The 144,179-nt window shown below is 41.9% G+C and overlaps 2 protein-coding genes across 3 annotated transcripts; one reads left to right on the top strand and one right to left on the bottom strand.

Annotated features, from left to right (window-relative positions):
• Window positions 1-3,218: 3,218 nt before the first annotated feature.
• Window positions 3,219-27,625, top strand: ATP6V1B2 (ATPase H+ transporting V1 subunit B2). Its single transcript, XM_040490371.1, has 14 exons — window positions 3,219-3,404; window positions 9,958-10,013; window positions 15,083-15,181; window positions 16,173-16,266; window positions 16,396-16,473; window positions 16,927-17,066; window positions 17,599-17,700; window positions 18,050-18,147; window positions 18,757-18,880; window positions 20,475-20,625; window positions 22,491-22,573; window positions 23,793-23,897; window positions 24,975-25,104; window positions 27,141-27,625. Exons 1-14 carry the CDS (start codon window positions 3,269-3,271, stop codon window positions 27,278-27,280), a joined length of 1,536 nt encoding a protein of 511 aa, XP_040346305.1. The 5' UTR covers window positions 3,219-3,268; the 3' UTR covers window positions 27,281-27,625.
• A 20,486-nt stretch (window positions 27,626-48,111) lies between these two features.
• Window positions 48,112-95,515, bottom strand: LZTS1 (leucine zipper tumor suppressor 1). Of its 2 annotated transcripts, none has more exons than XM_040490369.1 (4): window positions 95,301-95,515; window positions 54,383-54,860; window positions 52,067-52,870; window positions 48,112-49,261 (listed from the first exon to the last, which is right to left on the bottom strand). In XM_040490369.1, exons 2-4 carry the CDS (start codon window positions 54,725-54,727, stop codon window positions 48,590-48,592), a joined length of 1,821 nt encoding a protein of 606 aa, XP_040346303.1. In that variant the 5' UTR covers window positions 54,728-54,860; window positions 95,301-95,515; the 3' UTR covers window positions 48,112-48,589. The 2 variants fall into 2 exon arrangements, with proteins under 2 accessions (XP_040346303.1, XP_040346304.1); XM_040490370.1 differs by having other exon boundaries at window positions 54,521-54,860.
• Window positions 95,516-144,179: the final 48,664 nt, after the last annotated feature.

Genomic DNA, 144,179 nt, shown 5'->3' with positions numbered 1-144,179 from the left:
TATTCATATTAAATACACACACACTTGCCCCAAATCTAGATAGATACCTATCAAATTAACAAAAGTGGCTCCCCCTGGGTGGAACTAGGTGGGAATCAAGAGGAACTTTCTTTTTTTATTTTTTTTTTAAATTTTTTTTCAACGTTTTTATTTATTTTTGGGACAGAGAGAGAGCATGAACGGGGGAGGGGCAGAGAGAGAGGGAGACACAGAATCGGAAACAGGCTCCAGGCTCTGAGCCATCAGCCCAGAGCCTGACGCGGGGCTCGAACTCACAGACCGCAAGATCGTGACCTGGCTGAAGTCGGACGCTTAACCGACTGCGCCACCCAGGCGCCCCAAGAGGAACTTTTGACATATTTGTATTGTGCACATTAAAAAACCAAAACAGGAAAAAACATGAAACAAGAATAAATTACTGTATTACTTGTTTGATTGAAAATAAATTTTAGAAAACAAGAAAAACAGGTATGGCAATAGCTAATAGTCTGATATTCATATTTGAAACATACCTACTATTGTGAAAAATTAGCATGAGAAGACCTAATTGTAATTTTTATTAAAAAAAGAAGCTGTCATACATTGTATTTTGAAAAAAAAAAATCAGTGCAAACACCTAATAAAGGATTGAAATCACACAGAAAGATTATTAAATTAAAAGTAGAATTTTCTTGGGGTGCCTGGGTGTCTCAGTCGGTTAAGCGTCTGACTTCGGCTCAGGTCATGATCTCACAGCCTGTGAGTTTGAGCCCCGCGTCGGGCTCTGTGCTGACAGCTTGGAGCCTGGAGCCTGCTTCAGATTCTGTGTCTCCCTCTCTCTCTGTACCTTCCCCGCTCGTGCTCCGTCTCTCTCTCTCACTCTTTCAAGAATAAATCAACATTAAAAAAAATTTTAAAAAAAAGTAGAATTTTCTCACATATATGTGCATACATTTATATATGTATTTATGCATATATATGGAGATATATGCATATATACATACATCTATACTTATATAAATATATACATATATACTTAAAATACTATATATTTGTATACTTAAAATGTATACAAATTAATCTACTCTACCTACCATTTGGTAATTGCTTTTAAAAATCGTATAATTTATTTTGAAGGATTTCTTAACACTTAAGGCTATACTGAATTCTTCAAAGGTTAAGGAATACCTTTGGCTGGGTAGGCTGTAATTTAGGAATGGGCATCTAGATTATTTCTAGATTTTTCCTATTTCAAAATGTTTCAATGAATATGTCTGTATATATCCATGTACATGCATATAGATCAATATAGATTACATATCATATAATAATATACATGATGTATATATGCAATTTAAAATATTTATCACATATACTGAGATAGATAGATGATAGATAGATATACAGAAAGATAAATAGATGAGTCTGACACCACCAAATTGCTTTTCTAGATATCATACCAATTATGCTTTTAGCAATAGAATATGAAAATTCTTGTTTCCTTATGCTCTTACCAACTTTGGACATTAGTTCAAAATTGCTGTCATTCTCACAAATTAAAACAAAATGGTGTCTCATATTGTTTTCCCTTTCTTTTCTTTAATTATTAAGACATACAATGATACTCAATCTCACTCAAAATTAAGGAATGCTTGCTTCAGTGTTATAGTTCGAAAGAGCTGTGGGTATTTATACCAAAGGCATGGAAATGAGATTCACCTAAAATAGACTAAATAACCAAGTAATGTTCACTTAATTTGTAATATATGATCAGGTATGTAGTTCAAACTCTAAAATTTTCACATATGTGAAAAAGTTTATTGTTCTCTGTTAAGTATCTATCTCTCATTATATCACAATGGTTTTCTAGAGGCTACATACAATGTATATTTGTAGTACTTCTATCCTTTGCCTTCTCTTCAGTTTTTGGTATTATACAATAATCCTTCCTAAAGATTTTCTCTTCCTTTTCCTTCTAAGACATGTGCTTTATGTTTTCTCCAACTCTAATATCATTCCAAATTTGATTGCAAGATATTCTTTGTTTGTTCATCCCCTAATCTTAGTGAACCCTTAAAGTTGGTCTTTAGCATTTCCCCACAGTACACACACTGACTTACTTCTTTTATTTCCATATTACCTACATGGTGATGCCACAAATTTTTATCTCAATTCAGCCTGTATATATTCTTGTGGGATATTTACCTATACAATTCAATAGAAATCTCATTCAGAATATTCCACTGGAAACAACTAAACAGATCCCCAATTAGCTTTTATCTTTTCCTTCACCACCATCTGCAAAGTTCCACACTTTCTTCTCTATTCTCTGCACTATAAACAGCACCACAATCAATTCAATCGCTCAGACCCTAAGCCTGGACGGTCACCTCCCACAACTAGCTAGTCGTTCTTGTATCAGTTCTATCTTTTAATTTTTAAAAAATGTTTACTGATTTTTGAGAGAGAGATGGGGGTGGGGGTGGGGGGCGGAGAGAGAGAGAGAGGGAGACACAAAATTCAAAGCAGGCTCCAGGCTCTGAGGTCTCAGCACAGAGCTAGACACAGGACTGGAACTCAGGAGTTGTGAGATCATGACCCAAGCCAAAGTCTAACTTTTAACCAACTGAGTCAGGTGACCTTCTATTTCTGAAATAGTACTGGAATATGTTACACGTGTCTTACACTGCTATCACCACCCTAAACATTCCACCAAATGTTTTTTTTAAATAGATACATGAGGGAATAAATCGGACAGGAAGACAGTAAAGTGCAATAAATAATGGCACATAGTGCCCTATGTTAATCACGGAATAGGTTTAATATCTTTTCCGTTTTTCAAAGTGCTTTTTCAGAACTTGAGTTTTCCTCAGTGTCATGAAAATGGGTGACCTTTTCTTGTACATGCTCGCCTTTCTTCCCCCTCCTTCCCTTCATGTGGATCCCTTTCGTGTTCATTTCTTCTCTCTTAAATCTAGCCTTTCTTTCTGGGACCCACTTCCGCTTCTCCTTCCCTCTCCCTGGCCCGGCGCCTTCCCTCACAGCACGCTGGTCAGCTCCTCTCGCTGGTAGGCGGACTCACACCCGCCCACACGGAGCCGGAGTCACGAGTCTGCGGGCGGTGAGCTACGAAGCAGGCGGCTTAGCGGGCGGGGCGAGGCCGGGGCGAGGCCGGGGCGAGGCCCCGGCGCCGCAGCGCGCGTGGGCGGAGCCAGGCACACCGTCCGCCCTTGCTATATCTGCGCCTGCGCTGGGCAGCTGCGGGGCCAGTCGGGACGGAGGAGACAAGATGGCGCTGCGGGCGATGCGGGGAATCGTGAACGGGGCCGCACCCGAGCTACCCATGCCCACCAGCGGGCCGGTGGTGGGATCCCGGGAGCAAGCGCTGGCAGTTAGCCGGAACTACCTTTCCCAGCCTCGCCTCAGTGAGTATCAGAGAACAAGACGAATCTTGTTTTTGCTCCTTACCCAGTCCGTGCTCTCATTCACCTGCTTAGCGGGGGAGGGGGGATTTATTTTTCCCTCTCTCACCGCCCCTACACTGACCCAAAAGTCTGTTCTTAGAAGGAGATATGAGTGTACCTAACGTTTTCGTAACATAGGTAGGCCAAGGGCAAGAGAACCGCCAGGAACTTTTTCCTGGGGGTGGTGGGCTCCAGGCTTTTGCCCCGCCCTCTCCAACTTCCCTAGACTGGAGCTTTATCAGGCACTTGCTTCCTGTCTCTGAGGCAAGGCCGCTTCTTGTGACTTCAGTCTTCAGCTGCCCCCGCCCCATATCATTTGGATATGTACCCTCTCCTCCCTCTGGTATAGACCTTTAGGGGTAGTCTGGAGTTCCTGCCTAGGGAGACTCTGTAATGCCATCGCTGACGTGGTCTGGCCTTTACTTGATGGAGGTCAGGCTCACAGCCAGAGGGAGATGTTTTGTGGAAGGGCTGCTCCACGGGAGGACACCTTGAGATCAGAGAATGCTACAGCTGAAAAGTATTCTGCAGGTCATCTAGTCTAACGCTCTCATTTTACAGTGTGAAGCTTACAGTCTGGGTAGTACACGACTTCCAGACTTTAAACGCTTAAATGATTGGCAGAGCAGGAATTAAAATTCCGTTTCTTAATTTTCTCTGGGCCCTTTTCTACCATTGTCTCTTCATTTACTGATGAGTTAAACCTAACACGATTGAGTGCAAGGATATCCTGGGGAAGCCAAGCAGCTTTGCCCGTATTATATAGTCTGTGTGCAAAGCATATCATACATATGCATGTTTAAGTGTTGTTGTGACTGTAAAAAAAAAAAAAAACCTGCCTTAATAAACCATGTTTTAAGTGGACTACCAAAAGAAATGTTTATTTATTTATTTTTATTACTAAACAGTACAGTTGTGTAGCATCAGATGTCTTCACAGCTTCCTTAGGAATTAGGGATCAGCCCTGGAAATTGACTCTTTTTAAAACCTGGGGAAGCACCTGATGTTTCCCCAGGTGGTGAGACAATATTTGCACTGGTTAATTGCCAGAATGCCTGTTTGTGGGCGGCTCATTGGTTAAAAAAATTTTCAAATGAAGGGTTCCAGTCTAGGGCTCTCCAGTCTGACTAATCCTATCCTGATCTATCACTAGGTCATATGACAGCACTGCAGTGAGAGGAAGAGGGAAAACACAGTTGATTCCATGGTTTACTAAAATGTGCTTTTTACATTGAATTATCTGAATTAGAAAATGCCTGTTGGAGGTTTATATAAATGAATGTTTCAAGAAATTGACAGATATTGCATTCTTATATAGATTTTGACAATAAATTTATACCCAACAATTACACATTTTATTTTATGAATTGCATTTGCATGCTTTGCTTTTCTGGGTAGAGCAGGTAAACATTAGTGACTTGTAGGAAAAGATTATAAGGGTGCAATAGTTTCCATATAATCTTTCTTTCAGTGTTAATTCAGAGAGTATCAACTGAAATAATAAAATTGTTTAAAACATGGTTGTTAATCCTTAAGAGAGGAGTGTGGTTTTTCACTATTCTTTGTGTGCTTAGCCAGCAGCAAAAGAACTCCAGAGGAGATGCCTCCTGACAAAATTGTTACAATATAATGCTTAAAACTGAACCTCAGGAATCCTTTTTGTGTCCTCATTGTAGCAAGGTGCTTGACACATAGAAGGTGTCTTGTAATTGTTTGATAACCTGCATTTAAACCCCTTGTTTTAATAATTTAGGAGATTCTTACTGTGGGTGGAATCAGAGTAGGGAGTTGGGACACTTATTTGAGTTGCCCTTCTGTGTCTGGGTTATTCTGAAAAGCATAAATGATACTGAATTTAGGCTAACAGTTAACTATATTTGAATATCATCCTTTTCTTATATTGCCATATTCTTGATTCTAGTCCCACAGTTTTAATTGCTTCTGAATAAATATTGATTAACTTCTTAATTTTTCTAAAGATTGATTATACCACCTTAGGTGATATGTTATTATAGTAATTTAATGTGTGCTTTTTGAATAAAGGAGTGGAACTAATTTGGCAGTTCCACTGTAAAAATTCGATCCTGTTTTAAAACAGCATCACAATTATGGGTCTGTAAATGAGAAATGGAAAATGAGATATACAGCCTTGAAGTAATCATGAGCATTTTAGTTGAATTTCTAATCACAAGGAAAGAAAACTTAATTTTCTTTTAAATTGTGAGCAAAATTCAGTAATACATATAGAACTTTTATATATTGAACATTTTGAATTAGATGATCTCTGTTGTTCTTAAGACCTTACTTAGATCAGAGCTAACCTTAAGTTTCTTATTTCATAGTGCAGAGTTAGCCTCAGAACTAACCTTATGTTTCCTATTTCATAGAGCAGAGTTAGCCTCAGTGAAAAGTCAAGTAAAGGAATTATCAGTTTGCCTTTTTTTAGAACCTCTCAGTACCCACCTGTCAGGGTGTGGGTCTCTACTATTCTTGCATAATTGAAGATGATTGCTTGGGGTTTTTGTTTTGCTAATAAGGTGGAGGCTAGAGCACTGGATCTGGTATTATGCAATGACTGTCTAATTTTCTCTGAAAATTTCACAATCATTAAGTGGCGTTACTAGTGTTGAACAATATCGTATCCTGCAGGAGGAAGAGGATGTCATCTGACAAAATAAGTGCTTCTTAAAACCTTTGTAAATTTAGATTTTAAAATATACTCCATAAATATTACTTGATAGTACTTGCTTGATAGTTAAGGATCAAAGATGTAATGTGTTCAACATGTAATGTAAACATGTATCTATGTTGTCCAAAGTTCTGAATATCCCCTGCAGACTCAACTTACTCATCTGGGAATTTTCATAAGAAGAGTGGTCATTATTTTGGTAAATACAAACGTTTATATAATTTGTGAATAGGTTTTGACTTTTCATAGAGCAGCTTAATGTCTTTGGCAGCCTTACTCTAAACTTTTCTCTCTGCTTTGGGCTGTTAATAGTAATTGTGAGGAAGGCTGGGTAAACACTGTTGAGAGGTAAAAAGTAGTGTTTGGTATCATTTTCTCTGCTTGTATTTTTTTAAAATAGTTTTATTATGGAAAAGAGCTATAGTTGGTATATATAAACTGTCTTACAGTACCTGTTTGTAGTCAAAATGCTAGGAACTGTGTCACCTCTATATTTATTAAATTATATAGGAGACTAAGTTAAGAAATACAGGGTCATAGAATACCAACCTTAGAATTAGGGGGAGAAAAAGCCAAACAAACCAAAAATCCAATTCTAAGTCCAGTTCTTACATTTAGTAACAAATTTGTCAGAGCCTTAGTTTAAGTGTAGAGTGGCTTTATCAGCCTTGCTGATCTCCCAGCATTTTGTGAATCTGAAATGAGGTAACTTCTCTGACGACACACTGTATAGTGTGAAACACTCTCTAAATGTAAAGTTTGGTAATATTTTTATTTAGTTTGGGTTATAGCTTTTATTTGTTCGGTTTGTATATGTCAGTTTAATTTAAATCGAGATGTTGCTTAAGCTCTGATTTGTATCTGAAGTAGTCTCCTTGCATTTTTTAAGCTTTCCAGTGAGGGGAAAGAAGTAAGCATCTCCATTAGATTCTCCCACTCTGCCAGTGGCTATATGCCATTGTAGAAAGACTGTGTAGCAGTAGTGACAAAATTTAGACACAAGAGAAGTATTGTCCAGTGCATTAAATAGCAACAATAACTTACTTTTTCATAGCTAAAGTTGCAGACTTGTGAAATTGTTTTGAGTGGTATAGCTACTTAAGTCTTACTAATAATTACAAGAGTGTACCAGACCACGGAAAACAACCAGTTCAGTTTTGGAATTTGAGCTGCAGTACAGAGTTAAAAGAACAAGTGGCTCTGGGTCCAGGCTATATATAAGTTCAGATTCTTGGGGCACCTGGGTGGCTCAGTCGGTTAAGAATCCAACTCTTGATTTCGTTTCAGCTCATGATCTCAGGGATCCTGGGTTCGAGCTCTGAACTGTTGGCACAGAGCCTGCTTAGGATTCAATCTCTCTCTCTCCCCCTCTCTCAAACTAAATAAACTTAAAAAAAAAAAAAAAAGTTCAGATCCTTGTCAAGTTACTTGACTACTTATCTGAGAGTCCTTTTTCTCTTCTAAAACTTGGAATAATATTAGTTAACTCTGATCTGTTAATGGAGATTGAGAATTCCTGACAATTACTTATTAACTGTATATTGGTGGTGTTGGTATTAAACAATTAATTTGAATGGTTATTTATAGACTTTTTAAAGTATGTACATTGTTGCAAATTTAGAGACTGCTTTTGATGAAATAGAATTTTCTGTAATAGAAGTCAACTTGATTCATTGTTTCCAGCAAAAACAATGACTAGTGTTTCTTTTTCTTGGTCAGGCTTTTGCTTGTGACTGGCAAAACTTCATAATTTGAAATGAGCTTGAATTTAAACGTGAGATTCTGAAGGATCTGGTTGCGGAGGCTAAAAGTTCAGAGAAGATGCCAATCTTGATGAAAAAGTAGAGAGAATTTTCAGAATCTGAAGAATTTTGTTGGTTACATTTTATTCAAAACAGTTGCCTCTATGAGCACCTGGATGGCCCAGTTAGTTAAGCTTCTTTCTGACTTTGGCTCAGGTCATGATCTCACAGTTGGTGGGTTCTAGCCTTGCGTTGGAGCTCTGCACTGACAGCACGGAGCCTGGAGCCTGCTTTGGATTCTGTGTCTCCGACTCTCTGCCCCTGCCCTGCTTGTGTGCTCACTTGCTCGCTCGCTCTCTCTCTCTCTCTCTCTCTAAAATAAACATTAAAAAAATAAAGTTAAAACATAGTTGCCTATAAATCTCAAAACTAGATCCTCACCCCCACCCCACCAGCTGACACCCTCCTCTTATCCCTGACTAAGTGAAGGTTTTGAAAATGTGTTGTTCCTATATTTTTAAAAGCTGTGTTCTAGGAAAACATGTTTCAGATGTAGCTCCCTTTGCATTTCTACATAGCAGTTTTAGAAAGTCATTGAAAAACTGAATGTTCAAATTCACTCAAAATGAGAAAAATTAATTTTTTTTAGGAGTAGGAATTATTTTTAAGAGTATCAGATTATTTTCATATAGTGGGGAGGATTTTGATAAAAAGCCTCTGTTTTTTTCTGTTTCTGTAATTTAAAGAGAATTGGATTAATTGTTTTACATTACCATCCATTCAAGTAACTTAGCTTTTTAAATTTGTGACTTGGTTTTTATTATCCAAGGTTAAAAAAGTCATTTGGGGCCCTCTGTTGAGATAATTACAATTACAGATATTCAAGCAAATATCTGGTATCAGGTTTAAATGTCCTATGAGCATGAAAGACAAATGCCCCTGATAGTGCTTTCCTGCTTCCAGCATTTGTCCCAGGGTGCTTGCTTTCTGGTTGAAGAAATTGTTTTCAAGTTTTTAAGCCCCTTGAGTGGACAGACTAGTTATATTAAATGGTTTCCTCATTCTTGGAAGTCTATATTTGTGCCAAAAATCTCTATCCCAAGACCTCACAAGAAATGAAGCAAATGAAAAATTCTCAGATGACAATTTCTTAAAATGTATTTAAAGCCTTGTATTAAGTTTTCTTCATTTATTTCATTTTTTCAGCTGTTCTGATTATGAAATTTAGTTAATTCTGAGATTAGAATTACTGTCTCCTGAGTGTTCTGTTTTATACCTAAATAGCGTTACATTTGACATGTTTGTCGGTGTAGGATAGCTGGCTCCTTTCTGAAATGAAGGATTTGGGTAGTACCTTATTGGCTGGTAGTTTATTCCTAGAGAATAATTTGCAGTGGAAAAATACAAGCCTCTAAACTGACAGTAACATTTTACTTTTTCTAAGAAAAAAAAAAACAAAAAAAGGTCTTATTTGACCTCTTCCATTGTCTACTCCCCACTTCCTAAAGTTCTTTTCCCTGTAATTTTTATGACATCATTTAATTATGGCTTTTTACCTCACAGATTACATTTTCTCAGATTTCCTTTGTGAGTTTTGTCATTTGTGTTTAAAGTTGTTGAAGCCTTCCTTTCCCTTCCTTATCTACTTTGCTAAGTGTCACCTCTTATTTAAAGCATTATCTTTTCTCTTTGAAGTAAGAACTACTGCTAGGTTTTTCCTGTGCTCCCACAAACCCTCTATGTCTGTTATAGCCCTTAACTCTCCCCCCTTCTCCATATAAAACTGGGAACTTGTGAAAGAGCTCTGCCCCTCTATGCCATCTTTGTTTTTGTGTCCTGGGTCCATAAAATAAAGTGACTTACAGTAAGAACACAAAATGTTTTTGGTTGGATGAGGATGGATTATGAAAAGTTGTACAGGCACAGGCATATTTCACAAATTCAATGAAAAGTTTTTAACTATTTCACTGCTCCATATTATAATAGGTGCAGTAGAGAGAGTAGCTTTTTGGTAATACTACAAAGACAATTGTAGGTTGTTGTCCTCTTTGACTAAAGCTGACTCTTCTGTGTTTCTTTCCAGCGTACAAGACAGTATCAGGAGTCAATGGTCCACTAGTGATCTTAGATCATGTTAAGGTAATACCACTATGATTATCATTTAAACATTTATGTAATTAAAGACATGGCATTAAGTCCTGTTCAGCACACTTTAAATTTTGTGTTACTGTTTTTAAGCCATTCTTTGGTCTGAATGTCAGTGCTATCTAGGAGACTAGTTTTAAAATCAAAAGACAGAATATTGGATTCCAGTAGTGGATCTACTGTGGATTCTGTTTATGGCCTAGAATTCCTCATTTGCAAAATTAAAAAAAAAAAGAAGAAAGAAAATTGGGGAGCGGTGTCAATCCTACCTCATAGGTTTATTGAGGAAAAACAACAGTAATCTATGAATGTGTTTTATAACCTATAGATTATTATTAGCTATGTGATATCTTTTGGCTGTTGTCATAGACTGCCATGTGTTATACTTATTTGTTAATAGTATTTGTCTTCTTTACTAAATTTTAAGGTCTTTGAGTGAATAAACAAAGTTACTTTTATCTTTGAGGGCCTGACACTGGTTTTCAAGTAATAATAAACAAGAACAGGTTATCTCAGCAGTGACTGAAACTCTAAAGAACGGTTTTTACTTAGTCTGTTGTAAGGATCTTTGGTTACATATTGGTTATTTAGCTACACCTATGCTTAAGAATTAAAAACACTATTACTGTTATTATAGAAAAAGAGGCATAGGATATAGACTGTAATTGAATATCCTGGGGAAAGCCTGCTACCTGAGCTCTATGATCAAAATATTTTCCAAGAAAATAATTTATATAGTATACTCTCTAGAACAATAATTCTGCATTGGTTGGTGTTGGGGTGGATTAGGGGAGAAGCACACAATTATTAGTTTGTTGGGAGAAGTAATGGTGGAAATATGTTTGACATGTGACCTCTCTGGAAGCAGAAAATAAATCGAAAAACGTTTCCTCAAAGAAAGGGCAAAGTGCATTGTCTCTTCAGCTTTATCACTAAGAGTATATTTTTATGCATAACAAGGTTCCTTTACAAATTTTAACCTTAAGATTAAGCATAACAAATGCATCTTCTGGCCACAGTCTCATGCTAGTCTGCAATTTGATATAAAGCCTTAATTTATTGCACTCAGTTTGTGCAGGGTGTAGGCAGGTGCCCATTAATATTTTGTGAAGTGGAGCCTACACTTTTATTTTTGAGGAAAAGATTGGATGCTTTCTTTTTTTCTTTTTAATCCTTTATTTCTCCTTTTTTTTCTATGTTAGATAACATTTTTGACTCATTATAAATATGTTATTGAAAACAATTAAAAATATTCACATTTCAATTATGTTAAGCGCTGAGCTCAGAACAGAAGATATGATAGTGAACAATGGGCCCTCCCCCGTGGAGCATCATGTAGTGGAGAAGCAAATATAATACATATATATATATATAAATATGTAGTTAGTATTGCTATGAAGGCTAAGTGTGGGATGCTATAAGAGTCAGTAACAAAAAGGATTTTTATTTTTAAGTGTATTTATTTTGAGAGAGCACATGTACGTACACAAGCTGAGGAGAGGCAGAGACAGATGGAGAGAGAAAATCCCAAGGAGACTCCACTGTCAGCATAGAGCCTGACTTGGGATTCGATCTCACGAACTGTGAGATAGGACCTGAGTCGAAATTGAGTCAGATGCTTAAGTGACTGAGCCACCCAGGTGCCCTGAGAAGGACTTTAGAAAATATCTTTCAGGAAGTAATTTTAAGAGTGATCAAAAAGTCGGGGCGCCTGGGTGGCGCAGTCGGTTAAGCGTCCGACTTCAGCCAGGTCACGATCTCGCAGTCCGTGAGTTCGAGCCCCGCGTCAGGCTCTGGGCTGATGGCTCGGAGCCTGGAGCCTGTTTCCGATTCTGTGTCTCCCTCTCTCTCTGCCCCTCCCCCGTTCATGCTCTGTCTCTCTCTGTCCCAAAAAAATAAATAAAAAATGTTGAAAAAAAAAATTAAAAAGAGTGATCAAAAAGTTTCATTGATGTTTGCTCCAGCTGAGGAAAAACTGGTGAATATATGTAGTTGTAGAAATGGCTTTATAACACCACATTTAGAGTAGCTTTTAGAATTTAAAGGTTAAGGAACAGATAATTTTATGCAAATTGTGTCAGAAAAGAAGAAGATGGAGACTGCTCAATTCATTTTATGAAATTGGCACATCTTTGGTTTCCATAGCAGACAAAGGGTAGTAGTGGAAAAGAAAAAAAGACAGCTATCCTCGCTTATAAATACGGATTCCAAAATTTTTAATAGTCATGTATTGGAGATTAGCAAAAATGAGTATGTAAAAAATCAATAGAATTGTGACAAAGTAGAGTTTGTCCCATTAATACAAAGATAATTTAATGTTAGGAAATATATCAGTCATTTAGCTTAATTCCGCTCATTTATGGATTAAACTAGAAAGTGCTTGTGCTCCTCTAAATTAATAAAGAAAAGGTGATAAAGTTACTCATTTCTACAAAAACAAAAGGTTTTAACCTCTTAAAGGATATTTACCATAACCTACAGCAAACAACATACTTAAGGAGAGACTCGAATAACATTCCCATTTAAATCAGGAAAAAGCTGAGGATGCCTGGTTGTCACCACCATTATCTATCTTTGTACTTGGAACCTGACCAGTGCTGTGGCTAAAAGAAAGAAGAGTATAAAGGTATTAGGGGAAAGGCACAGGTGTCATTATTTCTTGGTAATACCATTAACTAAAACCCAAGTCATTCAGTAGGCAAACTACTAGAAACAATGGTGTAACACAGAGTTGCTGGATACAAGAATCAGTCTATAGAAATCAGGAGTGTTGTATGTGGCAGAACTCCTTATTTACAGAAAACCTTAAAACTTTGTTGGAAGACAAAAAGGAAGACTTAAAATAAGTGGAGATTCCATGTTCATTAATGAAAAGACTCAGAATAGGCAAGATACTGATTCTTCTCAGGCAACAGAATCAGAGAGAGAGTAATTACAAATAAAGATTTGGTGCAGGCATAAGCAATTGTCATCAGTGGAGCAAAATTAAGCTCCCTCAAACCAACTCTTGTCACAGTGCAGATTGTGACTTGGTAAATGATAAAAGCAGCATTGCAAGTCACTGGGGGACATTTTGTGCTGCGTAAATATTTTGGGGGTAATTGGCTTTCTATATGAAAAAAGAATAAAAATGAGAAAAAAAATGGATACCACAAAGGCAATTGGATTAAAGTTAGCCTAAACCTGAAAAATTTACTAGAAGACAAAATTGAAGACTATTTGTGCGACTTAGATTAGATGGTTTTCTTTCCTAAACCAGACACAAAAGGCACCAACATAAAGGAAGACAAGTCATTTTCTTACATAAAAAGTTTTGATATGATACCATAAAGAAAATTAAAAGACAAGAAACAGTAGAACCACATACTTACAGAAGGATTAATATCCAGTACCTATAAGAGAAAGAAAAAACAGATCCATTTGAAAAGTGAAGAAGAGATATAAGCCAATCATAGGTAATGAAGTCTTAATTGTCAATGGAAATGAAAAGCTGTTCTATATTAGGAGAATCTGGAAAATACATATTGAAAAGATGCTATTTTTTACTTCATTAAAATGGCAAAAATTAAAGTTCAAATAATAAAAGATTGGCACAAATATAGGGAAAAGATAGCTTTGTATACTGCTAGGGAGATCTTAAAAAAATACAGTTCCTTTGTAGAGTAGTATGAAAATTTAGAGAAAATGGGCACAGCCTCTAGCCCATCACTTGGTAACCAAATACCTTATGGAAAACCCACTTGCATGAGGAGCTGCATGCAAGAATGCTCTTGTAGCATATTTGTAATAGTGTAAATTTGGAATAACCTTGAATAAAATGTGGTGTCATTTGATTTTAACTACATTTGTTTTGTTTTAACATTAATTTTGGGATGCCCATTTATTCACATGTTAGCATCCCCAGGTGACTGTGTGGCTCAGTCAGTTAAGTGTCTAAGTTGGGCTCAGGTCATAATCTCATGGGTTGTGAGTTCAAGCCCCACATCAGGCTCTGCTCTCAGCACAGAGCTCGCTTCAGATCCTCTGCCTCCCTCTCTCTCTCTGTCCCCCCACTCGCATGTGCTCTCTCTTCTCTCTCAAAAATAAAAACATTAAAATAAATAAAATTTTTAAAAGAGTGTTTTAAAATCAGTGATGCACCATTGTTTAATGGAGAGATGTTTTCCTTCACATCACACAGGGAGCGATGCACTTTGCAATAGATTGTGTTGATAAAAGAGGTAAGTATTACCATGACAGATCTAAAACATAAGATCAAGTGAAGAAAAAGAAAAGCTTCAGGATGATATATATAATATGTTGCCATTTATGTAAATAAAACACTAAAATATATTTCTGGGAAATCTGCATTTTAAAATATTAAAAGTGGTGGGGGGTGCCTGGGTGACTCAGTTGGTTAAGCATCTGACTCTTCGTTTTGGCTCAGGTTATGATCTCAGTTCATGAGTTGGAGTCCTTCAGCAGGCTCTGTGGCTCTATGCTGACAATGCGGAGCCTGCTTGGGATTGTCTCTCTCCCTCTCTCTGTGCCCCCTACTCATGCATGCATTCTTTCTATCTCTCAAAAATAAATTAACTTAAAAAAAAATAAAATATTAAAAACGGAAGAGGCATACATACTTGGTTAGGAGAGTTTGAGGGGGAACATTTATCTTCTTATTTTCAGTTGACATTTTTATCCCCTCCCCACAAAGTATAAGGGTGAGTACACACACAACCCAGAAATAAACGTCAGTTCTGAGTACTGGGAATGTGGTCATTTGTAAGTTTTGTGCCTTTCTTTAGTTTCAAAGTTTAAGACATATACACAGAGAAGAAAAATTTAATTGCTGCGTTTTTATGGATTTAAGACCTTTCTCTGTACCTTATGTTGTGTTTATCAGTATATGTACCAGGTGCTAAGTGTTTAAAGAATGTAAACTACCTGACGATGTTATAAACTCTCAGTATATACCTTTGGGGGAGATTTTACATGCATACATGCTATGATGGAGATAGAGCATACAGAGGAATTTGGGGAGCTTTTAAAAGTTGGTTATTGATCTTTTATTTTTTCTTATACAGTTTCCCAGATACGCTGAGATTGTCCACTTGACATTACCGGATGGCACGAAGAGAAGTGGGCAAGTTCTAGAAGTTAGTGGTTCCAAAGCAGTGGTTCAGGTAAGCATCATTTTCAAAACCTGGCCAGTTGAACAAAAACATTAGGTGACACTTCTTGTCTTTTCTAGCAGTTATTGAGTAAGTATATCTTGATTACTGGCTATTGGTAGAAAAAATTTTTTCTTGTTGTCTTGCCAAATGTCAGCATCTATATTCATTCTAGCCCAATAGCTCCACTGATAAATGGCTTTTTTTTTTTTAATTTTTTTTTCCTTTTTTTTTTCAACGTTTTTATTTATTTTTGGGACAGAGAGAGACATAGCATGAACGGGGGAGGGGCAGAGAGAGAGGGAGACACAGAATCGGAAACAGGCTCCAGGCTCTGAGCCATCAGCCCAGAGCCCGACGCGGGGCTCGAACTCACGGACCGTGAGATCGTGACCTGGCTGAAGTCGGACGCTTAACCGACTGCGCCACCCAGGCGCCCCCCCCCTTTTTTTTTTTTTTTAATAAAACAAAGCAGATAATCACATGGAAAGAGAAAGATGAAAAGACAGAATTTATAGCTTATGGGATGAAACCAAAACAAGATCTGAGTTTGTTTCATTTTCTTGTATAATACCTAGCTTTTAATGTTACCAATTATGAGAAATGCCAGTTTTCTCAAATAACATGTTCCTCTAAAAAGTACTATAGAGCAAGGATCAGCAAAATTTCTGTAAAGGACTACATAGTAAATTTTTAGGCTTTGTGGGGCCACCTAAGGTCTGTGATGCATATTCTTTTCCTTTCTTTTCCTTTTTTTTGTTTTTAAACACTTTAAAAATGTAAACAACATTCTTAGCTTGATGGAGTTGGCCTAGAGGCACAATCCTTGGTTTAGAGGTAGGCAGTTTGGTTCATCACCAGGGACATTTCTCTTTTTATTATGAAAATAGTATGCATTGATGTATTTTACTTTATATAGGCTGTTTAACAGACAAAAATAATATTTAAGTACTTATGATCTAAATCCCTTTTACTCTTCTGATTACTTTTTCTTTCTCAATAGGTATTTGAAGGGACTTCAGGTATAGATGCCAAAAAAACATCTTGTGAGTTTACTGGGGATATTCTCCGAACACCAGTGTCCGAGGATATGCTTGGTAAATGGATGCTATGCGTTGTGAGCAGAGATCTGTTTTCTTTTAAACATATTTCCATGGAGTCTTTCTTAAAAATGATGACTGTTTGAGTCATAGTCCACTCTGTACTGTCTTGTTACTGTTTTACAGGTAGGGTATTCAATGGATCAGGAAAACCTATCGATAGAGGTCCTGTTGTACTGGCTGAAGACTTCCTTGACATCATGGGTAGGAGCAATAAATGGATTTCTGTGTTTTGAAGAAAATAGCCTCTATTTTATAATATCTTTGTCAGAGAGTGATTTTTTTTGATAGTTTAAGTAGACAAACAATGTGGTACATATTAATTGTATTATTTAATTTTTTTCTAGAAATCTTAAAATTTTATATAAAATATTTTAAGATTATAAAATATCACTAGGGTATATCTGAAATATAAATAGCTTTGAAATGTAAAGGATTTTGAAATTAGGATTTCTCTCTTATTTATTTTGTTTTAGGAACTTGAGTACTGCTACCATGTATTTTGTGTCTACAAAAGACCGGAAATATTACTTAATGGAAAAGTTACTTAAACAATTTCAGATTTTTAAAAATAACTGATTCCATAAGAGTAGAAAGAAATTATTTATATGGCTATAGTCTTAATGTATTAAATGTTATCTTTTGGAACTACTTTAGGCCAGCCTATCAATCCTCAGTGTCGAATCTACCCAGAGGAGATGATTCAAACTGGCATTTCAGCCATAGATGGCATGAACAGTATTGCTAGGGGGCAGAAAATTCCAATCTTCTCTGCTGCTGGCTTACCACACAATGAGGTGAGAACTAGGATCTGTTTTGTGTGAAATTTAACAAGGGAGATTTTTTTTTTTTAATGTTTTATTTATTTTGAGAGCTTGTTATTGTGAGTGGGGGGAACAGCAGAGGGGAAGAAAGAGAATCGCAAACAGGATCTAGCCACACTGTCAGTGCAGAGCCCAATGCGGGGCTTGATCCTACAAACTATAAGATCATGACCCGAACCGAACGTTCAACCAACTGAGCTACCCAGGCGCTTCATCACAAGGGAGAATTTTCAAATGCTTCACTGTTAGTAGGAAACCAAATAAAGGGTTTTCAGCAATACTCACTTGTACCCATTGCCCATTTCAACAGTATTGTGCTTTTCATGCATGAGGTTTATCTTGCTTACTCTTACAAATCTTTGCAAAAAGTTACAAAAACTTTTTTGGGTAAAGTCCTTTAGAACATCATTTCATTTATAATTCCAATTTCAAAAAGTTTAGGATAAAAACGATTTTGTTGTAAAAATTTTAGATTTCAACTCAGTTCGTTTATACTTGTCATCAGATTGCAGCTCAAATCTGTCGCCAGGCTGGTTTAGTAAAGAAATCCAAAGATGTAGTGGACTACAGTGAGGAAAATTTTGCAATTGTATTTGCTGCTATGGGTGTAAGTATAATTTTTTTGTTTTAATATGACATATAAAATTAATTGTTTGTTATTAAAACAGTGCAGAAAGAACACATACATTGTTGGATTTATTTCTAGGTAGAGAAGTTGCAATTTGGCATTTTGGGGTAAACTCAGGATTAAAATTTAGCACTTGACTGCAAAATTTAAGAATAATTTTCTCTATGCCCAAAGCAGGCTGTTTTTACTCTGTTGGCTTTTGTGAAATTTTGGGGAGTACTTGAAACTTTAAAAGAAGGAACAGTGTAGATCCATAGCTTAGCCTTCATCAGAAATAAATACTGAGAATTTTTCTTCTCCCTGCACTGATGAAGTCATTGTTATTTAGGTAAACATGGAAACTGCACGGTTCTTCAAATCTGACTTTGAAGAAAATGGCTCAATGGACAATGTCTGCCTCTTTTTGAACTTGGCTAATGACCCAACGTAAGTAAATAGAGCTATTTCTTTCTGCTCATTCAGGATTTAGATCAAAAATGTTACTAAGCCAATGGAAGTAAAACGTTACAGTGAAAGCAACATGGGGATAGGAATGGCAGAGCTGTGTTTAATTAAATTCAGCTCTTCTTGCTGGCTAATTGGCTTTGGGCTAATCACCTTGGCTCTGAAGTTCAGTTGTCTCTCTCATAAAATATGACCAATAATACTTGTCTCATACTGTTGTGCATTTTAAGTGAGATAATACATATAAATTACCTAGTACCTAGTAAATGATCTTTTCCTCTTACTTGAGAAACCTAGCCCCTTGCCTATTTCTTCCCTCCCTGTTTCTCTCTCTCTGTTTTAAGAACAATGTAGTTCTGAGAAATTAGGGGCCCGTTTCTAAAATGATCTAACTTTGTAGCATTAAGTAATTCTTACTATAAAAATATATAAAATAACTGCTTACTTAAGAACTTTTAAAGTAATAATTGCTTTACCCTCTGCAATCTATTTAAAACTTTGAAGGGAAACTGTACTGTTATTTCCAGAATCATGTTGTTTAGTCTTTGGCCTTTTAATTTGAGTAACAAAGGACTTAATGTTCCATTTCAGTATTGAGCGAATTATCACTCCTCGCTTGGCTCTAACCACAGCCGAATTTCTGGCCTATCAATGTGAAAAACATGTATTGGTTATCCTAACAGATATGAGTTCTTATGCTGAAGCACTTCGAGAGGTAACTTTTTTCTAAAAATGGATTATTTTTCAGAGTTATCTTGTCTCTTTACAAGTTTTTATTTTTCTTTAATCATTTTTTTTAAGCTTCATCACTCATATATTAGTAAAATACCTTAATTGGAAAGGAAAACACAACTTTTTTTTTGTTAACCGAGTTGAAATTATTATAGGATAAGATTTAAATTATTAGCCTAGTTATCATACTGTCACCAGCTCCATGCATTTAAGACTTGATTCTAAAAGAGAGCAAATGATGCAAGTTGTTTATTCACTTACTCTCCTAGGATGTTCTTTGTCCAGATTGTCAATTTTTAACCCTTTTCAGAATTTCATTCTTAATAATGTTAGTATTTAAATAAAACAGCATACTCTGATAGCACCCTCTTTAGAACTTTTTCCTTCAGAAAACTCAGTGTTTTTTTAGGAACAATGTTAAGATTTTCGTAGTTACCACCCAGAAGTTTGGGGTGTTTGTTCTAATACAAGTTACTGAAATTTTGAGTAAGTTACTCTTTTAAACATGTAAAAAGGGAAAAAGGACTTCTGAAGAGACATGCTGTATAAATACCCAGCTTCTTAAAACTCCCTATGATCCATCACCATATCTCATTCTATTGCAGTGCTTTTTCAGCATAGGAGTTTTTTTTTTTCCACCCATCACAGACCAGTACTTTTTAAAAGTACAGTTAAAATGAGTTATTAGCAAATTTTAAAGAAGGTATAAACTTACAAGCCTGGAATTTTACTTTTACTAGATTCAACAGATGTCAGATTGCCATCAGTTTTTTAAATACTTATTCTACTTTCTGTGTTCTCTCATTACACATTGATAAAAGCTGGTCTGCAGACCATGCTTTGAGTACCACTACTGTAGCACACTCTTTTGGAGGTGCCAAAGTAACACCTAAAAGTTGGGCTTAATACTTTAGAATTCTTGGTGGTTGTAGGTTAATATATATGCCTATATTGTAGTGTGCATGTCTCTAAGGGAAAGACTATAACTATTCTTATTTTGTGTAATGAATGGACTCCTGGCTCTGTTATCTTGGGAAATTATTTAGCCAACCCTTGATTCCAACTGTAAGTTGGAGTTAACAGCATTACCTTCCTCACAGGATTGTTATGAGGATTAAATTAAATATGTAAGCTGCATCAAATGATCCCTGGTATGTATTTCCTTTTCTTTTGACCTTTTCAGCATTAGTTAGCTTACATAAATATGGCAAGATCCGTGGCATGAAATAAATCTTGTGAACTAAGAATGTTCTCTTAGTTTTAAAATAACTTCCTTTGATTTATAGAATTACAAGCAGATTTTTTTCTAGCAACATATTTGAAGATTTGCATTATGGTGATATGATTGTAGCAAAAGAAAAAAGAAAAACTTCTGCCCCCCCACCCCTTCAACATTTTTGTTACAGAATAATCTGAACTTGTGTTGCTAGGTTTTTAAGTCATCTTCTAGAGACTATTTAAAATTAAAAGAGGATACTTCCCACATTGTAATTGGGTATGTTTAAGAAAACATGTTCTAACTAAGCTTACTTTTCATATTCTGGTATGTGATATTCTCCTTCTTGACTTACTGTCAGGTTTCAGCAGCCAGGGAAGAGGTTCCTGGTCGAAGAGGTTTCCCAGGTTACATGTACACCGATTTAGCCACAATATATGAACGTGCTGGTCGAGTGGAAGGTAGAAATGGCTCCATTACTCAAATCCCTATTCTCACCATGCCTAATGATGGTAAGTTTTGGTCTTTGGATTATAGCACACCTAATCACTGTAAGGACTTGATTCTAAGACAGAAGAACATTTACCTTTTTGAGTTGAAATTCTGCCCCCCCCCCCCCAAAAGTTTTTATTTAAATTCCAGCTAGTTAACATACAGTGCAATGTTACTTTCAGGTGTAGAATTTACCCATTTCCCCCCACTCCCCACCTCCCCTCCCATAACCATCAGTTTGTTTTCTATAGTTAAGAGTTTGTTTCTTGGTTAGCCTTTTTCCCCTGTGTTCATTTGTTTTGGAGTTGAAATCCTTTTGAGAGTTTATCCTTCAAGAGTTTAGTGATTTGTATCTAAGTAAAATTTTTCATTTGATAACTGCCTATAATAATCATCCTTTTGTGGAAGAAGAAAAACAATTTTCTTTATAATTAAAATTTTCAATTTTCATTTATTAAATTACTACTGGGTGACTGCTATTATTGGGGACACAGATCTAGATATAAGGAATTCCTTTTGTGTTTTTAATTCAGTCTCTCTTTAATATAAGTTACTTGATCTAGTTGGATATTTTTTATGTATGTGTACTAGTAAGGTAGCTTAAGTGCCAAATGAAGAGCACAAATAAGAAATGCCACAAGACTTTAGAGACAGAGTGATCACCAAAGGCTGCTTAAAAATGACTCTGTTTTAGAGGGGGAGGCAAACCATAGGAGACTCTTAATGGAAGGGGGGTGGGTGAGGGGACAGAGTAGATGGGTGATGGACATTAAGGAGGGCACTTGTTGGGATGAACACTGGGTGTTATATGTAAGTGATAAATCACTAAATTCTACTCCTGAAACCAATACCACACTATATGTTAACTAACTAGAATTTAAATATTAAAAAAAGGACTCTTATTTTGTGAAAGTACACAGTGCAATGCCTGTGTGAGTGTATGCTCGGGAGTGAAACCATTCAGTAGTCCTCTTCTGTTACTGCCTTTTTGTCCTTACCTCCGTGCTTAAAAAGCACTTTTACAAAGTATTTTCAGAATCAGTAATAACTCACTGTAAGCACTGTTTTCAGTGTTTTATAAATATTACCTCATTTGATCCTCATAGCAGTTTTGAGGTAAATGTTCTACTCTGAGGCATAGGGAGGTAAAGTAACCTATTAAAGTTAAGAAGTGATAGCTTTAGAACCCAGACAGTCTGAATTTATAATTCACACTATACTGCCTCTCACATGAAAATACTTGTTCCAAGAAAGTACCTACAAAATTACTTTATTCATTTAACCAACTTAAAAACGTCTTGCTTTGTGGAACTTTATTGGTGCTGCCTGCATAGTGGTGGTTTGCTTGTCTAACATTCCTATACTTTCTGTGTTGAAATGGTGTGTATCCACTTGAAATAGCTTATGAACGAAGCATGTTCTCTCAGTATATATTAAATTGGTAAACCTCTGCCAGGGAACTTTGTGTTTAAAATGGAATTTTATTTATATTTTGGAGAGAAATAACTAGGAGACATGGTACTTTTTCTGAATGTAGCTAATTGACCTTAAATGCCCAATACATGTCTAACTATGCTGCAACTCTAACGCCAACCAATATGATAACCTCTAGCTACATTTGGCTGCTTAAACTCTAAAGTTAATTAAAATTAGGTAAAATTTGAAATCAAGTTTTTTGCTTACATTAGCCACAGTTCAAGTGCTCAATAGCCACATTAGGCTGGTGACTACCATATTGGACAGCACAGATACAGAACTTTTCTATCACAGAAAATTATTCTAAAGAGCACCATTTTATGTAATGCTATAGGTAATGTACTCTCACTTCTTGTGGGTTTGTTCATATGATATGGACACTTTAATGTCAGATGTTTTCCTCTGGTAGATATCACTCACCCCATCCCTGACTTGACTGGATATATTACAGAGGGACAGATCTACGTGGACAGACAGCTGCACAATAGACAGGTATTTGACATTTGAGCAGTGCTGTAAATCTTACAAATCTATTCTTCAGTTTCTCTTTACTGACTTTGACTTTGCTTTTAGGAATTATTTTGTCAGAAAATGTCAACTTGAATTGTTTATAATACAGCTGTAAAATTGTCATTTCTGTATACTTAAATCCTATTGTGGACAAGAATGCCAATACTAAGAATGAAGTTTCCACTTTTCTTAAAATGGAGTCAGAGGTCTCAAAGAACTTTCTTGGGTATTCTATTCCATAATAGCATAATCTACCAGTCTTATTATTAATACAAAAAATATTTTTTTCTATTTTTTATTGCAGTATCAGTGATAGTACATTTTATTAGTTTTAGGTGTGCCAAGTAATGACTTGATATTTATATGTATTGCAAGGTGATGACAGTAAATCCAGTTACCATCCATCAATACATATAGTTACAAAACACTTTTTCTTTATGATGAGAACTTTCAAATCCACCCACCTGGCTACTTTCAAATATGCAATGCAGTATTATACACACTGTAGTCACCACGCTCTGGATTACATCTTTATGACTTACTCGTTTTATAACTGGAAATTTGTACCTTTTGACTCCCTTCACCCAGTGCCCATCTTAGGCAGCCACCAGTCTCCTTTCTATATCTGTAAGCTCACAGTTTTTTGGGTTTGGATTTTTTAGGTTCCACATATAAGTGAGAACATAAAAGTATTTATCTTTTTCTGCCTGACTTATTTCACTTAGCATAACCCCTTCAAGGCCCATCCATGTTGTAAATGGCAAGATTTTTTTTTAATGGCTGAATAATCAAAAAAAGATTGATGGTTTTGTAATAGATGTGGCTTCTAATACCAGCTTTTGGGTGGAATTACTTACTGTTAATCTTTTTATTTCATATGTGATTATATGAATCACATAGAGCTCAGAAGGCTATTTACATTTGATACTGTAGGCAGATGTTGAAAATTCTAGCTTTTCAATATGCTCTTGTACTTTTTTTTGTAGGTTTCATTTTGAGTTTGATTCTCAAAAAAATACTATGCCATAAAGTCTCACTTCCTTTTCTTGCTAGGAAAAGATATTAGAACTTAACTAGGAAAGAAATAATGCAGTTTTATATAATTTAAGGGATAATAATGAGTTTCAAAATCCTTCTTTACTACCAGTAAATCTTGAATTTTGTATTTAAATGTACTTTTTTTCCTCATGTTCTGTGCAAGATTTACCCGCCTATTAATGTGCTGCCCTCTTTATCACGGTTAATGAAGTCTGCTATTGGAGAAGGTATGACCAGAAAGGATCATGCTGATGTATCTAACCAGCTGGTATGTATGTCATCTTAAGGATGGTGTTTAAAGAAACGAATACCTTTCTTAGTCCATTTGCTGTCTTACGCCTCTTGTCTTTCTCCCATATCACTGTACTTATCTCCCAATCCAAGTAGAACTTTAATAAAGGTTGCATGTGTAGAATATATAATCATTCATTAGAACCAAGTCTTTTTTTTTCCCCCATTAAGGACAGATGCTGATAGCCAAGTTTAAAACTCATATGCTTGATACCCATGTCTAATGCTATACAAGATAGTTCTAAATTAAAACAACAACAACAACAACAATATAAGTCCATTTTCAGTTATTATTAGTAACCTTAGTAATAATTAGAGTATTCCTGAATGATACTGTAATTTCTTAAGATCTTAAGCAATCACCAGAACACTAAGGGATACAGCTTTGTGTATTCTGTGAAGTCCGTGGTTTTTGTAGTTGTATGAGATTGTACACCAAGCACCATAAAGAAAAATACTTTTGACCTTAAAGTAGAAATGGTAAGCCTAGGAGCACCTGGGTGACTCAGCCAGTTGAGCATCTGATTCTTGATTTTGGCTTAGGTCATGATCTCATGGTTTGTGGGTTCGGGCCCCACATTGGGCTCTGCGCTGACAGCATGGAGCCTGCTTGGACTTCTCTCTCTCTTCCTTTCCTCTGATCACACTTTCTCTCTCAAAATAAATAAGTGAACTTTAAAAAAAAAAAGCAAACCTCATACCGCAAATAGTTTTTCTGAACTTTGAGATGGATTTCTTTGTGGTATGAGTTCTGACTTCACATGCTATTAAAATGTAAGCTCATTGAATGTTGAGGAAGTGTATGTTTTAGAGAATATTAGTAGTGCCTATGGACTGCATGCCAGAAGACTCCTTTCTCAGTGAGACTATAATAAAATTTTTCTTACACTTTCATATGAACTTTGTGTGAATTATGTTTGTAAATAATGTGAAATTCCTTCTGTGGTCTCTTACATGAAGATAGGTATAGAAATACTCCTAAATATATAGCCCAGATTACTGTTAACATTTATAAAATCTTATCCCTATTCATATAAGCGTTTCTTCTCTTTAGTATGCATGTTATGCTATTGGTAAGGATGTACAAGCCATGAAAGCCGTAGTTGGAGAAGAAGCCCTTACCTCAGATGATCTTCTTTACTTGGAATTTCTGCAGAAGTTTGAGAAGAACTTTATTGCTCAGGGTAAGATGACTGTTTTCTCACAAATATAAAAACCTCATATATAGTTTTGAAGACTTCTTTCCCAGTCTGGACAATTTACATTGGTCTCTACATGATTTTCCTTCTGAGTAGAGAAGAGGTTCTTCCAATTGTCTATCATGTCTTTGTGCACTTAGCCCTCAAGCTCCTTCCCCTTTGCCTTCAACTCCATTATCCATTCAGCTCCCATCTGAATTTTTCCTTCTCTTTCACCTGGCTTTCTGCTCTGCTGCCTCCACTGCTGGTTCTCCTTCCTCTTAGCCCCTCTGCAATGATCTCCTCTTGCTTTGGGGGTTTGGGGCTTTTCTAATTCACTTATTTTCATCTCCTTTTCTGATATCTTATCTTCCTCTTCCTTCTCAGAGGCTTAGCTTCCTGTTCTTTCTGAGCTGTTTTTTCCCTCTAGATTTAACTTTTTTCTTATGCTGTTGACTAAATTGCTATGTAGGATCCTCATCCTCTTTCTAAAGCTCTAATCCCACATCACCAACTAGGATACTTTTGTTTATGCTGCCATCTCCTCAGGCTTAGCATGGTCAGAACCCAGAGTTTTTTGGGGTTTTTTGTTTTTTTGCTGAACACCTGCCTAGCAGTTCTCTTTTCAGTTTATCTATCTCTTGCATGAGCATTGTCTTACTGAGCCCAAGCTCAGTGGGCATTATCCTTCACTTTATTCATTTATTCTCCAGTGACCAAATATTTATTAATTTGTGGTGTTCTTATTTAAAATATCCTAAGCACGGAGCCTGCTTGGAGTTCTCTCTCTCCCTTTCTCTCTGCCCCTCCCCTGCTTGTGCATGTTCTTTCAAAATAAATGGAAATAAACAATAAATAAGATATCCTATTCTGGTTTCATTTCCATTACAGTACATTAGTCCAATGTTTCTCAAATTTTAATACACTTTTGAATCAACTGGGATCTTGTTAAATTAGACATTCTGATTCAGTAGTTCTGGATGGAGCTAGAGATTCTGTATCTGGACAACTTCTTGGGTAATGTGGATGCTACTGATCTCTGACCACACTTTGCATCTTAAGGCCTAGTCCATACCCATTTCCCATCATCCTAGTCATCAGTGCTAGCTTTTTCATCACTTTTCCTGACTCTCTACGTCTCATTGCTAGAATAAATTTATTACTAATTTTATTGATTGTCCCTCTAGTAAAAAAACCATTATTGATAATGGTTTTCATCAAATAGCACATGTAGGGTTTTCAAGCTGTTTTGATTGGTCTCTCCTTTGCCACCTGCTAATGCTGCTAATACTCTACATTTGACCTCAGTGGTACTTACAACAAATGTGTTTTCTTTGGAATAATGCATCACGCTATACACTTAGGACCCGTGCACTCTTCTATGTATGTGATGGATTTTTTATTAACATTAAACCCAAAAAAATGTGGATAATTTTTTAATGCAGAATCATAATACCTTAAAAAGATTAAAATGAAGTTCTTTTAGTAGAGAAATGAACCCAGAATTTCAGCCACTCTGATTCTTCAGGCAAGAAATGAAATTTATTTGAGGATAAGAGTGATTCTGCTATTAAAATAATTAGTAACAACTTTGAAAATGACTGACCTATTCAGGGTATTTAGTTGACATTTAAGGTTTCTCAGTGTGTACAACCCTCCCTCAAATTCATCCTCTGTTTCTAGAAAAGTGCCTTTCTTGTCATCTCTGGACAGAATACTGGGTCTAGTTTCCATTGCTCCAGGTATTTAGGATCCTACCCAGTTATCCAAAAAGATGTCCCCCCACACACCAGACTGCCCTCTCTGGCCTGCAGGCCTCTCTCCCTTTTCTCTGATTCCTGATGGTACTTAACTGTATCCTTATTTACACATTCGGTTGCTTTCAGTCTTAAGAGACCTAACTGCTTTGTTTCTGTTTTCTTTTTTTTTCTTTCTTTTTTTTATACTCGATGCTCACAGCCCTACTGTGGCATAAATAATGAATAACACTGATAAGTGGTAAGTAGTTTACCGTTACTCATTCAATCTCATTTTTTTCTAAGGACCTTATGAAAACCGCACTGTCTATGAGACTTTGGACATTGGCTGGCAACTGCTCCGAATCTTCCCCAAAGAAATGCTGAAGAGAATCCCTCAGAGCACCCTGAGTGAATTTTATCCTCGAGACTCTGCAAAGCATTAGCTGCTACTTTATCGCTGGCTCGATACACTTGTGAAATAGTGTTCTGTTTTCTTTATTCCTTTTGCACTCCCTAATCCCCCATCTCTGTGTTGGAGTTTGCCTTGTTACCCTGTAATTAAAAACAAAGAATAGGTAACATGCTGTGCCAGTGTTGCAATGTTTTAAACTTCTAACAGACTTTAAAATATCCCCTGTTGAGAAAACCCAGGTCATCAGTGCTCTTTTTAAAGTAGCTTCAGGGATGGAGGTGAATTTTTCTTACTGATGTGTGTTTGTACATAGTGGTGCAGTTAGTTGCCTAATAATGTCTTCATTATTTGGGTCACCTCTACTTTATCTCTCAGCCCCCTCAAGAGTATCACTGTCTGAAATTATAACGCTTTGATCTCCAAGTTAGGGCCAGGATCAGGTCTAAAAGAAGCCTCCTGTCTGAAGAGCCAAGAGCCTTTTCCCTGAGTATTTGTTTTTGGATTGTTGCTGTGCTCGTAGGTATGTGCTGCTGCTCTAAGCAGATGGTTTTAACTGTCCACCTGCTTTTTCCTACTTAATGACTAGATTAGAAAAGGAGTTTCCTTTTTCTCTTTAGTCCATATGAGTTGGGAATCCTGTGTTTTACTGTTCTCCCTCCCTCTGAGTGACACAGAATCCTGCAGCTTTTGCACAGCTGGCATCAGTCTGATAGTAGCGAGATGCCTTGTCTTAATGATCCTTACTGGGTTTCCCTGCAGAGGAATCATAATTAAAATAACTAATAGAACTGTTGCTTGGAAAGAGTTGGGGTATAATAAAAGAAGAAGGAAAAACCCATATCCATTCTACATTCTGACATGCTGACAGTGGCTTAAGTTTCTAAAGTGTTTACCAGATGCTGAGGGCAAGGTGGGGAAGAGAAAGCTTTTCTGTGTATGGATATTTTAAACTCTGTTGACAGCAGCCTTTGGAAGACCCCCTATTTGGTCCTGTTTTCTGACCCATCTCTGCCTTTTCAGGTTAATCTTGTGATACAAGTGATAGCATTTAAAAGCTTTCGCCTTTTAATTCTCGCTCCTTCCTATTGTGAGCCCTGAGCTGTCTTCTATGCACTTTTGCCATGTCTACTGTTTAGTCTCTTTGTGTTCTTTGTTACTTGGGTGCAATAGCAACTTCTCTGTGCATTCCATCTTTCAAGTTGTGTAAAGTTCTTTTTTCTCTGAGGGTGTAGGGGTGGGGGGAGTCCGCATGATTATATTTTAATGTAGAAAATGTGACATCTGGATATAAAATGAAAATAAATGTTAAATTAAATGGAAGTTACCTAGAGTGACTCTGTATCTTCTAATCAGAAAAACAATAATAACAAGTGGATATATAATATATAATCACCTCTTTGATTTAGTTTTGAACATCATAACTAGTGTTGTACACCAGCCCCCTGTGTTATAGGGATATGGCCCATGTTTTATATCCTTCTGTCTTCAGGCTGACCTTTCTTTCCAAGCTCTTTCCACAGTAATATATCTTCCAACATACTGTGTTTTGATTCAAGCTTGAGAGTTACTACAAGTGTTTTACAGCATTGTTAAAACATTTTTCAAGACCTCTAGAACCTATCTGCAATGGATGAAAGAGGATGATAAATAGAAAATGAAACACATATTGAAGCATGCCAAAACTTGCTTCAAATAATACCTTAAATAGACATCCAGAATATAAAGAAAACATGGTGGTTAAGGACAAAGGTGTGGCATCATGGAGGCTTCCATTTCTCTCCCTTCTTCAAAGCAGTTGTTAGGAGATATAGAGGAGGAAGGGACCCAATCATGCAAGAACTAGGTAGACCTGTGTTCTAATTCTGGTTCTGCCAGTATTCATGGGACCTTGTTTAGTCTTTAAAAAATTTGACTCTGCCTGTGTTCCTTTTAGGGTTGTTAAAAGGACTATGGCCAGTGCCCGGTCCCTGGTAGGCACTTGTTGTAGACCATTTTTATTAACAAACTCTTACTGAGGCAGATTTGACTTGAGTATTCTTACATAATACTTAGGAAACATTGACTTAGTACCACTCTTGTTACTTACTTTTTAGTGGAAACATTAATGTACCTTTTTTTAAGTTTAAGTAATCACACCCAACACGGGCTTGAACTCGCCACCTCAAGATCAAGAGTCGTATGCTTTTCTGACTGAGCCAGTCAGGTGCCCCTTAATGTACCTTTTTGTACCAGTGATAAGACCTAATTAAAGGACCAGTTAAAAATGAGACTTTAACATGGACCCTTGTGATTATGTAATTTAAAAAAGGAAATATTTCAGTCGACTTCTGGGAAGAGAAAAAGTATTTTCAAAGGCCAGGCTAACTAGATGACTCATTAAACATTTATTGCTTTTAGTTGATTGTCATTTCGTTTTGCGAGATTTCATGGAAGTAAAAACATGTTTTCAGACTAATAAATACCTCACTAAGCTGTTTTATTTTCAAATGTCTGAGGTCAACAAAGCATTGTGTGTTAGGTTTTAAAAATGAAAGTTATGTGACTTACTACCAACTGTAGTTTTATTCCATATCCTTTTACCAAGTTGGGGCTGAACACCTACCTAGTGCTTAAGCGAACTGTGTGGTGTCTTCATCCTCTATATGAAGCCCTGCAATAGTTGAGGAGGTGACTCTGTGTTTAGAAATAATGAGAAATCTCTTTCAGTGACTAATCACTCACAGAGCTTTGTATCCTCAGCAGGAGTGGCCCTGAAGGGCTAGAGTTAGGAATTTCAGGGCTTACACCAAAAGTTAAGCTTTTTGAGGGGAGGTGAGACGGGGTTGTAGGAGCTGACAAGAACCTCAAGTCCATCTTCATTACTTTTGACCAGTTATATTCTTCACTTCCACAAGAGGGCAACAGCTCTTCAACAGCCATGCTCTGGCTAAACACTGAGCCCCAGAAATGGGGACACTTTTCACCTGCAGCAGCAGGACAATCAATGACTCATTGAATCAAATGGTGTTTTAGGGGCTACACCTTAGCCTGGGGGCTACAAGGAAACATGCTGTAATAAAAATAAACCAAAACCAAAATTGGTTGCCAAGAGCAACTTCTGACTGGACTCTGAAGTTCTAGATTAGAAAGATTGCAGAGCCTATATGGTCCAACTCCTGATAATTGAAGGCCCTTTTAAGCATCGGAAACATGGAAACCCCAGTTCTGGTGAACATGGAACTGTCTCAGGAGGCAGTCTACTTCAAGGATTAGCCTCTCTGATGGTTGGGATGCACCCAAGTCAAGGTAAACTGCCTCTGGATAACTTTACCTTTTCTTTTTTTAAATCTTGGCCTGTCCACCAGGGCTCTTCCATGTGATAACCCTACACTGCTCTGAAGATAGTTGCCAATTTTAAGTCTTCTTCAGTCAAATTTTTCTAGTTGACCCCTCACTTTATGGGTGATGGAATTTTTCAGTAACTTAATAGGTTCTGCATCTGATCTAGAACGGGAATCTTTGTACTTCTGTTCTAAGCTTTATGTTGTCCCCAGAATAAGAAGTTTCTCCAAGAGGCTCAGCCCATGAGAATCAAGTAGTCTCTGGAACTGAAATCATGAAAACACTAAACATGATTTTTTGGACTAACTCCCATTGAGGCTAGGATGCTGATTCAAGCTTAGGCTACTGGAAATCTCAATATGCTCTGAACTAAGACATTCTGTTCTCTGGTTCTATTGTACTTTCCCCCAGGATCTGCTTATTCAGTAGCACTCAGGTGGAACCCAAGCACTAGGGAATTTCATTAATGGTTTACCTAATAGATACTCATTGTACAGATAAGACTCAAAAAGTACAGGTAAGTAAAAAGAAATAAGAATCCTATAATCCTACCACTCAGAAGAAACTATTTACAGTTTGTCATATAGAATCCCTTAACAATTATGGCTTCTTTCCCTAGATACTATGTATACCAGATTATGGGAGTTTAAACTACAAACTCTTAATACATACACTTACAAAACAGCTATGTATTTTAATTGAGTGGTTAAAATAACACGGCACGTAAAACAAAAATAATTTCAAAATAAAGTTCTTTTGTTTAGATTTCTTCAACTACCATGAACACAGTACTTCTTAAAAGCCCCTTCTCATTGGTCCACTACTTCTGTCTCCTTCAGTGCCTTTGATCAAGGCCACAGTCAGGTCTGAGGAAACTTTTCCATTATGCTGCTTTCTAAAATTTTTTTTTTAATGTTTATTTTTGAGAGACGGAGCATGAGCAGGAGAGGAGCAGAGAGAGAGGGAGACGCCGAATCTGAAGCAGGTTCCAGGCTCTGAGCTCTCAGCACAGAGCCCAACATGGGGCTTGAACCCACAAACCGTGAGATCATGACTTGAGTCAAAGTCAGACACTTAACTGACTGAGCCACCCAGACAGCCCCTCATTATGCTGCTTTCTATGCTCTCTTCCCCTTTTCTATCATGAGACCTCAGGAACCAGGGTGGTCAGGCTGAACCCTGTGGGAGGGTGGAGAAGGAAAGCAGGCTGAGGTTCCAGTAAAGCTAGAAGCCCCCACTCTACTTGAAGTCAGGGGTAGGGGCAGGGTAAAACCTGAAAGGTTGTATGCTCGTTTCTGGGCCACCCAGAGAGGGACTTGGCCCATGAAATGTACCCCTGAGTACTTCAACAATGCCAGGCAGTTACTTGTATGTTTTGCCAAGGATTCTGAAAGATAAAAAACACAAGTATGAAAGATGTTTTAAGCCAATAATGGCTGGTGTGGAGAAATTTAATCACAGGTTCAGGCTGCATGCCATGGTTTATAGGAGAATCTGCTTTGACAGATCATTACCTGAAGCACTCAATGTGCCCTGGACTGTTGCAGGTCATATGGTTGTAGGTCACGCAGGAGAATGGTTACTCTGTGTGTGTGTATGTGTGTGTGTGTGTGTGTGTGTGTTTTAATAGCAGCTGTACTGAGATAGAGTTTACATACCATACAATTCACCTACTTAGAATACTTGCCATTCAGTGTTCTTAAGTATAGTCACAGAGTTGTGCGACCATCACAATTTTATAACATTCTGATATTGGCCCCCCCCCCCCCCACTCCTGTACCAATGAGAAGGCACTCCCTATTTTCCCCAGACCCTATCAGTCTGTATGGATTTGCCTATTCTGGACATTTTACATAAATGGAATTATGTAATATGTAATCTTTTATAACTGCTTCTTTCACTTAACCTAATGTTTTTAAGGTTATCCATGTCTAAGCATGTATCGTGCTTCTTTTTATTACTGAATAATACTCCATTGTATGGATATACTAATTTTGATTTATCCATTCATCAGTTGATAAACATCTGGGTTGTTTCCACTTTGTGACTCTTCTAAATAATACTGCTATGAACATTCATGTACAAGCCTTTATGTAGACATCTATGTCATTTCTCTTGAGTATAAACCTAGAAGTAGCATTACTGGGTCACATGGTAATTCTGTTTAATCTTTTGAGGAACTACACAACTGTTTCCGAAGCAACTGCATCAGTTTACATTTCCACCAGCAGTGTGTGAGGGTGGGATTTTTAATACCAAAGAACGTTTTGCTTGAGAAGCGAGTAACTTCTAGAAATCTTACTTACTGTGCTTTTAAAGATGTATTTAATGCCATTTTTAAAATTAGGCCTTTATTTACTATGAGACCAACTGCTTAAATACAGTTGAAATTGAAGATATATGAATGTTGCAGCCTGCCTTTTTACTTAATTGCCTGTGAAGCTGCACTTATCAAGCATTCAGACAGTTTAATGACTGTTTAATACTTTATCATAAATAGACCATATTTCCTCTATTGTTTAACACTTGAGATAGTTTTAACTCTCACTTATGCTGTGATGCATTTGTTGGTATATAAATAATTGTATTGTGAGCTATTTACTTAAGAGATTTCCAAAAGTATAGTAAAAAGAGTACAAACACTACTAAAGCTCTTGACTTATACTGGCAAACTGCTTTTAAAACATATTTATGACAACTTATGGTCCCACCATCAGTGTATGAGTGTTCATTTCATTTTGCCCACACTCACCTGAGTGTTTTTCTTTGTTAAATATAATCAAAAACAGCATCTTGATTTTAAGAAAAAAAAATTCTATTAAGGTAACATATAGACAATTACATAAATCATTAATGTATAGCTTGATGAATTTTCACAAAATGAACACACCTATATAACCAGATGCAACTCCATGGACTGGACATTTCTAGCACCTGAGAAATTACCATCATGCTCCTTTCCAGTGACCCAACCATTCCCCACTCACTCCCCAGGAAAACCACTATCCTAACTTCTAATACCATGGAGAGGGTGTGGGGGAAGCTTTGCTAATTTAATTCATATAAAATGTATATTATAATAAATCAAGTTACCACAAATCCCTAACCTTTTTAGCCATTTGTGTTTCTTTCAGAAATCTAGGTCCTATACTTTGCAAAGAGAGATTTCTTTATTTTCAGTTCAAAACTTGGGTGGGAAACAACACAGCCACATTTCTCAATTCCAGGATCTCAGATTTGACCTGGGCCAGTGTGCCATGCTTCTTAATGTCCCGATCCCTCCTGGGAATCCACTGGGACTTTCTTATCATCTTGCTTAGGTAATGATGGGTTTTTTCCTGCCCCTCATACATCATCAAGCCAATCTCCAGAGGATACCACTCCAGGATTCTAAGCCAGTAATAGAATTTTCACATGAATGAAACATTTTACCCAAGATAAGACCACCGCTAAACTCATGGATCTACCCCTGATCAACTTTTCTGTAAGTGGTGACTCCTTTCTAAAACAGGATGGAGTAAGTATCTTAGGAAGCCATTGCTCTTTCCCCACAGACCTGGGCACAAGCCTGGAATGGGAGAACTATTTTCCCATGTCTGAGAACATAGGATACTTTTCTCAGAAGATCAGGCATTTTTCTCCAGCCCTGCCTTATCTGTTCTGTTTCCTGGTCTTCCTCTTACACTGACACCCAAGAATTAACATACCACAAATGATGTCACCAAAAATTCAGGAGACTGGAGCATTTCTCTGCTGCTGCCATGTAAAGAGAAGGAATAAGAAATAGGGATTTCCTCAGAAATTCTTGGAAGATCTAAGTATATTGCTGTTTTTAGCACTATCCTTCAAGCCCACTTAAACTCACCATATCATATTGGTCTTTACAACCATCCCAAGATAGGGCAGGATAACATTATTCCCTTTTATCCAGGAAGCAAGCAAGTTAAACAATTACTTGGATTTGCTGGTAGAACAGGAACTCATGGATCCTGAAATCTAGTTGAGTGACTTTCTGTCATTCTGTACCTCTGCTATGGTTAGGAGTCCTCAGACTCTGGCAGCCTAGCGTGGATAATCATGGACTTTGGAGAACAACAGGCCTAAGAGGAAATCTATGTTCTACCACAAAATTACAAGAATTTAGGCAAGTCATTTACCATCTTTGACCCTGTTTATCATATAAATGGGGATGATACCTACTCTAAACTATTGGATTAAGTGAAAACACCCCCAAATACCTAGCAGAATATCTAGGTTTGAATCCTGACTGTGCACCTTTCTTACTGATTGAAATACTGTTTTATCTCTGTCCCTTCATTTCTATGTCTATAATAATACACCTTTTATTTAAAAAAGAAAAGGGGCACCTGGGTGGCTCTGATGGTTGAGTGTCTGACTCTTGGTTTCAGCTCAGGCCATGATCTCATGGTTCATGGGATTGAGCCCCAAGTCAGATGACAGCCCAGAGCTTGTTTGAGATCCTCTCTCTCCCTCTCTCTCTCTGTCCCCTCCCTACTTACTCGTGTGTGCATGTGCTCTCTCTCTCTCTCTGTCAAAATAAATAAATAAACTTGAAAAGGAAAGGAAAGGAAAGGAAAGGAAAGGAAAGGAAAGGAAAGGAAAGGAAAGGAAAGGAAGAGTTATTTTATTCATGATCAAATGATTCGCAGCTATGGAGAAATTGAATGCCCACACCTCAATGACTAAATCAATTACTTTTAGCTTCCTCAACTGTACATCAATCTGAGCAGGGCCATCCCTATAACCATCATGTGGTAATAGAAATCAAAAGTAAATGAAAACTACTTTCTAGTGCATGATCTCAAAACAATGTAGAAATATTAAGACTCCATGTTTCTTAAAAGAATTTGTGATCTTAAGCCTTAAGTGTTCAGGGGAAGCTAATACATCTCTTGTATGGCTGGTGAGATACTTTCCATTTTTATTAATGTCAGCACTGAAGCTATATATTAAGTAACTTGCCCAAGGTCACATAGATAGTACACAATTGACCTGGGTTTAATTCACAGTTTGTTCTCCAAAGACAATGGTTTTTTTGGTAAGAAGGTCATGAATAAGACCTTAAGTCTTATTAGAAAAATGAGACCTATAGCCATAAAGGTGAGTCATGCAAGTTTCTAAGTGGGCTTGTTTAGGATTGCATTCCTAAATAAAACTGTTTAAGGGAAGAAGGGTCAGGACTGGCAACTTTTTGCAAAAGAGGAAAACAAAATAGCAAAGCATAGTGACTCAGTACTGCCTTCTCTCCCCACCCACCACCACAGCAGAGAAACCTCAAGAGAGCTGCCATGGGGGTGGCTGTGTGGGACCAGGGAGGTCCAACTATCCCACTGACCAAGAAAACCTCTCATTTCTGCTAGTGATACCCACTGAGGACCAGGGCTCAGCAGGCAGAGGTGGCAGTGACTAGGGAATCCTCATAACCTCAAGGCAAGACAGGATCCTGTGGCTCCTGAAGGGCCCAGGAAGGCACAGAAGCATGTATCATCAGCTCCAAGAAGGCTTTACACTATAGGCTCCAGAGAGTTTCAGTGACACAGCACTGTCCCTTCCAAGAGAAGGTGCCCTTCCCCAAGAAGAAGTTCTCAGAAGACAGCCTTGGCCCAGCCCCAGGCAGCAGCTGGACAGCCTAAGAGAGGGAGCCCTCTTCCGAGCTCTGGCTGGGTCCTTAGACCACAAGCCCAGCCACTACTGCTCATGGTTTGATCATCAAATATGTAAAATATTGGGTGGGCCCTGCATTTCAGGTAATGCCTGGTTCACCCTCAGGTTGGGAGCTGTTAGGGGACCATGCCCTGTTAACCTCAGCCAAGACAGATGACCCTGAAAGAGGCAAGTGACCCTGCCATCTGTAGTGGCAGTAGTAAAGTGACCAGGGTAGAGAAAGAACAGATGAAGGGGATGGAAGGAGAAAGAAGGAAGGGAACAATCATGTCTCCTGCATGTCTCAGCACCAAGCCTGAGCCTTATACTGCCTCACGTTTTCCTCACACTTTATTTAGCCCACCTTCCAGGGGTGGTATAATAGGGAAAGATAGGATAAAACAGACAGAGAGGGAAAGGTTAGGACCTGAGGTCCCTGGGTGGGGAAAAACACATATTTTTGGACAATGCTGGGAGTGTTTACAGCCAAACCTTCAGGCATAAGGTCCCTCTTCAGAATGTAACAGACACTACCTACTCCCACTCAGGATCCCCTCAGGAATTCAACAATCAAAATACCTAGCTAAAAAAGGTAAACCATAAAACTTATGTTATAAGAAGGACAGTATGACTAGTCTGACTCCTCACACAATGGAATAGAGCCAATCAGGAATGGACAATCCAGCACCTGGAGTTATCCTGCCAGTAAGGCTAGAACCTGAGAAGGAATGAGGGAGAAGGGAAGGGGTGCTGATAGGAACCTTATAAAACAAAGACCTTTACCTACAGTCATGGGCCTTCACTTTCGAACGCCCCCTCTCTGTAAGGAGAGCTTTCCTATTATTCTTACTTTCTGAGTTTATACTCTAATAAACTTCTCCCTACTGCTCATTGTGTCCACCTCCTCATTCTTCAAAGTGGCAAGACAAGGAACCCCAGGTTTTGAGGTAAAGAATCCTGCAACAGTGGTTCTGAGGCTTAAACCTTTGTCCTAGGGGGAGAGTCTGTTAAATGTTATTATTGATGGGCACTGTGTTATATATGCTTTCTCATGATGGATCAGTAGGCATTGATTCCTATTTTACAGATGAGAAAACTGAGGCTCAAATTAATTAACCATGACCAAAGCTCCACAGAAGCTGAGTACCAACAACGGTCACCATATTTGTGCGGATTCCTAGTCCCAGGCTTTTGGAGCAGAACCCTGACTTATCTTGGGTGCTGACTTTGAGCCTGGGGTTTGAGGTGGAGCCAAATGGTATCCCTAGAGCGCCCCTTCTGCCAACGGGCCCCCTGTGCCTTCTTATCCCCAAGTTCACGCATTGATTCTTATCAAAACCATCAAATATCCTGTCCCCATCTTATAAATTAGCTCAGATGCCACCAAGTCTGCCTGGAAGTAAACTGCCCGTTAAACAAAGAGTCGCTTGAGCCCTTCCTCCCCTCCCCCGTCACCACAGTCCTGCGGGGGCAGCAGGTATCTAAGCAAATGGTGAAACAGGACCGCAGCTGCTGCCCAGCACATTAAATGCTGTTTTTTTTAATTCCCTCTCCCACTAAGTGGTGATTACCCGGACTGCCTGGGGGCTGATCCTTCCAGCCACCTGACTTCGGTCAGTGGGGCACCCGGGAGTGCAGGAGCAGCTGGCGGGGCGCACTTCCGGCAGGGGCAGAACCGGCTGTGGCAGATGCTAGGCACTGATTATTCAGGGCAGGGGTTGCACAGTGGGGCCTGCATTTGCACTTCAAAGGGGGACAGGCCCCAGTTCCCCACTCTTGGGACTTGTTTCTGTTCTGGGGAAAATCAAGTTGCTTAGAGTGAGTTAGCCATTGGGGCCCACCCCCTTCCTAATGGGAGGGCGGTTTTAAACAACACCCGGAGTTAAAGCGCTCTCCCTAAACACTCCCCAGAACCCTCCTCCTCTGTCTTGCAGCTCTTCTTGGTTGGGGTCTGTTTCGGTCTTCACTGGGCATGAAGGGCTGTGGTGATTAGCTACCCCCCCCCCCCAACATGTTAATGCCCTTGATCTCAGTCCTCCCAACACCTCTTGTTATGCGTTGGATTGTGTCTCCCAAAGAGAGATATTGACGTCCTAATGTCCTAACCCCCAGTACCTTAGAATGTGACTTATTTGGAAATAGGATCATTGCAGATGTAATTGGTTAAGGTGAGGTAACCCCTAATCCAATACGACTTGTGTCCTCAAGAGGAGAGAGACACTGAGAGTGACATGTACAGACAGGAAGGCACAGGGGAGGAGGCCAGGGGAAAATGCCAGCAGAGATTGGTGTGATGCTGCCTCAAGCTAAGGAACACCTGGGGCCAGCAGAAGCTGGAAGAAAAAAGGAAGGATCCTCCCCTGGAGGCTTCACAGGGAGTGAAGCCTTGCTAACCTAACACCTTGATTTCGGGCTTCTGGCCTCCAGAACTGTGAGAAAATAAATTTCCTTTCCTTTAGGACACCCAGTTTGGGGTGCTTGTTAGGCAGCCCTAGTATAGTAATAGACCCCTAAAAGGTGGGTGGCATTATCCCTATTTAACTAAGCAGGAAACAAGCTGGAGAGTTTCCGGACTTCCCTGGGGGACCAAAGCTGAAGTTGTGGGGCCTCTGTTGTTCACATACCACTCTTCTCGGCATAGTTTCGCAAGGACCTCCCTATAAGCCCAGAGCAGTCTATTGTGACTAGAGGAGACCAGCCCTGGTGCCACCTCCACAACCCCCATCACCATGACTAACCCCATGGGAATTAAGGTGTGACCAGGGCACTGAAACCACATGATGAAATGGAAAGACTAGACAGATCAATCTCCTTTTTCCCAGGATCCCCCCTACCCCAGCTGTTTGTGAAGTCGGCCTCATGATTACTCCTGTGTCAGTCTCCTCAGCCTAACATTGGCCCTGAGTGCAGAAGCTGCCTCCCTCTCTTCCCCTGCTCTTTCTCCACTCAGTAAATGCTAACAGACTTCATCTCTTATGCAGGGTGTGGTTGGGATTTGAAAGCTATTAGCACCCTCAAGGAGCTTACAGTCTGAAGGAAACCAGGAAGGAAGATGTATTTCGACTCCTTCCAGGCTCGTGAGCAGCAGGAAGGCAGCAGTACCAAGACATGTCCTGGCCCAGAGCACAGACCCTGAGGTCATTTCTGTCCCCGCTTTTGAAATGTGGTTGTCTTCTTATGGCCTCTAGGAAATGGGGCAGTAAGAGCACTGCCGACCTGAGGCATGAGGGTCTTTGCAGGCTGTAAATGGCTACTGTAAGACCCCTCAACCCCACTGCTATGGGTGTCCTAATAGGTCAGAGTGAGGGTGCCGGGATCCAAGGGGTAGGGGGGTGACATCCCCACCCACAACCCAGGCCCCCTTAGTTACCATGGAACAGCCCTCATCGAAGTTTCCTTTCATAAATTTTGGCCACTAGCATTCCAGGGAAGGAAGCCAGTTTGGGTAAGCTCAGGAGATACAGATTAGAGCACAAGAAGAAGAGAGACAACCAAGGGGAAACCAGGAGAAAGTGTTGTTCCAAAGGTCGTTAGCCATGCGGGGGACCTCTGCGGTGTCCCCGTCATTCAGTATGCCTGTGAAATGGGGATACCATATATCACAGTTGCCATGGCTCCTGTGGGACATGGACCTGAAGCCACGTAAGCCAATGTGCTTTTCCTCACAGGCTTCAGAGCTGCTGGGCTCCCTCATCTCTGTGACTCTGAGAGAAAGGAGGGACAGTTACTATGCCTGCCCTTTTTGGAACACAAAGCAGGAGATCCTTCCCCAGCCCAGTCCTGCTCCAGCCTTCTTTCTAGGATGCTGAAGCAGCCTTAATGATTTCTGCTTGCCTAATTAGGCTGTTGTGTGGAGAGCCCTTAGCTCTCCCCAGACCAGCCTCCCCACTGTCACAGTCATTTGTCTCTACACCTTTTTCCTTTCCTCTGTGTAGAGCACAATAGTCTGGAAATGTCTACTTCCTCTGTCATTTACTACCTGGGATGGCTTTACCAGGTAGCCATAGGGTAAGAGACTTGCCATGTACCCTCCAGATCTCCAGGACCATGTGGGTACAGAAAGCCAGGGTCCTTGGAGTTAAGACATTTGCTCAAGGTCATTTGGGGGAACTGGCAATGGAGACCCATGGGAAATCTGACTCCCCATCCAGGCCACATCCACTGTGGCCATGTTGCTGCTGGGCCAGCTTGTGAGGCCACTGCTCAGAGGTTAACCACAGGTGAACTGGCAGCCTGGCTCTATGCAACCCAACACAACACGACACAACACAGCACAATCCCCCTTAGACCTCCTTCCCTTGCCAACCCTAACTCTGGCTGGACCAGCTGCCCTGCATGTGCCTAAAGTTCCACCACTGGAGAATTGCTGGAGATATCCAGGGATCTTTAAAAAGTGTATGTCAGCTAGGCACACTGGAGATATTTAACATATGTTCCTTCTCTCCTCTGTAATTTGTCCAACTTCATAAACAAGTTTGGTTCTTGGCAGTAAGCATTACTGAGCATCTCTACAATTTTATTTTGGAATCAGGAAGAAGGGAGTTGTGAAGGTAGCCTGTATTTCAGCTTTACACAGCACTCTTAGCTTGGTCTTGGTGTCATCTATGAGGGCTTGGAGGGTGGGACCGCTAGGACTAGGATGGATATCACGCCATCCATAATGCTTTTGCTTGTGGTGCAGTGTTGTGGGAGGGTGGGTGGCAATAATGGTATAGGGAAGAGAGGGAGAAGACAGAGCAGGGAACATGTAGACCATGGTGGATGGCCTAGATCCCCCCCCTCTAGGAAGAGACTTTCCCACCTGCTGGGAGTGTAGTGGCTGCAACTGTCAGCTGAGTCCCTCTCTGAGATTTGCTCTTGGCTCCAGATAGCTTCCTAGCCCATAGCCACACCTCTTCTAAGGGGGCCCCAGGTGATGACTAGGATGGAGGTGAGGGAGTTGAGTAAAGACTTTGTGTCATGATCTCACAGTTCATGAGTTCAAGCCCCACATTGGGCTCTGTACTGACAGTGCAGAGCCTGGAGCTTGCTTTGAATTCTGTGGTCTTCCTCTCTCTCTGCCCCTCCCCCATTCATGCTCTGTCTCTCAAAAACAAACTTTTTTTTTTTTTAAGTGAGAGCTTGTGTTGTGGCTACAATTAGGTCCCACACACTGGGGGCCACCGTTCTATCATATGTAAAATACAGAGTTGTTATGTGGTAAATGCAGATGCTAGCTTGAGAAGCCATCTAGCCCCCAGCCCAGTAAAGGTTAACTTCCCTTCTGCTTAGCATGGGCAGCGCCCCCTTGCCCTAACCCCCTAGCCTGCTCTATTGTACCTCTGTCTTCTTGCCTGGAAGAACTGGTCAAGCAAAGGGAACTTTGGACCTTGAACACTCAGGCTATATGTGTACCACCTGGCTCTGGGCCCCCACTGCCCAAGAGAGTGCCAGCAGCTTATGGGTCTTGATGGCTCAAACCGTCCTGTTACTTTTGGTTTAAGGAATTTAATTTGTCTCACCTGTCACTGATTACAAACACCATCTTAAGTCTACTTACAACTCAATTAGCCCTTATTGAGGTGGTAGGGGGTGGCAGGCCCTGAAGGGAGAATACAATGGGGACTTGGGGTGTGTGCATAAATGTGTGCTGGTGCTGGCACTGGAGAGGCTGCCCTTAGTGGGGTGGTGAATAGGATTGTAACTGGGTACCCCTGGGCATGGGGTTTTGGTCAGTGTCACAGGCTGGCTCCAGCACAGACCTGCTCCACCACACCCCCTAGCAATTCCCTCTTTGTTCCTTTCTTCTCCCAGCTGTGCCCTCTGTCTCTCCCAGGGGTTTTACCCCACAAGCCAGCTTTCTGGAGTTGAGAGCTGGGGAGAAAAGCTGAGGGTGGGGGAGACAGTCAGCTGTTCTTCAAGGGGTGGGGTTTTGCTGAGGCTGCTAAGAGTCTTGGGCACCAGTGTAGTTCAGCATAGCTGGAAGCAGTGACATTATACTAACAAATAATAATAATAGCAATAAATTATGATAGTAGTAATAAAAATAATAGCAATACTTTAACTTTCAGTGGGCATTATCTCATTTAATTGTCAAAAACAACTGTCTGAAGCACAGGGAAGTTAAGTAACTTATCCAACTATGTGAGGCTTGAACCCACAGACCACAAGATCATGACCTGAGCTGAAGTTGGACACTCAACGAACTGAGCAATCCAGGCACCCTGACCCAAAATTTCCTTTATAATTTTCATGTGTGGAAGGACATTTGATGTTTCAGGCTTTTTGGTGATCTTCATTGGAAGTGATGGGAGGAACTGTTTCTGAGGGAGAGGAAGGTGAGGGCTGTTGTAGGCGATGTTTGGGGCAGTAAGAGAGAAGGTGAGGTGGGAGAAGCACTGTAAGTCCCCTGTTAAGGTGTCTGTGGAGGCCCCCAGGAAAGGGGAGATTCCCAGGAGAGGGAACTGGGGTGGGCATGGGAGGTCCAAGTTAGGAAAGGATGATGACCCAGTCTCCCAAAATATTGACATAAGAGGACATTTTGGTTTTCCAACCTTCCTTTTCCTATGCCAATTTCCCCCATGCTGCCTTTCCATACAGTACCACCAATGCCTGTTATCACCCTGTTAATTTCCTTCATGGCACTTACCTAAATTGAAAATCATCTGATTTACTTCCAGAGTATAAGCTTCATAAGGAGAAAGGCCCTTCACTATTTTTGTTCACTTCTGTATTTCTGGTATCTAGAACAGGGCTTGGCATAAAGCAGAACTTAATAAATGTGTGTTGAATAAATACATGTATGTTCACATGAATGAATGAAATGATGAAATTTCAGGACTTGTGATGCCTGGGTTGGGGAGAAATTTGGAGGCAGTGTGACCTTCTTCATATGATTCAGAAAGCACCTGATGCAGAGGCTGCCTGGGGACAGTGGCCGCTCTGCCTCCCACCTCACAGGCGCAAGTGTGCACACTATGTTCCTGGTTTTATGAGGACCCTGAGACTGTGCTCCTAGTACTGGACAGGCTGAGGCTCCAGCTGCTTGTTCTCTGGAGAGGAGGAGCCCCTCTCTCTTTTTCTTTCTCTCTCTCATCCCCCACCCCCCTTTTTCTAAAATAATAAGTAGGTCTGGGGGCTTAAGAAAAGGCTTGTGTCCTCAACACTTCAGGGGAAGATGGGCAGGAAGAAGGCTTTGCTCTCTACTTTGCTGCCCGTCCTACAGCTAAAGCAGTCTTTAGCGCCACACATTTCGAAGAGTCCTGCTTTTCTATTACTCCTAGCCTGTTGGACAGAGAGAGGCTTGTTGAAGCAGCAAGTAATGGGGTTGCTAGAGAATGGCTATTTTTATGCCACATAAGAAATCACCATGAATTTAGTGGCTTAAAAACACTGCCATTTAATGTGCTCATGGTCCTGAGGTCAGGATTCTGGAAGGGCAGGATGGGGGGAAGCAAACCCCTGTTCAAAGGGGGGGTCTGCTGGATCAGCTGCACTTAGCTGGAGCCTAGCTGGGACAACAGGATTACTCCTGCTCAATGGATGATGACTGACCCAGTCTGATGATCTCTCCAGCATACCAGAGGGGCTTTTTACTTGGCAGCTCAGGGCCCCCAGGAATATACATTTGGAAGCTTCCAAGCTTAGGTTGCCTTCGAAGCTTAGGCTAGAATGGGTTGGGCATCACTTCTGCTGACTTTAATTGGTTAAAGTGAGTCCCAGGACCTGCCAGAACTAAAGGGGAGGGGCCACACCAGGATGTGATTAGGGGAAGGCATATTGCAGTGGCTGTCACCAATGCAATACCCTACCCAACATGAGTCAGATCTAGGAGGAAGAACAAGACGTGTTACTCCAGGCCTGAGATGACCCCTTTGTTCCAGTACTGGGCCTTGAAATTAAATAGATGTAGGCTCCCATCCTGGCTTGGTCACTTCTCAGCTGCCTGACCTTCCTTGGCTTTGGAGGCTTACTGCACCCTGGCCTCCTGCCTCTCCAACCTTCAGTGCTGCTCCTGTCACCTGTATAGACAGGCAAGTGTGAACACCTGTCCTGGGATGTGCTTCCTGTCTTTCCCTTTCTGCTTGTGCCTCTTATGTCCCATGGTTGCTCTCCAGGCACTCTCCTGCCTGCCTCCTTTCCCAGACACCCTGATCTGTCCCCTCTCTGAGGCATTGCCATCTACCCCTCATGTGTTCCATAGGCTACCTTGTGTTTTCAGTTTTCTTTTTACATGTCCCTTCTGTCTCATGCCATCTGAGTAGAAGCCCTTTGAGTGTAGGATTTGAGTCCAGAGAAGCTGGGAATCCTTGTCAAGGTGAAACAGGCAGGTTGGCTTGGAGAAGGCTAGACAGATGGCCACTGTGGTGACTGCACCTTCCCAGCTGGGAGACTCTGAGGTAGTAGCAACAAGAGCCACTCTGGTCTCCTGCCAAAGAGGCTGGATTAAATAGGCCAAGGAATTTGCTGGTGAGGTGAGCAGCTAGAACATGAGAAAGGGGAGGCTGAGGTTGGGGTTGGTGGAGGGGTTCTCTTTTGGAGAGGACCCTGTGCCTTGCAGACAACCATGTCCCTTAGTCTCCTTTTCTCCTTCCTCAGGATCAGTCCAGGGTCTGTTCATAGATAAAATCACAGGGTTGGAGAGTAGTAGAGACTGGCTGGAAGTCCACATGATGCCAAGGCCTGTGCTTTGCCACCAGCCAACACTGCCTTCATCAAGGCTGTCTGCACCTCTCTCACTGGCAGGTTGAGATGTCACCTTTCCTGTTCCAGGTGGAGAAGCCCCAAGATGTTGCCATGCCACAGCCTGAAAAAGCAGGGTAGCTTGAGTAGACAAAAGTGGTTCTAGAGGGCATGAGAAATGGCATTCTTTATTCATAAATAGAAACATAAAATTATCAGAAATAGTTTACATGGCCATTTTTGGGCATCAAAAATAAAACAAAGCTGTCAAAAGCAAATCAATCAAACAAACAAAATAACAAGAAACCACCTAGAGAAAAATAACTATGTGCATATTCTTCCAAATGCCAGTCTGTCCAAAGCCAGCCTTGACTGGAGGTTCCAGCTCTGCCTGTGGACTCAGCACAAGACCTACCACACCACAGGTGAGGGAAGCATCTACTGTACAGGGTGCACAGCTTCCTGCCACAGCAGCTCTGGCTCAGGAGAACTCAGGATCCATGGGGAAAGCCCTCTCCCAAAGCTGCTAGCCCCAGCCTGCCTTCCTCTGGGTATCCCTCTCAGCTGGGCCGGGGCAAGAGCAGGGCAAGGAGCAGAGGCTCAGCAAGTGCTTCTCAGGGGAGAGCTAGCTCTCCCCGGTCCCTGTAGAGTTCAGTGCCTGTGGAGGCCAGAGTGCACCCAGCAGGACACAGTAGCCAGAAGAAATACCCCCAGGGGAACCCTGAGAGAGTCTGGTCATTGCAAGGCCCGGAGGCAGAGTCCCCTTCTTGGTGAAGTGGTGCTGGATGCTGCTTGCTATCTCTTTGTAGGCAGCCAGAGCATTTTCAGACCAAGCATCCTTTGGAAGAGCAGAGCCAGTGGATCTGACTGAATGAGCAAGTATGCCAGCAGGAGTGTTCAGAGCAAAGGGCAGCCAGCTCCTGCTGGCTGGCCCTGGGCCAGACCCTCTGCTCTGAAGCCCTGTCATCTGACTTCCCAGTCCCTGCTCAGCCTCTGTTGTTCAGAGCCTCCTTCCAGAAAGGCTGAGTTTGGCATGGGGAAGGGAAGAAAAACCACATGGCAGTGAGGTCGCTATGTTACACTGTTGCACTCTGGTGCCACTCTGGGCTACTCTGGGGCCTTGGGCTGGTGGCAGACCAGGTAGGGCATCCATGGTTTGGCTTTAGGTCAGGATGCAGAGTGCAGGGCAGTGTCACACCATGGTGGAGTGCAAACCTTGCCCCTGAGCGCCCTCCCCTGGGCTTAGCACACACCTCTTCTCAGGCAAGGTCTTGAGTGCAGGGTGCCAGGCTTTTGGCTGCTTTCTGGGGGTGGGGAGTGGTGGGGTATCTCCAGCCTGGGAAGGAAACAGCAGCCCCTTTATCTCGTGGCAATCTCAATAAGAAAAAGGACTCAAACAAGGCACAGGCTGGTGAAAATAGAGGGAATGAGGGCCGTGTGTAGGAGTGCTGACAATATAGACTCCATTTTTGGCCCTCCATCTTGTTCGTGTTCACTTGATGACCTCTCTTGGGAATACGTGTTCTGGGCCCCTCGGAGATTAACATACGTACCTTAGACATGTCTTCCAAGGCTGGTATTGGGGGAGGCTTGTTTCAGCCTCCCATGAATCTGTTAGAACACAGTCTTTCCTCTTCCTGATGAACAGGTGGTGCCACAAGATCTAATTAAAGGTTAGCTGTCAATTAGGTGCATGCAAACCCTTTGATCTTACTATAATGCCCTTCTGTGTGTTCCCTGGCTGTATAAAATCTGTGGACTAAGGTCCAGACTTTGTGGAGAATAGCTGTGTAGAGTGCCTGGATCATCCCCCACCCTATTCTGTCAGTACATTACCCTGAATAAAATTCTGTGTAAACTGAATGGAGTCACCTGCTTTGTTTTCTGGTCTCAAAGTGCCTTCTCAGTTTGGGAGATAGTATACCATCCCTGTTCCACTTTCTAACAGTGTGGCTTAGGGAATGGGATATCTTTGACTTGAGGATCTGCACTGTGCCCTATGGAGGGCACTGCCCTCCAGGCAGGAAGGAGGCTTTTAGTCTATCCGTTTCAGGTTTAAATCTAGCCTATGACTAAGAGCAATTGCTTGAAATTCCAGGAAAGCTCCTCTGTCACATGAAGGCAGCAGGACAGGCACAGTTTAACCTCAGGGACTAGAAGGCAGAGCCAATTGCAGGGAAGGTGGACCTGCCCTCAGCCCAACTCAGAAAGAACGTGGTGGCTCTGGAGGAATGGGGGCTGTAGTTGGGGTGGGGGGAGGGTGATGAGAAGCAGCTCTCACTCCCACTCTGGGTCCTGTAAAGACTGTGGTCAGGGAGGCAGAACCAGGGGTTTGGTCTCAGATTGCTAAATATCCAGACTCTCATCCCTCCTACCTCAGTGAACCCCTCTCAGCAAGCAGGCATGAAACTCAGGAATCCAGCAAGGCTTGGCTGTCCTAAGAAAGAACAGCAGCTGTAGCTTGAGTCAAAAATAGAACATGGAACAGTTCTGGCTGCCTGCTAGATCTGGCTTGCTTCTGAAAAGACAAGAAAGAAAAAAAGACGAAAGAAGACCAAAAAAAATTTTTTTCTGTGAACCACGTAACTGAGAAACTCCACCATTCTCTCCTCCCCCAGCTCTACACATCTTTAGAAAAGAAACACCAGCACCCCCTCCCCACCCCCCCTTCCTCTACCAGGTACTGGCCCAGCCCCCAGAAAGCTGAAGCCCTCTGGTTTCTTTACAGCTGGGGGCTCCTATGGGGCCCAGGTGGAGGGAGGCTAGCCAGTGGCCCTGGGGCTGTTCATTAAGGCTGTATTTGTGCCTCTTCTCTCTGCCTGGGGCTCTGGGGATTGCCCCTGACCTATAAGCCACACCCACCCTGTGTCAGGTGCTTTTAATCTCCCCCTCCCCAGGGCCTCAGTGTCTATGGCTTTAAGAAGAGTGGTCACTGAAGTCAAATTTGGGCTACCAGTTGTCCAAGGCTGCTCACCTCCAGTTAGCAGGGCCCAGCAGGGTCTGGTCATTACTACCTGGCTTCTCCCTCTAACCTTCTCTGGTTAGAGAGTCTAGACATTCCTGGGCTGCCCCAGCTTTCCCCTCCTGTCTGTGGCTGTCCAGAATTGGGACAGCTCTGATGTTGCTAAGCAAGGTTCCCCACACCTCACTACAAGCCCTACAACTCGGAGACCACAGGAAAATAGCTCAGGTTATAAACAGGTCAGGATCCAAGGCTTATGGTCACAGATGGCTTCTTTCTATTCCCAAGGCATCCCAATGTGTTCAGGGGCAAAAAGGCAGTTGTGGGAACACACAGAAGGGAGTTTCTGTCATGGGGTGGCCATTGGCCAATATGGCAGTCACCATCATCCCTGGGAGAGGGTCTAAATATTTTTAAACAAAGGGCAAGGTTTAGGGATCTATTAACCAAATGATGGAGATCCCTGGATGCATCTGTTGGGAAAGCTAGAGGTCTGGTGGGCTGGAGGGATGGTATATGCTGGAATGTGGGCAAGGGTTGGAAAAGTCATGTAGCAGTCCTTCTCCTTCTCTCTCCTCCCCTGTTGGGTCCCAGGTCTGTGCCTTGAGGAAGGCTTCTCTCAGAGACATGAGTTATTGAGCAGGGTAGTGGGGAGAGAAGCCCTCCTTTACAGGCTCTGTACCCCTGCTTCCCAATGTCAGGTCCCAGGCTCTCCCTCTCCCAGGAGGCCCCTCAGATCTCAGTGGCTATGATATCCTCGTAGGGGATGTCGGCCCCTTCAAGGTCAATTTCAAAGGCCTCCCCTGCACCGTCCCCATGGGCCAGCTGCTTCAGGGCCTTCTCCAGGCGCTGATTCCGCTGGTACATGGCCAGGTAGCTCTGCTGTAGCTGCTTCTGGTACTGGATCACCTTCTCCTTCTCCTCCTTCCACACCAACCGCTCATGCTGGAAGCCTGAGGACATCTGGTCATGGCCTTGCCGCTCCTCCTTGAGCTCTGCACGCAGCCGCTCCAACTCCCGCTGCAGGGCGGGGATGTCCTCAGAGAAGGTAGTCCCAGGCCCTGGCCCTAGCCCTGGCCCCAGAGACACAGCTTCCCACTGCAAGGCAGCCTGGGCCCGCAGCTCCAGCAGCTCCTGCTCCAGCAGGTTCACCTTCTCTCGGAGAAGCTCGGACTCATTTTTCTTGCGCTGAAGCTCATTCTCACAGACCTCTAGCTCCAGGCCCTTGGTGCGCAGAGCACTCTCTAAATCCTGAGTCTTCAGCTCCATGCCCTCCAGTTTGCCCCGTGTGTCCTTCAGCTGTGCCTTCAGACTAAGGATCTCACTAGCCTTGGTGTTGATTTCTGTCTGGGACTCCTTCAGCTGCTGCTTCAGAAGAGAGATTTCACCCGACTTCTGGCACACCTGCCAAGGGTTGGGTTGGGAAGAAGAGAAGGTGCTAAGATATAAGAGGTCCTTATCTGGGGAGAGTAACATCTTAACTGCCTAAAGAATTAGGCTGGTCCTGACATGGTGTCTCAAGAGAGTTCCCAGGCATGATGGTCTGGGTGACCCGTGAAGGCCAAGCCCCTCTCTGAGGTTCCTGTCATTCTGTAGTCTTAGTCTGTCCACATGCCTGTCTCAACCCCAAATTAGAGTCTATATCTCAATCAGTACCCAAACCCATGGTTGTGTGTAAACCAATGCTCACTACTGGTAGCTCCATCATCCACACTTAACATTAATGACCTTGAGTTCCATGTCTGGCAAACTTGTGTCATTCATGTTTGTGCCCACATCTTCTGACCTCATCCTTGTGCATACCTGGCTCCCCTCCTTCCCTACTGGGGATAAAGACTATTTTCAAGTATTAACTGCTACACACCAATGACCAGCTACATGCCAATGACCAGCAACATGCCTGCCTCAGAAACAGTGTCCAATTCAGATCTGCCAAATGACAAGCTACTATGTTCTCCCCCTGCCCCACCCCTCCACCATTTCTATTCTTATTCCCCTTCGAAAGTTGGCCAAAAGCAGCAGACAAAATCAAAGGCACTGATTCAGACCCATGCATCTCTGGGGTCTTGACCATTTGGGGTCATGGGTGGCTCAAAAGATGACCTAGGCCAGTCTGGTTGGCTGTGTCACAAGAATGTTTCCTGCTGGCCTGTGGGAAAGCTGGACAGAATGAAGGTCAGAGCCTGGGCCTCTACAGAATGGATTCTTGGAACAAGACCAGAAGCTACCTTAATTTTTCCTCACTTCTCTCACAGTAGGAACCCCCAACTCCTTGCTCTCATGAGCCACTTATGAAGCAATGCATAACCTCATCCACAATGCTTGTGTGGGACCAGGAATGTCTTTCTAAGGCAAAGCCTGTTTGTTTCATGGAGGGAGCAACATAGAGTCATGGTTGAGGTATGGGCCTGCTTTTGAATCCTGGCTCGACCACATCTGTATATGATTGGCTGATCTTGGTGATAGTATGGGGTAGTGATTAAAAATGTGAACTTTGGAGCCAAATCATTAAATCAAATCCTGGCTCTGATACCTATTATGTGGTGATCTTGGGCAAGTCATTTAACTAGTTGTTTGCTACTATAACCTCTGTGTTGTCAGTTTTCTTAACTAAATTAAGGATTATTTATTATAACCCTACTTTATATAATAACCCTATGAAGTAGGGTTATTATAAGGATTAAATGGGAGAACCTAAGGTTTGGCACTTAATAAACACTTGATAAATTACTATTCTAAATATGTTTGCAATATATTTATGTGATATTATAAATACTTATTCTATTTATTGTTTTACTGTCTAGACTGAATGGACAATCTGGGAATGAGGTCACAGTGATGTCTAGCTTAGCTGGGAATTGGACAAATAAGCATGGATGCCTAGCACCAGGACGAGCTTATATCTTTGAGGTACCCCAAAATGTCTCTGATCCCTGGCTGAGAAATGATCGTTAGGGTGGGGTCTTCTGTGCCATCATCAATAGGAAAGAGGAAAGACCCCTATGGCCAGCATCCTTTCCTCTGTGGGAAGCCTGGCAAATAAGTGATTTTCCCTTCTCACCTTTCCAGTACCCCCATTCATCTCTTTCATAGAAAGGATCATTTTCCTCTCTACTCCTGATAACATTTGTCACCCTAATTTCTTTTTTTTTTTTTTCAACGTTTATTTATTTTTGGGACAGAGAGAGAGCATGAACGGGGAAGGGGCAGAGAGAGAGGGAGACACAGAATCGGAAACAGGCTCCAGGCTCTGAGCCATCAGCCCAGAGCCCGACGCGGGGCTCGAACTCACGGACTGCGAGATCGTGACCTGGCTGAAGTCGGACGCTTAACCGACTGCGCCACCCAGGCGCCCCTGTCACCCTAATTTCTAGAATGAGTACAGAAAGCTCCAGTGCAAACAGGTGCTTATGTTGCTGAGGATGTGTCACCCTGACCTGGGGTGGCACTGGTCTAATCAGACACAATGCCTCCTCAGTTCCTTTCCAGGGTAGGAGTCTTTGGGGAGAATAAAAGAACCACCATGCCCACACCCCTATCTGTCCCCTGTGCCACCTTGAGAGGCCCTTCAGGTGAGAAAAGCTATTTTCTGGAGATCAGAATGTGGGGATTAGCTTCTCCAGCTAAGCCAGGTCCAGATGCCTCATTTCCAGGTATGGTGTGCCCTTCTCTTGCTCTTCTATGTTTCCATTGCAGTCCACCAACTAGAAGCCCCACTTACATTCTGTCAGTGTAGAATGGCCCATTCTGTCAGTGATACCTGCCACAAATGAGGTCACTCTTACTAGTGCGTGGGGTTCCTTCTCTCAAAAATAACAAAGTCTGCTCTCTTGTGGGCTCTTGAACCAGCGTGAACTCATGCTCAGGCATGGCTTGTGTTTCTTTTGAGCTTCCTGCAAGTAGATGAAGTGGGTCGGCCCTCAGGCCAGTGAGGCCTCTATTCTCTCAGTTCCAGCTCCTCAGTCAATGACTCAGTTAGCAAGTTGAATTCTGGAGGCCATGAGGCCCTGAGGCAGGAGAGAGTAGGAAGCTCACACTAATTGTACTCCCGACATGGTTCACCATGGAGCCCTTTGTTTGGGTCACAAGTCTGGCACTCTGACTCACTTTGGGCAATTTGTGTACACACACCATGGGCTAGAACCTAGAGGAGAAGTGGGGACTGGTATCAAATAGCTGACCACCCCAAGCCCCCACCATAAGCCTCACCTCCCACTGAGTCTCTTCCAGTGCAGGGGCAAAGCTGGTCTTCTCCTTCTCATAGGACTTGAGCTTGGTCTCCAGCAGGTCCTGTTCCTTCATGAGGCTCTCAAGCTCCTGCCGGAGCTGCCTCTTCTCCTGCTGGAGCTGGAGCACCTGGAGGTGCAGCACCTGCTGTGTGCGCTGGCTCTTCTGTGAGGCTTGCTTCAACTTGCCACTGCACTTCTGCTCCAGGCCATCCAGCTCCTCCTTGCAGCGCCACTGCCGCTCTTCATAAGCCTGACTGGAGGCCAGCTCCTTCTCCTCAAGGCTACGCTGCAGCTTCTGGAGTGCTCCCTCCCTCTCCAGCAGCTTCTGCTCAAGCTCCTGGATGCTGCACTCATCTGTGGAGATGGGGGAGCGGATGCATGAGGAAGCCTTGTCTGCCTTGCTTGGGTGGGCCAGCTTGCTGCCCCCATCGGAGAAAGACAGAGCCTTCAGACTCATCATGTTGCTGTCCTGGAGGATGATGCCCTGGGTGATATTGTGGGCTGAGCCCCCAAAACGGCTGGTGGGCCCCACTGGTGTAACCAGTGGATCCAACTGGTAGCTGCTGCTGGTGCTGTGTGTGGGCAGGCTAGACATGGAGTTCCGGCCAGAGTCAGACAGTGCCCCAGAGCACAGGCTGGGCTTTGGATCCTGTTCCTTGGGCTTGTCTGGAGGGGCAGGGTGCAGCTGGTGGCTGGCACTCTCAGGGGATGAGTGGAGGATGGCTCCTGACCGTGGCAGCACAGGCTTGAATGCTGTGGGCCTCACTGCACCTTTCTCTGACCCCTGGTGAGGAAAACAACCATATTGATTCCATGTCTCACTTCAACTCCCCTCTCACCTTTCCCTCCCTTGCTGGGTGTGTATGCTGGCCACACAGCATCCTTTTTGGTAATAACCATAGGCGATCTTGCCTGTTGCTATGAAGCAGCTGAATATGGTGAGTCTCTCTCAAGAAGGAGGAATTCCTTTGTGGCTAGGGGATGTACTTAAGGATCACTGAGTTACTTTGTTTTACAAACTACTAACCTGTCATCAGCTGTACCAGCCCTTGTGAGATGATGAATAGCATCTTTAGGTTCCCTGGCTGAGATCCCTAGGCCAGGGCTCTGGTTCTGGGTCTCTGTGTGGTGTAGGGTAAGGGCATTAGGCTTAACAAGCATGGTCAACAAGCATCCCTTCTTCACCTTCACTGCCCCTTCCAGTAGGCCAGAAGCAAGAATACTGGCTGTGACTAATATCAAAGGGTTGGGAAGACCACTTGCAATAACAATCCTTTTTTTTTTTTTAATGTTTATTTCTGAGACAGAGAGAGACAGAGCTTGAGTGGGGGAGGGGCAGAGAGAGAGGGAGACACAGAATCCGAAGCAGGCTCCAGGCTCTGAGCTGTCAGCACAGAGCCCGGCGCGGGGCTCGAACTCACAGACCATGAGATCATGACCTGAGCCAATGTCTGACGCTCAACTGACTGAGCCACCCAGGCGCCCCAACAATCCTTTTCTTAAAACTGTCATTTTCATTGGAAGAGTACCTTGCAGTCTACAAACCCTTTAAATTTGAAAAGCTTAAAGCTCTATGCAAACTAAGTGGGTCACTTCCTAGAATATCAAAGTCATGGATTCATCCCCCCAAGTGGGGGCATGTGATTAACTAGGGAAATTGTTCTCAAGTCCACTGGTTGGACCCATGAGAACTTGAGCTGGCATAAGGGCTGGATTTCTGACTTTATAGGCCTCTTTTGACCTCATTTCTGCTAAACTGATGATAACAAACTCAGTTCTTATCCCACCAAAGACACTTTCAAGGCCTGGCTTTAGTGAGGAGCTGCTGCACCACAACAGCAGCAAGTGAGGGAAAGGCCCACCTTCAGGAGTCTGCTAGCAGCAAAGCTGCTAGCTCTCTACAAGCAGACTCTCCATTGGCTCTTCCAGATGATAATACAGCTCCCTCCCCTTGCCATGTACTTGAAAATGCTGCTGTTGGTCCTGTTTTGACAATCCAGAGTTACATTCCAGTAGGGCTCAGAAAGGCTTTCATTTCTCTTTTCCTTTTTGTGTAAGGGATCACTCAAGACTTCCAGTTTAGGGGAATGACCAGTGCTTCAATTCCCTCATCCAGCCTTTGATCTCTGTGGTGTGACTGAGCATTTCCACCCTCACCACCACTGCCCTGGCTTCTTGGGTTTTTAAATGTTTGTATCACTGCCTTCATTCCCATCCTTGCCCCCACTCTCTTCTTCCCATTTTGCTCTCTATTGCTTTTCCAACCCACCCACTCTTACCAAAGACCCTTGCTTACCATTTCTAGCTGACTGGAGAAGGGCATAAGCTTGGGTGGGGTGGACGGGCCAAAGTCCACCCCAGCCTGGCCGCCTATGTCCCCACTAGACAGTGCAGTGTAATCTGGGTGGTGGGAGCCCCGGGCTTTCTGGCTGACCTTGATGTAGAAGAAGTCTTCACTCTTTCCCATTTTGGAGCTGGACTTGCCATGGCCTGAGTCCTGGGAGAAGCCAAATCTCAGAAGCCCATCTGAATATCGATTGAGTTTCTTGAGATGGGAGGACTTGCCCAGCTTGTACCGTGAAGCCCGGCAGTGCTTGCCATGGAAGCTGTGGCCAGAAATGAGGCTACTGACACTACCCATGCTGACTTGGGGCTAAAGACAGACAGGGCAGAGCAGGGATCTGGTGTGGCTGCAGCAGTAAGGGGCAGTCCTGGTACCAAGAAGAAGCTGCGGTCATAGCAGAATTCTCACAGAACCTGGGAGAGCTGTAGACCTGTAAGGGGACAAAAGGTAGAAGTCAGCCTGAGATGAGCAAGCCATGGCACAGTCCTCAATGGTGACTTTGTGAGGAGCTGCTCTGATGGCCAGATCTGAGCAGTAGAGAAATGTATGCTTCTCCTGATGAAAACTCAGCCTTGACTCTGTTACTGGACTCTTTCGTTCACTCTTCCTTTGTCTACTAATTCAACAAACATCACTGAGACCCTCCTTTGGGATGGCCCTCTTCTAAGTCCTGGGATACAGTAGTGACTAACATGGTTATTGTCCCCACATTCATGGGGCTTGTGTTCAACGTAGTGTGGACAAGCCATCAACAAATCAATGTTTACCATCCTTAGGATATATGTGCTGGGAGCGGGGAAATAAAGCACAGTGAGCAGCATAGAATTCTGGGAGGTCATTATTTTATACAGGTGGCACAAAGGAGGCCTCTTTGTTGGGGTACTGCTTGAAGAAACCTCAAGAAAATGAGGGAGCAGCCATGTGGAAATCTGGGGAAGAGAGATGCTCAGAAGCCTCAAGAGCAAAAGCTCTAAGTCCCTGTGGTAGCTTGTGCTTGGCATATGTAAGATCATCCAGGAGACCAGTCTGGCTGGAGGATAGTTAGCAATGCGGGCGGTGTACAATAGTCAGAAGTCAGAGAACTAGCAGGTTCCAGGAAACATAGAGTGTGGTTGGCCATAGGGCTTGGACTTTTACTCTGATTAAGATGAGGAGCCCCTGTGTGACTCTGAGAAGCTTATTACTTGATCTGACTTAGGCTGTGGAGGGTCACTCTGACTGCAGGTTGGAGACAGTGGGCTGCTGATTGGCCTGGATGGAAGTGGTGGGCCAATTACATTAGGTGAGTGACTAACATGGCTGGGCCAGGGTGGTAGCAGTGTATTACATTTTAGGTATAATTTTAAAGTTGAGCTGATAGGATTTGCTACTGGACTGGATGCCAGACATAAGAGAAAGAAAGGAGTCAAGAATGACTTCAATGCTTTGTTTTTTAATGTTTATTTATTTTTGAGAGACAGACAGAGAGAGAGTGCAAGCAGGAGAGGGACAGAGAGAGAGGGAGACACAGAATCCAAAGCAGGCTCCAGGTTCTGAGCTGTCAGCACATTGCCCGACACGGGGCTTGAAGTCACAAAATGTGAGATTATGATCTGAGCTGAAGTCAGACACTTAACCGACTGAACCACCCAGGTGCCTCCTTCAATGTTTTTATCCAAGCAACTAGAGGCCATAAGTTGCCATTTATTGAGAAACAAAAGACTACAAAAAGAGCCAGTTTAGGATGAGATGGGGTGGAAAGTAGGAGTTTGGTTTAAGACATTAAGTTTGCAGAGTCAATTAGACATCCAAAGAGTGCTGTAGGGTAGGCAGAAGGATGGGTGAGGAGCTGTACATTTCCATGTAAAAGTTGCTTGTTCTAGTAGCCAGCTATGTCACTAGATGACTTCACTACAGAAGTAAAGGCAGGAAGATAAGGGAAGTCTGAGGACTGGTTAATGAAGGTCAGGAAGGTGAGGAAGAATGAGAAAGAGAAACTGAGAAGGCTCTAACTGATAGAGGAGACATAAGAAGGAAACTGTTTCATAAGGATGGTGTCAAGTGCTGCCGATGATGACTGTATTGGTCAATGGATCTGGCCAGGTGGAGGTACTGACCTCGATGAGAGTAGTTTGGGTGAAGGAGTAAAAAAAAAAAGACTTTACCAGAGAGCGTTCAGGAGAGAAAGAGGAGGGAAATAATTGTACCCTCAAACATTGAGAAGTACCTTCAGTTTCGCAAAGTGATTCTGAAACACACTTAACATGTTTTTAAAAGTAATAGGGGGGCGCCTGGGTGGCGCAGTCGGTTAAGCGTCCGACTTCAGCCAGGTCACGATCTCGCGGTCTGTGAGTTCGAGCCCCGCGTCAGGCTCTGGGCTGATGGCTCGGAGCCTGGAGCCTGCTTCTGATTCTGTGTCTCCCTCTCTCTCACCCTCCCCCGTTCATGCTCTGTCTCTCTCTGTCCCAAAAATAAATAAAAAAAAAAAGTTGAAAAAAAAAATTAAAAAAAAAAAGTAATAGGAATGTACAATCTAGTAATCTCACTACTGAGTATCTATACCAAAAATACAAACACTAATTCAAAGGGATACATGTACCCCTATGTTTGTTGCAGTGTTATTTACAATAGCCAATCTATGGAAGCAGCCTAAGTGGGATGGATGGATAAAGAAGCTATGATATACACACGCGCACACACACATGCACATACACACTGGAATATTATTCAGCCATGTAAAAGAATGAAATTTTGCCATTTGCAACGACATGGATGGAGCTAAAGTATATAATGCTAAGTTAAATAAGTCAGAGAAAGAAAAGTACTGTACGATTTCACTCGTATGTGGAATTTAAGAAACAAAACATGAACAAAGGGAAAAAAAGAGAAAAAGAAAAACCACAACACAGACTTAACTATAGTGAACAAAGTGATGGTTACCAGAGGGGAGGTGGGTGGGGGGATGTGTGAAATAGGTGATGGGGATTAAGGAGTACACTTGTCAGTGATGAACACCAAGTGATATATGGAATTGCTGAATCACTATGTTGTACACCTAAAACTAATATAATACTGTATGTTAACTATACTGGAATTAAAATAAAAAACTTAAAAGTTAAAGGAATGCATTTTATAATCAATGCTTAACATAACAATAACCTTGCCAGTCACCACATTGAGGAATACACTGGGATGTCAACACCAGCATATTTGTAGATTTGGACAAATCTCTAAGCATAGGTCACATGATTTTCAAAACTGGGAAAAACTGTGGTTGTCATGCATTGTGAAGGAGTATTTCTCAGTCAAAAGACAGATGATGGGAGGGAAACTATAAGTTTAATAAAATGGGAAATGCAGAAGAAACTCTTTCTTCTTTCTTCTGCTCTAAATTACACTGTCAATCCTAAAGTTGTGAAAGAAGTCCCAGGTGGGTTATAGAGCACTGTCCGTGCACAGTGAAAAAGAACAAGAAGACTCTTTAGACTCTGAATATGAAGGCTTGAACTCAAACTTGCATTGTTATCATGAATTATAAAATAGTTATGTTATGATTAAATGCATTCTATATTCCATTAGTAGAAACTAAACACAATAAAACATCATGGTGTAAGTGCAATGTATGTTTTCTTTGAAAAGCTTTTTATTAAATTGATGGCCTTTTAGAATCAAAGAAACACAATTATGTCTACTGATAGGATTGTTATGAGAAGTTTATAAGCACCAAAATAATCTAACAGGTCTGGTATGCCTACTGAATGCCCAGTACCTAATAGGCACTCCACAACTGGTAGGTATTTTCATTGGTATCTATCATTGCTCTCTCCAGCATTCATCACCCCTATGTTATCCTCAATGCCTCCCCTCATTTTCCAGAACTAGTGCTCTCAATTCCAAATGCAACTTTCCTGCATCCCAATCTCTAATGGTATTACTTAGGAATACAGAGTTCCCTGTTAATTTAACAGCTGACAAAGACAAGTTGTGTTTTTTGTCCCCCACATCATCTATCTTTTGCTTAGCTGGGACTTCAGATCCTAAGAAGTTGTCCAAATGTAGGAAAGCTATTTTTTTAATTTTATTTTTTCTTAATTTACATCCAAATTAGCATATAGTGCAACAATGATTTCAGGAGTAGATTCCTTAATGCCCCTTATCCATTTAGCCCATCTCCCCCTCTCACAACCCTTCAAATAACCCTCTGATTATTCTCCATTTTTGCGTTTCTTATGTTTTGTTCCCCTCCCTGTTTTTTACATTATTTTTGCTTCCCTTCCCTTGTGTTCATCTTTTCTGTGTCTTAAAGTCCTCATATGAGTGAAGTCATATGATATTTGTCTTTCTCTGACTAATTTCGCTTAGCATAATACCCTCTGGTTCCATCCACGTAGCTGCAAATGGCAAGATTTCATTATTTTTGATTGCTGAGTAATACTCCATCGTGTGTGTGTGTGTGTGTGTGTGTGTGTGTGTGTGTGTGTATACCACATCTTCTTTATCCATTCATCCATCGATGGACATTTGGGCTCTTTCCATACCTTGGCTATTGTTGATAGTGCTGCTAGAAACATTGGGGTGCATATGTCCCTTTGAAACAGCACACCTGTATCCCTTGGATAAATACCTAGCAGTGCAATTGCTGTGTCGTAGGGTAGTTCTATTTTTAATTTTTTGAGGAACCTCCATACTGTTTTCCACAGTGAGGAAAGCTATTTTTCGCCCAAAGACTCTCCTGCACTCTGCACATTACACTACTTGGGTAATGGGTGACTTAGTTTTTACCTACCCAGTACATATTTATGAATATTTATATATACAAAGTTGTAGAGATACAACAGTTGGCTATGGCATCAGACAGATATGGATTTCAAAATTAACCTCTGTGAGGTTTCTTTGCTTATAAAATGGAAAAAAATAACTATTTCATAGGACCAATATGAGGATGAAGCAAACTAACAAGTGCAGTGCTTGGTACATGATCAGTGTTCTACAGATGTATGTGTGATCAACAGAAGTCCAAGATGAGGGTGTTGTCCTCAAGAAGTATATAACATAGTTGGAGTATAACTATAATATTGGGTAGACATATTGCATGAATCTATTTGTGTCTCTCTTGCTCCACTACCATCCCCTCTCAGGTGGACCCTCCTCCACATTTGTCTTTCCCCAGTCTGTTCTTCCTAAGCATCTGAAGTGTCACAGTATCATGCTCCCTGATGGAAAACCTTCAAAGATTCTAATTGTTCCTAGAATAAGGCACTGGGAAGAGCTTGGTTTTTGCCTGCTGCTCCAATCTTATCTCACCCCATTTCCTACTTGCTCACATCCACAAGTATAACCAGACTTGTCTCTCCTCTGTTGGTGAATACACCAAACCTTTTCCCACTCAGGAGCTTTCACATCTCCTGTTGCCTCTGCTGACAATTCTCTTTCCTTAGCTCTTCATGCAGATCTTTCTCATCCTTCAGCTCTCAATTCAGATATTACCCCTGCATGTGGCTTTCTATGGTTATGCTGGAAAAAAATCTATGTCCCCATTACTCTCTATTATTCCAGCCTGTTTATTTCCTTCATAACAATTGCTTAACTTGTAATAATCTTATTTTTTGTTTATTGTGTGCATCTCTACCAGAATGTAAGCTCTATGAAAGTAAAGACTTCAAATTTATAGCTCCTAGAACAAAAATGAGGAAGTGAGGCATTGGCTAAAAGAGGTTACATGATGTGGTCCTTGTCAATTAACTGGCCAGTGGCCAAACTGGGACTTTAACCTATACCCAAACTCCATGATCTCTTTGCTACAGCACAATGTTCATGGGGACTGTAGGTAAGGCTCAGAGATATTAGGATGGCAAAGTAAGTTTCCAAGGATGGAGGAAAGCCTGGAGGAGAAATCAAGGTCCATGGCCTCTAGCTATAGCTTCGTTTACCTTTGGCAGATGGCAACAAGGTTTTAGGGACAGGTAAGCTCCCTGGTTCACCTGAGCAGCAGTATGGATCACCTCTGATGCACAAGCTCTACAGGAGCTAGGCTCTACAGGATCGAGAGGAAGAAGACTAGTGATGCCAGGGAGCAAAGGAGAAGAGTGGGTTTAGGATGGTGGTCTCTGGTCCTCTGAGTTTATTCCTGTCCTGTAGCTCCAGATCCCCTGTTCTCCACTTCCTAGCTCTTGACACACAGAGGAGCTTTGAAGTTTGAGATTATCCCCAGATCCACTTGAAGCTAAACTAATTACCTTTAAGTGTCTAGGCTTGTTCTGTTTTCAACTTGGAGAGAGCATTACAGAAATGTGGATCAATCCTAGTTCCCAAACCCTAGTTCTTCCCATCTACCCAACCCTGCCAGACTTGCTACCTCTGCCCTCAGGAAGGACAAGACAAAAGGGCATATTTGTATTACTGGGAAACAAAACCCTCCTGGCCCAGAGTACTGTATGTACTTGCAGTGAAAATAAGCAATCACACTGACCATGGAGATTCAAGAAGGGGAAAGAAAGAGGGAAGAAGGACAGGAGAGGAAAAGTAAAGGATCCACAGAACCTCTCACTAAGCATGTTATAGACCTTCTCTTGCATGACCTCCTACTGACTTCAAGGTCCAGTGATGGCTTCTGCAGCATTTAATCTTTCAGAGATGAATGGTCATCTCTCCAACTATCTTTAAACCTTCCTGAAGTCAGAGATGGAGCTGAAGCTTCTTTGTATCCCCCTTGGTATTGAGCACAGTGCAAAGAACAAAGAAGGTGCTCGGTACATTTTTAATAAAATCAGCTCACAGGGAACATAGGGATTTATTGAGCGAGCTTCTGGAAGGGAAGATGAAGCATAGAGAAGACATATGACTTACACTGAGGTCCCACAACAGGTAGATAGGAAGCCAAGTCTATGAAAAACTAGAATCCAAATCTGGTTTCAATCCAAATTTCCATTTCTTAGAGTTTGAGTCAAATGGCCACTTGCAGCAGAGTAAATTTACCCTCTCTTTCACTTCCCAGTCCTATCCAAAGTTTTTGACCAAGACAAAGAAATATAAGGCAGTATCTGTTTTTAAGAATCTGGTTGATAAGCAAGACAAATACACCGAGATAAAGAGTCTAAAAATCAGCACTGGTTTAATTGAAAACACAGGAGACACTGGCAGTAGTTGGCTGAATTAGAGCCAGTGCTCTCTACCCCCAGCACACGAGTGTTTTTAAATTTTTTCTTCTGTATAGAAGTGAGATAAAGGTTCTCACCCTACATCTACCTGTTATAGATTGAAGGTTTGTGCCCCCATAAAAATTGAATGTTGAAGTCATAACCCCCAATGTGACTGATGGTATTAAGAGGTAATTATTATAATATTAGTAGGCTCAGATGAGCTTGAGGATGAGGCCCTCATGATGGGATTAGTGCCCTTACAAGAAGAGACCAGAAAGCTTGCACTGTTCATTCTCTCTCTCTCTCTCTCTCTCTCTCTCTCTCTCTCTCTCTCTCTCTCACACACACACACACACACACACACTCTCAATCTCTCTCCCCCTTTCTTTCTCTTTCCCTTCCTTCCATGGGAAGATACAAGAAGAAGGTGGCCATCTACAAGCCAGGAACAGAGCTCTCCCCAGAGACCAAATCTGTCAGTGTGTTGATCCTGGACTTCGCACTCTCCAGAACTGTGAGAAATAAATGTCTGTTTTAAGCCCCCCAGTCTGTGGTATTTTGTTATAGTGGCCTGAGCTAGCCACCCCATGTTCCCCCCTCCCCACACACCAGACACCCTGACAGAAAACACTGCCTAGGCTATCAGGTTACCCTGTTTCTGGCATTGTCTTTATAGTTTTCCCTACTGCTTCTCTGTCTTGATAGTGTTGATAGTCCCAAAGTACACAGACCTGTTCTTTGAGGAGAGTCCTATAATGGCAAGATGCTTGGTGGGAAGTCAGGGAAGTGTAGTTCTAATTCTAGTTCTACCTCACCCCAGCTCTGGCACACACAAAACATTCACTTTCTGTCCCTACCTGCTGTAACTTGTTTGCTCCTTTAAGCAAACTCCCCAAAGACAGGACCTGTGCCTGCACAGTTGTGGGTCCATAGGAATAACCATCAGGTACCATTCATTAGGCCCCCTACCTGGTGGTGTGTTCTACTTGCATTATCACATTAGGCCTCAACAAAGGTTCACAGACTGGTGGATCTGTTTTGTCATCCAGCATGAGATTTAATCTTCCAGCATCTCTATCTCCTTATGTGTTAGATCAACACAGCAGCTGATACCTACCTGACAGATCAGGTATTCACAGAATTAAATGAAATCACATATATGATAATGCTTGGCCCCAGTAAGAAGAATGGTGTACATGGGATTAATTTAAACCAAGTGCTTGTGAAATTACAAGTCAATGTGGAAAGATGCTAGAACTAGATCCTCACATGTCTTGAAGTTAAAAGAGCAGGTTTTACTTAAAAATACAGAGAACAAACTGAGAGCTGCCAGAGAGGAGGGAGATGGGACGATGGGCAAAATGGATGAAGGGAAGAGGCAGATATAGGCTTCCAATTATGGAATGAATAAGGCATGATAATAAAAGGCACAGCATAAGGAATATAGTCAATGATACTGTGACAGCAGTGTATGGTGACAGAAGGTAGCTATACTTGTGGTGAGTATCAACTTGTCAAATCACTATATTGTACACCTGAAACTAATGTAACATTATGTGTGAACTACACTCAAAAAAAAACCCAAAACCTAAAGTAGACCTTTAGGGAAAGTTTGCCACCCCTCACTCCCACCCCCATCTCCCTATGGCAGGCAGGGCTGGATTCATGGGGACTTGTAGCAGCTAGACCTGCTTTCTGACTACCAGAGGGCAGCTGGGGCTTGCAGAGATGTGAAAGCAGCCCCGTGGCAACTGCCAGCTGGGGATGAGGGTGGGGAAGGGGACCCTGGCTGCATTAGGCTGGTGGGTGGGTCCATAGCCAGCTCCCCAGCAGAGGTCTCTCTGGGGCTAAATGGGACACTTACCCAGAGTTAATTGACTCTCCTTTCAAGATGACTCTCCCCCCACCCTCTGTTCCTTCCTCTAGTATATTGTCTGATTCAGCTTTCCTTATCTAGAATTCCAATGTTTGTATTCCTGTCCTTAACCTCTCCTCCCATTTGCTGCTCTAGATGAGGGTCAGGGGCTGGGGTTGGGGCCAGGGTTGGGGCAGGTTAATCATCTCAGCTCAGTCTGCAAGCCTGCTGAAGTTTGGTTTGCTGACGCCTGGAGGGCTCCATGTGCAAAGCTCAGTACATATTTTCTGAGTGAATGGGTGAATGAAAAGGAAGAGAGAGTGGAGGAGAAAGAGGGTGGGGGAGTGTGGGCAGCATGAGGAGTGGCTGAGGTCTGGGGGGGAGCATGTTGATTGAGGGTTGGGAGCAGAAGCCTACGCAGTTCTCACTTAAGTGCACTTGGGTCTGTGGAAAGGCAGAAAGTGAAAGAGAAATCACTGGCAGGCTGAGTCATACCACCAGGGTGAACAATCGGAAGCAATGCTGCTTCCCACTGCTCAGGAGGAATCAAAAGCCATTCTGCCTGGCAGCCTTTTGTGTTCAGGTCGTCAATATTCAGCTGTGGCTGAGCCTTCCTCCATCCTGGTGGGCAGCTTGTGTCTTAGCAGTGATGATTGACATTTCTCCTCAGGAATATGATTACCCACCGATCTCAACTTGCCCTTCTCTCTTCCAAAAATAAAGCAACAGTTACACGGAAAGCTCATGCAAATTTAACCCCGCTGCTTTTAGTGCAGCAGCTGCTCCCACATGAGAAAGCAGAAGGCAAGCTTCATCCACATTCATGACTCAGGTGCTACTAGGCACAAGGGCCCATGTGAGCTAGGCAGCACCCGGTGAAGAGAGTCACTTCTCTTCCTGGTAAAGGGGGAAGCATCTAAAGAATAGTGGCTCAGATCTTAAATGAGAGATTGGGTGAGATATCTAGAGGAGGGCTTGGAAACTTCCTAGGCTCCTTTCCATCTCACCTGATCAGATATAAGGGGCTCAGGACCAGTTAGGACTTTGGAGGCCAGAATGCAGGGTACAGACAGCTCCCCTTCCTGCCAAATCCTTACCACCCTAGAGTGCACACTAAGTGGGGTACCTCTTGGAAGGGTGGGTTTGAAGATAGGTCTGTGTTTGAGTGACTGACTGATGGTCAGAACTGAGTCTCAGACAGTGACTGAAACATGTTTTGTCTACTTGCCATCTCTGTGGCTGCCTAAAGTATTGTGAGGTCAAATTTAGGTTCAGTAGGGAAGAATTTGTAACAAATTAGCAATGCAGGCCATGGTTTAGGAAAGGGGTGTGGTGACACACCATTAGCTACATGACATCCCTGTCATCCCATGACAGGTACCAAAGTTGGAGCCTGGTTAGCCTTTGGCAAATCAGACAACCTAGCATCTTGAATTGGATGGGAGATGTTCGAGGTTCCCACAGATTTCTAACTCTGTGGAATGCCTTTGTGGCTCCACCTCACCAAAAATCCAACTCTTCTTTCATCTATCCCCAGCTCCATACTGTGGTCCTCTTCACTCTCCAGACCAACTTCCTTGGTCAGAGGGAAATACAACAGGTGACCTATCGCCATTTCATCCAAGGAGCCAGTGGGAGGGGAAGGGCCACCTGAACAGTAAAAGGGCTTTAAGACCCTTCAGTGGCATCACAGAGACAACTATCTAATTACTTATGCATGAAACCCATCCTAAGAGGGCAGGAGCCTCAGGGCAATCAGGATAAGAAACAAGTTGGTACAAGATCATAGGTAGAAAAACAGAAGGGAAAAAGCTTTTGAAGCCCAGAGGTGCTGCTTCAATGTTCCACAGTAAGAGGCTACTGAGGCCCAAAGAGGTTGGGTGATTTTTCCTGGGCCACACAGCAAGGGAGGAGAACTGGGGCTAGAGACTTGGCCTCCTGGCTCCCTAGCTGGTGTTCTTCCCACTTAGGTCTTTGTTAAACAAGAGAGGAAAAAGGGTTGGAGTGGAATTATTCTATGTTGAGATATACTCTTTAAAATTGCTCAGATCAAAAAAGTCAAATCAAAGATGAAATCAAATCCACATATCCCAGCAACCTGTGACTTCATGTGTCATCACCAGCCATAAACAGGGGCTGAGGCCAGGTGAAAAGCAGTATTGTTCCATAAAAAATCAAAGGATAAGTGGAGCATCTAAGTATGATTGGTGTGAGGGTATGACAAGAAATAAGAGGAAGAAAGAGTAGAAAGAAGTAGGCAGAGTAGAAAGACTTTTCCACCTACAAGACCCTTGTGAGAGCACCATATAGGGAACAGAAGAGTAAGATCTTACAACAGAAAGCATTGACTCTTCCAGAAGGTGGGGATGCATGAGACAAGGATGGAGCATGGATAAAGTGAAGGAAGAATGTGAGTGTTTGTCCTAAAAAAGCTCCCCTTCCCCCCTCACCTTTCCCCCTCATCCCCACCACTTACTGGCTTTTATACCCAATGACTATATCCAGTATATAAAAGTATGTATTAGGGGACAGGGAAGATACCTGGAAGGTTTTGGTACTCAGAAAGGGATTGGAATTGGGGAAGCCCTGGCAGAGGGCCAAGCTCAGATTCCTGACCTCTGGATGCTAGAAATGACCTCGAGTGGCTTGAAGAGTTCAACCTGGTCCTTTAGGGAATGTGGCTTTTGGGATTTGGAGTTGTCCGTGTAAATCTGAGTGTGTTTGTGAGTGTTCAATGGCATGGTCTGTCTCTTGGGATCTGTGTGCACAACATGGGAATCCTCTGACCATTCCTGATGAGTCTCCACATGTCCTGATTTAATCTTCTCTTAGTACCACTGGATGTGTCTGGCTGGGGAATTTTGACTTCTGTGTCACCTCTGCCTTGATTTCTCAACTTCCTTCCTTCCTTTCCCAGGGAGTGTTCCTGTCAGTAAACTTGAAGCCTCACACCTTGCAAAGGAGCCTCTGGTGAACATAAGGCAATCCCCCTGCCTTCCTGGAACCTGCCCCCACTGGTCCTGAAAGTGAGATAATTAACCTCTCTCCAAAGTCTAGATACCCTGAAGGATGGCTCATGGATGCCCCTAAATTCCTCATTACTGTCCCACCACCTCTGTGACACCTTCTGGGAAGGGTTACACATAAAGAGACTCTGAAGTGCTACCCAAAGATGTTGGGACTTGAGGGTTACTACAGCTTTGGTCCTGTCCCTCCTTGCCCATCATGTTCCAGTGATGCTAAATGGCTCATGGTTTCCCAACTTGCCATCCTTGCCACTCAGTGCTTTTCACACACTCTTCCCTCTGTCAGGGATGACCTCCCTGACTTTGAATCACAGGGAAAGGTAGACAAGCACCTTTGCCTCCCACTGCCTTCCTTGGCTGTGTCATAAGGAAGGAATGCCAGTCCTATGCCATGCTAGGAAATCAAACCCAAGACACAAATATCCATTACCTACACTTTAGGGGAGGGAGAGGGTTGGGCATACCACAGTTATACTGGGGGGCTTGGAGAAGAAGCTGAGATCTGGGCAGGAGGAGGGGACTTCCAGCTAGGGGCTCTTATACAACCCTAGGTGACATCTCCTATGCTGTGTCCCTTAAATATTTTGAGCTGCAATAGCATACTTGGTGTCCTCAGTGCCTCTGGGGACAATAACCATATCTACTTCATCCCATATCTCTGAGGAGTAAATTAGCAATGCAAGTAGAGCACTTAGACTCAACACCCAACTTATTGTAAGCTCTCAATAACTGTCAGCTATCATCATATGATATTTCAAACACTATTTATCTTTCAAGGCCCACTTCAAGTGTTGCCTCCTCTGTGGACCTTCCCACATAAAGTGGAGGCATGTCAATCTCTAGATCCTCTTTGGCAATGGTTTTCAAAGGGTGACCCCCATACCACCAAAAACAGCTCCACCAGCAGCCTTGTTAGAAATGCATGTTCTCAGGCCACCCAGAGCCTGGGGCCATACAATCTGTGTTTTAACAGACTTCCAGAAGAAACAAAAGTTTGACAACCACTGTTGTGGAATTTTCTTTGTATTATATCATTGTACTAATCATAGCCTGACATAAATTTTCACTGTAAGTTCCTTGAGGGTAGAAACTTTTTATATTCTGAGGAAATTCTGGGGAAGTCCTTGTGAATTTGACTTAGGTTAGCACTTTAATTAGATTTAATCTGAGTAATTTGTAACTTCCCATTCCTCTCTGACCCTGTCTCTTGATTCCTTCAACCTTCTCATCCACCCAAGGTCCTGAGGAAAATCTTACCTGCCTTCAATGAAAGAAGACCACCTTCCATCCATCATTCCTGCATCCTTTCTTTCCTCCCTCCCCTACTTCCATCTTCCCAAGTATCCACTCTGGGCTCATGAAATTGACAGTGAATGTAGAGTAATGGTAGAAGGTACTTCTGGGGCATCAGAAAGCTCCAGATATTGAAAAAGTTTGGATTAGGGATATGAAATATTGTCCCTGACCCAGTAACATTACAAAGACTTTAAAAACCTAGGAGCTTCTCAGGTGGAGCTGATCTCTCAAAATGCAAAACCAGGGCAAAGAAGTCTGGCCCAAACCCCCTTGTACACAGAGTCCTTCAAGGATACCCCTGGGTAGCCTGCTTACACTGTGACCCACTGCATTATAGCAAAGTGGAAGAGAGTAGAGAGTATGAGAACTCCCTTTAGTACCTTCTCCATCCTGCTGTACTGGCTATGGGGCTCTCTCTGCCTTGTGGGTAGTATAACTAGAAGATGCACTGATTGTGGCCAATGAGATACATATGTTTCATAAATATATTATTTAGCCAACTTGCCAAGCAAGACTTGGTTCTCTCTGTTTCCAACTAAAGTCAGTGACTTGCAAACACAAGTTTTCTCAGGGAACACAGAAACTGTGAACACATTACAGGTGATAGCAGGGAGATCATATAATTTGGACACTTTTAAGAGTGAAGGAAGACACTAGTATAAATTACATCAGAACAGCACACATAAACTGAGGCATATGGTCACCTTATGTATCAGCCATTATTTCTCCCCATGAGGGCCAGGCCATGAATGAGGATGTCAAAAAAAGAGTTTTGACATCCCTTGGCCCCCATCCCCTCCCCTCAGCCATTAAGTGTTCTGTTGACTATAAGAAACAAGGAACAGGAAGCAACTAGGAAGTAGTAAGTCCTGCTAAATGGACCACTTATCAGGTGCTTTATCTATAGTGATACGTAGAGTGCTATGAGACCTTATACTTCAATCATCTTTGCATTGGGTTCTTATCTCATCTGTGCTGACCATACCCTGGACAGGTATTGGTAAGCAGAGTTCCAGGTGTTACAGGTAGAAAAACTGATTGTAGACCCAGGACTTGGGTTCAAAGGCCAGAACTCATCTATTGCCTCACACAGCCTAGTCATGGGGCAAGCAAGGTGAAAACAGGATTGAAATGCCTGGTAGAGTAGCCACAGCTATGTGTCACCTCCCAGTACATGTACCAGTGGTCACTTTGACAGAAAGAGATATCTGTAACTGTTGGGGAGAGCTTTTGGGAGTATCTGTGCCTTTGTCTGACATTCACAAGTATTTGGTGAGCATTTACTATGTGCAGTCACTATCAGGGCTCTATAGACATGGCAGTGAACAGAATGGAGTCAGCCCCTATAGACATGTAATAACAGATCTAGCTTGCATTCAACATCCTGTCCAATCTAACCTCAACCAGCCTTCTAACTTTACGTCCCACTATCTCAAGCTTTGCCAGTGAAACACCCTTCCCAACTAGTCCCAGAACTTAGGGTCATAGACACTCAGGGTTGCATCTGACATTCAGAATGGCCTCGTTGCTAGCATCCCTGATTGTGCCCAGAGTCCTGTCTAGTCCTTCCCCTTCTCCATGCCTTTGCTTGTGCTACACCCTCTCATCTGAGGCACAGTGCCTCCCCCTCTGCTGGATCCAGCCCTCCCTGCCTTTTTCTGCTCAGCACTGTGTATTGCTAAATAGTGCTTTTGTCACCCAAATGGATACTAAACTCTTTCTGAGTCCAGATGCTTACATCCACACCAAAGAATCAAGATCTCCTAGCAATCTTGGGCTTTTACTGCTACGTTTTGTATTTCTCAAGTCACATCTATTAAAACCTCTCCACTCTGTAAGCTCTGTACCACCTCTGTATCTTACTCCCTGCAGATAACTTCATCTCTATAGTACAGAGATAAGTAGAAGCACTGGGATCAAACTCTCTCAATTCCCTGAACTCATGAACTTACCTAGAGTTGAAGTGATTCCTGCCTACTTTGTACCTGTCAAAATGGAATGTCTTCATATCAGGCTAATTCTTCTAGCTATGGCATGGTTCCATCAACTCCAACTTTCTCAGGGGTCTGGCACTAAGCATTATGTTCTATTCCTCTATTTCTACAAGTTCTGACTTTCTATTTTTTCTGTAATTTTTTAAAAAGTTTACCTATTTATTTGAGAGAGACAGAGACAGCATGAATGGTGAGGGGAAGACAGAGAGAGAGAGGGGAAGAGAGAGAATCCCAAGCAAGCTTCATGTTGTCATTGCAGAGCCCTACATAGGGCTCAAACGACTGAAACCATGAGATCATGACCTGAGCTGAAACCAAGAGTCAGATGCTTAACTGACTGAGCCACTCAGGTGCCCCATGGCTTTCCATTATTCTCTCACATGACCATTTAAACATGCATATGTCTGCCAAATGAAAAGCAACACACCAGCTCCTGAACTCCATTCCCCCCCCACACACCTAGAAATCACTGCCTTTTCCTTCCATTCACAGACAAGCTTCTTGAAAGAGAAGGTCCTACTTACTATTGCCACTTGCTCATTTCCCACTTATCCTCTGTCTACAGAAGCCTGGTTTTCTGTCTCTGATAATCCACTAGAAATGTTCTCCAGGGATATTAATAAATCAAACTGACACTTTTTAACAGTTACAAACTTGACCTCTCAGTCACTCCATATTTGTTTGTTCTTTTTTTCTTACTCTATTCTTTTTGAGACACTCTTTCCTTGGCTTATATGATACTATGATCTCTTGGCTTTCCTCCTATCCCCTTCGCCTCTCCCTCTGTCACTTTTCCCTCTTTTGACCTGAAAAGGTGGTGTTATTTGGGGTTCCATCTTGGACCCTCTCCTCTGGTCCTGGTTGGCTCATACTTTCCCATGGCTGTAGCTGCATCCACATGGTGATGATTGGATCTGTGTCCATAGCCAAACTTCTCTCCTGAGCTCCTGACCTGAACATTCAACTACCTGCTGGCCATCTTTACTGGGATAGGCCACCACATCTCAAACTCAACATATCTGAAATGGAATTTACCATTCTCTCTTCCTTGCCATTACCCACCTTCCCCCAGCATGTCTCTCCTTCTAGGTTCTTAGTCTTGGAGAATGGTACAACTGTGACCAAGCCAGAAATCTGATTCCAAGAAACCTGACCAAGCTCAGAACCCTTTCCCTCTTCTCACCCTGATAACTGACCAGTCTCTAAGATGTGTTATTACTGGTTTTCCTAAAAACCAGCATTTCCCTCTGACTCCACTTCCAATGTCTTATGGTCTACATTTCTATCATACTTCCCTTGGGATATCAATAGGTCTGTTATTTGCTCTTTCCCATCCTCTCCCAAAGCTTCTCTGTTGTCCAAAAAATAAAATCCAAATTTCCTAACGTGGCAGAGAAGGACTTCATGATTAGAACTATTCATCTTTGTATCTCCATATTATATGGTGTCAATCCCTTCCCTCACTTACCCTTCCCGACATCCATTTTGACTAACTTGAGTTCTATAAATATGTAGTATTCTTCCACTGACCCACTTCCCAGGTTTTCCCATGCTGTTCTCTAGGCCTAAATTCCTGAGACTTTGCTGAAACAGGGCTTCTACTAGAAGGCCTTCCTATGCCTTCAACACACCCTCTGTTTAGTCTTTTAACAGTGTTAATCACACTGCAGTGCAGGTCCTTTGTAGTCATACACCTTTCTCAACAGATTATAAGACTTTTATACACTGTTCTCCCATCCCAGAGCTCAATAAATGTTTGTTGATAGATAGCATGTGTTTAAAAATCATATTCTAGAAAAATAAATAAAAAATAAAAATAAAAATCATATTCTATATTTTGGTACATGGGTTCCACGAGCTACCCTTTCCTAGCTAGAACACCACAAAACACTACATAGTGGACATTTATAAACTTTTTCATCCCTAACCCCCATGTCCAGGGGTCTTTTTGGAACATACTAGGTAGCCTGCAATGTATCTGTGACATTTCCCCCCACTGTGCTTTAAAGAAGGCTTCTCTGTGTGGCACTTGTACCTCAGTAGCCCCCTAGTCTGGTCCAGAGCTTTGGATGGTTGGAATTTGTAGGCTTGTGCGTTAGACCTTCCTCACATGGTAAGAGTACAGTTGAATGACCTAACCTGCTTGGACCAAGATCATGCATTAGATTCAACATCTTTAATGATGCTGTATTTTTCTAAGTCATCTGTACTCTGAGCTCCATTCTATAAAGAGAATTCTGTGAGGAGACACATTTTGCTGATTTGCCTGGGACTGTGGAAATTCCTGGGAGAGTAGACTTCAGTATTCGAATGGGGAAAGTCCCAGTAAAACCCAGATGAGTTGATGGCCTTATCTAGGATATTGGGATTAGCACAAAGAAGACTGAAATTAGTTCTGAGTGACACCTTGATCTGGCCCTTGGCTTCTCATTGGGTGGTTCCCTAGGCTGATGCTATAGAAAACAAAGAATGGCTACCTGTGTGTGTCTCAAATGGTTTACCATTCAGGGGTGTGATCTTGGGCTTGTGGAAGGAAGTGTCTGTAGGGCCACAGTGGAGAGCAAAGAAGAAAATGTATGGAGGGAATGGTGAGTTAATTTGCAGGTGGGAAGAAACAGAAGAATTGAGCATATCTGTTAGCTCCCAGTCCACTCCTCCTCAATTCCCTGCTTTCCCGCGGACCCCGGAGTGAAGTGAGCAGGGAGTGGGGTAAAAGCCTGAGCAAGGGGAGGAGGTCTAAAAGGATCTGGGAAGGGAGAGATCCCAAGAGGGGGAGGGAAGCCTGGGGGGAGGAGAAGAGAATGAAGGAGAGAGTAAGAGGGGAGAAGGAAAGTGGATAACAGCAGGAGGGGAAAGGGCCTTCATTGTTATGTAAATGAATTGATTGGGAAAGGAGTAGGAGCTGAGTGAAGAAGGGGGAGGGTACTGTGCTGAAACAGCCATGGAGATGAAGGCAAAGAATATATCATAGCTGTTGGTTATGGAGATCTGATTTCTTTTGTGCAAGTGTCACATGGCAGGTGAGCTGTTATTAAATGAGAGAAGTCAGGGCTTAGTAGCAAGGAGGTATGTTGGTTGAATGCATCTTAGCATGATAGAAGAAATCATGGGACTGGACCACATTTTAATAGAAAGAACAGTATTTAAAGCCACTAGCCACTTATCCCTAACCCCATTACTACTACCACCAAAAAAAAAAAAAAAATGTGTAAATTGCCTGTAAGTTATCAAGAAGTAATATAATCCTGGAATAGATTTGTTTTGTTTTACACATTTTAATATACAATGCCTTGAAGAGGGAACTAAGGACTGTTAAAAGTATGCCCAGGATAGGATATCACAATTGAAGGTAAGTATATAAAGCTGGTATTAATTTTAACAGAATAACACAAAATGACTTAAGAATGGAGTTTTAACTGGGGACATTCATTCTGAAGGTTTTACTTCAGGAGGATTTTCCCTTAGAGAGTTGAAGGGAGGGAGAGTGGCAGAAAACTTCTGCAACCCCAGGTGGTAAAACTATCCTAAAAGCACCCTTTTCTATGTTTCTACCCATCACAAAGGCAAGAATCTTGTGCAAGATCCAAAACAACAGGATTTGTCAGTATCTTGGAAATTTCCCAGGGGGGTTATCCTTGTCTACTGCCGATTCTGGCTTGGTGCAAAGTTGGGGAATTCTGGGACTGGAGGGAAGCTGGCAATAGGAGAATGTGTGTGAAAGCCCCTCCATGCAACCAGGAGTGTCCTGGGGTGCATTGGGAAAGATCTGTGGAAATAACGCTATCAACTATGAGTTCCTCGGAATGTCTCACTCACCACTGTATCATTTAGCACAATGCCTGGTACACAGTTGGAGCTGAATAAATGCTCACTGAATGAACTTCCTGCCTTAGATTTCTTCCAGCTCAAATAGATCTTCCACACTGAAGCAACTGGAAGTTACCTTGCTAAAACACAGACCTGATCAGTTCATGTTAAAGTCCTTTTCACCTTCTCCCCTTTGGAGAATTGTCTTAATTTCCTTCCTCAGAGACCTGCACTCTCATTCATGACTTTAATGACCTGAGTCCCAGTCTCCCTTTCCAGTCCTGTTCCCCACTTCACCCTCCACTTGTTCTTCACCATTTCCTCTAATACCACTCAGTACATAATACCCTCAGAACTTTGCTTGCTCAGCTGTTTGCTCAATTTAGAATTTCTTTCACAACTTGTCCCTATGACCCAAGCCTGTGATAACCTACTCTTCAAGGTCCCACTCAAATATCACTTCCTCCATGAAGCCTTCCTGTCCTTCTTGCTTCTTTGCCTGTGGTTTCACAAGAGAGGGCCTGAAGCTATGGCAGCACTGATCTCATGTAACTTCTCAAGTTGCTAGTTATTTACCTATCACCCCAGTAGGCTCTGGAGTTCTTGAAGACTCACACTTTGATTTGTTTTCACATAATCAGCTCAATGACTGTTAAATGAAGGAGGGAAGTAAGACATAGAGGCTCAAAGAGGTTGGAAGAAGGAATGTTAGGGGTATGATGTTAGGAAAATATAAAATGACAGATACCTAGCCGTTTGCTCAGAAATTTCTGCAATCAGCATTGAGTTTCCTTTCCCCCAGCTAGCTTCCAGTAGGAGTAGAACTGCTACTGACCACAGGAGGAGAGCAGGGGGCCCTTTGGCCAAGGAAAATGTTCTCATTCCCTTAGGCAAACCCCACCCCACCAAATGTCATCAGGGTAGAGATGAGGTGGAAGTCCCCTACTTTTCTCAGTCCTCTCTAGAATTTCTAGGAATTGGCCCTGATCTTCTCAGACATCCCACACTAAGGGTGTGCCCTTCCTCCTGCTTTAATATGCCCAGTAATAGTGCTAATTGAAGGAACTTCAGCTCCTTCTGCAGCCTTGTTTTGTCAGGTGTAAAAGTCCTCTCTAAATTTCTGGATGTGGATACCGTTCTTGCTGGCACCCTTCCTTTGGAGTTCAACTGTCACTCAAGCCTCATGAAAGGCCTCTTACAACTCACTCATTCATTGTACTTCATTGTCCCGTCCATTCATTAACATTCACTGGGATAATTCCTCTCACTGCCACATGCATAGAGGCACGTGCACATGTGTTCAGACCTCACTTCTCATTAGCAGTGAGTACACTTGTAATAAGAAGCAGTACTGCCTGAATGGGGGACCGCCCTCCCCCTCTAATAGCTGGGGAGTCTACTGCACTAATGTTATTTCAAGAAGTAGCAGGAAAATTGGTGGCCTCTGCAGAACAGGCAGGGAGGAAAGGGTGGGGGTGTTCCTGGCAGCTCTCTTCTCTAAAACACCATCAGCTACATCACTCCACACAGATACTGCTCCTCATCCCCTTCCCCTAACCCCATTCCTCCCAGAGCCAGCTAGTTCTAGAGATCCAGTCTCTGCCTTCCTCTTGGACATTAACCTGGCATTCAAGGTTCTGCAGAAGACGGCTCTCAAGTACCTTCCACCAGTCTTATCTGCTATATCCTCCTTGAATTGAATTCTACTCCCACAAGCAGGTCTGCTCTTATGATCTTTAGCTCATGCTTTGCTTATATATTTTCCCTAACCACTGCTTAGGGGCCAGGTAGTTGCAATGGCTTGGAAAACTGTTATTCTACCTCAGCAATTCAGCAAAAGTGGTGCCTTTTCAACATTTTTTAATCTTTATTTATTTTTGAAAGAGAAAGAGACAGAGTGCAAGCAGGGGAGGTACAGAGACAGGGAGACACAGAATCCAAAGCAGGCTCCAGGCTCCCAGCTGTCAGCACAGAGCCTAACACAGGGCTTGAACTCACGAAACCATGAGATCATGACCCGAGCCAAAGCTGGATGCTCAACCGACTGAGCCACCCAGGCACCCCAACATTTTTTAAACTAATGGTTAACAAGATGGTTGTTAGGACCATGAAGAAAGTCATTAGAGGAAGCACACCAAAAGTAAAACCGTGAAGTAAGAGATACAAGAGAAAAGAGGCAGTGGAATGGTGGTGCTTTCATTACGGTCTATCACCTACCCACCAAAATATAGTCCCTGCTCTTCCCAGCCTGACCCAAGAAGCAGGCTCATTTCTCCCTGATGTTAGGATCCCAATTCTCCTCTTAGTACTGAAATACCACTACCAGGCCTTCCAGAACCTAATCTAGCCCTGCCTTTCCATGAGGGAGATATTCCCTGTTCCCCACCAGGACCCACTATCCTTCTGATGTCCATGGGCTTCTTGGCAATACCGTCAACTAGCACTCAAAAGTCCTCTGCATGTGCACATACCATACCTACTTAGATGAGATCCAAAATTTCTAGAGGGAATCCAGCAGAGGCTCTGCAATCCCCCCGAGGACCCCAAGGGAAAAGTCTGCAACTTACCCGCTGCTTCCTGAGCTTACTGGGCTTCTGGTTAGGCAGATGCAAATTGCTTGCCTAATAAAAGACAGTGACATTTGTTCTCTCTCAGGAAAGATAGGACCTGGTAGGCAGTTGCTTTTCAAAGGGGGCATTTTGTAACTAAAAGAACACAGGCTTTCAAGTCAGATAGATGTGGACTGCAACGGAGCTCTAACACTAACTAGCTGTAAGAGCCTTGGGGAAGCTACTTCACTATTCTGAACCCCAATTTTCTTTTTGCATTTGTCCATTGCAGTTGGGCTTCTCAGCCTTGGTGTTACTTACAAATTGGACTAGATAATTCTTTACTGTAAGAGACTTTCTCATCTCTCTCTCTCTCTCTCTCTCTGTATATATCAGATGCCAATTATACCCACTCTCTGCCCCCCTCCCCTGCCCAGTTGTGACAATTAAAAATGTTATAGATATTGCTGAATGTTCCCTGGGGAGCAAAATCATTCCCAGTTGAGTGATCAAAAACCATTAATATTTACACCTTGGGATTGTTCTAAAGATTAGATAATGTGATAGCATATGTAAAGCATCTGCCACAGCATCTAGCATATAATAAGGAATCGATAAATATTAGTCCCATCAGATATTTTAAGTAGAATTAGGCAGTTTTCCTTCTATCTTCACCCACCATGGAATGTCCCTGGAGCCTCAAAGTGCTGAGTGCTAGTTAGGTAGAGTGGGGTGGCTTTAGAAAGGAAGCTCAGTAGAAGATGTCTAAGTCCAGTGATCTCTCCAGCGTGTTCAATGGCCTCAGACATTTTATGGACATTCAGGTGTGTCTTAGAAGTGTCTCCAGGGAAAAGGGTGATGTAGGCCCAGAGGAACATGGGTTCAGTAGTTTCTCTGGAGAGCCTTTTTTGTAAGCAGGCTGCCCATTTGTGCTTCAATGTGCTCCTCTCCCCTGGTTGTTCTGGGAGATACATGGCCCATTTCAGATGCAGGACTATGGCTTATGTAGAGAAGCTGTTTGTACCAGCAAGGAGAGAATGTGGAAGATACTGGTGAGACACTAGCCTGGCTGGAGCACAGGAAGGAAGGACTCAGAGGAAGCTGGCTATAACTGTAGACCCCAGAGGGTAGCCTTCCTGCCCACCCTGCCCTCAGTGCATCTGGCCTTTGCAGCTGCCATATTCTGCCTGCTCAGCTCTTGGAATCTCTATTAGGGTGGGAAGACAGAGTAAGGAGAAGTCTCCAGAAGTAGTATTTCATTCAGGCCTAGGATACATGGAAATCTTCCAAGTCTACAACCAGCTTCTAGCTTCTATGAGAAGTAAAATTGACCCAATATAGGAAATTTCAGAGTTGTCTGAGTTATAGACACCCCAACTCAATTTTTTAAAATATTTATTTATTTAGAGAGTGGGGAGGGGCAGAAAGGGAAGGAGAGAGAGAATCCCAAGCAGGCTCCACATTGTCAGTGCAGAACCTGACACAGGGCTTGATCCTAAGAACTGATATCATGACCTGATCCAAAATTAAGAGCCAGATGCTCAACTGACTGAGTCACCCAGCACCCCAGCAACTCATTTTTTTTTTTAATAGCGGAGTAGAAAGGGCAATGGACTAGGGCCTTAAATTGCTCCTCTGGGCCACTGATTGATTGTGTGGTCTTGAGTGAGTCATTCTCTCTGGAGCTCCCCTTCATCATCTGCTCTTGGGCAGCACTGCAACTGTTCTTTCCAAGGAAGACTTTGAGAGGCTCTGGTGAGATCAGCAACCAAACATGCTTTGAGAAGAAAGAATTATTGGTGCATGCCCACCACCAAGTTCAGTCTCATGCTGAGAACAGGCCATATCAGAGCCATCTGAAAGGCAGTCACTGGCTGAAAGGACTGAGCTCCCAGTATGAGAACAGACCAAGGTGGGCCACCTCTGGGGGGTCAGAGTGGAGCTGATCTACAAAAGTTACCAAGGTCAGTGTATAACAGGAGCTGGGAGAGAGGGTCTAGCAGGACAGGTGAAGAAGAAAGAGTTCATTGTTTTTATTTGGTTGTAGTTTTAATCATGAGATTAGGCAAGAAAGGTAAACACATGTGAAGTTTCACTCTTTTTTAAATGGGGAGTTGAGATTTAAAAGCCCCAAAGGAAATTCCTCACTTATATGTGTTACTCATGGGGAGCTGTGATCTGACCCATGGGTACCAGCCCACTGTGGTTCCTTCCTCTGCATTTGCTCTCCCTTCCCTCCCTGAGGGCCTACATCATCTCATATCTAACATGTGGTGTAACCTTCAAGAAGGCCTGCCTCTTCTCTTCCCACTAACCCTTTCTGCACAAAGGTCTTCTAAATACAGATTTCAACACTTGCCACACTAATCTTTCTGATAACCTTTTCCTGCTCCCATGGCCTACCTCATCAAGACCAATGCTACCATCTGACAGTGTTTGGAAACCTTCCCATTAAGTAATATAGTCAAAAGGCTTGTGTTTGAAACCTATCTAACCAGCACTTCCTCAGAGAAACAACATGGCCAAGCACCTTAACTCTCTGAGCCCCTTTCCTTATCTCTGAAAATGGTATAAAAATCTCACATGTGGTGATTTCATAGGTGTACAGTGAGAATCAATGACACAGTGCATGTGAAAGGGCTTTACAAAGTATAAAGTGCAGCACCAATATTAGAATCCATTCAGATCTCTTGAATTTCTCTCAAAGTTCATTCAAGATTGTTTTCTTATTCTCCTATTATTTCTATTTATAGGGATTTTCACTCCCTTAACTAGCCAGACAAATCCTTCCCTCCAGAGCTCAATGACCTTCCTATTGTGATATTTTCCTTCACTAAGGATACCCTTAGTAATGAGTCCCTGACCGGTCTCGGTTCTTCTGCATGCAGGTCAGAGTTAGTGAGCCCCCACCAAGCAATGTGCTTAGGGTTCATCCATTGTCTCATTTAATCCTTGCAATAAATGTAGCAAAGTATCTGGATACAATGTCAGTATACAAAAATCAATTGCACTTGTATATACTAGCAACAAATAAACAGCAAAAGAAATTTTAAAAACTACCATTTAAAAAATGTACATTTCAAAAATAACTGAAGTAATACATGGTCTCTGCATTGAAAACCATATTGTTTAAATTATTTAAAATGTTATTTAAACTATTTTATTAATTATATAATTATATATATTAAATTATTATTTAAATTATTTGAAGTAATTTGTGATAAATGTGATAAAGAAAATCTAAACAAATGTAGACATAGGTCAGGCTCATGGATTAGAAGACTCAATATTCTAAGGTTTGAATTGTCTCCAAATCAATCTATAGAATCAATATAATACCAATGAAAATTCCAGCAGCTTATATGTTGAAATGCAAATGCTATATGGTCCTATTAATAAGATGTTGGTAAAGAGGGTAAAGTTATGGTGTCAGGATGAGGGACAGAAGGACAAAGGGTACGAGGGCCAGAGGAGTTTCAGGGGTACTTTTAACACTCTTACCTTTTGCCTTGGGTTCTATTTATGTAAAATTTGTTTGAAAATCCATCAGTTTGTTCATCCATGATTTGTGCATATTTCTGTATGTATATCATATACTTCAGTACAATTTTCACTTTAAAAAATTCTCACATTGACCCCAGGAGGTGGTTCTATGTCCCAATTTGCCAATGACTATACAAGGCACAGAGGGAACAAGGAACTGGTCTGATATCACAAGGTGGATGAGAGGCAGAGAGCTATTTACAGAGGCAGAGAGGTGGATACACAGCCCACCCTGTGTGCATTCCTTAACACCTTCTCCTGACTTTACATCTAGTCATCACTGGGGCTTTGTCTCTTCACAAGCAGGGACCCTGAATCCTACTTGCCTCATGCTCCCTTTGCTGCCTGCACAGGGCTAGACATGGCAGCCCAATAGATGCTCAGTGTTATGGGCTGAAAGCTTCTGTCCCCTCAGATTCATATGTTGAAGCCCTAACCCCCAATGTGATGGTTTTTGGAGGTGGGGCCTGTGGAGGCAATTAGGTTTAGATGAGGTCATGAGGATAGGGCCTGCATGATGGGATTAGTGTTTTTTAAAAGGAAGAGACCAGAACCTTATTTCTCCACCACATGAAGGCACAGCAAGAAGGTAGCTGTCTGCAAGCCAAGAAGTGGCCTCTCACCACTAAATCTGCCAGCAACTTGATCTTAGACTACCCAGCCCTCTCAACTGTGAGAAATTAACATTTATTGTTCAAGCTACCTGCTTTATGGTATTTTGTTATAGCAGGTCAAACAAAGACATTCAGTAGGAAGAAGGCGGCCAGAAGCTAAATCTATAAACTTTCCAACCTACACTTTCCCTCCTTCCTTACCTTCTACTCTTTTCCTTCCTGGCTCTAAAGAGTGTTCCTGAGCTTGCCTGTTCTTGACTCTGCCCCCTACTTGGCAGAGTGGTGTTACCTTTAGGATGGGGCTGGCAGGGTGGTTTCAGCAAAGTGGCTTCAGCAGTGCTCCCAGAATGCAGTGCAGAGTTGGAGCAGAAGACCTGCTCCTCTCCCTCAGGCCTCTAGAGCCAGACTATCACCAGCAGGGTGAAGTTTCCTCCACTCACCTACTCCTGGAAAGACCCTCATGGGTGACAGGAAGCCAGACTGGTGTGCCTCAGCTCCCACCTCTCTCTGTCCCCAGGACTTGGTCTTAACTCCTCTACTTCCATTTCAGCCTCCAAGCTCTTTCCTCCTTTCTACACTTGATCTTAGCCGAAAGGCCAAGAAGCGATCTTTCCTCCTTTCTAATGAGAGAAACTGTCCCTGTTGGCAGAGCCCTGTGCAGAGTTCCCTCCCCAACAGAGCTGAGGTATTCTTCAGTTTCCACCTCATTGAAGAATCAGAAACTGGATGCTGTCAGGAGTCTCCACTGAAAAGGCTGATGCCAGCCTCCCATGGCTCAAGAAGAAGGTGGCCACTGCCCAGGAAAGGCTGTGGGGAGATAGTTTACCAACATTACCATTGCCTCTGGCCTGAGGTAGGTGCCCAAGTTGAAATAGCAGAGTCCAGATCCCTTAGATGTCAATCTGGAGGACATAGTTCCTCTTAACCTTCCATTTGTTAGGTTTGGATGAAGGACTATACATACATGATCTGGAGTAATCTGTACCCCAGATGCAGAAAATGAGGTCTCAGGTTTTATATCTAGCAAGGGGCAATGCCTGGCTTTGAACCCAGACTGCCATCAACAGAGCTCTAGCCACACACACCATCTGTTTACCCCTAGTGGTATTGATGCTCTGTAGACCTTAATACCAGCCAGTGTTTCTCCTGCCCCCTTGCCCAACCTTCTCCCCACAGGCTTACCTGCTCCTCCAGACCTCATCCTAACTCTGCCCCCTGCCCCTTCCTCCTGCTTCACCTCCTCCTATACTCTGGGTTCAGTCTGTAATCCTTGTTAGTCCTTTGCAGCCCTAATCTTGGACTAACACTGTAACCTCTCCAAGCTTCCGTTCCTATCTGTAAATTGGAGCTAACAGTAGTACCTACCACACAAAGTTTCTGTATATATCGAGTGAGATTTTATTTGTAAAGGAAGTGGGACATATTTGAGAGATTAGTAAATGGCAGCTAAGTTTGTCTTTTTGTTTTTTAACATATAGAACTCGGTGACTGAAAGCATTTTTGTGCTCTAATTCTAGACTCAAATTCTTCATATATTTTTCCCCAACGTTGCTGTTCTCTGGGCTCTACTTCTTTTCTTTCATTATCTAAAGAACTGGGGCATTTCCATTTAGGGTCTTTAGAGATTAGATATTTTTTAAACATGGGTAAACATATATCAATTTTTTTTTTGTAGAAATTGCTCTTAAAGTGCTTAGAAATCACTAACAAATAGATAGTAAAGTCGCTGAGGATGCCAGAGGTATCCTTGGGGCCTACCATAGAGCCTTGCCCAGAAGAACTCAGTACATTAAAGGAAAGGAGCAGATAGTCAGAAGCACAGGTATGAATAGAGGGGAGCAGACACAACCCCTTAAGCTGGTGATGGGGTGTTTTTAGCTAGAGACATCTCCTCATTCCCCTGCATGTTCTCTGAGTCATAGCCAGCTAACAGCAGCCTGGCCCCAGGGCGTAGATGAAATCAGATACCTCTGTCTTCCCCAGAGGCATTTCTGTGGGTCTCTGGCCCTAAAATCCTCTTGGACTGAAGCATGTGATGGTGGTCTATCCTGTCTCTTGCTGTTACTGCTCAGCCCACACTTGCTGCCACCTCCTGAAACAGGAGCACCTATGGGGAGGGCTTTTCACCTGAGTCCATGGAGCGGCTAGAGGAAGAAGAGAGAGTGGGAGAATCTAAGGGATGATGTCAACTCAGTGGCTTGGAACAAGGGGAGTAAACATGAAGCAGCACAGAGGCTGGTCTGCACCATGAAATGTCCACTCTTGCACTGGATCTGGTGCATACTGAGCACTCTGTGGTACTATGGCAAAAGAAACCTTCATAGACACCAGTCGTAGAAACAAGAAACCTTCTACTAGTACCTTTATATGACTCAATGTGGAAATATATATGCCTGTAAAGAGTGAGATCCTAAGAGCCCTTTCTGGTCAACAAGAGAAGTGGCTGATCCCTGGGGTCCTCCTGCCACTGTGTCCCTGAAGACTCCAATCCTGAATGCCTGAGAAGTGCTGTGCATCCAGCACAGGTCTGGGCAAAGCAGGGAGATGGCGCTTCAATTAGACCAGATCCCAGAAATCCCACTTGCCTCCTTGTTCCTGTTCTGTAGCTGCTCCAGGGCCAGGCAATAGAGCAAGGTCCTCAGTAGCTGGCAGAAAAGGTATGAGGAGTGGAGAAAGAGGAGAGTTCTTGGTTTGTGTCGCCAACCCTTCATCCTGTTTTCCTATCCTGGGACACACATCTCTAGGGCCCTGCTGAGTGCAGACATTTTAAGTAGGGACCTCAGCATAGCACCATTATTTTTGACCCTTGGCAGGCTTTCCTGAAACCACTTTATGCTGATGAGAGTAAGGCCTAATTCCAGGCTGCCTTGTGTCTCTCTAACAGGTTCCACATCTCTCATCAGCTTCTGAATCAATGAAGTGCAGTCAAGTGGGAGTTTATAGCTGCTGTCCCAGGGACTGTGCCCAGGGCAGGCCTTTGAACTCTGTCTTTCTCTGCAGACAGGAGGTTCCCACTGCTGTCTAATGGGGGAGGGCAGAGGCTGCTGGAGGGAAGTCCTGTGGATGCCTTTGTTCATGGACAGCTCTCTAAGATCTGTTCAAGCTGTCCTGGCCCTAGAATCAGATGGCCCTGCAACTGAGCTAACAACCTCTCTCCCAGATGTTTCTAAAAGCCATGAGAGCCTCTTGTCACTGGAGGCACTGCCTTCTCCCCAACAGATACCAACATACTAGAATGGAGAAATTGCTAGGCTCTGAAGATGTAGGTTCTAAAGTCAGATCAGAGACCTAATAGCTGTGTGCTTGTGCCATGGAAGAAACCACCTCAACTTTCTGGACCATGCCATCAAAGTGGAGAAATTTCCCCTGCTTAAAAAAAAACACACACACACACAAAGAAAAAAGAAAAATAAAAAGCAGAGAAGGAGCTGAGAAGGCAGGTGGAAGGTGCACTAAATGCCAGATTGCTCATTTCACATGGGAGGGTTCATGTATCTGTCCCTGGTATAGAATGTGTGTCAAAACAGCAGCAGCTTTGATTTGGTCCACCCAGGCTGCCTGCCCCATCTTGTTAATGATGCTATTTAGGCAGAATAATGTTCCTCTGTCCAAAGACAGAGGTGGACTTTTCAGCTTTTCATTCTCCTATGTGAGACTTGGCCAAACTTGGGCCTTCTTTCATCTGTTCATCTCCCAATGAACTAAATGCAGAGAGAAGTTTCATTTGATTTGTTTTTCTTTCTCCTCTTTTCCTGACCTTATATGCTACATAATCCAGAAAATGACCCAGATGGAAAAGGCACTGGCTTTGAAGCAAGAGGCAGGAGGAAAAAAGAAAGAGGTGCAGTATAAAATCCTTGTATCCAGCCGATCACCCTGGGGAGAAATCTTTCTCCCCTAACTCCATCCCACACATGCTCCAGATGGTGTTATGGAGTCTTCTTGAGGGCAGAGGGAAAATCCAGTGGCCCTTCAGGGTCTCTGAGCCCTCCCGTCCCTTGCCTCCTGTCCTCCACACATTTGTCATAAGCCAATGTGAGCAAGAGATCTACTTCAACACTGAATCTCTGCCTCAGGACATTCAATGATGCCACACTCATCTGTTGTACATAATTTCATTAGCCAATTTTAATTTAGTCAAATTGACAATGTAGTTAGAGAACCAGAGTGACAAAGGTGGAAGTGTTTCACCCCCTCTCCCGTATTGTTTTTAGTTATGACTGTCTCTTTGTGCCAGAGTAAGCAAATAAGAGAGCAGTTGTGAGGAGGCACTTGGGTGGGTCAGCTGACTGAGCTCAGGTCATGATCTCATGGTCCGTGAGTTCAAGCCTCACATAGGGCTCTAGGCTGTCAGCACAGAGCCCACTGCAGATCCTCTGTCTCTCTCTCTACCCCTCTCCCATTTATGCTCTCTCTCTCTCAAAAATAAATAAACATTGGGGCATGTGGGTGGCACAGTCAGTTAAGCTTTTGGTTTCAGCTCAGGTCACGATCTCACAGTTTGTGGGATTGAGCCCCACATTGGGCCCGCATTGACAGTGCAGAGCCTGCTTGGGATTCTCTCTTTCTCTCTCTCTCTCTCTCTCCCTCTTTCTCTGCCCCTCTCCCACTCATGCTCTCTCTCAAAATAAATAAATAAACTTAATAAATAAATAAACATTAAAACAAACAAACAAAAAAATAAAGCATTAAAAAAAAAGAGTGAGTGGGGCACCTGGGTGGCTCAGTCAGTTAAGCGTCCAACTTCAGCTCAGGTCATGATCTCACGGTTTGTGAGTTTGAGGCCTGCATCGGGCTCTGTGCTGACAGCTCAGAGCCTGGAGTCTGCTTTGGATTCTGTGTCTCCCTCTCTCTCTCTGTCCCTTTCCCGCTCACACACTTTCTCTCTAGATAAATGTTAAAAAGAGAGAGAGAGAGAGAGAGAGAGAGAGAGAGAGAGAGAGAGAGTAGTTGTCATGCAGTATTGACTGACTCCAAAGTTTCCCCTTCCTGATATCCTGGACATGTCTATATGAAGGGCTCATGGCCTTCTTGCATGGACGTCTTAGTCTCATGCTGGCCTTCCTTCCATTGGCTGACAGGAAGGAGATGAGGCTAACAGAAATAGAGCTCCTATTATGTTTCACGTGCCTTTACTTATATTGGGTCATGTAATTTTCACAAAAATTCTACCTAGGACACAATACATTTTATAGTAAGAGAAAGATGAGAAAGCAGGCTCAGAGAGGCTAAGTGACTTGCCTGATGCCCTACAGCTGTTAGGTAGCAGAGTCAAACACTGCCAAAAACAATGTTTTTTTCTACTTTCCACTGCCAAACTTGCCTTAAAGGTTGACAAGCATGAAAAAACCCAAGCCTCACTTGTGGGGCTCACCTGCTCTACCGGGGCCGTAGGTTGCCATCCAGGTGAGGATGAACTTCTCTGGAGACTAAAGGCATATGGCATGAGCTGAAGTATTTCCTGAGGAAAGACTCACTGGAGGCTGGAGATGTCACAGGACACTGCCATGGCCTTATCCTCCCTTGGTTAGTCAGGCTTCTAGAAAACACAAGGGAAGCTCCTGGGCAAGTAGAAGATGATAGGGAATGATGTTCTGAGATCTTTGGAGCTGTGGGCAGGAGGACCGCTGGAACCCAGTTCTGAGATTGAAGAAGGTCCTTACTTGACCATATCTGACTCTCTGAGCACTGGAATGGACATCTGCCTCCTGTCTGGGAATCTCTCCCAATGTGACATCAACTCTCTGGGTGGTTAGCAGAGCTCAGCGGTACCCACAGCCTTCTCATTTTGTTCAGATTTGGTTTAAATTGGGCACATATGAGACACAAACAGCAAACTTGATTTTCATTTTGGAAAGGTGACAACTGGTCACAACTGAGACTGGCATAGTAACCCTTCACTATCACATTAGATGGGAGCTTCTCAGAGCTCTTGGAACAACGAAAAAGGCAAAAGAAAAGAAGGAAATCAAACATCTGAAGACCCCAGAAAAATAAGGAGGAATACAGGAGAGAAAAATGGAGGCTGTGGAAGTCCATTCAGTGGAAGTCCAGGGACTCCCTTGGGTGGGGAGAGACCCACAAAGACTGAGAATATCCCATTATTGACAAGGACATATGTCTTCTGGGGCAAACCTGCCTAACACTAAAGATTTGAGGATCTAATGAATTCTATTGGCCCTTCCATCTTTGTCCACAGTTAGCAGCAGGTTAATGTAAAGAGTCTGAAGTGGGAGCACCAATCCTAGTTCTGCAACTAACCAGCTGTGGGACCCTGAGCAAGTTCCTCCCCAGTCTGGGCCTCCGTGCCTTCATCTGTTTAAAAAAACAAAAACAAAACAAAACAAAACAAAACAGAACAAAACAAAAAGGCTCCTGTGATTCTGTCTAGGTCTAAAGCAGTGCAAAGCAAGGTGTTACCCATGTTTCTTCTTATACATAAGTTCCTAGACTAGGAACTTTCCTCTCCTTGAGCCTTAGCTACCCTACATTTCCAGGCAGTGAAAGATCTCTGGGAACATGTGCTATCAATCAGGAGATAGGAAGGAGGAAAGAAAGTCATTCTACTAAATAATGTTATTTCTAGAAAGAAGTCTCTCCAACCCCAAATCTATTCTATTCTCCATTGCTGGATTAACTTCTTTTTTTTTTTTTTTAATTTTTTTTTTCAACGTTTATTTATTTTGGGGACAGAGAGAGACAGAGCATGAACGGGGGAGGGGCAGAGAGAGAGGGAGACACAGAATCGGAAACAGGCTCCAGGCTCTGAGCCATCAGCCCAGAGCCCGACGCGGGGCTCGAACTCACGGACCGCGAGATCCTGACCTGGCTGAAGTCGGACGCTCAACCGACTGCGCCACCCAGGCGCCCCCGGATTAACTTCTTAAAACCAAGGTTTACTATAAGCCACTGTCTACCTATTACTTGTCATTTACCACTGCCTACTAAATAACAAGCAAACTCCCAAGGGGTGCACAAGGTCCTTCTCAATCTGATTCAACCTGTTTTTGTTTCCCCACAACCTATTGTCCCCTATCTTTTCCACCCTCCCTCCATCTCTTAAAATCACACCCAGGAGTGCATTAGTGGCTCAGTAAGTTGAGTGTCTAACTCTTATTTCAGCTCAGGTCATGATCTCACAGTTCATGGGGTGGAGCCCCACCCGGGGCTCTGTGTTGACAGCATGGAGTCTGTTTGGGATTCTCTCTCTCCCTCTCTCTCTCTCTGCCCCTCCCCTGCTCATGTTCTCTCTCTCTCAAAATAAATAAATAAATAAACAAACAAATAAATAAATAAATATTAAAAAAATAAAATCACACCCAGATCACAGGGTACTTCTCAACTTCTATATCTTCCATGAAGACTTTTTAGACTAGTTTAGCTTTGTATAGGGATATTTTCTAATGCATCTGTTGTCTCCCCTAATATCAAGCCCGTCTGGAACAGTCTCTGTCTCATTTGTGGGTCCTGCCAGGAGCTGGTAGAGTGCTTGATATGAACCTAGTATATGCAACTTTAAGAGAATGCAACTAAAATAGAAAAAACTGGGTCCAGGGACCCAGAGCAGGAGTTCTTGGAGGTGAGTAAAAACAGCAACTTGGGGAAGAAGGTTTTGGATGAAGTGGGAGGAGTGGATAGCATAGAATTTAAGGATCCTTTCAACTCTGATATTTTGTGTTTCTATGAAGAACACTGGACATTTCTTCAACACAGACTCTTTAGTTTCCTGATAAATCTTGGAGCCTTGGGTTTGGAGGTCCTGTCTGTAGCAAGAGCTACCCACTCCCAGCCAGTGCAATGCCTCTGAGCAGGGCAGTTGCAGACCCCTGGACGGGAGAAGCGCAGGCAGCTGGGAGCAGACAGCTCCCTTAAGTGGAGCACTGCCTTTTTAGTGCAGGTGGAGGCTGCGGCTCTGCCTGGTGGTTTTTGCTTTCCCCATCTGCCTGCAGTTCAGTTTGCCTGCTGGTGCCACTGTGGTATTGGGGCTGGAGGAGGTTGTCTCCTCAAGATGTGAGCACAGTCTAAGCCTTCCCAGCCTCCTCCACATGTGCACTGCTGAGATGCCCTTCAATGGGAAAGAGAAGAAGAGAGCTGAAGTTAGAATGTCTGAAGGTTGCAATAAATATGGGAGGTTCTCTGAGTGCTTAAAGGGTCCTTCTGAAATCCTCTGGCCTCTGACCTTGCTGCTGAGGTGGCCAGGGCAGACCCAGCACAGGCATCCTCCAGACACTCTGGTCAGACTGCCTCTTAGTGATCAGCAGAAGGTAAAGAGCAACCTCAAGGCTCATTCCCTCAGACTTCCATCCCTTGACAAGCTCAGTTAATTCCCCATTGTTTCTGCCTCCCTAGCTGTGTGGTGGCTTCTGTTCTCAGGGTTTTTTTTCATTATCTTCATGGATAAGAGGGTGGGAGGGAAGGAACCAAGGTTGGGGGATCCATCAGGTTCCAGGCCAGCTTGTGTTGGTACTGTATTCCCCTTCCAACCTCTGCTTGGGAGACCAAATGAATGTTATCAGTGACTCAGAGAACCTTCTGTCAAGGTCACTCTGTTCTGCCTGATGCTATCTCTGCTGTCTGACATGAGAACTGATTCTGTTCTCCACCTCCTACCAGCCTCAGTGCAATCCTGGGCACTGGATGAGCTAACAAAGAGTGCCCCATCTGTTGGCTGGAGATCATGTAGAGTCTCGCTATGCCAGGACAGAAAGTCTTTAAGTTTCTGCCTCCCTAGCTAGTCGGTTCCTGTGTGGTATAACCCTTTCTCTCCCTGAAGCTTCCTTGAAAGCTGAGGGAGAACCAGCCTTGAAAGTTCCCTTGTTTTCTTGCCTGCCTGGGTTTTCAAACTCGGTGGCCCTTGGGCACCACAGGGAGATCTGAGAAGGATCTGAGAAGGAAGGGCCACTGTAGGCCTTACCATTACCCTCAGCCATTTGAGTCTGAACCTTAAGTGAATTCAGAACCTGGTGCTCTACATGTGAGGCATGGCATATTTTCCTTTCAAGGGATTTATAATCTAGGCAGGGAGGAAGGATAGAGAAGCTAAATACTAATACATGGGAACAGATGCTCAATGGGTGTGACAGTACATATTGCAAATTTAAGGAAAAGGGAGCCAATAGGGGGGCGGTCTTTCTCCCATAGCTGATGTCCTTTCTTCCCTCTAGACCAAGCAGGTGCAGCCCCTCAGTAGTGAGCATACCCCTCATGTCTCCTCCTATTGAGCCAGGACACACTCACCTATTGCTCACCACCCCACCATCTAGAGTTATTTGAGTTCCTGGGGAAAGGTGCTGGCAAACCCAAGCTTTGTTTCCCTGCCTCCTTAGCTTTCTCTTGCCTCCTTCCCTTGCATGCCTATACTCAATTCTCTCTTCAGCAGGAATATAATGTTCAGCTGCTTTACACCCACTCTCTGAATGCTGCCAGCGAATAATGACTAAGGTGGTGGGTGGAAGTACAGCAAGTTGAGACCAATTTAGCAGTCCAGGATGCCAGGAGGAGGGTGATTTAGCAGCAAATGGCTTTGCAACTGCAAGGAGAGTGAAGATGCCCCCAAAGCCAACAGGCCAGTGAGCCAAGTGCACAGCCCCACCCTGGTGCCTCAGGCAGGGATTGCCTCAGCCACCTGGCAGTCTATGCATTGCATTTACATTCGTGCAAAGGACAGGGTCTGTCCTTCAACATCAATTGATTTCCAGAATAATGCCCATCTTCACCCCTGATCTCAACTCCACTTTGACACTTTTGAGGGGTCTGTGTCCTTGTGTACCCCTTAGTCTGAAAGTCTCACCTAGATTTATCCCTCTTCTGGTGGATGCTATGTCCTGGGAACTTCTGCAGCTCTGAAGGGCTGATGGCAATTCAAAAGACTGCTCTGGCATGGCAGAAATTGAGGTTCTGTGGCATCAAGGAGGGGTGCTGCCAAGTACACTTTAGATAATGCCATGGAGAGACCAACCCAAGTAGACACAGGTGTGGATCTTCCAGGTCCTGCCATCTGGGGATGTCTGAGGATTCATGCTATGGCATGTGACTGTGAGTGTGGATATCAGAGGAGAGCATGTCTCAGTGGGAGAGATGAATGAATGAATTTGGGGTGTGTGTGTGTGTGTGTGTGTGTGTGTGTGTGTGTGTGTCTGCCTGCTAGCAGTCATCCTTAAGGCAGTTATCTTCTCCCACAGTGATTAACTGACTTGGAAGCAATTCTGTGGGTGATCTGTATAGGGCAGCTCCTTACTGCCTTTGTTCCAGGTACTGGACAAAACCCACATCACATCTGTTTAGACACCAATTTGGCCTGTCACTTAGTAAGAAAAATCACCACTCTACTGGATTGATTAGAACAATTAGTTTTAGCTGATAGCTAACACATATACACCCTCACATTCTGTCTGCCATCAGGCCTAATGATAGGGTGGTAATAGCCTTGGACTGGGGGTCAGGAAAACTGAGTTCAAATCCCAGCATTCCACTTAAAATTTTGGGTGAGCTCCTTCACCTCTGATCACCTCATTGAGTTTTCCCATATGTCCAACTGTGGAAGATATCTTCTTACAGGGTTGATGATGATGATACTAATAACACCATCACCAGCAACATTAATATCCCTTTTGAAGTGGACAGTCCTGTACAAATAAAAAGAGCTGTTAAAATTATTATTATAGGAAGCCTAGGGATGATGATAGGCCGTCAAGTAGAAGTTGATGTCTGTCAGGAAGCAACAGAGTAACAGAAGCAGGATGGAGATTGCAGACACAGGGACAGCTTTGCCAAACGGCAGTTAGCCTGAAGCTCAATGCGGCCATGCTTGATTTTTGACACATCCCCACCCACTTCTCTAAATCCTTGGAGAAGGGGATCCAAAGTGATTCTGCACACTCATTTTGCTGAAGGCAGTTGTTAGAGGTGAGTTACCTCATATCTTTCATTTCCCAGTTCTGTCTGCTCTCAGTGTCTTCCTGAGTTGCATGGAAGGAGGAAACAGGCTCCCACCAGGATTCCCCTTGGGAATAAAAGCTCCATCTCCTCAGGTCTCAGCTTGCATCTTGAAACTATAACCTTGCTGCTGCTATGTCTACTCTTTTTGCACATCCCTGAAGCTCAACTTCAAGGTTTAGTTCATGACCACCTCTTCCCTGGTGTCTTTGAGATCACCTCCCTCATGCTGTGCAGCTGCCATGTTCAAAGTTAGTACAATCCAATTTTCAATGTACTTGTCATTGATTCATGTGTTCTGGTTCTTCTTTTCAATTTTCATCACAATTTTTATTCTCAAGGCATTATTGAAACATTTCTTAAAATCCCCCAACTCCGTGGTACCTTCCATGGATAAAATCTTTAATAAATAGTGAAATGCAGTTTTAGGAAAACTAAAATAATCTCAGACCTCTGAGAAGGCATGTGGCAACCTTTGAGAAATAATAGGGTTGTGTAAAGGGTATGGGAAGGAGTCACCAGACTGTAATCATGTGACCTTGGACAAATCATGACCAGATTACTTCCCCAAACATGGTAGCAATTCACACTCCCAACAGCAGCTTATGAATGTCTATTTTAGATCGGTGGTTTTCAAACTGTAGCAGCATAAAGATCTATTCAAAAGCTACCTCTGAGTCCTACCAGTTAAATTACCTAAAGATTCCCCAGACAGCTAGATACTACTTTGTTGGCAAACCCCTAGAAACACCCCATCATTGCCCTGGAACCACTGCCCTCCTGGGGTTCCAAATGCACAATTTTAAAACCTCAATTCTAGACCCTAGCAACTCCCGCTTATATATATTTGTGGGTTGACTGAACCTGACATAGAGTGCCTATGTTTGAAGGGTGGCTGGGAGCTAGATTTTCCTTAGGTTTCCAACTGGAGTCAGGAACTGAGATGGAGGAGCCCTGTCTAGGCAGCGGCCCTGAAGGAGGTGACCCAATAATAAAGGCAGGAAAGCAGAGGCCACACCAAAGAAGTGTGTCCATGCAGTAACCTGCTATTGGGAAAATGCTCCCTGCCAATGGTCTCTGACAGTTCTTTTCCTTCCCATTACTTTATTAAACAAGCATTTATTAAGGGCCTAATCAAAGTAGCCACAAACTATGCTCTGAGCTAGGCATTCACAACATTATCTCTGCCTCTAAGAACTTAGCAGGCTCTTCAGAACCAGTGAGTAAATGCCAGGATAGCATGGAAGAACTCAGAGGAAGCCATGTGACCCAGAGAAACTCAGGGAAAGGAGAGGGGAAGTTTTCTTGAAGGTGTTGATTCTCATGGTTAAAACCAGAATTGCAAGTGGGAGCTTGTTAGGTGGAGGTAGAGGGAGAGGGACAGGGCAAGGATATTTTGCAGAGAGGAAACATGTATTTCTATTTTTAAAGCAGAAGAATATGGAAAGAGCCAGGGCAGGGGTGCCTGAGTGGCTCAGTTGGTTAAGCGTCTGACTGAGGCTCAGGTCATGATCTTGTGGTCTGTGAGTTCAAGCCCCATGTCGTGCTCTGTGCTGACAGCTCAGACCCTAGAGCCTGCTTCAGATTCTGTATCTCCCTTTCTCTCTGCCCCTTCCCCACTCATGCTCTCTGTCTCAAAAATAAACAAACATTAAAAAAAAAAAAAGTAAAAAAAAAATAGCCAGGGCTGAGCTGAGCAGAGTTCAATTCCTTTCTCCTCCATTTTCTACCCTAGCTACGTTATTAATTTCCTGGTCTAATAATCATACACCCTGCAGGGCTGTGCTGAGGATTAAATGAGATAATGCATAACAAGTACTGTGTACATAGTATACTCAGTGAATGTTAACTATTGCCCATTACACCGACTATAAGGTGGTTAACCATAGGTTTGCCTTCATTACCTTATTCATCTTCGTAGCCTCACTGCCTGGCCCAAAGCCTTGCATTTTGTAGGTATCCAATGAATATTTATTAAGTGAATGCTGAATAAGTACAAAGGCATGTAAATAAATTTTCAGGATTAGAAAGCCATTTTTTATATGGCTGGAGCCCATCTACCTCTTTGTCCAGACAGACAGACATAGGCAAACACATGGCTTCTCAAGACTGCATGGCAAATCTTTCCCTCACATACTCCCAAAGCAATGGGTCTCCCAAAACACACCTTTGACAGCAACTATTTCACATACATCTACTGTGGCACACACAGACAGGAGGCTCCTCCTGCAGACACAAATGCACACGCTGGATTGTTAAAGCAGGTTTTACTTCATGAAGTGCACAGAGGCTGCCATAAATGTTAAATAACAACCATCTCAAATGTCCCATCCTCCTTCTTGCTCTCACATAGACACTTTTGAGAGACAACCTTTTTTTCTCCACCTGGGTTTTTTCTCACCTCATGAAGAGTGAATGTCCACACTCACATCTTCTCAGCTGAGAGTTTATCCTTTGACTTCCTAACTTTGCTCCCACTAGCAGTGGACCTCAGGGAAATCCCTGCCCCTCTCATGCCTCAGTTTCTTCACTGGTAAAACATAGAGAATTAACAATGCTTCATGCCAACCTGGTAGTTACATTGTGAGGATAAAGGAGATAACAAATGAGATAATGTCTGTGATGTGCAGAAAGCACCTCAGAAGAAAGGCACTGGATAAATATAAGGTGTAAATGCCACACCTGATTAGTGTGTGTGCCTCTGCCCACAGATTTCCACCCACACACTCTGCTCTTCTCCACCCTTGAACACAAACACCCTTCCTGCCTGTAAATGCAGTCTCAAATACCCATTTTCATGTATGTACAAATATATACACACTTTCAACACCTGTATTTTCTGCAGAATGCCCACAGAAAATTATTTTTGAACTTAGAGGAAGCTCAGGTTACAAACTCTAGCTCCTACCTACAGAATCACTTCAAGGGTACCTGGCGCTGGAAGAATTGCCAAGCAGACGGCTCACCTCTCTGTGGCTGGGCTGCTCAGCTCCCATGACTGCAATTAGGCTGCACTACCAGCAGAGCAGGAGACCCTTTATCTGGTACAGCTCTTGCCAAGAGCTCTCCAGAACTCAATGCCTCCACACTAGTTTGCCAGCATCCAAGACCCAAGATCAGGGCTGATGGTTGCAGGAGGGTGTGGATGGAATGGGAGAGGAGGGACCCAGGAACTTTAGATGCTTAGATCCCTAACACTCTTTGTTCCTGGGGAACTGAGTGCTCTGAAGCTAACAAGTCTCAAGCACTTTCCTAGGCCTGACATACTTGTGGGTGAGAAGAACACTCATTTTCTCCACAGTTTACTCCTTTCCACTTGGAGCACGAAGGAGAAAGCTCACCTGGCTTGTGGTGTTTTGGTGCCTGTTGCTGCTGAGTTGTATGCTCTGAAAGATGGAGTTAAGTATGTTGAAGGGTGTGGTGGGGGGTGTAGGGAGTGGGGGGCTGGCTGCCTATGGTGGGTGAAAAAAAGAAGTGAATGTAGTGTGTGTGGGTGTGGAACTGTGCGTGTGTTAATTTGGCTAAATGGCAACTCGAGGACTGATCCTGGTGACCCACAACTCCAGGGTGCCACTTACCTTCATTCATTAACCCCCTCTCTACCCACCTCAGCCCCTGTGACATATTCCTTCAGTGAAACATTACAGACCTAACTGTATCGCATCCCTGCCACCCTGTGAGTGCAGACACAGCCCATCTCCATAGTTCAGAAGTCAAAGTGCAGTGACCGGACCCCAGCTGTCAGACCCTCTGTCTAGGACCTGGCCCCCTCAGGGCTCACGCACACTCCCCTTTTCCTCATCTCAGACATCACTTAATATCCATCAAGATCAGATTAGGGGCTTGGAGTAGATAAAACCAGTCTCCGGGAGACCGAGACAAAGAGGACAGACGCAGCATCCTTTTCTCCAGACTGGGACCAGAACAGCAGCACCCACCCCGGCAGAGGGAGAGACCCTGACAGTTTCATGCAGAGACAAAGACACCTAGACAGAATCTGACATAGACAAAGACCGACGGACGCACGGACGCACTGGCACGCCGTGAGGAGTGCAGTTTCCCTGGGAGCCCTGGTGCGGGTGCCGCGGCTGCAGACACTTCTCAGGAGCGACCCCTCGTCCACCGCACCTTACCTGCCCCCTTGAGCCTCGGACTGACTTGAGAATTTTTTTTCAGTGTGTTTCGCAGTGTGTTCCCGGTTGTCTTAGCAGAGCTGCCGGACGAGCGGGTCCCGCGGCGCCGCCACAACTCGCGGCTCTGGCTAGCTGGACCAGGCGGGCAGAGAAAGTTTCGGCCTCCCGGCGCGTCCGCCGCCCGCCAGCTCTCCGCGCGCCGGCCACCGCGCGGGGTCCCGGAGCCGAAGGCGGGGCGGGGCGGGGCGGGGCGGAGCGGAGTGGGGCGGGGCCAGCGCCGGCACCGCTCATTGGCTGGGGCGGGGCCTGCAGCCTCTCACTTGCGGCTCGGCGGCCTTTGTTCACCGCTGACAGCTGGGGCTGCTCTAGACCTCTGGGCTCCTTGGCGTCCGCCGTCCGCCGTCCCCCATCTCTCAGCTCTCACTTCCAGGAGACCCCGCCGGGCGGCCCTGAGTCTTTCTCGCCACCCACCCCTCCACCCCGCCCTTCCCTTTCTCCTACTGTTCTATCTTGTTCTTGTCCCTTCATTTTTTTTTTTTTCCTTTTATTATGTGCACTCCGTTCTTATTCCTTCCGGTTTCCTTTATCCATTCCTTCGCTTTCTCCTTTTTCCCGTATTCCTCTCCTTCTTTATCACCCCTTCTAGTTACTCGCCAGTTTCCTTTCCCCAGCACGGTCTCCCTACAGCAACCCCCAAATCCCGCAAAAAGGTTGGATTTCTAGGTTCAAAGAGGGACCCGCAGCCTTGGTGAAGGGCAGTGCTTCACCCTGCTAGGACTATAGACTGGAGGCCGGAGCACTGGCACTCCCACTCCTAAGACATTTCAAAGGCAAACTTTTTCAGCTTCCTCGCGGGGACTCGGTTTCAAGTGATAGCTGAGGCCTATTTCAAGTTTATAGCTTTAATTCTCACCCAGTGCATTTTTAACGCTATCATTTTCTCTACCACTCCCACTTTTAACTTCTAGCAATTGAGCTAGGAAGGAAACCCAATTTACAAGCTTTGGTAGGACAAAAGACCAGTTAAATGGGGTGCTGGGTGTGGCATGAAGCTCTGATCCTGAGAGTTCACCCAGGCTAATCCGCTAAAACCACGAATAGCTCTACCCGGGGAATGCCATCTTCAGCCAAAAGAGGTGTCTATGTGTGGAGGAGGGAAGATGGAGATGGCTAATCTCTGATTACAAGTAGAGTGGGGGAAGACAGCCCCAACAGAAGCAACATCATTTTGTTTCAGCCACCCCACTGCTCAAAACTTTGTAAGAGATCCTTACTACTTCCAGATCTTGACTCTGAAAACCCCTACTCTCAATCCCAGGCTTCCTGGAAGGCAATACAACATAGAGTTTAGGAGCACAGACAGGCTCTGCTAATTGTCTTCTCTGCATCCCTGAGCTAGAGCATTAACTTCCTTATATCTCAGTTTTTTTGTTTTTTTGTTTTTTGCGTTTATGAAATGGGGGTAACAATTCCTGGAATGTAAACTTTCTGAGGGCAGGGACTTGTTCTCTTTTGTTCTTTTGGTCTGCTCTGTTTACAGATGTATCCTCAATAACTAAAACTTGGGTAGCATATAGTAGTCATTCAATAACTGCTTGTAAATGAACCAATTCCTAGTTCATAGGTTTGCTATGAGGATTAAATAAGAATCCTTGGCATGTGATAAGTACATACACATGGTAGCTATTACAAATAACATTACAACTTTTTTGAATCAACTCCAAAGGCTATTCAGCCTTCTCTAAACATCACCTCTTCTTTTTCACCTCTGTGTATACTTGTCACTCAGTTTGAGAAGTCTTTCTCTACCTGTCAGAATTTGAGACCTAAAACACAATCCTTATTTACCCCTTCTTCCATCATCTCAGTCAAAATGACAGTTCCTTTCTCTAAAGCTCCATGCCTCTTATGTCCCATTCATTGACACAGCATATGCAAGCTTGCTTGCATGGCGGCTGTTACTGCAGGTCTGTCTTTCTCTAGACCATGAACTATGTAGAGTCAGGGACTTGGTGTGCTCCCTCACAGGTGGGAGTTTCTCAGAAACATTTGCTGAGTGGTTTAATATAGACCAAACATCTCAGCACTTAAGAAAAAAAAAGGTATTATCTTGGAAGGTAGAATAAGGGGTCAGGTTGGCTTCAGACTTCAGTCAAACTAATTTTTGTGTTTTTAGATGTGAAATTCCATGGAAGGGGAAAAAAGTCCTGGAAGTCTGTTCCTCATTCTGGCCCTACAGTTACTACTTAAATGCTCTTGGATAAGCCACATCCTTGACTAGTCCTCAGTTTCTTCATCTGTAGTAGTTTGAATGAGACTCTTTAAGGGCATTCATCCAGCACTGACATAGTGTGACTCTCTGATAGAGACCTTCTAGGGAGAATATAAAGCATGATGTGTAGCACTCTTATAATGACTGAGTTAGGCAAAGGGTATGGGCAGTGTGTTGGTGTGTTGGTAGAACCAGGATACAGTATGAAATAACAGAAATGCCCTGTGCAAGGGATGCTTCAAAGATAGAATGGGGTGCATTGAAAGTGGGGGTGGAAGTAAGGAAACAGAATAAGGGGAGGAGAGCTGCCATGGTACTGTGTGTGTGTGTGTGTGTGTGTGTGTGTGTGTGTGTGTGTTTTCCTAAAAGCCTCAGGAATGTGGTCTCCAGAAGCAGAAAGCCATAATTAGCTCCCTGATTCAGCTGTTGGGTATGGTAACACACTGACTCGCTGTGTCTGCCCCTGACGCCCCTGTTGGGATTCTCGATGTGGCTCCTCTTCCTTTTTCTGGTGAAGGGGCGCTGCCCTAACTGGGCCCCAGGTGTCCCATCTGGACCTCTGCATCCTTCAGGCTCTCCTTTGCCTGTGCTTAGTCTGGAAAGATGGGTCACAAAGCATTTTTTTGTAAAAAATTCCCTACCCTCCTCATCTGTTCACCACCTAAGATTCAAGTAGTTTGCCATTCTGGCTTCTATCTTTAGGATCTCAGACTGATCACATAGGACCAGGCCCATGGACCAGTTAATCTAACAGCCTCTCTGGACTAGATACACCTCTGCCTTTCTCAATGTACTTTCACCTATTACAACTTAAATAATTGTCCATCTTGTCTGTGTGTTCTTCTGTAAACTTCTCATTCAAAAGACTATATCCTTCTTGTTCAACATTGAATGCCCAGTACATTGTTGGTATACAGAAAGCACTCAGAAATATTTGAATGAGGTCTATAGAGGGGGGAAAGATGATATTTTAGAAAGAGGAATGGACTCAAATACAAAAGAATCACATCTACTCCCACTTCTTCACATTTGTGGTCTTTTTAAAACCTTTCTGAGACTCTGTTTTGCTCATTGGTAAAATGGGCTTATTAACACTATCCTCACCTGTCTTGTGGCAATGATGCAAAAATGAAAAGAATTAATGAAGTTGAAGGTGGTAAGAAAAGCAAAACATGTAAAATAGTTGTTTAATTGTTTAATATTATTTCAAGTCTAAAACTCCAGATACTTGTGTTAGACAGTAAGAAAAGCTGACTATAGGGGCGCCTGGTAGGCTCAGTGGGTGGAGCATGTGACTCTTGATCTCAGGGTTGTGAGTTTGAGCCCTATGTTACGTGTGGAGATTACTTTAAAAAAATAAAAATCTTAAAAAAAAAAGAGCTGACTATATTTAACTGAGGTTGGGTAATCTCCAAAAGTAGATGAGAAAATATAGTGCTAGATCACTGAGTCACTACTGCATCTATATCCAAGCTACCTAGGAAAGTACAGGAAGGCTGATTTTTCTGAAAGTCAATCCAATGCCTCTTGACCTGGAAGGATGCCCCACCAGTGTCCTGTCTCCCTCCATGATTGGGGGGTGGGGGAAACAGTTCCCTTGGAATTTTCCAGATGTTTAGTTCTTATAACCAGAATTTACATTCCTTCCCTGTTTGTCCCTGGACACCTTGTACCTCTTATCCCTGAACTTTAGTAAACTCTTATTTGCATTGGGAGGAACATCTCTTCCTTGACTTCTCTGGGTGTTATGAAGACAAATAGGATAAAATGCGAGTAATGCTTTTCCTTTCCTAGAAAGTACTAAATGACTCCAAGAAATTGTTAATCATTATCATCAGGAGGATTATCATGTAGAACTTCATTCTGAGTACTTAATCTGTATTCGGGAGACCAGGGAAGTTGTAGAGGGAACAAACACCTTTAGGAGCCCTAGGGAGAACATGCCGATGTTAGAATTCCTATCAAATGAAGACTTTTTACACTTGCATGCTCAAGTAATCTCAAGAAGTTTGTCCATCCGACTCTTTCATTGAAAGGAAAACTGAGTCAAAGAGCAAGGTGAGAAATTGACCCAGCTTTACTGGAGCTGGGACCCCAAGGTTTTGAGGCATGTATCCTATTGCTGCCTCAGAAGCCTTGTAACTGATACAGTGCCTGAATGTGGTTTGGTTTGGTTAGTGGAGACCAAAGGCAGACAGCCTTCCCCTGAGCAGAAAGTAGTGAAACAGCCACATTGGCTAATGCAAAACCAGGGCTCAAATGGCACTAACTGGCTTCTAGTGTAAATAGGCTTTGTTCATCCATCAGTTGACAAGGCTCATGTGATAATCCTTTAGCAAACCCTTCAATGTAAATACAGGGTTGAACTAGATTACAGAGAAATAAGGAGGAAGTATTATGATTTGACATGTCCTGCCTCACTTCAAATACCATTTTCAGTGGGATACAATAGGCTATTTCTAATTCTGGTCTGGCATATCACCTGTTTTGGAATCTATCTCTTCTGTGGTTTTGACTAGTTTGTCTCAAACTGTAAATCAGGAGGATGTTTCCATCATAAGTAACAAAAAGCCCAAATCAAACTGGCCTAAACAATAGGTAACAAAAATCTCATGAATTAATACATTAAGAGATTAGCTTCCAGATTAGTTCATACCTTGGCTTCACAGTGTCATCATAGGTGAGGTCTTTGCATCTCTCTGTTCTGCCAATCTTGGAGTATGGGCTTTGCCCTCAGGATGTTTGCTTCATGACTTTGGTTGGATATGCCAGTCTAGTGGTCATACCCAGAACTAGTGATGGGCTGAGAAATAAAGGACCTTTTTTTTTTTTTCCTGCATCTCTTTCTTAAGATCAAGAAAACCTTTCCTGGAAGGCTCTCAGCTGACACCGGATAGGATTGGAGACACCATACGCAAGGAGTATGGCATACTCAAGGAGAATACCATAATTGACTTTGACCAATTGGTTGGGGTGGAATATATACTGGGACATACCTGTACATTTCACCTTTGTATACAAGGGGAAGAGGAAGCCATGGAGAAAAACAGTCATTGCTTGCCTATGATGTATCTCATCTTTGCTGGACATTTTATCTACAGTGTCTTACTTAAAAATCACAGAAATCACCATCTCTGTTTTCCAAATGAGTAAATTAAATAATGTACGCCAAATCCCACCACTAGTAAGTGAAGGAAAAAGGACTGGAATGCAAGTTCATCAAAAGCTTCTCCTCTCTCTATTGTTCCAGGCTATCTCTTCCAGTTGACTTCCAGGTTGACCCTTCTCAGCTCTACCCAAGACTGGAGACCCCCGAAATGAATTGAAGTCTTCCAGGAACCACTATAAGCACAAGAGATAAAATAGCTTTCTAGTATCTCCAACACCTCCCTGTATGCCCCCTTCCTTACCTATTCACCTTGATTTCTCCCTCTTCCTCAGCATGTATGTCTCCTTGGTTCTATACTGCTCCCCACCTTCATCAAAGCCACATTCATCTCTTTTCCCTTGCTTTCCTTCAAACCATAATAGAAGTCTTTCAAGGCCTTCCCCAAGCCCTCACTTAGTCCTCCTGGGTCCCCTACCCCCAATTCACTGAAGCCTATCAAATAGCCTACCTATGTCCTGCTATTCTTTCATTTATTGTGCATTTTGTAACTCATATTCTATTATTTCAGGTGAATGCATCTTGTTTTCCTCGTAGATGTTTAAGTGCTCAGCCCAATGCCTGGCACATGATAGGCACTCAGCAAATATTTAATGACTAAATGAGGGCAGGGACCACCTCTTATTTTTCTATATTCCTAATAATACTTAGCCTGCCAATGAGCATATGGGTGGTGACTAACAGACTAATTTACCTTGGGCTAATTTCTCCCTAGGGCTGAGGATCCACATGCAGATGAAGAAGTTGACATGACCTTTGTCAGTTCTGAGGGAGGTCTTTGGCAAATGGACCCTGTCAGGCTCACATTTACTCATATCCCTGAACTCTTTTAAACAAACAGAGCATATGAGAGCATGGCTTCTGGGAAATCATTTAGATCCCTTATGGGGAATGCTGGCATGATCATTTCCTTCCCCCAAGAGGGAGGGGTTGGAGGGGATAACAGAGGCTTTTTAGACCCTGTGTGCTGAAATTTAATTCACACACTTACTCAGTCATTTCTCAGGAAGCTGCTGGGAGTGGGGGGGGGGTCCCAGACGGAAAGGCTGATGTTGTACCTTAAGAGTTGGTAGGATCAGACACTGCTCTTCTGGGATGAGAAGCTACTGCTGGCCTGCCTGGCTTTTTCATTGAAATCTCCAGGTCACTGCACCTCTCAACAAGCATTGTGATTCTCCCCTTAGGTCTTCTGGGGTTAACCTCACTCCCTATACTTTATATGTGAACCTCTCTAGATGTTGACCACACATTTTGCTTTATTCCCAGACTGACTACAGTCACCATGAGAAGGCTTCAATCTTATTGCCTGCAAAAAATAGAGGAGCTACGGAAAGGGACAGAGGAGTGGAGGTGGTGGGTAGCTGTACCAGGTATTCTCTCAGGTTACTTTCAGCATTCTCTGACTCTTTTTAGCTAAGTTTGCTAGAAACAAAAAAGAAGGATTGTTGCAGCAGCCAGGTGAGCATTCCATCCAGAAGAGGCTTTTAGTAAACTTTGAGAAGTTTGTTTTCATGATACAATCAAGGCAAAATGTCAAATAGCATCAGTTTGCTGGAGGTTTCCTAGTACTAGTACCTATCTCACAGTGCTTAGCACCACACCTGTCATACAGAAACCCCTTTAATTATTTTCTTTGATACCTCTCCTGCCCCTGTCCGAAACCCAGTTGGGAAACTTTGGCCAAGTCTCCTGCCCATACCCTCGGTTTCTGGCACTTTCGAGTGGTATTGACGATGTAATTCCACAGGGAGGGACACACACACACACACACACACACACACACACACACACACACAAATATAAAGCAGATTAAAATATGTTTACTAAAATTCTTGGGGATACTGTGATTGCTATACAATGGAGCATATCACACTAAGCTGAAACCAATAGGTTTATATTGTTTCCTTCCTAGCTCCACTGTCCACCTCCTTTCCTAAAATCTTTGAATTTTATCAAAGAATATAGTCTAATGAATGAGGCAAGAGTGAACTCTATGGCACTAGCATGGGGAGAGGAGTCACCTGGGAGGGCAATGGGACTTCATCTTGTCCTTGAGATCCCAAAATTGGGTTCCCAGCAGAGCTAGGATGCTAAGAACAAAAGAACTAACTTGAAGTTAAGGGGGAGGCAGCCAGGGGACCCTGTCCAAAATGGCAGCTTGAGAGGAAGTAGCTGACTGCCTGTTCTGGAACCTCTCAGAGCAGTGTTTACCATGTTCTCTCTCATTAATCCTATTTAAAGCTGAGAGGGGAGGCGGGGAGTCCTGTTTCAACTTGCAGTGGTTAGGTTCCCTGCTGCCACTGCTGCAGGGCTAAGCCTAGTGCTGGGAGGGGGAAGGGGCTTTCTGGAGCCACCTCTGCTGGCTCGAAGCTTCTCAGAAGAGCTTCTCAGAATCCCTTTACCATTAGACCTGATTTTACTGGCCTGCCATGGCCTTAATCTGTGTTGAGGAAGAGGATGCTTGGTGAGAAGGCAGGAGGTATGACACTGACAGGGTGGCTGGTTGGCTCTTCTGGTAATGAAGGGGTGTTGGAGAAAGGTGAGGAACTCTCCATTGAGGTGCAGGTGGGAGAGGGAGAAACAAAAAGGAAGGGGCTCTTGTGCAAGAGTGCTTTCTGAGAAAGTGCCTCTCCCTCTGGGCATGGGGAGGTCTCTAGCTGGCTTAAAAACACATTCTCTCTTTGGGGTGCTCATAAAAAAGCCAGATCTAGGGAAAAAGGGCCTTCCTGGCCTTGAAGAGGTAATGTGTCAGTGAACCTACAATTAATAATGTAGGGTCAGCTTTTTACAAGGGAGAATAGTGGACAGTGTTTACCTCTATAGTATTATTTCTGGGAGACCAGAAGAGACTTTTTTTTCCCAAATATATTCCTGTGAGAGTCAATACTTGAGATTCATTTACACTGAGACAAAATCCTCTAGTATTATCCAAAGATTAGAGTTCATGGGTAGCTCTGATGTTTACTAGCTACATGACCATGAATGTCATTTAACCTCAGCTGATTATCTGTAAAGTGCACAGACTACCCCCCACATCTGTCATATATATCTAACTCAGTTGTCACCAAGGCCAAATCAGGTGACAATATAAAAATGCTTTTAAACCTCAAGTCACTATATATACATGGCAGTTGCATTCCTTTCACTCAGGGTACCTGCCACCCATGCAGACTTTAGGCCCCCAGTATATGTTTCCCAATAAGCTCTAAGAGCCAGACACTGAAATTTTATAACAAAGACAAGCTTTCTCTCTTAGTTATTTCTTCTTGTTCTGAAGACCCTTTCTTAGCCTGGGCTTCTTTCAGTTTGCCTGAAAAGATACCATGAAGAAGGTCAGAGCCTTTCCTGGCAAGACTGGCCAGCAGTTGAAAGATATGCTTGCCATATCATAAAAGTGAATTGGAAGTAGAATTAACCCATGGGAAAGACAGAAGCATCTAATCTCTAATGGTGTCTAAAGACTTAGTAGTAAGAGTAATGTGCCAACAGGAAGCCAAATTTGTAAGCTCATGTGCAGCACCAGCCACGTGACTTTATAAAAGAACTTAATTATTTTCTATCTTAGTTTTTTCCTCTCAGTAAAATGGAGATAATAAAATTTGTGTTTCCCTTTGGATTGCATGAAGGTGATGGGGGATTGTGAAGGAAAAGCTGCAAATGTGAGGTAGTTTAGACTCCTGGGGTTGTCAGGCATCCTTGATAAATGCCCATTTGGCAGTGCTCTTGCTATCTTGAAGCACAGCCAACTTCACTATGATTTGCATTAAACTCCCACAATGCTAGACACCATCATTATTGCCTTGAAAACAGTAGGGTAGAATATGCTATTTTAGGACTTAAAACCGAAAAGCAGAAGAAAAAGAAAAGAAAAGAAAATCAATGTGAGAATAAAGAGATAATTTAACAGAATTATACTCATGAGGAAAGGGAAGACATTATATATTAACTTCTAGTCAAGTGGAACTTGACATTTACATAGCAAGTGAAATCTCCACAGCTAAAATACAAGTTAACAGCCCTATTATCCCCAGGCAGAGAAAGAGAAAGAGAGATGCAAACTATGTCTAAGATGTCTAGGGGGATTTGAGGAAAAACAGTCTTGCTTTAGGTTGACAGAATCTTGGCCTGGTCATCAGAAGATGTGGTCCTTCAGGATTTCCTTTTCTTCCTCCAGAGTAGAGACTTAATATATTTGTACATACTTTATATTTTTGAAGTACAAACATCATCTCATTTGATCTTTGCCAATCTTTTAATGTAGGAAAAACAGAAACTATTACCCCCATTTAACAATTGAGAAAACTGAGGCTCAGTAAAATTAAGTTGTATAATTAACAAACTACAGAATAAAACAGAAGCCATTTCTTTCTTTGGTTCACATTCTTGACATCCAAGCTGAAAAACTCACCCTGTAATATGAATTTTGTAGAATTTGATGGGGATAAGTTATCCTATCCTACATCTCACCCAGAGCAAGAATCCTAACTACAACACACAAAACAAGTAGTTAGCCAGTTCTGCTTGATGATTTATATTAACAGAGAAGTCACAAACCATTTTATTTTTGATAAACCATTCTATCTTCGATATCTGTAAATGTTGGGGAGTTTCGTGAAATTAAAATAAAAATTTCTCTCTCAGTAATATCTATCTACCATTGAATTGTTCATTAAATGTTGAAGCTTGGGGCGCCTGGGTGGCGCAGTCGGTTAAGCGTCCGACTTCAGCCAGGTCACGATCTCGCGGTCCGTGAGTTCGAGCCCCGCGTCAGGCTCTGGGCTGATGGCTCAGAGCTTGGAGCCTGTTTCCGATTCTGTGTCTCCCTCTCTCTCTGCCCCTCCCCCGTTTATGCTCTGTCTCTCTCTGTCCCAAAAATAAACGTTGAAAAAAAAATTTTTTATATGTTGAAGCTTGAGCAGAGTTTAGAAATGATGAAATTATGGCTCTGGTCTAAGTAACAAATCTACCATGAGTTGGGGAATGAGCTCTGGCTCTGACTGCCAGTCTGGTTCTCTTATCCTCAGCACGATGCTGATTCTGATCGCTTGAGTCCTTAATAAGCCTTTCCCTCTTCCACATGAAAATCTTTCAGATATTTGAAAACCACAATCTAGTGTAAGGAGTCCACAATCTAGTGGAAAGGAGTTTCCTCCTTTCCAAATTTAATGTTCCCATTTTACTTTGCCATTACTCATATGATGTGATTTTCTCATTTACTCAACAAATATTTCAAGATATTTCAAGTATTTGAACCATACTCATCACTGTGCTAGGTGCTAGGAACAGAGCAGTGAACAAGATGGGTGTGTTGTCTTCTGAAGCTTAGAGTCTGGTAGGGACTATGGTCATTGAACAAATAAAATAAGATGTAGCAAGGTGCTACAGAAGGTACATGGATGTCTAGGAACTATTTTGGGGAGAACACCTAATCTGTGGTGCCACGAACCATCCTTGTTACTATGTGCCCACATGATGTCTAGTTAGGATCCTTATGAAGTGTGGGACCCTGAAGATGCCACATTAGTCCAAGTATTTGTTCAAGGCAGAGTGCAGCTATTCTCTCTTTCTTGTTCCCTCCCCCATCCACCCATTCTCTCTATCAACACACTAAATGTCTGTTAAAGCAAGGTAAGACTGAGTTTGCTTTTTACCAAATACACTGCATTGAGGTGTCCTCGAGTCTATATAATCTACTGTTCAGTCAGACCTGATTATTTTTATTTATTTATTTATTTTTTTAATATATGAAATTTAATGTCAAATTGGTTTCCATACAACACCCAGTGCTCATCCCAAAAGGTGCCCTCCTCAATACCCATCACCCACCCTCTCCTCCCTCCCACGCCCCATCAATCCTCAGTTTGTTCTCAGTTTTTAACAGTCTCTTATGCTTTGGCTCTCTCCCACTCTAACCTCTTTTTTTTTTTCCTTCCCCTCCCCCATGGGTTCCTGTTAAGTTTCTCAGGATCCACATAAGAGTGAAACCATATGGTATCTGTCTTTCTCTGTATGGCTTATTTCACTTAGCATCACATTCTCCAGTTCCATCCACTTTGCTACAAAAGGCCATATTTCATTTTTTCTCATTTCCATGTAGTATTCCATTGTGTATATAAACCACAATTTCTTTATCCATTCATCAGTTGATGGACATTTCGGCTCTTTCCATAATTTGGCTATTGTTGAGAGTGCTGCTATGAACATTGGGGTACAAGTGCCCCTATGCATCAGTACTCCTGTATCCCTTGGATAAATTCTTAGCAGTGCTATTGCTGGGTCATAGGGTAGGTCTATTTTTAATTTTCTGAGGAACCTCCACACTGCTTTCCAGAGCGGCTGCACCAATTTGCATTCCTACCAACAGTGCAAGAGTGTTCCCGTTTCTCCACATCCTCTCCAGCATCTATAGTCTCCTGATTTGTTCATTTTGGCCACTCTGACTGGCGTGAGGTGATACCTGAGTGTGGTTTTGATTTGTATTTCCCTGATGAGGAGCGACGCTGAACATCTTTTCATGTGCCTGTTGGCCATCCGGATGTCTTCTTTAGAGAAGTGTCTATTCATGTTTTCTGCCCATTTCTTCACTGGGTTATTTGCTTTTCGGGTGTGGAGTTTGGTGAGCGCTTTATAGATTTTGGATACTAGCCCTTTGTCCGATATGTCATTTGCAAATATCTTTTCCCATTCCGTTGGTTGCCTTTTCGTTTTGTTGGTTGTTTCCTTTGCTGTGCAGAAGCTTTTTATCTTCATAAGGTCCCAGTACTTCACTTTTGCTTTTAATTCCCTTGCCTTTGGGGATGTGTCGAGTAAGAGATTGCTACGGCTGAGGTCAGAGAGGTCTTTTCCTGCTTTCTCCTCTAGGGTTTTGATGGTTTCCTGTCTCACATTCAGGTCCTTTATCCATTTTGAGTTTATTTTTGTGAATGGTGTGAGAAAGTGGTCTAGTTTCAACCTTCTGCATGTTGCTGTCCAGTTCTCCTAGCACCATTTGTTAAAGAGACTGTCTTTTTTCCATTGGATGTTCTTTCCTGCTTTGTCAAAGATGAGTTGGCCATACGTTTGTGGGTCTAGTTCTGGGGTTTCTGTTCGATTCCATTGGTCTATGTGTCTGTTTTGGGGCCAATACCATGCTGTCTTGATGATGACAGCTTTGTAGTAGATGCTAAAGTCTGGGATTGTGATGCCTCCTGCTTTGGTCTTCTTCTTCAAAATTACTTTGGCTATTCGGGGCCTTTTGTGGTTCCATATGAATTTTTGGATTGCTTGTTCTAGTTTCGAGAAGAATGCTGGTGCAATTTGGATTGGAGTTGCATTGAATGTGTAGATAGCTTTGGGTAGAATTGACATTTTGACAATATTTATTCTTCCAACCCATGAGCATGGAATGTTTTTCCATTTATTTAAATCTTCTTCAATTACCTTCATAAGCTTTCTATAGTTTTCAGCATACAGATCCTTTACATCTTTGGTTAGATTTATTCCTAGGTATTTTATGCTTCTTGGTGCAATTGTGAATGGGATCAGTTTCTTTATTTGTCTTTCTGTTGCTTCATTGTTAGTGTATAAGAATGCAACTGATTTCTGTACATTGATTTTGTATCCTGCAACTTTGCTGAATTCATGTATCAGTTCTAGCAGACTTTTGGTGGAGTCTATCGGATTTTCCATGTATAATATCATGTCATCTGCAAAAAGCGAAAGCTTGACTTCATCTTTGCCAATTTTGATGCCTTTGATTTCCTTTTGTTGTCTGATTGCTGATGCTAGAACTTCCAGCACTATGTTAAACAACAGCGGTGAGAGCGGGCATCCCTGCTCTCAGGGAAAAAGCTCTCAGTTTTTCCCCATTGAGGATGATGTTAGCTGTGGGCTTTTCATAAATGGTTTTATGATCTTTAAGTATGTTCCTTCTATCCCGACTTTCTCAAGGCTTTTTATTAAGAAAGGGTGCTGGATTTTGTCAAAGGCCTTTTCTGCATCGATTGACAGGATCATATGGTTCTTCTCTTTTTTTTTTTTTTTTTTTTGTTAATGTGATGTATCACGTTGATTGATTTGCAAATGTTGAACCAGCCTTGCATCCCAGGAATGAATCCCACTTGATCATGGTGAATAATTCTTTTTATATGCCGTTGAATTCGATTTGCTAGTATCTTATTGAGAATTTTTGCATCCATATTCATCAGGGATATTGGCCTGTATTTCTCTTTTGTTACTGGGTCTCTGTCTGGTTTGGGAATCAAAGTAATTCTGGCTTCATAGAATGAGTCTGGAAGTTTTCCTTCCCTATTTCTTGGAATAGCTTGAGAAGGATAGGTATTATCTCTGCTTTAAACGTCTGGTAGAACTCCCCTGGGAAGCCATCTGGTCCTGGACTCTTATTTGTTGGGAGATTTTTGATAACCGATTCAATTTCTTCGCTGGTGATGGGTCTGTTCAAGCTTTCTATTTCCTCCTGATTGAGTTTTGGAAGAGTGTGGGTGTTCAGGAATTTGTCCATTTCTTCCAGGTTGTCCAATTTGTTGGCATATAATTTTTCATAGTATTCCCTGATGATTGTTTGTATCTCTGAGGGATTGGTTGTAATAATTCCATTTTCATTCATGATTTTATCTATTTGGGTCATCTCCCTTTTCTTTTTGAGAAGCCTGGCTAGAGGTTTGTCAATTTTGTTTATTTTTTCAAAAAACCAACTCTTGGTTTCATTGATCTGCTCTACAGTTTTTTAGATTCTATATTGTTTATTTCTGCTCTGATCTTTATTATTTCTCTTCTTCTGCTGGGTTTAGGCTGTCTTTTCTGTTCTGCTTCTATTTCCTTTAGGTGTGCTGTTAGATTTTGTATTTGGGAATTTTCTTGTTTCTTGAGATAAGCCTGGATTGCAATGTATTTTCCTCTCAGGACTGCCTTCGCTGCGTCCCAAAGCGTTTGGATTGTTGTATTTTCATTTTCGTTTGTTTCCATATATTTTTTAATTTCTTCTCGAATTGCCTGGTTGACCCACTCATTCGTTAGTAGGGTGTTTTTTAACCTCCATGCTTTTGGAGGTTTTCCAGACTTTTTTCTGTGGTTGATTTCAAGCTTCATAGCATTGTGGTCTGAAAGTATGCATGGTATGATTTCAATTCTTGTAAACTTATGAAGGGCTGTTTTGTGACCCAGTATATGATCTATCTTGGAGAATGTTCCATGTGCACTCGAGAAGAAAGTATATTCTGTTGCTTTGGGATGCAGAGTTCTAAATATATCTGTCAAGTCCACCTGATCCAATGTCTCATTCAGGGCCCTTGTTTCTTTATTGACCGTGTGTCTAGATGATCTATCCATTTCTGTAAGTGGGGTGTTAGAGTCCCCTGCAATTACCACATTCTTCTCAATAAGGTTGCTTATGTTTATGAGTAATTGTTTTATATATTTGGGGGCTCCGGTATTCAGCGCATAGACATTTATAATTGTTAGCTCTTCCTGATGGATAGACCCTGTCACTATTATATAATGTCCTTCTTCATGTCTTGTTACAGCCTTTAATTTAAAGTCTAGTTTGTATGAAAGAAGTTTGGCTACTCCAGCTTTCTTTTGGCTTCCAGTAGCATGATAAATAGTTCTCCATCCCCTCACTCTCAATCTAAAGGTGTCCTCAGGTCTAAAATGAGTCTCTTGTAGACAGCAAATAGATGGGTCTTGTTTTTTTATCCATTCTGATACCCTCTGTCTTTTGGTTGGCGCATTTAATCCATTTACATTCAGTGTTATTATAGAAAGATATGGGTTTAGAGTCATTGTGATGTCTGTATGTTTTATGCTTGTAGTCATGTCTCTGGTACTTTGTCTCACAGGGTCCCCCTTAGGATCTCTTGGAGGGCTGGTTGAGTGGTGACAAATTCCTTCAGTTTTTGTTTGTTTGGGAAGACCTTTATCTCTCCTTCTATTCTAAATGACAGACTTGCTGGATAAAGGATTCTCGGCTGCATCTTTTTTCTGTCTAGCACACTGAAAATCTCGTGCCAATTCTTTCTGGCCTGCCAAGTTTCAAAAGAGAGATCAGTCACGAGTCTTATAGGTCTCCCTTTATATGTGAGGGCACGTTTACCCCTTGCTGCTTTCAGAATTTTCTCTTTATCCTTGTATTTTGCCAGTTTCACTATGATATATCGTGCAGAAGATCGATTCAAGTTATGTCTGAAGGGAGTTCTCTGTGCCTCTTGGATTTCAATGCCTTTTTCCTTCCCCAGTTCAGGGAAGTTCTCAGCTATTATTTCTTCAAGTACCCCTTCAGCACCTTTCCCTCTCTCTTCCTCCTCTGGGATACCAATTATTCGTATATTATTTCTTTTTAGTGTATCACTTTGTTCTCTAATTTTCCCCTCATACTCCTGGATTTTTTATCTCTCTTTTTCTCAGCTTCCTCTTTTTCCATAACTTTATCTTCTAGTTCACCTATTCTCTCCTCTGCCTCTTCAATCCGAGCCGTGGTGGTTTCCATTTTGTTTTGCATTTCATTTAAAGCATTTTTCAGCTCCTGGTGACTGTTCCTTAGTCCCTTGATCTCTCTAGCAAGAGATTCTCTGCTGTCCTCTATATTGTTTTCAAGCCCAGCGATTAATTTTATGACTATTATTCTAAATTCACTTTCTGTTATATTATTTAAATCCTTTTTGATCAGCTCATTAGCTGTTGTTATTTCCTGGAGATTCTTCTGAGGGGAATTCTTCCGCTTGGTCATTTGGATAGTCCCTGGCATGGTGAGGACCTGCAGGGCACTTCCCTGTTCTGTGGTGTATAACTTGAGTTGGTGGGCGGGGCCGCAGTCCGACCTGATGTCTGCCCCCAGCCCACCGCTGGGACCACAGTCAGACTGGTGTGTGCCTTCTCTTCCCCTCTCCTAGGGGCAGGATTCACTGTGGGGTGGTGTGGCCTGTCTGGGTTACTTGCACACTGCCAGGCTTGTGATGCTGGGGATCTGGCGTATTAGCTGGGGTGGGTAGGCAAGGTGCACGGGGGCAGGAGGGGCAAGCTTAGCTCACTTCTCCTTAGGTGATCCACTTCAGTAGGGGCCCTGCGGCAGCGGAGGGAGTCAGATCCACTGCCGGAGGTTTGGCTCCGCAGAAGCACAGAGTTGGGTGTTTGCGCGGAGCGAGCAAGTTCCCTGGCAGGAACTGGTTCTCTTTGGGATTTTGGCTGGGGGGTGGGCGGGGGAGATGGCGCTGGTGAGCGCCTTTGTTCCTCACCAAACTGAGCTCTGTCGTCCGGGGGTTCAGCAGCTCTCCCTCCCTTTGTCCTCCAGCCTTCCTGCTTTCTGAGCAGAGCTGTTAACTTATGACCTCCCAGACACTAAGTCACACTTGCTGTCAGAACACAGTCCATCAGGCCCGTCCGCTTTTGCAAGCCAGACTCGGGGGGCTCTGCTTGGCCACGAGCCGCCCCTCCGCCCCGGCTCCCTCCTGCCATTCCATGGAGCGCGCACCGCCTCGCCGCCCTTCCTACCCTCTTCCGTGGGCCTCTCATCTGCGCTTGGCTCTGGCGACTCCGTTCTGCTAATCCTCTGGCGGTTTTCTGGGTTATTTAGGCAGGTGTAGGTGGAATCTAAGTGGTCAGCAGGACGCGCGGTGAGCCCAGCGTCCTCCTATGCCACCATCTTCCTACACTCCTCCCTGATTAATTTTTTAAATTGAAATGAAGCAATTCACAATTTACTTGTATTATGTTTCATTTTCTTGGTTTGGGTCCAGGATCCTAATTTGTAACAATCGCTTCTTATCTTTATTTCTATTAACAACGATATGTTTGCAAGAACTAGGAACTTATTCAGGTTATCTTAATTTATGAGAGTTTATTGTAAGGACAATAAAAGCCTTAGGACACCCCCAGTGAGGGCTCTGAGTAGGGAAGAGGAGGTAACCAAAGCAGCCCCTAAAGGAGAACAGCGCTGGGAACCAATCTGCCACATAGGTGTTCTCATTTCTCTACCTCTTTTTCCTATTCTACTCTCTGTTCTTTTCCTTCCTATTTCTGCCTGTGGCTTCTTTTTATTCTTGATTTTTTCTTATTGTCTTTTCTTGTGTTTTTCCACTTTTACACTATTCTATCAACTGCATTTGCTGCTTTGGACACCCAGAAGATCTCATTAAGTCAGCCATCCTTCTCAAGAATCAAGTGTCCATATGGCCCTGGCTATTTGGATCAGGCTTGCTCCTTGATCTAATCATCTATAGGCAGGACTCTGGCACTGTGTGGGAACAAGCATACTTTTCCACACATAAGGAATCTCTCAGAAGAAGGATGTAGATATGCGAGCCCCAGACCACAGTCTCAAAGACACTAAAAGTGTCTGAGTGCTTCATAATTATCTCCTTACTTATACTGGGGTTTAAATCTCTAAAATATTTGCTTTCTGTTTTCTGAGTTTTATCCCTTTGTGTCTCAGTTTCAGACCTGGTCCCTCCCTTATAATATGGGCAATTTCACTTTTCCTCTTTATGTGTGTGGTGAGAACAAGACTCATAATCCCAATCACTTGTCACTTGAGGCAAAAGAGATTTAGTACTTTAAATGATTCCTTTAACAGGTATGTCTTATGCATCAACAAAGATATTGTCTGAACTTATGGTAGAATTGGCAGGCATTCAGATTCTCTTCTTGTCACTGTGTCTGGCCTTTGAGGGACAACTAGGGAGGGAGACTGCTGGCTTTCTGAAGAGGTGGAGACATGTGCATCTATGGTCCCTGTGGTTAGCACTCTTTGGAGAACTTTACAGTTTCTGCAAACTTGAAGGCTGCCATTAAAAAGGGTACCTATCCAAGTATTCATTGGCTGCTTACTTCAAACATGGAATGCAATTGCTTATCCAGTTGCTAGCAAGCAAAGAATGAAGGTGAAGTCAGGTGGTGGCTGACTTCCATGAAAGTAGAACTTGGTTATATATATTACAATATATGTTAAGATCCATATGGCAAGAGAAGTCCTTTAAGTATGAAATTAAGGTGTTATTCAGGGCACCTGGGTGGCTCAGTTGGTTACGTGTCTGGTTCCTGACTTCAACTCAGGTCATGATCTCACAGTTTGTGAGTTTGAGCCCCACATCAACTCCACACAGATCTCTCCCTCTCTCTCTTCCCTTCCATTACTTTATGCTTTCTGTCTCAAAATAAATAAATTAAACAAAAACTTAAAAAGAAACATAAAGTATTATCCAAAGATAGGTTTATCTGGGGAGTATCAATATACTCCTATTGTTTGTCATGTCATCTTCAAAGTGTGGGAACTTCTTAGGAATGCAAATTCTCAGGCACTACCTCCACTTACTGAATCTGAAACTCTGTGGTGAGTGCCACCAATCTTGTTTTAATAGGAGGTTTTGATGCATGCTCAGTTTGAGAATCACTTCTTTCAGTCTGAGAATCAGAGCCACTTTTATTTTTGCAAATATTGCAAACCAGCATAAAAGTCAAATAGATGTACATTTTAAATGCTTGCAATGGCAAATGACAAAACTATGTATGTGTATATATATATGTATGGTATCTGTATATATATGTTAATATATGTATATGTATATATTCCATATGTAATTCTTATGTATATTTCATATATAGTTGATCTTCGAATAACATGGGGGCTAGGGGTACCAACCCCTGTGCAGTTGAAAATCTATGTGTAACTTTTGACTCCCCAGAACTTAACTACTAATAGACTACTGTTGACCAGAAATCTTACTTATAACATAAATGGTCGAATAACACATATTTTGTATGTTATATGTATTAATATTATATTCTTACACTAATACCTAACTTAATTTTTTTTAGCATTTCTAGGCTATGCAGTTTGTCTGCAAGTTTTTTCAAATTGTTGAAAATTTACAAAAAAAATTTTCTGCTGTGGTTATTGAAAAAAAAAAGGGATATAAGTGGACCCAGGCAGTTCATACCCATTTTGTTTAAGGGACAACTGTAAACATAATATATATTTTCATGCTTTATGAAATTATTTTTCATAATGTGTGGAAATATATTATAAAATATAAAATATATTTTATTTATAAGATTTATACAATTATATTTTGTTTATCACACAAATGTGTATGTATGCATATGTGAAATAAGCCTTGTAAACTACTAGCAATTTAAGGTGATGTTCTTTGGGCAGTTTGAACAACACCATTCTTTTCTACTATGTATCACACCCAAATATTGATAAGACAAAGAAAAAGTGGCTGTGGTTGAAAAATTGACACACCAACTTTATTATTAACAAAGACCAGATAGGGGAATGTGAATGGAGTCAGTGGGCAAATGTGATTCTTTTTTTAAGAGTGTTTATTTATTTATTTTTTTTTTGGGGGGGGTGATGGGCAGAGAAAGGGAGAGAGAGAATCCCAAGCAGGCTCTACCGTATAAGTGTGGAGCCTGACATGGGGCTCAATCTCAGGTAAGATCATGACCTGGGCTGAAATCAAGAGTCAGTTGCTTAACCGATTGAGCCACCCAGGTGCCCTGCAAATGTTATTCTCAATCTACAGAGAAATCCTTCTGTGGGGAGATAGAAATCAGGAATGCCACACTTCACATTAAAAGAAATACCAAGAATGAGGATGACAACTACTAACCACTCTAGTTGTTTAACCCACAGGGTTTAGCCATTAAGCTGAGTCAACAAAGAATATGTTCTTCCTCTTCAAGGCTGGAGATCAGCACTAAATTAGAGCAGTTGTGTTGTCCCCTCAGTTCCCACTCAGGGGCCAACTATCGTTTCTTTGAGTATCAGGTTAGTTTAGTTTATCCCTAAAGATTCTGAAGTCGGTTAAAGCAGTCCCCCAGTTAAATAAACCCAAGACTACTTTGTACTCATGGTTGAAAATTGACTCCCTTTCCTTTCCCAAATTATATCTAATTATATTTTTCAACATTTATCAGAGGTTTTCCAATGAAATTAAATGACCCACTAAGATCTTCCAATTATAAACTGTCTTAAGACAATTCAATAATAAAATGTCAGCAACTTAGGACTGTCCCAGATTTGAATATAAATGCCCCTTATTATCAAATTCCCAGGGGGAATTTAAAGTTCAGAGACTAAATTTCCTTGCTAAGTCAAAGTTCAAAGAAGCTAATCTCCATAATCAAATTAACTTGTTTCTATGAGTTAAAGGTCAAGGAAATTAAAGTTTAAAATTCATCCTCTTCAATTTCTTACTGTGCTTAGACTCAGCCAGAGAACTTCCTAATGATTGAGTTGAACTGGGATTCCTTTAGCAGCTGTACCCTGGATTCTCACTGTAATTCCTTCAGAGTCTCAGGAGTTTTATTAATCCAACACCAAACCTCAAATACCTCACTTTTAAAAAGCTTGGTTGGTTGATAGAACAATTATCACAGTACAGACTTTCTGTATCCTCGAATCCAGAAAAATATTCTCTCCTTGACCAAACTCCGCTCAGGCTTTTCTGAGCTTTTTGTAAACTACGCTCAGTCCTTGGGCATGTTCTCAAGAGCCCAGTTTTAGCAAGAATCCTGCTAAGTCAGTTTATCCAGAATCTCCCATCCTTGATATCTGATCACCTTTGATATCTACTCAGGTTCTTCATCCTATACCATCCCTCAAATCTGATCATCTTGGCCAGGCTTCAACAAGAATCCCGTTAAGGTGATTATCAAAATCTCCCCTTACTCCTTGTGTTTCATCTTAGTAATTTTCCATCCACTGGTTCTACCCTGCTCCTTGGCTATTAATCCCCACTTTTTCTTGTATTCAGAATTGAGCCCAATCTCTCTCCCCTACAGCAAAACCCCACTGTAGTAATCCCTGTAACCTATTGTAATAACCACCCCCTCCCAATAAAATTTGCCCTACCATTCTTTGACAAGTACCAGAATGAATAATTTTTTCCCTTAACATCGTGGCCCCACCAAAGGAATTCCCATATCATCATTTTGGCCTGAAAATTCAATTTCTTGCCCCATGCACCAAATGATATGGCATCTCAGTGGATTCAATCAATAGTACCTCTTTTTCCCACCTCACCTCTGATGCAGATAAAGGCAAAGTCATAAGATATGGCTTATATCTGTGGGCAAGTGAGTTTTCTGATTTCCTGAATTACATACACATACCAAACTAGTAACAGAAAATGTCAAACTAAGTGAAGACTCCCTACCACACCTCTCCTCCCCAAGACATAAGACCTAGTGTGGAGTAGAAGAGAACTGTAAATCCTTGTATGCAACTGAGCTGAGCTGAGCATTCCAAGTTTATTATCTTGAAATTCACTAATCCAATTAAATTATACCTTTTCTTCTGGGAGGTGAGAAGTAGGAGAGACTAGGAGTATCACACCTCCTGTGGAAGAAGCCTCTAAAGTGAGGAGGAATTGTCCACCATCCATGTGGGAGAACTTGTATTATACAGGATTATAAAAGTGGTATTTAATAAATATACTATGCAACCTAGCTCCTAAATAGGGAGTCCATTCCTTCTTTTCCTTAGTTTTTGCTCTAGAGGTATATTAAAAATGAATAAACCAGTAAAACCTTTTACATTATTATGCTTACTTTTAGGAAGCTATCCAGTCTATTCTACTCTAAACCTTTTGCTATTCTTACCACTGCTTAATTTGTCTGTGAAATAACATAATGGATAATAATTCAAATTAGCCATCTGAATGTTTTCTGTGAAATCTAACATTAGCAATACCTATGACTACCTCAATTCTCATAGAGTATCTTGTCCTCAGTTATGCAAACTGCTTCTCAAACAAGATGGTAAACTGAGCTATTGATTTTCCACATGAGTGCAAGGCATTAAATGAGAGCAAGAATAGTGTTTTCAAAAAATGTTGCTGGACAGATATATCTATATACAGAATTTGGACCCCTATCTCATTCTGTACCAAGAAATAGAACTCAAAAGTCATGATAAATTTAAGTGTACACAATAAAACCATAAAAATCTTAGAAGAAAACATACGTACAAACTTTCTGACCTTGTATTAGGCAATGATTTCTTGGATATGATACTAAATGCCTTAAATGCCTAATTGACAAAATAAAAAAAATAGGTAAGTTAAAATTTTTGTATTACAAATGATACCATCAAGAGAGTGAAATTACAATCCACAGTATTGGAGAAAATATTTGAAAATCATATATCTGATAAGGGACATAAGAATATCCAGAATATATAAAGAAGTCATAACTAAGTAATAAAAGAAAACACAATATGAAAATGGGTAAAGGATCTGAATAGACATTTCTCCAAAGAAGACATAGAAATGCTTCACAAACACATAAAATGTTTCTCAATATAATTAGTCATGAAGAAAATGTTATCAAAATATAATGAGATACCACAACCATTAGAATGTCTATAATCAAAAAGAGATCATGATATATATTGGGGAAGAGGTGGAGAAGCTGGAATCTCATACATTGCTAATGAGAAAGTAAAATGGTACAGCTGCTTTGGAAACCAGTCTGGCAGTTCCTCAAAGGTTATACACAGGGTAACCATATAACTCAGCAGTCTAGTTATAACTTCAGTCTAGTTATAGACTAAAGAGAAATTAAAATTTATATCCACCCAAAATCATGTACATGAGTATTCATAACCAAAAAGTGGAAACAACTGAACTGTCTATCAACTGATAAATGAATGAATAAATAAAATGTGCTATATGCCTATTATGGGATATTTTTCACCATAAAAATGAATGAAGTACTGAATAGGCATATAGAGAGACAGAAAGAAAATTAGTGGTTGCCTAGGATTGGAGGGTAGGGTGTTAATGGGTGATAGATAGGTCTACACATAGGGAACAGTGTTTCTTTGGGAAAGACAAAATGTTCTAAAATTGATTGTGATGTTGGCTTTACAGCTCTGACTATATTAAAAACCATTGAATGGTACACTTTAACTGGATTGAGTTGTATGATATGTGAATTCTATCTCAATAAAGTTGTTAAGAAAACAAAACAAAACAAACAAACAAATTTGTGTACTTCTTGAAGGCAGAATCCATTTCTCATGCTTCTTTGTGCAATGTATGTGAATGTGTAAAGGAATGGACTTCATTGATTTTGCCCTGCGTTGAGCTTCCACCTAACAAGACTTGACAGCATTAGAAACAATGAAAGGTTTCCACTTCTGTTTTTCTTTTTTTAATGTTTATTTATTTTTGAGAGAGAGAGAGAGAGACAGAGCATGAGCAGGGGAGGGTCAGAGAGAGCGGGACACACAGAATCCAAAGCAGGCTCCAGGCTCTGAGCTGTCAGCACAGAGCCCGATGCGGGGCTTGAACTCATGAACAGTAAGATCATGACCTGAGCTGAAGTTGGACTCTTAACTTAGTGAGCCACAAAGGCACCCCGAAATGTTTCCATTTCTTAATATTTCTGAAGACTGCATCAGGCAGAGGTAGTTTTCACTTCCCCATGTTCATCTTCTTCCTTTGCAGTTTTATTAAGGAACTTGGAGAAAGCTGGGTTCAAAAATACCAAAAACAACAGACACTGGAAAGCCAGCCACTTCCCCTCCATGCCTGTAGCTTTTGTACAGTCCCTCACAATTGAATTGTACCACAGACCTAGCCCTGTTCCTATTGGTCCCCTCTTATTGTCACCATTGCTTGCCAAGGTGCAGGGGCACTGTATCATGCCTCAGTGTAAGCTTCTGCCTAGACAAGTCAGAGGTCCTCCATATATCTCCAAAGCATGAGCTCTCACAGGTCCTACTGTGGGCCCTCCATCTCTGGAAAATCTCTGCCCAAGACTTTGGTGTACAAATATTCCCCTATCAGTTTGTACTGAGAATGGACCAAAATGCCACCTCCAGGAAACCAAACCTGAGGCTCTTACCATGTTGAGCCAGGAGAACAGCTTTCTCTATCTTTCCCTGCTTCTTTCTGTCATTGCCCTCTCCCCACTTCCACTGTTTTCATGGAGTTTCCAGCTTCTTTTCTGGCAAGCCATATCAGGTACTGAGGAACACAGAATTTGAATTCAGACAAACCTATATTAGCATCTGCCCTCCTATTCGTGTTACTTATGTGAACTCAGAGGAGTTACCTAGCCTCTCTGAGACTATTCTCCTCATTACTAAGTAGTAATAACTTGCTGAGAGGGGAGGGGCAGAGAGTAGTGATGTGAAGATCAAATGAGATAATGCAACTGAGGTATTTAGCATAGCATCTGGCCCCTAGAATGTGGTCTGGAATTGGCAGCAGCTTTTATTCTTTCTGCCTTAGACTGGGCCAAAAGCTTATCTGAGACAGTGTGGTGAGGACATGCCCAAGTGCTGAGCCTCACACCTCTGGTTTGTGCAGTTCCTACTAGGCTGGACTTGCAACATCTCCTTTCCCTCTCTCCATGAATCAGCTACCCTGAGTGCTCTGATAGGGAAAAGGCAACCAACCCAGTCCTTAAAACATGAAAAATAGTAACTCTAGGTCTCCCAAGTCTGGGACTTCTAGGTTGATCCTGGAATCGGGGCTAGAAGAGAGCAGAAGGGTCATGGAGCTGCCTCCACTACATTTCTGCTGCTCTGCTTCAGGACACTCACTGTATCCTCCAAGTCATCACATTTGGAGAGAAATCAGTCCTCTCTGGGGACATGTTTAAATGCATTAATGCACTGAGGTCCTTAGGTCATAAGCACTTTCTAGCAACCTCCTATCCTGGGCCCCTCCCCGACCCCACACACTCCAAGAACTAGTGTGTTCTTTTTTAGATTTGGGGTCCTCACAAAGCCTGGGAACAGCTCAGAAGCCCTGGGCTTGAGATGTGTCTTCATGTTTCCTCATCATGCACAGTACTTGGACAGTGCTCAGTAAATATTTTTGGCGTGATTAGTCAGCGTGGGCTGCTTTCCTTCCCTTTCCATCTCTGAGAGCCCAGCTGAGTATGGAATGAAAGGGAAATGAAATAAACATCTCAGGCCCTGTAGCCCACCAGGGTCAGGATATTTACAGTGGTGTTGTGAGTCAGAACTGACCCCTTTTTTTTTTGTCATCAGCCAAGGCACCGGAACTAAGAGCATAAACAGAGGCAAAAGAGGAGGAAGGTTTTAGAACATTGGGACTTGTCCCTGAGTAACACTTTATCAAAGCCCACAGCTTTCAACAATAAACTTTTAGTAGAAATGCTTTATTGGCCAGATTATTCTGTGAGTTTTTGTGTATAGAATCACATTAAATACTCATAATGCCTTTGCAAGGGATAGTCTTCAACAAGTTAAAATTCAGTCAGAACAATGATCAAGTCCCCCAAATGATTTTTTCCTTTAACTTATTTTCGAAGAATTTCACTGCATCAGAGAGGGGAGGCATTTGGTCTGTTTAGTCAGATATGTAGCTAGGTTTGGAAATGGGGAGATGTTTTACCATTAATTGTCAGTTATTAGTCAGTCTAGGGACCTATGATTTGAAATTAGGTTTTCAATTTTGTCCACAAGCATTTAATGGAAATATTTAAGGGCAATTCCTTGGGGACAACCCTCCCAAGGAAATAAATGTTGTTGAATTTAAAACTTTTCCCACCCCTCTTGGTTTATACTTGCTCCCGAAGTAGCGCATAGGGAAGTTAAGTGACTTGTTCAAAGCATGGCAATAAGTTAGGATCAATGATAAGACCAGAATCAAGTTTTCTGTCTCCCAGTTCATGAGTTTTTTCAACTCATCATCAACTCTTCCCTCTGTCTGTGTCTCATTTCCCCTTCATTTTATTTTACATATTTGTATTTATTTTGAGAGAGAGAGAGAGAGAGAGAGAGAGAGAGAGAGAATGTGTGTGTGTATGCAGGTACATGAGAGGGGAAAAGGGAGAGAGAGAATCTTAAGCAACCTCCATGCTGGGCATGGGCTACTGAGGCTGGATCTCACTAATGTGAATTCATAATCTGAGCCCAAATCAAGAGTTGGATGCTTAACCCACTGAGTCACCCAGGTGCCCCTCATTTCCTCTTCAAAGGCTGTGTACAAAGACTATGGAATGCTTGTTTGTTTCTCCTTGGTAGGAAGGGATGGTGAGGCAGTTCAAACCTTAGACCCAACTCACTATTGTTCAGCATTGAGGATGGGATGAACATAAAAGGATAGAAATTAAATTGCTTTTCAGGAGCTTTGAATAACACTATTTCCAAATTTTGGCAAATGTCTCAGAAATACAGTGTTCTGTTGATCCGGTTACTGCCAGTTTTCTATAACAAATAATATCATGCAATAAATGATTCTTTGGGTTCATGCCTATTCAACATTTTACAATTAAATAATGTATGTTAGCACTTTCATCTGAGAAGACACATTTATACCCTTAGTCACTAAGCTTGCATGGTTATTAATCTTGCCTGTGTGTTTCCTAATCAGATTATAACTTTCTTGGCTGCAGGAACCGTTCCTTCAATTCCTTTGTATTTCTCACAGTATCTAGCAATGCTGGACATTAAGGTTTTTGTATTGTCAAGTGCTAAATTTTGTTGTAGAGTAGATGCTAAATAATCTTAATTAAATGGATTATAAACAAAGCCAAGATGGGCTCTCTTTGTCCCACTATCAATTTGTGTCAGTAATTCAACTTCTTTTATCTCTTGCCACCTCAGACATCACAAACAGCAGACTAGCCATTTACATGAACTTGAAAAATCACAAGCTAGGTTGGAGGAGGAAAAATAAAATGTCTGCTACATATGAAGATTTATTGACTGAGAAAACATTAAGAGTTTGAAAATACTATAGAGATAATTTAGCTTGAAGCTTTTTCAAACTTTTCTCCAGAAGGCAAAGCAGAGTAAACATCTCCCCAGGAATGTCATATATAAATGTCTTTGTATTTATATTCAGTTTATTTTAAAAATCATGAATCTATGCCTATTGCCCATCTTTACCTACTAGTCCATAGGGCCAGGCTCCAGGCAACTTTCTCACCTTAACTTTGCCCTGCCAAGTCATTCAGATGCTATTAGGAATTTAGAATTTAAATAAAAACAGACTAGGGGTTAAAAAAAGTAAAAGAAATAAAAGCCCAGAAACTGCTGCTGCTGAGGCCTTCAAAACTGCCCTGGCTCCTACCCTTACCAAGGTCTCCTTATTCAGACCATGAGTTCTCCAAAATCTTGTTGATACTTCCCTTTTGGAAGGTAGCTTGATTTGAGTGTACATCTATCCTTCTGCACATGCAAGCTCTTTAACAGATATATGCCAGTTTTATACTCTGTTGTGCTTTCATCAACAATTATTTCTGGTATTTTACTTCATTAGTGAAAATTCTTTGTCCCTGATTAATTTGGACATCCTATGACTTTAATATTGTAATACAATTTGTGAAAGCGTAGTTCACATTAAAATGGGGAAGAAAATGTACAAGATTAAATCACTTTAAATTGCAGATATTTGACTCTTTTTGAATCTACAGCAATTTCATATGGTTGAAAGTAATACATTTAAAATTAACCATTAGGAACAACAAGGAATAGATACAGGCCTCCAATCAATCACTCCTCCTTTAAACATTTATTGAACACCCATATGTGTAATTCAGTCCATTTGAAGCTTAAAGAATCACGAAAAAGTATGATACACAGACTCTATTCTCAAGAGGTTTACTGAAGTGGTTATAATACAAGGTAGACAGTGATATATAGGATAAATGAGGCTTAGGTTAAATATTATTCAGAGAGGAAAGAGAGATGTCTTCTAAGAATGTTAAAATTTTCATCAATGTTACTGTTTCAGAGTGGGACTTTTAAAGATATGTAACATTTTGGGGCACCTGGGTGGCTCAGTCGGTTAAGCATCCAACTTTGGCTCAGGTCATGATCTAGCAGTCAGTGAGTTCCAGTCCCTCATCAGGCTTTGTGTTGACAGCTTGGAGCCAGGAGCCTGCTTCGGGCTTTGTGTCTCCCTCTCTCTCTGCCCCTCCCCTACTTATGCTCTGTCTCTCTCTGTCTCTCAAAGGTGAATAAATGTGAAAAAAAATTAAAAAAAGAAATATATGCAACATTTTGATATTCAAATAGTTGGGATAAGAAAACTATTCCAGAGAGAGGAAATAAATTGTGAACTGAGATAGAAAGAAGAAAGCTGTGAAATTATTGTTCATGAATAGGAATCAGAAATTAATATCTTAGCTAGAATACAGTAAAAGAAAAAAATGACACAGAATATTGGAAGAGAAAATGGTGGCCAAATTATGGAGAACATTGTAGCAGTCAGGAATTAGAAACGTTTTCCAACTAGGGAATGCTGTGATTAAAGTTGAATTATAGGCAATATTACCAAACAGTATGAGGAGGTTGAATTGGGGTGGTGATGACTGGTGGCAATAGTCCAAGAGTAAGGTGATGGAGAAGATAGGGTGATAGCAGTGAGATAGACTTTTGAGGTTTAGGTCGGTATAACTAGACCAAAGGGACAACACATAGTGTCAGTTCTCTTTTTGATACTTCAGAAATGAATATTGGTCATACCTCCTGTATTCTATGAGATCCTCAAAAAAGGGAATTGAAGGGACCTCTGCTGAAAGGATTCCAGCAGACAGCTTGTGTTAACTTGAAGTAAGGAATCAATGAGAAGGATTTGCATTAAGCAAGGAAAAATATAAATTTGAAACTCATTTTATCATAAATGTAAATACTCATTTAAATATAAACATGTAATTTGTACTTATAAAAAATACGAATTTTGAAATCACTTCCACTTAGTAAGGCCTCGATTCATTTTCTTTATTTGCTCTTGGGCATTTGGAATTCAGTGCTTCTCAGAGCTATGAAACCCAAATATTGTACAGAGAATTCCAAAGTTTTAGCCAAGAAAATTCTCAAGGTAAAAAAGATGACTATAAAAGCATCCCTGAATTTTTTCCCCTGTATTTCATCTTCTTGGATGTCTCTCAAAATTAGATCCTATGTCACATTCATATGGATCTTTGGGTGCTTGTTTTTGAGCTCTTTGTTGCTCAGACCTAGGAAGGTTTTGTGGCTTAATGAAACAGATATAAGACTTTCAAACCAGTCTATGTTGTAATAAACTGGGACCATACTCATCTTCTTGTAAAGAACTAGAAAACTAAAAAAAAAAAAAAAAAAGTAAAAGTAAAAAATTAAAAAAATATAATAATGTGAGCTCTAAGATTACTAGAGCTTTCCTCCTGGAGGCACTTTCTGGATGTCAGCACAAAGAAAAATTCCTAGACAGAACTCAGCAGTCTTTCTGAGTGGAGCAAACAGAATACAGAGTTTGGGAAGACTAAAGGAGTCAGAATTTCTGAAACAGTGTGCCAGAGATGGTGCTTCATGGAAAAAGAGATTCATAAACCTACATAGTAGTGACTTTAAATCTATTACTGAATATTAAATTGCACATGCATAGAGTAAAATTCTACCAGACCAGCCAAAGGACAATTCAGGGAAACACTAAAATGAACACAGTCTGGAAAGTGTTTTACTTCTGATCAGCTGGTGTTGAAGGTCTTCACTGAGCAACAGGGCTTAAAGTGGAAACTCCAGAAGTGTCCTTCCTTAATATTGATGCTAAACTAGTGAGAGCATAAGAGCTTCTCTAAACCCACTCTCTTAAAACTAAAAACAAGCTTTCAAAGGATCTAGCAGATTCACAAGGAATGTAACTGTTTTCCAGAACAAACTCCAATATCCCAAACTTTAAAAAAATCCAGCACACAAAAATATAAAACATGATCTCTAGAATTCAATCAGAAATCACTATATATGTGAAGAAACATAAATAGGTGACCCATAATCAGGAGAAAAAATAAGACTATAGAAGTAGATAGGGAAATTACAGAAATGATGGAATTAGCTGATAAGGAATTTTATTTATTTATTTATTTATTTATTTATTTAAAAAAAATTTTTTTTTCAACATTTATTTATTTTTGGGGGACAGAGAGAAACAGAGCATGAACGGAGGAGGGGCAGAGAGAGAGGGAGACACAGAATCGGAAACAGGCTCCAGGCTCTGAGCCATCAGCCCAGAGACCGACGCGGGGCTCGAACTCACGGACCGCGAGATCGTGACCTGGCTGAAGTCGGACGCTTAACCGACTGCGCCACCCAGGCGCCCCTGATAAGGAATTTTAAAACAATGAATGTAAGTGTGCTCAATAATTTGAAGGAACATATAAGTAAAAGACATATATTGAAAAAGACACAAATGGAACTTCTAGGAGTAAAAAGATAGAAATATGAAATGAAATACCCACTGGATGGAATTAATAGAAGTTTAGAGAAACTGCAAAAGAAAATATTATTTAGCTTGAAGATATAACAACAGAAACTCAGTTAAATGAGCTACACTTTCACTTTAAGAAGCTAGAAACAAGTGAGCATATTAAATCCGAAGTATCTACAGGAGAAAGTAAAGAGCAAAAATAGTAAATAGATAATCAGAAAAAATATAGGAAGCAAAACCTGACGAAAACAGAACAAAAGCCTATTCTTCAAAAAGATAAGTAAAATTTATAAACCTCTAGGTAGACTATCTCAATAAATAAAAAAGAGAAAACAGGGTGCCTGGGTGTCTCTGTTGGTTGAGTGTCTGGCTCTCGGTTTTGGCTCAGGTTATGATCTCGCAGTTCATTGGTTGGAGCCCTGCATTAGGCTCTGTGCTGGCAGTGTGGAGCCTGCTTGGAATTCTCTCTCTCTCCCTCTCTGTACCTCCCATGCTCGCTCTCTCTCTCTCTCTCAAATAAATAAATAAACTTAAAAAAATAAAGATAAATTTAAAAAAGAGAAGATATAAATTAACCATATCAGGAATGAGAAGAGAGTAAATCCTTATATCAATAAAACAGACACATTTTCCTGTTTGATGTGTTGGCTGAAGAGGTGGTGAAGGCATTGAAGATGCTAGAAGTCTTTGTGGAGTGAGTCTTAAAATGGTCCCTGCCATCATGAGGAAACATGTTGAGAATAGAAAATATGGGTGGCTGTAGTGGGCAACTAGCTAAATAGGAGTAAAACATATCTTGGGTGACCCTTTTCAAAATCTTAATTCACATAATCTAGTCATGGAGCTATGTCACATTTGAGAACAATAATCCAAGCAGGACACAAGACTCTTACTGGTGTCTCTCACAGTTATTCAAAGGTATGTAAGCGCACTTCATAGAATCTCTTATTAACATCCCTTCTCATCTACCCTTTCATACCCAGCAATTCCTGTAACCCATCCTCTGAAGAATATAATCTTACTCTCTCCATTTTCCTACCTCCACAACGTTTCCCCCCTCTGCCATTTCTCTCAATCTGGTCATATCCATCAAGAAAACTGTGCTTCATATACTTGACTCCCTTATCCTCCCATGTGAAACTCCCTAGGGAGTGTATTTCATCTTCATTGTGACTGCTTTTTATTTCTGGAATCCATTTGTTTGGATTTTGTCCATGTATTTCTCTTAAAATAGAGAAGATGGAAGCCGTGGTAGAACCAATTCCATATATGGTGATGGTGGGATCAAGTTTTGAATCCCCACACAAACATTTTTAATTCTGACAGACTTGTAAAGCTTGCTTATTTAGCTTTATGTTATTTTAGACATTTATTTTTCTTTCATTATTTACAAATGTTTTGTTTGAAGTTTCACGTTTTATCATTTGTGCTATTAGGAAAAGTAATATAAAATTTGTAGAAGAAAAATTAACATACTGCATCAAAAACCTTCCTTAAAGATATGCAAACTTTTACAAATTTTTAAGATAGTGAGAGAGAACATGCATGTGTGTGTACAAGAACATGTGAATTGTGAAAAGGCAAAAGGAGAAGGGGAGAGAATCTCAAGCAGGCTCCACTCTCAGTGCAGTGCCTAAATGTGGAGCTCTATTTTACAACCATGAGATCATGATCTGAGCTGAAACCAAGAGTCAGACACTTAACTGAGCCCAAATTTTATTTCTAAGAAAAAATCTTAATGAAATATTTATGAGGTTATGTAAATAATTATCTACCAGAACATTTCTACAATAGTCATAAGAAGTGATGAATTAGAGAGTACTTTATGTTCAACCAAGTGGACAGGAGTTAAAATAAATTATGACATTCATCACCTAAAATAATGCTATAAAACACTTCTTTTTTTCTTTTAAAAAATTATCACTTTAGTAATCATGTTTTAGTAATTTTATATCCCAAAGGTTGCAGCAGTCATACAAACCAAAAAAAAATTCTAGAGTGTTAAAAGAAATTAGTTCACAGATAAAAGTAAATCATGTTCCCATAGTTGATTATAATGCCAAGTAAGACATCCTTGTCCCAGATCAGATTAGATAACCTAGCTTTTTAATTTAATTTAATTTAATTTTATTTTATTTTATTTTATTTTATTTTATTTTGTTGTTTAGGAAATACTTTATTTTTTATTTTTATTTTAAAATTTATATCCAAGTTAGATAGTATATAGTACAATAATGATTCCAGGAGTACAATCCAGTGATTAACACCCTACATATAACACCCAGTGCTCACCCCAACAAGTGTCTTTCTTAATGCCCCTTGCCCATTTAGCCATCCCCCACCCATAAGCCCTCCAGCAACCCTCAGTTTGTTCTTTATGTTTAAGAATCTCTTATGTTTTGCCCTCTCCCTGTTTTTATATTATTTTTGCTTCCCTTCCCCTATGTTCATCTGTTTTGTATCTTAAATTCCACATATGAGTGAAGTCATATGATATTTGTCTTTCTCTGACTAATTTTGCTTAGCATAATACCATCTAGTTCCATCCACATGGTTGCAAATTGCAAGATTTCATTCTTTTTGACTGCTGAGTAATACTCCATTGTGTATATATATCACATATTCTTTATCCATACATCTGTCAACGGACATTTGTGCTCTTTCCATACTTTGGCTATTGTTGATAGTGCTGCTATAAACATTGAAGTGCATGTGTCCCTTTGAAACAGCACACCTGTATCCTTTAGATAAATACTTAGTAGTGCAATTGCTGGGTCGTAGGGTAGCTCTATTTTTTAATATTTTGAGGAAACTTCTTACTGTTTTCCGGAGTGGATGAACCAGTTTGTATTACCACTAGCAGTACAAAAGAGTCCCCTTTCTCCGCATCCTCACCAACATCTGTCTTTATGTGAGTTGTTAATTTTAACCATTCTGACTGGTGTGAGGTGGTAGGCATCTCAGTGTGGTTTTGATTTGTATTTCCCTGATGATGAGTGATGTTGAGCATTTTTTCATGTGTCTGTTAGCCATCTGGATATATTCTTTGGAAAGTATCTATTCATTTCTTTTGCCTATTTCTTCACTGGATTATTTGTTTTTTTTTTTTGGGGGGGGGTGTTGAGTTTGATAAGTTCTTTCTAGATTTTGGATACTAACCCTTTATCTGATGTGTCATTTGCAAATATCTTCTCCCATTCCTTTGGTTGCCTTTTAGTTTTGCTGATTGTTTCCTTCACTGTGGAGAAACTTTTTATCTTGATGAGGTACCAGTAGTTCATTTTTTAATTTTGTTTACCTTACCTCCAGAGATGTGTTGAGTAAGAAGTTGCTGTAGCCGAGGTCAGAGAGATTTTTTGCCTCCTTTCTTCTCTAGGATTTTGATGGCTTCCAGTCTTAAGTCTTTCATCCATTTTGAGTTTATTTTTGTGTATGGTGTAAGAAACACCATATGAGTGTGTATGAGTTTATTTTTGTGTTTGGTGTATGGTAAGAAAATGGTCCAGGTTCATTCTTCTGCATGTCGCTGTCCAGTTTTCCCATCACCATTTGCTGAAGAGATTGTCTTTATTCCATTGGATACTCTTTCCTGCTTTGTCAAAGATTAGTTGGCCATACATTTGTGGGTCCATTTCTGTGTTCTCTATCCTGTTCCACTGATCTAAGTGTTTTTGTGCCAGTACCATACTGTCTTGATGATGATAGCTTTGTAATGCATCCTGAAGTCTGGGACTGTGATGCCTTCAGCTTTGGTTTTCTTTTTCAGGATTGCTTTGACTATTCGGGGTCTTTTCTGGTTCCATACAAATCCATACAAAGGATTGTTTGTTGTAGCTCTGTGAAGAATGTTGGTGTTATTTTGATAAGGATTGCATTAAATATGTAGATTGCTTTGGGTAGTATCAACATGTTAACAATATTTGTCCTTCCAATCCATGAGCATGGAGTATTTTTCCATCTTTTTGTGTGTGTTCTTCAATTTCTTTCATAAGCTTTCTATAGTTTTCAGTTGTATAGATTTTTCATGTCTTTGGTTAGGCTTATTCTTAGGTGTTTTATGGCTTTTGGTGCAATTGTAAATGGGATCTATTCCTTGATTTATCCTTCTGCCACTTCATTATTGTTGTATAGAAATGCAACCGATTTCTGTGCATTGATTTTATATCCTGTGGCTTTGTCAAATTCATGGATCAATTCTAGCAGTGTTTTGGTGGAATCTTTTATTGTTTCCACATAGAGTATCATGTCGTCTATGAAGAGTGAAAAGTTTGACTTCTTCCTTGATAATTTGGATGCCTTTTATTCCTTTGTGTTGTCTGATTGCTGAGGCTAGGACTTCCAATACTATGTTGAATAACAGTGGCAAGAGTGGACATCTCTGTCATGTTCCTGACCTTAGGGGGTAAGCTCTGTTTTTCCCCATTGAGGATGATATTAGCGGTGGGTCTCTTGTATATATATGGCTTTTATGATCTTGAGGGATCTTCTATCCCTATTTTCTTGAGGGTTTTTATCAAGAAAGGATGCTGCATTTTGTCAAATGCTTTCTCTGCATCTATTGAGAGGATCCTGTGGTTCTTGTTCTTTCTTTTATTAGTGTGATGTATCACATTTATTGATTTGTGGATATTGAACTAGTCTGCATCCCAGGTATAAATCCCACTTGATCGTAGTGAATGATTCTTTTACTGTATTCTTGGGTCTGGTTGGCTAGTATCTTTTTGAGAATTTTTGCATCCATGTTCATCAGGGAAATTGGTCTGTGGTTCTTTTTAGTGGAGTCTTTGGTTTTAGAATCAAGGTAATGCTGGTTTCATAGAAGGAGTTTGGAAGTTTTCCTTTCATTCCTATTTTTTAGAATATCTTTAAAATAATAGGTATTAATGCTTCTTTAAATGTTTGGTAGAATTCCCCTGGAAAGGCATCCGGACCTGGACTCTTGTTTTTTTGGGGGGAGATTTTTGATTACTAATTCAATTTCTTTAATGGTCATGGGTCTGTTCAAAATTTCTATTTCTTCCTGTTTCAGTTTTGGTAGTTTATGTTTCTAGGAATTTGTCCACTTCTTCCAGATTGCCCTATTTATTGGCATATAATTGCTCATAATATTCTCTTGTTATTGTTTGTATTTCTGTAGTGTTGGTTGTGATCTCTCCTCTTTCATTCTTGATTTTATTTATTTGGGTCCTTTCATGTTTCTTTTTGATCAAACTGGCTAGGGGTTTATCAATTTTGTTAACTCTTTCAAAGAACCAGCTCCTGGTTTCATTGATCTGTTCTACTGTTTTTGCTTTTTGTTTCTTAATTTCAATAGCATTGGTTTCTGCTCTAATCTTAGTATTTCCCATCTTCTGCTGGTTTTAGGTTTTGTTTGCTGTTTTTTTCAGCTTTTTAAGGTGTAAGGTTGGGTTGTGTATCTGAGACCTTTCTTCCTTCTTTAGGAAGGTCTGGATTGCTATATACTTTCCTCTTATGACCACATTTGCTGCATCCCACAGGTTTTGGGCTACCGTGTTATCATTTACATTGACTTCCATGTACTTTTTAATTTCATCTTGAATTTTGTGGTTAACCCACTCATTCTTTACTAGAATGTTCTTTGATCTCCAAGTATGCATGGTCTGTCCAAATTTTTTCTTGTGGTTGATTTTGAGTTTATAAGTGTTGTGGTCTGAAAATAGGCACAGTTTGATCTCAATCTTTTTGTACTTGTTGAGTGCTGATTTGTGTCCCAGTATGTGATCTATTCTGAATAATGTTCCATGTGTGCTTGAGAAGAATGTGTATTCTGCCATTTTAGGATGAAATGTTCTGAATATATCTGTTAAGTCCATTCGGTCCAGTATATCATACAAAGCCATTTTTCCCTTGTTGATTTTCTACTTAGATGATCTGTCCATTGCTATAAATGGGGTGTTGAAGTCCTCTACTATTATGGTATTGTTAATGAGTTTCTTTATGTTTGTGATTAATTGATTTGCATATTTGTGTGTTATCACATTGGGGGCATAATTGTTTACATTGCTAGATTCTCTTGGTAGATAGGCCCCTTAATTATGGTATAATGCCTTTCTTTATCTCTTGTTACAGTCTTTATTTTAAAATCGAGATTGTCTGATGCAAGTATGGCTACTCCTGCTTTCTTTTGGCAACCATTGGTATGATAGATGGTTTTCCATTCCCTTACTTTCAATCTGAAGGTGTCTTGAGGTCTAAAATGGGTATCTTGTAAACAGCATATAGATGGACCTTGTTTTCTTGTCCATTCTGTTACCCTATACCTTTTGATTAGAGCGTTTAGTCCATTGACATTTAGAGTGAGTACTGAAAGATATGAACTTATTGCCATTGTGTTGCCTGGTGAGCTGGAGTTTCTGGTGGTGTTCTTTTGTCCTTTCTAGTCTTTGTTGCTTTTGGTCTTTTTTGTTTTGTTTTATCTTTTCTTCCCTCCCAGAGTCCCCATTAAAATTTCTTGCAGGGCTGGTTTAGTGGTTACAAATTTCTTTAGTTATTGTTTGCCTAGGAAACTCCTTATCTCTCCTTCTATTTTGAATGACAGCCTTGTTGGATAAAGAGTTTGGCTGCATATTTTTCCTGTCCAACTCATTGAATATATCCTGCCACTCTTTTGTGGCCTGCCAAGTTTCTGTGGATAGGTCAGCTACAAACCTTATCTGTCTTCCCTTATAGGTTAAGGACTTTTTTCCCTTGCAGCTTTGATAATTCTGTGGGTGTATTTCATAATTCTGTCTGTGTATTTTGTGAATTTGACTATGATATGCCTTGTTGATGGTTGGTTTTTGTTGAATCTAATGGGAGTTCTCTGTGCTTCCCGGATTTTGATGTCTGTATTTTTCCTCAGATTAAGAAAGTTTTCTGTTATGATTTGCTCACAGAAATCTTCTACCCCCTTTTAACTCTCTTCACCTTCTGGGACCCCTATAATTCTGATGTTATATTTTAATGAGTCATTGAGTTCTCTAATTCTTATATCATGCTCTTTTGCCTTAGTTTCCCTCTTTTCTTTCCTGCTTCATTATTCTCCATAAGTTTTTCTTCTATATCACTGATTAATTGCTCTGCTTCATCCACCCTTAGTCCCACAGCATCCATTCGAGATTGCATCTCAGTTATAGTATTTTTAATTTCGTTGTGACTAAATTTTCTTTTTTTATCTCCACAGAAAGGGATTCTTTGCGTTTTTCAACTCCAGTTAGTATTCTTATTATCTTGAGTCTAAATTCTGGTTCAGGCATCTTGCTTATATCTATGTTGATTAAGTCCCTGGCTGTCATTTCTTCCTGTTCTTTTTTGGGGGTAAATTCCTTCATTTTGTCATTTTAGAGGAAGAAAAATAATTAATGAAATAAAAAATTAAATATAAAAAATTAAAAACAACACATAAAAAAATCATATAAAGGAAGCAAGATCCTAGGTGTGTTTTGGTCTGGTTGTTGAAGGGCGCTTGATAGAATACAGAAAAAAGGGTAAGAAAAGAAAAGAAAGAAAAAGGGAAAAATGTAAGAAAATGTTTAAAACTTTTAAAAAATGTGTAGAGTAAAATAGACTAAATGAAATGGAGAAAGTAAAATAGACTAAGAATTTACAAAAATAATAAAAAACATATTAGAAAAAATTAAAGAAAAATCTTTTTTATAAAAACAGAAAATAAATATAAATTTTTTCTCTTTCTGTATCCAAGAATAAGAAAAGGAGAAAAATGAATAAATGGACCAGTGAACAGAGTGAAATCCGAATGAAATTACATCCAGTTTTCCCTTGAAATCAAACTATGAAACACTTTATAGTCCAAAAACTAGGCAGGCAGAGAAACTTGTCATAGTCCTCTAAGGCTTGGTTGGTGCAGTTAGGAAGGGTTGGTGTAACATTTCCGTTTTCCACTAGGTGGCGCTGCTTAGCTTACTAGGGTGGATCAGTGTGGCAGGGGATAGTGTATATGTGCATTCATGGGAGATGTGAAAAGGGTGTCACCCAGCTTCCCAGTCTCTAGCATCAGAACTCTGTGCTCTCACCAATTGGCAATCAAGCATCCCTCCTTTGTCTCCAGCTTCCATCCACTCTCCACTTCTACATTGTCCACGAGCAAGCTATAAGCCTTCCAAGTGGCACCTCCCTCCTGAATTTTATCTCAGTGGGGCTGTGTTTCCAAACCCCTTACTTTTGAGGGCCCTATGGCTTGAACCTGCTTCTACCCTCTGGGTTAGAGTCTTGCCAAGCAATGGCCAAGTGCTGGCCCTTGCATGGGAATGCTCACATGACCATGCAGCTACAGAGGCCAAAACACTGTAGCTGGATGTCAGCCTGCCCCAGAAAAATTTTGCACGGTTGTATAGCAGCAGTGGTTTGGAGACTATGGTAGATCACAACACACATCTGGCACTGCACCCTAGTGTCCTTGTTCCAACACCAGCAAACTTGGTTGCAATCTGGGGTCCTCTGGGACCTTTGCCTGTGGGTAGGCTGCACAGCCTCTACCAAATATCCTCCAGGCAGGTGAACCATCTCTCCCCATGTGGTCCAAGTACGCTTTGTACCTCACTGTCTACTTTTGGGGATTCGCCCTTTCTCTTTCCACCAGAGCACTCCTAGGTATCGAACTATGGAGTTTCTAACTTTGTGCTCCCCTGTTTACAGAGTCCTAATGCTATAGAAAACCCTCTCCTTTATCCTTTCTCCCTTTCTTGCTCAGTTCCTTGTGAGTGTTTCCACTCTTGCTTTCTCTTTAGTTGCTTTTTGGGTAATGCTTCTCCTGTACTCTCCCTCCTGTCTCTGTCCTCTTCACAAACAAAAACAGCTCCCTACCCTCCATGGCTTCTCTCTCCCCCATTTCACTTCTCCGTGCTATGTATCTGCCAAGTTCTGTGGTTCAAGTTATGCAGATTGTTGTGTTAGTCCTCAGATCAATTTTCTAGGTGTTAAAAATGGTTTGGTGCTGATCTAGCTACATTTCAGAGACAAGAGAAGCAGAGAACTTCCATGCTGCTCTGCCATCTTAGCCCCTCCCCTAAAATACTTTTTGATGGCAAGGTTTTAACATATTGCTAATAGGGGCACCTGGGTGGCTCATTTGGTTAAGTGTCCGACTTTGCTCAGGTCATGATTTCACAGTTCATGAGTTCAAGCCCTGCATTGGGCTCTGTGCTGAAAGCTCGAAGCCTGGAGCCTGCTTTGGATTCTGTGTCTCCCTCTCTCTCTGTTCCTCCCCAACTCGGACTCCATGTCTCTCTTTCTAAAAAATAAAGATTAATTTTTTTTAATGTGTATAATATATGGTTAAATAATTATGGTGTGCAATATAATTAAAATTAAAATATAATATATAATATATATATTATATATATAATAAAAATTATATATATATAAAAATATATAATATATATTATATATATATATAATAAAAATTAAAAGATATATTTTTAATTGAATAATATAGTTCATCCACATTTAGAAAAAAAAGGAATCGTGTCCAATAAACCAGCATAGTAGTTGGGTAGCAGGCGATTTTCCATCTGTGTGCTTTTCTGTTTTTGACAATGTACACGTATATCAGTTAGGAATACTCTTGGCTGCTCTTGGATGCCTATATCAGTAGGAATGCTCTATAGAAATGTGATTTCAGTGGTTTACTCAAATAGGTTCCCTTTTATTTACTAGAAGTTTGAAAATGGATGGCTTTTAATCCTGGTTCAGCATCTTGACAATGTCAGGGAGGACCAGCATCTTTAATGTTCTTATGGCTGTTTCCTCACATTTATTACCTAAGCTAAAAGATGGCTATTGAAGTTCTAGTAGTAAGCATTCCAGGCAGAAAAAAGAAGGGGAAAGAGGGAACACAATAGACCACCATTTCAGTCTTGTTGGCCAAAATTGAAAAGTGTACCCTTTGCCCCTCTTCAGCTCCAAAGGGTACTGGGAAAATGAGTATCTTAGCTTTTACAGCCTCATAACTACAGGCAGAAAGGAAGAAACATCTAGGAATGCTTGACTGAGCCAACCTCTGGTGTCTGTATTATTTTGCATATAATATGTGTGCCTGCAAGTGATATGTACTACTTTGATAATTAGATTAAATTTTAAAAAGAGGTTAGTAAAAACCATTTAGTTATCTAAAATGGAGGCCAAATATTATAGAGTATAGAATTTGATGACATCATTTCAATGGGTTGTTTTGTTTATAATATTTGTTATGTGCATAACATTGTGCAAAATACTGTGGAGGAAAAAGGAACTTCTGACATGATTAGCCATTAAAAGATTTATCTAGTCTAGAAGACATGTCCATATTAAACACATTGTATAGTATAGACTACAACAGGAAAGAAATGTCAAAGCCAATGGTAGAAGTAAGTATTGCCCTGAAATGTCAGCAAGGAACTAGGTATGGACACAGAAGCTTCCTGGAGGACATGGTACCTGAGCTGGGTTTTACAGGATGTGAGAATTCAAAAGAATTCCTTCAACTCAGAAATAGCCATGGGGAAGCCACAGAGATGGCAATGCAAATGTCATGTGTGGGTCAGTGTGGAGATTGGGTGAACTTGAACAGTTAAGGATTGTTACAGTGAACCTGTAAATGTGTGTAAACAAACATTAAAATATTTTCTTTCCAAGGTTAAGGGAAATCCACATATCCTTCCAGGGAGCTTTTACCTCATTCCTGTGACATCTGCCTTGTTGACTCAGTGTCTCTGCAGGCCTGTTCCTATTGTTTACAAAGAGTCTGAAGTGCCAAGAGCCTATTCCTGCCATCAGACACCTGTCTATACTTTCTGTCCTGTCAGAGACCGCCCAACATAGACATTAGCCTCCTGTGCTCACAGACCTGCTTTGCCAACTCTGCCATTAGTTTTCTACCACTACCTGACCAAGACTTTGTGAAGCCATGAAGATGAGAGCCTTTGGCATTTGTGCTTTGTGCCATGTCACTGGGATTCTTTATAAGACACCTGAAGAAGGTGTTTTTGGCATCCTAGAAATAAGAGGTGAATGACAGGTATAGTATTGACCCAGGAAGGGGGTCAATATTATAGGGATGGGGACTGTCTTAAATATGTCTGTCCTGCAAGACCTTCCTATGCACATTTCTTTTTTTATTTTTTTTTTTTAAATACAACTTATTGTTAAACTGGTTTACATGCAACACCTACTGCTCATCCCAACAAGTGCCCTCCTCAATGCCCATCACCCACTTTCCCCTCTCCCCCAACCCCCATCAACCCTCAGTTTGCTCTCCGTATTTGAGAGTCTCATATGGTTTTCCTCCATCCCTCTCTGTAACTTTTTTTTCTCCTTCCCTTGCTCCATAGTCTTCTGTTAAGTTTCTCAAGGTCCACATTTGAGTGAAAACATATGGTATCCGTCTTTCTCTGACTGACTTATTTCAATTAGCATAATACCCTTCAGTGCCAACCACATTGCTGCAAATGGCAGGATTTCATTCTTTCTCATTGCCAAGTAGTATTCCATTGTATATATAAACTGCATCTTCTTTATCCATTTATCAGTTGATGGACATTTAGGCTCTTTCTATAATATGGCTATTATTAAAAGTGCTGCTATAAACATTGGGGTACATATGCCCCTATGCATCAGCACTCCTGTATCCTTTGGGTAAATTCCTAGCCATGCTATTTCTGGGTCACAGGGTAGTTCTATTTCAAAATTTTTGAGGAATCTCCACACTGTTTTCCAGAGTGGCTGTACCAGTTTGCATTCCCACTAACAGCCTATGCACATTTCATGATGATGCTTCTCTCCATAATACTCCCTGGACCAATATTGACTTCAAATTGCTCACAGCCTGGTGAGAAGGAAGACCCATAAGTAGATATTGCAACAAAAAATAGGACTGCAACAGAGTTAAATCAGGGAACCAAGGGTCTTGATGATTCAGGAGAGGTTCCCTAGAGGAGGTAATGTCTGAGATCAGGCTGTTGTGAGGAGTAAATGTTGAAAATCAGAGCAGTGATAAAATCTAAGAGATGGTTATTACCATACCAGAGACATGGGTCATTGATCATTTTGCCCCCTGTTATTTGTCCTACTTTGCATCTAACCTTTTTACTAGTTTCTTCTTTTACACAGAGATAAGTGGAAAGAATTTGAGATATGGAGTCAGGAGACCTGGATTCTTATCCTAGCTACTAGCAATTTATGATGTGACCTGGGACATTTGCTCCATCTCTCTGAATCACCATTGCCTCCACTGTGGTATGAGAGATAGGTGTACCTTTGCCATTGGATACCTTTCTTCATTTGGGGAATCCCCACGTAAAGACTTTTGGTCAGAAGTAGAGTTCACATCTCACTAAAGAATGTGAAGATATGCTTGCTTGCTTTCCTCTTTTATACCAGGGTAGAGACTGATGACCTAGGCTCTCCCAATCAGATATTCACTGGCCAGAGTCTGAATCAAAAGGAAGCAAGGACAGTGGAGGACCCTCCTGGCGGTGGCAGCTCTATAAACAGGCAACAGCAGCCACAGTTCGAGCTTCAAAGTCCAGTGTCCATGAGAGTGGCAACTGTTTTCCCACCTGACCATCATGTTGTGATTTACTCCTGGAAGCACAGCTCTAGGCCAGGTTCCTCCTTTTAACACATTCCTTTCCTGACCAATGAAGCTGTGTCAGTCTCAGTTGCTTGCAGCTAAGTACCCTAACTGATACCACAGTTTAGACCAGATGCTCTCCAAGGTTCCTTCCGGCTCAATGTTCTGTGAGTCTAGAATTTGTCTTCAGACTGGCTAGCCCAGTGCTGGACCTTTAATTAATGTTTATTGACTAAGTGACCAAATGAACAAAGGATCTCTGCCTTAGACTTTCTTTCCCATGCTTTTCATTATCTCACTCAGTGATCTAAAGGATACCAACACGGGGGTAGCAGAGCCACATCAGCAAAAAGGAGAAATGCAGTTTCATAATGCCCTATAATTTTATTTATTTTTTGACTGGTCAACACAGAAGCACTCCTTCCCTGCATGGTGTTCATCCCAGGAAGATACCAGAAGATGTAGAGGGCATGTTGTTGTTCCCAAAGAACTACAGTCAGATTACGGAGATAAGATTATCATATTTTATTTATTTTTATTTTTATTAAAAAAATTATTTTAGAGAGAAGAGAGCATGAACAAGGAAAAAGGGAAGAAGAAGAAGGGAGAGAGAGAATCTTAAGCAGACTATACACTGTGCATGAAGTCTGACACGGGGCTTGATCCCATGACCCTGGGATCATGACCTGAGCCAAAATCAAGAGTCAGATGCTCAACTGACTGAGCCACCCAGGCACCCCAAGATTATCACATGTTAAATTTTTAGTGTTAAACATCGTGGAAGACATAAGGCCTTAGAGGATGGAGAAATCAGTGAGCAGATAAAGGGGAAAAGAAGGTCAGAGTATAATTTGAAAGTTTGAGTAGGATTTATATAAGCAGAAGGGAGCTCATATTTGGTGGTGAACACAGTGCCAGCTGGTGCCCAGAGGCAAGAATGAGTCAGAAAAGTATGTGGTGAAGCAGAAGGTTCACACTGAGGAGTGGCAGGAATAAAAGTAAAGCCTTGCTTTCAAGGGCTTTGATCATTCCATGACTATGGGAAAAGTATATTCTACATTTTACTTATGGGTCAGAAAACAAATGAAGAACATGAAGAACAAAAGAAAGAAAATCACTAGGCCCAGTTCAAAAGGAAATCATTATTCAGAGATGAAGAGAGAAGAATTTACTTTGATTCTATAAGTATTTTGAGTGCCTCTCAGGCACTGTTTTGGGCACAGAAATACAGCAACAAACAAAACTTAGTCTGTTCTAACTGAACTTGTGTTTTATCAGGATCAAATAGATCACACACACACACACACACACACAGCCATCAGGTAACGGTGAGTATCTGGAGAAAAATAAGCAGTGGTGATATGGGCACACGAGAGTGCTGCTAGGGGAGGGTGCATGTTCATGGGGAGGTCAGGTCACATTTCTGATAAGGTGATGTGTGAGCAGAAAACCAAAAGGAAGATGTGGTTATTTGGATATTTGAGGGGAAGACTATTCTAGACAGAGGGAATGGCAAATGCAAAGGCTCTAGGTGTGCTTGATGTGTTCAAAGAATAACAATGAGGCTAGTGTGGCTGAAGCCAGGAGAATATGAGCCAGGAGAGAGTGGTAGGGGAGAAAGTCAGAGAAGTAGTGGGGGAGCTAGATCCTGATGGGCTCTGGAAAACCCCTGAGGAAAATACCCACCTGCCATGCCAGAGTAAGCATTTTTGACTACAATCCATCCTCGTCCCCCAACCCCACCAGTTGGGTGTTCTCATTAGTGAACTGCACCTGGAGCTGTCAAAGCTCACAAGGGGATGATGGAATGAAGAGATTGTCCTTGGCTCCTTTTATTTCCATTGGTTTTTCTCAGGCAAGCCCCACTTCTGCTTGCTTACTGGTCAGCTAATCTCATACCATTAAGCATGAAGCTGGCTTGGGCTTAAGCTGTCTTTGAGCCTATATTCGATTTGACATGAAAAGGGCCCACAAGTGACTATAGAACCAACAACTGGTACACGTTTCTCCACGAATTATTGCTTTGAACATCTATTTGAGTGATGTCAGCAATCTCCACTTGCACATAGGTTTGCCCTGGTCCTATGTCACAGCCACTCCATGCCTCCCCATTCACTCAGCCATAACTATTAGCAGTAGCCTTCACTCCACAATACTGCACAGCTGTAGCTTCTCCAAATATCACTTTAGGCACAGCTCTGAGCTTCTTTCCTTCCTCTCACTAAGTATTCCCACCAGGGGCTTGGTTCCCTACCTGCCCAAGAGGTCATGGGAACCTTGATGCTACCACAATTTTCTCAGCAATGAATACTGTGAGGATCCACTCTTTTTTAGCATCTTTTGATTATCTTTCGTGTCCTCACTGGACTTTTCCCTTTGCAATGCTACCATACCCACAGAACAGAGGAAACAAACTGTGGTTGTTACTAGGTGAACTGAAAGTGTGTATGTGTGGGAGGAGGGTGGGCTTTGGGTATTTTACTAGACCAGAACAGGGTGAATTGCATAGAAATGTAAAGGGCATGTTTTGTGGCAATCAAGGATTTCTGTCTTGAGGGCCTGGCTAATCTCAATCAGACAGGAATGCCAGGCTGCCTCTCAGAAACCCTGTATCAACTGAGCTCCAAGTGGTAGCTCACAGGAGGGGCTGAAGATGTCCTTTTAAGGAGAGGGCTCATAGGGGCATAAGGGATGGCTTAGACTGTGGTGCTGGCGCTCTTCATCATTCTACCTCACCAGGGCTCTGCAGTCTCTCAACAACTCTGGAGCCCCTCTGCCCTTAGACACCCTGTAACTCTTACCTGACAATCAGTTCAGTGGAATGCTTAGGCATATGGGCCCTGAGCCAGATGGTCTGGATTTGATCTGACTCTGTAGATTACTCATGTGAGACCTTGGGCAAGTGACTTAATATGACTATGCCTCAGGTTCATTATCTACAAAGTGGAGATAGTGATGGACTCTGCTTATAAGGTTTATATGTGTAAATAGAGATGAAACTCTTAGAGTCATTAATGCAAGAAAAGCATCTAGTACTTCTTATTGATATAAATGTTCTATCTCAAGGTCTGGTGGAGTGTCCCAGGTTTGTGCCCATCTCTGGCCAAAGTCCATCCAGCATGAATTACGCTTGGCAGATGTAGGTACTCTCGCCTCCTTAGTGAATGAAGAAATAAATGAATGAACATAGAAAGCCTCAGGTATTCAGACATGTGGCTAAATTCTCCTTTGTATCCATCTTCTTGGAGCTATACTTTCATTTTGCCTACATATAGAAGAACCCATAACAGGAGCACCAGAGTGAGGAAGGAAATGGTCTTTTTGCAAACTGAGACCCTTCAATCAATCCATATATTTGGCTTTGCACTAGACCACCATGAAGGAAATTTAAAAATAAATAAGATATGATTTCTGCTTTCTAGGAACTTTTAATCTTATAAAAAGACAAAGATGGAAGAAAATGAGAAGCTGAATCACAGTGAGAGTTTAGAGAATATTGAGGAGTATTAGAGTATTCTGTGGACAGCTCTTCACTGCAGAAATGGGAATTATGGATGGGGCACATTTGAACAGGTGGGAGGGAGAACATTTCAGGGGGAGGACAGGCACCAATGTAAGAATGAGCATATTATATTTATCCATGAGGAGACCCAAAGGAAACAATATTACCTCCTGAGGATAATCCCAGTCTAAAGGATTATATCCTTTAGGATTATATATCATGTACAGGCCTTCTTTTAGTTTGGGGTAGCTCAGATGTCTGGATAGGGTAATAGAGAACTCTTAGCAACCTCATATCACTAAGTATACTATGAAAAACAGGTTCAAGGAATAGCTGTCAAGGCAATATTTTTAAAACAGATACACTGTTGATGAAGATGCTGAAATTGTTTTTTTTGTACATATTTTACTTATGGAATAAGGAGATCAAAGGGGTAAAACTATACATTCAGGCTGCAGAGCTGGTGAATGTCAGAAGTGAAGTTTGAACCCAACTGCTCTGTTCATGTGTTTTTCCCACAACACCACACTGCCTTACACACCCCAGGACTTGCTGCAGGAGGAGGAAAAGGCCTGTAGGGGTGCTCCCTCTGCACTCAGATGGGGATCCCATGAATAGCCATCTCCAGGACTGTCTCCCACACAAGTCTTTTATGTATCCTTCTCCTCTATGCAACAGAATGTTTATACACAGGGAGCCCAAAGCATGGGACTCATGGTGAGGGAGGCTTGCAGTAAGAGAGAACAGAAGATGAGGGGGGAGAGTGCTGGTGAGTCAGGAGAGAGTCAGGAGAGATGGCTTCTTGTCCTGGTTCTGCCATGAGCAGGTAGTGACTATGCCATACCCATTTCTGAGCTTCATTTTCTCATCAGTAAAATAAAAGGCTTGGACTAAAGGAACTATATGATCTACTGTTTTACTCTGAAATTTTATAAAAGGTGCAGTTATGTCCCTAAAATTACAGGTTTCCTTTTCTTTGTTCCACGTTCTCAATATTAGCTGATACCCCTTTTGTTCAAGGTGGGACTGGAGGCTTATTCCTTGTTTCTGTTCCTTACCCTTCCTTTTCATCTCTCCTGTGTCAGCTGCCTGAATTATCTGGATACGAGTATATGTAGAATCAGTAGCCAAAAGCTTCTTTCCTGCCCTGAAGCAATTGAATCTCCCCAGGGTGGGGGGTTGCAGGAAATCAGATTGGCTTGGCACTTGCTCTCTGGTTCAGGCAGGTGGGGGAAGGCAGGAGAACTGCTGGTTATATTTGGTGTCAAGGGCTGTTGGGGAGGAGTTGGGGACTTGGCAGATTTCCTCACAGCTTGGAGGGCTCTGGACATTCGGTGCACTGCCTGCCCAATTCCTGGGGCTCGGGCACAGATGGCTCCTGTTAGCTCTTGAATGAGGGTGGGTTCTCACTCTGGTAATTCTAGGGGGAGGAGTCCCAGAGGCCTCAACCCAGCTGGCCATCTCCTGCCCAAAAACTGTTTAGTGCAGGAGGGGGAGGGAGAAAGACCAGATGGGCCACAGCCTTTGGGCCTGATGGTACAAACTATGTCCCACCCTCAGTCATATTGGATAGGGGAAGAGAAACACCTCTTTATTAGGCAGCTGCTTGTTTGGCAATTAACCTGAGGGGCCTGGAAGGCACTCAAGATTAACCCGAGTATGGCAGCCAGCTCTGCTGTTGAGACCTTTGTGGGGTGGGGGTGTAGGTGGGGCAGAATCTTTTGAGATAGGCTGGCTTGGGATACTGGATCCCTGGATGCCACAGGTAGAGTTTCAGCTATAGGTGAAGCCATTTGGGAGGGATGTCCTAGAGGGCAAGACAAAGCCAGAGAGAAGGAAGGAAGCACTTCTTCAGACTGTGAGATCTGGCCCAAGCCTTCAGGAAAATATACCATAGCAAATGGTCCAAGGGAAACCTCTAAGATCTGAGCTGGCCAGATTGCCCTTTGCAGCTGCTTTTCTTCTGAGGCTGTTCCCATGAACCTTTGCTCCCTGAGACAGTCATTCCCTCTTCCCAAAAGCTGTCCCTATGTCTCCTGAAGCCTCTTAGGGCAGGAAAAGGAGAGCAGAATAGTCCCTATTACCAACAAGGTTGTCATTTCAACCTGGTGTGGTGCCCAAGAAGCCAAATGGGCTGGAGAATGAGGCCATGTGGTCAGTGAAGACAGGGCATATGGGCATTATACCCAAACTACCAAA

This window comes from Herpailurus yagouaroundi, unplaced genomic scaffold (genome assembly GCF_014898765.1).
Source record: "Herpailurus yagouaroundi ecotype Mexico unplaced genomic scaffold, PumYag 181, whole genome shotgun sequence".
Taxonomy (NCBI): domain Eukaryota; kingdom Metazoa; phylum Chordata; class Mammalia; order Carnivora; family Felidae; genus Herpailurus; species Herpailurus yagouaroundi.
The sequence above is the reverse complement of the archived record's forward strand: the minus strand, read 5'-3'. Positions and strand labels throughout refer to the sequence as shown.

What these genes read in the sequence shown, in the direction of transcription:
- ATP6V1B2 (XM_040490371.1), top strand. Translation starts at nt 3,269, where the DNA reads ATGGCGCTGCGGGCGATGCGGGGAATCGTGAACGGGGCCGCACCCGAG. An exon ending in AACTTGGCTAATGACCCAAC is followed by an intron (nt 18,148 to 18,756) that starts GTAAGTAAATAG and finishes GTTCCATTTCAG; the next exon opens with TATTGAGCGAATTATCACTC. An exon ending in TCTCACCATGCCTAATGATG is followed by an intron (nt 20,626 to 22,490) that starts GTAAGTTTTGGT and finishes TTCCTCTGGTAG; the next exon opens with ATATCACTCACCCCATCCCT.
- LZTS1 (XM_040490369.1), bottom strand. Translation starts at nt 54,727, where the DNA reads ATGGGTAGTGTCAGTAGCCTCATTTCTGGCCACAGCTTCCATGGCAAG. An exon ending in TCTCCAGTCAGCTAGAAATG is followed by an intron (nt 52,871 to 54,382) that starts GTAAGCAAGGGT and finishes TTTCCTCACCAG; the next exon opens with GGGTCAGAGAAAGGTGCAGT. An exon ending in TGGAAGAGACTCAGTGGGAG is followed by an intron (nt 49,262 to 52,066) that starts GTGAGGCTTATG and finishes AACCCTTGGCAG; the next exon opens with GTGTGCCAGAAGTCGGGTGA.